At 40.5% G+C, this 144,179-nt stretch overlaps 2 protein-coding genes across 8 annotated transcripts in view; both read right to left on the bottom strand.

The window, feature by feature from the left end:
* The window catches only part of gramd1bb (GRAM domain containing 1Bb), a 115,733-nt gene extending 106,894 nt beyond the window's left edge, over positions 1-8,839 (bottom strand). For all 6 annotated transcript variants that reach the window (XM_079354871.1, XM_079354874.1, XM_079354863.1 and 3 more), the window contains exon 1: positions 8,423-8,839. The gene's annotated coding sequence lies outside the window, so the exon portion shown is untranslated. The remainder of the gene's footprint in view (positions 1-8,422) is intronic.
* Positions 8,840-32,294: 23,455 nt separating this feature from the next.
* Positions 32,295-111,564, bottom strand: clmpb (CXADR like membrane protein b). Of its 2 annotated transcripts, none has more exons than XM_079354894.1 (7): positions 111,111-111,564; positions 56,569-56,720; positions 46,906-47,110; positions 43,053-43,220; positions 41,616-41,738; positions 40,936-41,077; positions 32,295-37,921 (listed from the first exon to the last, which is right to left on the bottom strand). In XM_079354894.1, exons 1-7 carry the CDS (start codon positions 111,157-111,159, stop codon positions 37,585-37,587), a joined length of 1,176 nt encoding a protein of 391 aa, XP_079211020.1. In that variant the 5' UTR covers positions 111,160-111,564; the 3' UTR covers positions 32,295-37,584. The 2 variants fall into 2 exon arrangements, with proteins under 2 accessions (XP_079211020.1, XP_079211019.1); XM_079354893.1 differs by lacking the exon at positions 111,111-111,564 and adding an exon at positions 102,392-104,042.
* Between the last annotated feature and the right edge of the window lie 32,615 nt (positions 111,565-144,179).

Raw genomic sequence — 144,179 nt, 5'->3', positions numbered from 1 at the left:
TGCAGCTTCACTTTGATCTCAAAGGGTAACTTGTGCCATTTAACAAACTCATTTCTGAACATATATGAAACTATCCAATAGACATATGGAACCATGTCAAATCAGAACTACTGGGAAAAACTTTAGATTCCTCAACCTTTACACTGAAAACATCTTTCTTTTGAAATAGAGTTGTAAAATAAAAAAAAGGAAACCTCCTATGTAACACATTAAACCCCTTGCAGATTTACCTTTTATATTGTACATTTACGTATCAAGTATTTAGGTTTTTTGTGAATATTAACAAAAAACTCCAACTGCTTCTTCAGTCAGATGGGAAATGAAGATTACACTGCTGTACTGTGACCAAATACTGTAAAGAGCGCCTCTGTTGATAGGGCTAGTTAAAAACACAACCACAGTGAGAGGACAGAGTAACACTCCCCATCTGAACCGCACCAATGATCAAAGCAAAGTTGATGCTGTTGAGTTACAAAACAGTAGGTTTTTTTCCATTATATTTTAATGAACAGTGTCGGAACTCAAAGTTCCCAACATGCTATTCTAGGGACGTTATCATTAAATGTGAACACTTTGTGACAGCCCTGGGCCTCCTCTTCCTGTGTTTATGAGGCAGGCTGGTTGTAGTCTTTTGTTTCTTCGAGAATAACACGACTGCAAGGATGTGATTCAGGGCTCTAATAAAGCTTGTACGAGCCCCCTTTGACTGCCTGCGTCATGTACTTAAGCATCAGTTCAGCTGTTGAGCATTCTTACATTAAATGACTTTAAAGCATCACATCCTAGGACTTTCTGTGTGAGGGTTTATTTGGGTGTTCCTGCCACCACATCTGATCAGCTTTATCAAATGCCATTTTTTTAATATTAATACAGTTTTAAAAGTTAATCTTTCAAAAATAGAGGGCTCAATACAATTATTGATTAGTACTAGCATAAAGCGCCAACAAAGCTCAAGCTCCAAAATCAGCCAGCTGAAAGAAAACATGACGGCCATTTCAGGTCTGCAGGGAGATCCTGAGGAAGTGAAAGGCGAAACACGTTGTTCGCTCCTAATAAAAAACAGTGAAGTTATTTTCAGTGTGCCACGAATTATGGTATGCTCCTGCAACCATTGTTGAGGTTGTACACAGGGTACCATCTTGGCCATTTAGGTAATTCAGGTAGTGTAATAAAATAAGTCAGCTGCATTCAAGGGTAGATTGTAAAAGTAGTTAAGTAAAGTAAAGAGACTGTGCAGACTGTGAAGCTCACAAATACCAGCTTTAGGCACCTACACTTCCTGTGGTGATTGTGAATCTCACAATGTAGGAACATTTCAAATAAAATACAGTGCATTGGTTGGATTCTTTTACATCTTGTAACGTAGTCTACTATATCAACTGCTAATAAGGACATTTCCAATAGAAGTGTAGTACCAAGGATAGTCCACTGTCCTTTATCTTAATTATACTTTCATGGAACAATATTCTGTAAACCTAACAGTACAGCTTTTCTGCACCACTGAGTGGGTAAACAAGTGCCATGGGAGAAGACATCTTTTTAAAGGTTATCAATTTGTGAAATGGGTTTTCTTTTCAGCTCCTGGATACAACCGCTTCCCACAGTAAGCACAAATCATACAATTTTCATCTCACGTACAAGCATCCCTATGACAGCTGCTAATTATAGCATGCTCTGTGCGCCCACCCTCTGGTTTTTGTTGTTGTCTCATTTTCATGCTTGTGTAACACGTAGGATGTTACTTTTGCTCGCTAGCTGCTTGTTAATTTCCCGAAGGGACAGTCAGCAATTTTCTGGCATTAGCTTAACGATCATTAGAAGTTATAACTTCAGCAAAAAGATTAAAAAGCTGGAGAACAGAATTGCTATGATAATATATGGAACCCTGTTAACCCGACAAAGTCAACTCAATCCAAAAGTCAGAAACAGGCAGAGGAGATGCAATTTCCTGGGTACAGAACTTTATCATGAGAAAATTTCTGAATCACAATGTTCTTTGTTTAAACATGTTCTGGAAAATGTTAAGCTGAAAACGACAGCATCCGTGCACAGCTCTTCACACCATTTTGATATCTCCACTACACTGCTGCATTGTGTTCATGGATCATATAGATAGTCAGTATGTCATCTTATATTCTACGGAAAAAAGAGCTGGCTGTACAAAGAAAAGTTTATTTTTCAATAGACAGCATCATTCTCCTGTTAAGAACAGCTAAAATCTAATCTAGTGAATCTAAAATTCACTCTGATCCTGTATTTGATCATGTCTATAAACCCATCTATTTTAGTCCTGCCCAGAACAGGCTGTTTCTGTGTCTGTAACTTTAAATGTAAATGAGCTGTGTTTGACCACGCCCCTCTCTAGAACCGAGAGTGGCTGGGGCTTTCTCACACCATGCCCAATTGTTTATGAAGGCAAACTCAGAGAGTAGAACAAACACCTAGCTGTGGGAGTGTCACCTACATGGGGGAGGGGCTACTGCCCTTTGTGATGTCACAAAAGGGAAAATCTCTAAATGGCCTTTTGGAGCACACATTTTCTGAAACGTGGAGCAGGCAAAAGATGGAGAACCTGGCCTGTTTCTCAAATGTAAACCAACTATAGCAGGGGTGGCCAACCCTGGTCCTCAAGAGCCACAATCCTGCATGTTTTAGATGTCTCCCTCTTCAACACACCTGATTCAAATGATTATCTCGTCATCAAGCTCTGCAGAAGCCTGATAACCTGATCATTTGAATCAGGTGTGTTGGAAGAGGGAGACATCTAAAACATGCAGGATTGTGGCTCTTGAGGACCAGGGTTGGCTACCCCTGAACTATAGGAACACATATTAGTATTAGAAAACATTGTGACTTGTATGCATACTAAGTGTCCTTTAAAGATTTTTCCAGGTGTTTTTGCCTTTCTCAGATAGGACAGCTGTAGAGAGAGAGGAAATGTTGTGAAGAGAGAGTGGGGGATGACATGCAGAAAAAAGGTGGAGGCTGGACCCGAACCCATGGCTGCACCTTTTCACATGGGACTACATGACACAAACGTGTCAACCATTAAGTCAATCTGGCTCAAAGTAACACCTGTTGAAAAAAAAACAGTCAAGCATGCCAGTTATGCTAAACCTAAGAGCGTTAGATTTATATTTGGGCCAGAGGAGGTGATTAGTGACAGAATGTTAATAAAGAGTGTTTCTTAGCACTGGGATTATTCAGGGATACTGTTAAACACGGGCCTCTTGGAGTTTATTAAATGAATGTCACTTGATGTCAAGGGAAAGGCTCAAGAGATAAGCCCCTTTGGTATGTACGACCAATATCTGACCAAGCACTTACACTGCGCTTTAAACACAACCATTCACAGACCAATGTGTTACACAGAAAAGGAAAACCCTCTTTACTCTCCAGATCACAGATAGTGTCAATATTTAATCACTGAGCTGTTCAAAGCAAGGTAGTAAGGACAAAAGACAAAATAAGTCACAATTATGAAGCACCATGGTTGAAAATGTAAAAAGAGAAGAAAAAAAAAAGACTTGTGTGCGCACATCCAAGTAAATTGCTTTCAGATGCAGGACAAAAAGACGATGAGATGCAGAAAGAAGAATAAGGTCCACAACTTTATTTAGGGCAACGTTTCGATCCAAAGCCTGATTCTTTGGATCAAAATGATGCCCTTGATGGAGTTGCTCATTGGGAGCTGAACAGACTGCGGCTTTTTCTTTTTGATCTACACTCTATTGAAAGATGTAGGTTAAAACATCAAAAAATGAGTGCACGATAAGATAAAACAGAATACAAAAGAACCATGTATAGGACATTAAAGGACATGTGTGTAACAGGACAGTGCTAGGTCACACCTACACATTCAAACACTGATGGCAGTCTGCTATGTAAAGTGGCCATCAGAAGTAACTTATACATATACAGTACATCGACACCCATGAAGAGCAACTTAGGGTTAAGTGTCAGGGACGCATTGGACATGTACCTGCAGACATAATCCTATTGGTGATATGATGTAAAAACAACAGAACAATAAAACACTAAGAAGGAAATAAAACAGATGGTAGAGATGGAGTGACAATTGACACAATACAATCAATGGCAATAGGAATAGGTTATCTAGAACAAGTGGGGGGTGTATTTGGCAAGAACAGTACTACTAATCATAAAGACAATTAAAACAGAAATAATTATTATTATATTTATTTTTAGGGATAGCAGCACAGAAAGGGGAATGGAGGATATCAAGAAATCAGATTGTTGAAAATGAGGTAGAGTTCATTATGATGGTGAAGTAAAACAGAAGGAGGTAATAATGTAAATATAGAAGCATATATTGAACCTTTACGCACGCACGCACGAACACACGCACGCACGCACTAGGAGACAGAAAACTTACATTGAGTCTGTATTCCACGAAGTGAGTAAATCACTGACTAACAGGGAGCGAATGAGATAACTGCAATTATGCAGTTTGTTTGCTTTATTCTTTTGGTTATTTCTGATTTTCTAATTTCAATTCAGAAAGGGCATGTTTGAGGATTAACTCATAGGAAAGCAAAAATTAAATGTGAAAAAAGAAACACAGCTGTGAGCACCTGTCAGTGTCCATGGAAACGCAAAGGTAGAAAATCAGTCGTGAAATAATTCAAGGAGAGAGAATACCGAAATCCGATCGCTCTCTGTCTCAGTGTAAACAGTGTCTTTACTGGGTCCAACAGACCTCCAGTTTGTTTGGCAAATAATACTCCATCCAGAGCAAAAGGTCAAACTCTGAGTCTAAAGTGCAACTTTAAACCTCAGTCTCCCCTCTGACCTCTTACAGTCCATTCATTGACCTGACAGTCGCACTCTTACAGTTCTGTCATTTGTGGTAGAAAAAGGTTAACTTGAAAGGTTAAAGAGAAAAAAAAAGGGGGGGAAGCACTACAGGGACTACTAATCACCTGATTTTGCACTTCGTCTGAGACACAGGAAACCACAGCTTCTTTAATCGAAGGCTAATAGCGTGACTTTCAGTATTGACACAGGAGGGGAGGATAGGGACCCTGCGGCGGCCTTGGGATGGAAACACACATCAATCTTCATTGAGAGCTGGGTCAATGAATGCTAAAAATACACACATTTAACTGAACGCCACAGAATACCACTGCTTCAGCCATACACCTGTAAACACCTCTGTACAGCATGAAGGATTTTTCTGAATGACATTGGAGATGATGTTTGGTTCAGAGCAGTGTGATGAAGAACACAACAACCCATGACCAATACACCGATAAACACTTTTTGAGCTACTGCCTTGGTTGACTTTGGATTTGTTGATTCTCCCTGAACATTACAAACTGCTGCACGAAATGATAGAGGCAGGATGAGATACTTCCAATTCCATACAAAACACTGTCAGGAAATCATGTTCAAAATCCCAATTAAACATTAAAATACTTGCTAGACTTGATAGAACATTCTGCAAACTGTGTTTAAGTGTCTTCCTATACTGCGTTAACATCTCGGGCACTCTCGTTCTGATGTGATTGAACCGGGAATGACTTTCATGTTGCAAGGTCTACTTAATATTTAATGAGCTCAAAGTATAGTATTTCTATAACATGTGCCACCGGAGGGTCTCGACACTGTGCGACTCAGAGGGCTCTATACTGCTCAGGTTTACATCAGCAATGTGGAACTCCAGGATTATAACCAGATGGAATAGTCTTAGACCTAACAATGGTCTTTTTATAGGTCATCTATAAAATCAAAATACATATTTCTATTTTTGTAACCAATAACTAACAAAAGAAAGATAGGTGATTCAAAATTGCTCGAGAGAAAATATGTTGAATATGTCAGATATACTGTAAGTTGGAATCATACCGTATTTAATATAGGATAAATGGAAAAAAGGAACAAATTACAAAGAATAATAACCAGCATGGATTTTAAGAAGGTTGCTGGTGTTACATTTTTATTGTACAGATGGCTTTAGCATAATGGGAGGCAGGAATTATTAATATTTGACAGTCTGAGTCTGTTGCTACTGTACACCCAGGGTCGTGTCCAAAAGAGGGGCATGGGAAATGTGATTGGCCACCCCAAAAATCCTGAAACTGTGACGAGCCAGGAAACTGTGCCCAATCAGACATATATTTAAACCAACTATAAGGTTGTTGTTGTTTTATGAAGAAGGCTGCTATAAGTTGTCTTAGATATCAATGAAACATTTTTTTGTACTTAAAATTGTGAATAAAAACGTGTCACTTGTCATAAGACAGGCATTGGAAAGTCAGGCACTATGTCTCACTTGCAATGAATTAAGTGGCAATGTGTCAGGACTAAAAAAGTGCAAGTTAGACCGTGCAGGAGTTTGCTTATACATTTTGAAGTACTTTAAATTGTGAACATTTGAACAATCATCTTTTTTTATGTCTTTAAAAAAAGTAAGCTAATGTTGCCTTTATCTTGTGTCCTAACATATCTAAAGTACGACATTTATTTACTTCAGTTTATACCCACATCACATTTGACTGCATAAGTCAGTTGCCCAGCTGGGCCATCCCAGTGAAAAAAAAAAAGATGAACATGCCCCTGTGTACACCCGTCATGTCCCTGTTGGAAAGACAGTTTGCAGTTTGTCTTCCTGTTATACAGCGTTGGTAATCAGTAACATAAAAACTGACATGTTGAGTCATTTTCTCGTAATGAGTTAACATTCACATGATAGATAGTCGTCAGTTTGGAGTCTTGACTGCTGGCTTTATCCAGTAAAGGAAAATTATCACTCTCAGTAAGAGTCCTTAATTTACATGTTGTGTGTTTTCAACAGCTGGTTTCTAACATCTCAGCCATCTGATTGACCTTGGCAGTGTTTGTGACTGTTGTTGAGTTTCTTGTTTTAATTCCTCGAGTCAAACTAGATTGGATTTATGGATCCCATTTTTTTGTGCATCTCCACTTTCACTCTTCCACAAGGTCATGACCAACAGTAAAACACATTTCTTTCCTTCAGCCTGCAGGCTCCAACGTGTGTGTGGGCATATTTTAATATTTTCTGCAGAGCCTAGACTACTCATTTTACTTTTTTTCTTCCTTTTCAACTTATTGGTGTAATCAATCTTCTGGCTTAGGTATTTCTCTAAACATCAAATTCATGCTGAGAGAAGGAGTCATCGAGGACAAGCAGAAAGACGCATGCTATGTGTGTGTGTTTGGAACCGAGAGAGAGAGAGAGAGAGAGAGAGAGAGAGAGAGAGACTGAGAAGGGCAGTGATTTATAACACACAGACCGAGCTTGGTTGCTCAGCTATTGTTTCTGATGCTAACTTCCCCACATTCAAACGTCTCAAGCAGGTTACACAGACTGTCATCTATTTTGCTCAGGAAATTAAACAATACATTTCCAACAGTGTTCAGGCTCCTTGAGAGAAAGCTAGCCGTGTCGAGAGCATGGGTTTGAAATGAAAGGCTGGCACACGTCCAACAAGTCATCTGACATTAATCCTGAGTTTAAAACGAGAACTCAAGTGCAGTAAAATCTTGATATGTCTGCATCTGTGTTTACTCTGTGGCGTTGGATGTTTTATAATCATTTCTAATACAATCATATTTAAGCTGTATCACATCATCTAACTATTATGAATGACTTCTTAAACTAGGAATGTGCATGTTATTAACCCGATTTGTTTTATCAGCTCACACAAACATCACCTAATTCCTCAGAGTCTGATTGGTGACATCTTGTATATTAGAAGCACTTAAATACAGTGCATTTGCGATGACGTACAAACGCGGTCAGGCTTGCAGTCTAAAAGGAAACTTCACTTTATTTGGCTTCTACAAGGAGAGCCGTGCAAATCCCAAACTCGCCAAGCGTCTCCACAACAAATGCTACACTTACACTCCACGTCAAACTTCACTCTGGGGACACTGCCTATTATTTCCAGCACAGCACCTGCTTCAGTTGCAACTTGTGCCACCATGATTTGTTTCCTACAGCCAGTTGTTTTATTTATGGAGGTGGATGGATGGTAGGGAAAAAAAAAAAAAAAAAAAGTGCAGGTGGTTGCAGAGTCAGGATAAAAAAATGCTGCCTGCAGGACGCTGTCATTTAGCTTCACCGAGGATCTAAACCTGGAATATACAGGTCAGTCAGAGTACCACTCTCTAATGAGGAAAGAACCACCAACCATTACCACAGTTGATAAGTTTAAACAACTAGACAACTCTGACAAGGTGCTGATGCCGTGGTGATGTCACACAGTACTTCCTGTCCTAATCCCTCTTGGCATTACTTCTTATTTAAAATTTCAGGCATACTTCTTTTTTCTCACACATTTCATTCACGCTCATTCAAGACAAACAGTGCAGCAGAATTAATGCATGAGCATGCAGCCTTTAAGCAAGAAAAAAGCAAGGGGCTGACATACGTTACCTCAGTGGTTGCAAGTGAGAGAGTCAAAGATCATTCTGCCAGTGCCATCTGTCAAGCAGGTTGGCTACAAAGGAAGTAGGAGCAAGTGTCCCTCTCGCTCCTTTCCTGTGCGCCTCTCTGGCTTAACAACAAAGTCCTCTGTTACATTAGAGTAGAGAGCTGTACTCCAACAAGCGAGGGGAATCCTCTATCAGACTGAACCCAATCCGTAGTGAGTTCAAATCCCCAATGAGAAGAGGAAAGGATGCACCTCCCTGTTCCAAAAGGAATCACGCCTCGCTCCGGCTCTTTCTGCTATCGCACAAATCCCCTCTCTCTCTCTCTCTCTCTCTCTCTCTCTCTCTCCGTGTTTCTTCTGTCTCCTTCTCCCGCTCTCTTTCGCTCTCCTTCCTGATCCTGCTCCACTTGTACACTCGCTCGCTCACTCACTCTCTCTGGCATGCAGTCTTATGCACTGTGCTCAGGCAGCCACAAACACACTCGACTGTACACACAAACAAAAACCATGAACATGAGAAATGAAAAGCTCCTTCTTTACAGACTCTATTTGGTTACTTCCTGCCACTGTCACACAGTAAAACATGTGCTTCTGTTTAGTCACAAAGAGTCAGACAGAGCGTGCTCTCCACTCACTTTTTGATGATGTGGTACCTATTTTTAAGATAATGAAGCTGGATTACAGCCACCCCTTGCTCTGAGGAAAACAAGCGTTACTCACACATTCAACCAGAAGCAATGTGAGAGGAGGGTTTCAAACAGAATAGAGGATGCCTTTGCTGTGATGTAATAATGGACATAATGAATAAAATAGGTCTCCCAGCATGAGTCACCGTACAGTAAGACCTAACTTGCAAATCCCATTTCTCGAAGATCACAAAAAAAGGGCTGCATTGTATGTGTATGTGCTGGTGAGCGTGAAGCGACCGTACATGAGACTCGCTGGTCTCTGGAGATGTTCTATTTTTGGCTTTACATCGTAATGACAACAGGAGAAAGAGGACAGTAAGCAGCCCCTTTTTCATCCCTTTTAAACTACAACCCCCCCCCCCCCCCCCCCCCATTACAAACCACTGCCTCCACCTCCACATCGCTCGCTCCCCAGACTGGAAATCGCCACGCTTCAGGGGGATAACAGCAGGAGCAAAGCAAGGAACAGTGTTCTAATGGATGTAAATCATGCTGCAGGGACCTGAGTCATTAGCAATAATTTGTTTTAGATTAATCATTGTTTTATATAATAAACTGCATGGTGCACTTAATTCAAACCCATGTCAAGTAAAAACCCAAAATGAAATAACACCTAGGGTAAAGATAGAATGCAGAACAAAACCCCATATGACAAAGTAATTATACTAGTTTACTGCCAGAACTTCAGGAAAACAAGGTCTATCAAATAATAATGACAACTAAAGTATAAACTGGAGTATCAATGAAACATTTAAAAGTAAAACAAGATGGGCTTATGCTGAGGAGAGCAGGTATGACAGCTTTAGACCCTGACACACCAAGTCGACCAAGTCGAGTGGTGACGAAGACCGACCGTGGTCGCTTCATGACGCCTCACAACGCTTTTGTAAAGTTGCACTTGAAAACACCGCAAAGACTACAGCAGACCACCACGTATGTTCTGCTCATGCATGAGAGGAAATAAGTCCTCATGCCACAGCAGACGGCAACAGTCGTTGTTATAATACGAGAAGACCATTTTCACACCGCTGTCGCTCACCAATCGTAATATAGGAACATTTCATCTGGAATAATATCTGATAAAAAAAGTTTTAAATTTCAGGTGTTGTCAGCCTTTGCTTCTTTAGTGGAACAAGAGAAGAAGAAGCGGAGGCCACAAATAAACCGCACTAAACGAGTGAACGCGCCGTGGGTCCAGAAGCGGATTTCAGCTCATGCTTTGAGTGTGGACTCGTGCATGCATGGTTTAGAGAGTGAGCATTGAGACAGAAAGGCTTGATTGGTTCATAAAACTCAAACCGAGTGCAGACATTGGTCGAAGTCTTTATGTTTAAAACTGCTACAGATAATAGATTTTCTTTGTTTCTTTTTCAGAGATCATGAATTATTAATTACTGTCAGGACTTAAAGATAATTTTAACCAAAATCTTAAAAAAAGAGTAAACTACCTCCCCTGCCTTTAACTAGTTAAAACCCCTGAATAAAGTAAGAAAGCAGAGTTAGAGAGCCTGCTGATGCTGTAATTAAACAAGCGCTGACATTCTTCAAAGATTTGAAAAGGCACAAACAGTACATTGTGCTTAAAAGTGAAGCATAGTAGCTCTAATCTGTGGATTAGCTAACGGTTTAGAGGTCTGCACAGAGATGGAAGTCACCTGCCTGCAGTTGTATTGCCAACAGGCAGCAAGAGACCAAATAGGGTCCAGAACCCATAAATCAAATTCAGCTTTAATCTTTGGAGGTTCGGAGAACTTGGCTGGATAGAGCTGAAGAGTATTCATAAAAACAAAGTCACCTTTATTTGAGCCTTAAATCGTAGTGAAACTAACCCGCCACATTCATCCTAAAAAATATTCTGGAAAACATCTTATTTTGATGCTTAGACCGTTTCTCATATTCGGAGTAAGATGTGCCTGATATATCTGCAAAGCGACATAATATGATCATCAATAGTTGAGCACTAAATAGTGTTTTGTCTTCTCAGTCTGATTCAGAGGAGGAAAACCTTATTGACATTTTTCATTTCATTTCATGGTTATTTCCTCCACATACACTTTTTAAAATGTTGGTTGAAATTGTCTTTCAGTCCTGACAGAAATGACTAATTGATGTGTTCTGGAAAGCAAAAACAGAAACAAAACGAACAAAAAAAAAAAACACGAACTGTAGCAGCTGTAAACATGTAAAAAAAACTTTTGTCTGCACTCATTACGAGTTTAATAAACCAATCATTCCTCACTGTCTCCCTGCTCATTCTCAACCCTTAGCCTGAACAAGCCCACACTCAAAACATGAGCTGGGGTCCGCTTCTGGACCAATGGTGCTAGTGCATTTAAGTGAGGGGCGTGGCGTGAGGGAAACCTACTTTCAACATCATGCTATGTTTCGAAAATTGACCTACCCTGCCTTTAATGTTGATTCACAAAATACTTTGTTCTTCGTATCACTCCGGTTATTTATGACTAAATGAAGACATCCCAAAGGCAGAACATTTCATTTTCTTGTAGTTAAAAGTAGGTTTTCAAACACTATCTGAGACCATTTTTAGAACAATGGAGTTTCATGAAAAGTAATTTTGTTTAGGTGATTTTTCTTTTTAGTAATTTATTGAACAGCAGGTTTCAGGTTTTTTTTTTTTATGCACATGAAGGGAAAGGCTAACTGTTCAACTTATACTTACAAAACACCAAAGGGGGTGTGAACTCTACAGTATCTTCTGTTTTTGACCACACACAGCGCTTTCCAGGAGTTTGTTTTACCAAATTTACCACTTCAGAGTCGTGCAGGCTGGTACATTACTAACTATACAGTTCTGATTGTTGTCACGCGCAGTCACCAGATAAAACTTGCATGATAAAAGCAGACACATGAAATGGTGAAAAGTCGTCACTTTACTGCACGTTTCTACGTGAAAGTATGAAAAATCTTACGTAAAAATATCATTTATAAGAATTAATCGTCTATTTGTACAGTGATATCCGGACATCATGTGCAGCCCGAATCACGGGGGGTGAACAGATCCCAGATCAGTAGTTCACCACTAGTTGTGCTGCTGGTACATAACATAAAACAGATAAGCTTGCCAAAATACTTATAATGAAAATATAATGAAAATAATTATTATGAATTAATATCTTTACCCTTATTTTCATTACCTGGAGAATAGCCTTACACTTTAGACTGAAGATCTTTTAGTACGTTTCAGCAACATGCTGGCTGTGAGGGCAGACTGACAGGTACTTACAGATCTTCAATAATGAAGGATCACACGTTGGCTGAATGTGGTCCACTGGTGTCCATGATGTTCCTGTAATGAACTAGCACTCTTTCTCTTAAGCAGTTTCCCCATCTTTTCCAAGATGACACCCTCAAGTGGCCTTTATTGGGGCTGTCTCTTTTATCTGAGTAGGCAGGAGGACGAGCCTCATGCCCACCTGACTGTGAAACACATGTCAGTTTGACCCGTGCCTTTTTGTATGGCAGAATAAATGAACCCTTACAAGCTCTATAACCAGTCAGTAAATTATCGACCCGACCTTCTCTTTCAACAGTACACCAAAATGTTGGTTTATTATATCAATTACCACATCAAGAGCCCGCCAATAAAAACCTACTCTACCCAGGGTTAACTTGACCCAGGACAGATGGCCATCTTCCAGCCATTATTGCTGTTTCATTATTCTTCAATTATTAATTCATATCATTATATCATTTACAGAGACACAACATTAATCAGCTACGTAAACAGCACTAAGCGCCATTCACAAAAGTAGTAGTGGCAAGGTGTGGCAGAAACTTGAGCAGAAGCAGACTTGTGTTAACAAGCCATATAACCCGACGGTGTAGGACTTGAAAAGTGGGACAGAGGGAGATGCAAAGCAAAGATTGACAGCCACATGTTTTGTGATGTATATTTACCCAACCCTTGGGTCCGGACCACATGTGGTTGCACAGATTTCAAATGAGGTCGTCTGATTTAGAATTTAGATCAAGTATTTAGTCTCTGTTTGTCTGTCATCCATTGTGCCAAACACTGTCCAAGCATTTCTTCCTAAAATAAAGTAATATACACGAAAAAAGTGAATATGTTCTAAAAGGAAAGTTTAAAAGTTTAATTTTTAGAAAAAAAAGACAGTATGTGTCTTGATGTCTGGGGTCACCAGTGGTTTTTGAAGTCAAAGTGGGATCATGAGCCAACAATGGTTAGAACCACTGTGGTAATACAAATGAACAACAATTACTGGATAAGTTCCACATTTAAAGCGTGTTGTGCAGAATGTCCCCAAGGTTTGGTAAGCCAAATATTGCGTGTTGAGTTGAGGTTGCCACTTTGTGGGTCAAAATTGAACATTGACAACAGGTAAACGGAATGGTCAAGTGTGCCCAAGAATGCTTCTGTTTTATTTGCTTGCATACAATAGAATAGAAAGAGACAACCATATTTGCTAATGTTCATTATGCACGTGTTGCAGTGCTCTACAGGATTCTAAATGAAAAGTATGTTCTGGGACTTCTTTTCACAAAGTGATTGAAAGTATTTGTGGTTTTTCCATCTCACCCTGCTCGTGCTGTACCTGGACTCTAAACAATGTATGAGGCCAACGTTACACTTGGCAGTTTTTGCTTTGTGTGCTCTCTGGATCTGGTGTGAACACTGATGATGTAAAGGCAGCTCACTCTGAAATACAATTTTATGACTGCAACTGCACTGAGAGTTTTTTTTTTTTTCTTGCAATAACTGATTTTGTTACATCAAATGTGTCAGTTCTTTCTCTTACCCTTACTTTTAGAAAGCTTGTAAAATAGCATCAAGGCAAAGTGTTAAAAACTGGTAAAATATGGATCTGATACATGATATCATATAAGTATCTGATCAGACTTTGTAGGGACAGAGCCACTCTCTATTGACTTTACAGCATCGGTATTGTATTGATCTGTACATGCCTGCTATATTGTTATTCCAATTCAAAGTCATGTACACAGCAGACCCAGCACAATGAACTCCAACCTTGTAAACTTCTTCTGTAAAGACTTTTTTTTGTAACAATGTGTAAATATTGTTTACACATGGATTCAGGTTTGCCATTGTATTTGTTTAACAGCACACAGACATTTTTACCCTTTGCTGTCGGCAGACATCTGTCATCCATATGCTGACAAGATATAAACAATACATGGGCTGACTCCACAAAACAACATGTTATAGCACCAATACACTACAAAATGTCCAGACAGTGCCTTAACCAAATACTCACGAGTACCTTAATCATACAGGTCATTAGTCATGTAGAATGGATGACTTGTTTTCAGTGCTACTTGAAGAGGTGTTGGGTCAACTTTACTTTAGTAGTTTACATATGTCTAATGTCAGCACTTTTTATGATTTAGATTTAATTTAACAGTTTAAACTTGACTTCATCCAAGCAAACGTAACCCTGGTGGATTGTATGTGGATTTCAATTTGTATAGCGCTGTATCGTCTTCTGACTACTGAAAACTTTATACACTAATAGCGGAGTCTGCTATCTAAACTGGCCAATAGTATTATCTAATCTCATTCATACACATTCATAAACAGCTGACAACATAGTTAAGTCAAGTGTCCTGCCCACAGTACCATCAGATATAAGCCTCCCAGAGCTGGGGATCAAACCCCCAACCTTCCAGTTGAGAGACGATCAACTCTACCACTCATCCAAGTCCGCCCTTGTTTGATCCAACTATGCATATGAATGTTGTTTTGGGGGATATGAAACCAATATTATATACTTTTATTCTGGAAGTCTCAATTACTGCTGGTGTATCATAAGCATGCAGGAATTGGTGACTGATTGGTGAAGCCTTTTCTGTGCTATAAACCTCATAAGCACTGGATGCAAACTACAAAAAGCACTGAACAGTAATCAGCATGATTGCACTTTGAATCCAATCAGAAGCCACCTCATCTGCGCTGCTGGGGTGTCACTTGGTGGTCCACAATATAAGGCAATGGCTGATTTCATACTCCTTAGTGCAACGAGTATTACTGTTGGAGTGCAGCTGTCTTTGATAAAACAAATGTCTTAAACAGATTCATGACATTTGTGATGACATTAAAAGGAAAATTACAACATGTAACATATAAGAGGCCGCAGGTAAGAAGACAAAAATGATTACCCTCATGTCTTTAATGTCTTTTTTTAGTTTGCTTTTGGTTTAATTAGCCCTAATGTTTAGCTTGCATTGGAGGCACCAAACAGCAGACAAAGTGAGCTAATGCTATACTGTCGCAAGAATAACATTTAAGATAGGTATGTCATGATGCCATGATCGATGATTTTAACAGACTATGTGGTGGAATGATGGCTCCAAACATAACTCTCACACACACAAATTAAACTGGCCTGACTGCCTGATGGAGGACAGCCAATCAGGTTTGCCATTAAAAGGCTTCTGCTTGATCAGCTTAGGTGAAACAAGGCAAAACGGCTCATTTGAACCTCTGCAGCACTTTTTTTTGTGTGCATTTTTTAATACAGCATTTTACAACTTACAGGTTATTATGAGCTTCTGTTTGCAACATCTACATTTAAGAACTCAGCACTTGAGTAAATGTATTTTTCGATTCACATAAATAAGCCAATATTTACCCCACATGATTTAACAGACCTCAGCAACTGAAATGCTCCAGTAAAGCAGGTAGTGCTTTACAGGAACATAACCTCTCTTTCTCCAAAGACATTAAGGGGGAAGCAAGGTGAGAGGATAATAACAGACAGGAGGTAAGGGAGATTTAAGTAGCCACACAGAGAAAGATACTGTTAGTTTAACTTTATTCTCTTCTTCTCTTTGTCAATACGGGGAAATTATATACACTGATATATGAGGGCAGGATTTGATCTTGCTACATACTGGACGTACACTAAGCATGAAAAAACATGCTAGATTTTAAAAAGGCAGACGTAATGAGACACAGCACTGCATCATACGAGACATCCTGGTATTAAGTAGTACAATTAGGGACATTACAGGCTGATGCTTCTCTTGGTGAGGCCCTTTATCAAGTTTAAGTACATAAGCTAAATGATAGGTGTCCTGGGTAGCTGTTAGAGAAGAGTGTAGGGAAGGCAAGACAGGGAAAAGAAAAACGATCTGTTGAAAATGTTTTCAATTCAGATGTACGTCAGATTTTTGTCTGAGAGTAAGTACAACACAAGAAACGATCTATAAATGAGGAAACGTCAGTAATAGACAACAAGCAGGTTTCACATTGTTCAGACTCAGGTGAGGACAGGCAGCGTACATAGGCAGTGCACAAGGTGTCTCAAATGTTTGTTTCTTTTTTTCCCAATGATGATCCAAAAACAAAGGCAGCTTCTCACGAATGTTTAAATTAACATTGAGACTATCATTATCAACATCGTAATCATTGTCAACATCGTCATCATCATCAGCCCTATCGACAATATCATTAATCCCTTAGAAGTCTATTGTTGTGTTTGCACACAAACGAATTTGCATCAAACCGCTTCCGCTCCAAATGCAGCCAAAATAGCGTCCGTATTCCTCCACTGCCAGTTGATGCACTTTCAATACATATCTAGGAACCTTTTGCAAGCATTAGTTTGTCATAGCACCATCCGTTTGATGTGCTATTTATGTACTATTTTTATGTATTATCTATTTATGTGCTATTTTCAAATAAGCATTCTCAACTTCATTTATCTACTTAAAAGCAGAAACATGTTAAAAAAAAAAAAAAAAAAAAAAAGTTTCAATACTTGGAATAAAATTCAGGCGTCAAGGGGTTAAGTACGTAGGTGTTCATGAAAGAGCTGGGTCTTCAGCTTTTTCTTAAAGTATGAAAGAGACTTTCCTGAATGGAGTTTGCTCATTTATTCCATCGTCATTGACTACAGAGGAAAAGAGTCTAGCTAGACACTTCAGGCCTTGTTATGAAGGTAAGACCAGACACCTTCTCCTCATTGGCGGACATAGTGGGCATGAGGGATTGTAGACTGAATAAAGGAGTTTAGGTAACCCCCAATTTACTCGCCACATTATTAGCTCCAAGGTTTTGTTCTGTCTGACAGCGAGCGTCCATCCTCACTGAAACCGTTTCTGGAACATGAGCGCAGCGGAGCGGAGCGCAGGGAAGAAAGAGAAAAACGTGCAAACAACATATTGCTCAGTCTTCTTGAGGACGATGTGTTAGTCATTCGGTGCCTGTTTCGACATGATGTTGATAAAGTGATGAAAAATACAATCATGAGTCCGAATATTGTGTTTGATTTTAACTTAAAGCTTGTTTTAAACCTCCTGGCTGTGTGTTGTGATGTTCTGTCTTGCTTGACACAAACCTGGAGCGTGCTATGTCGAAAACAGACTTGCAGTGTATTTGTCAAAGAACAGAGCGACGTGGCGCTGGTGGCACGCTCTGGAGACGGGCCATGGTAAGCACAATGATTGACTAATGTGGCAGCAAACTATGGCGCAGTGTGTGGCGCTGACGGAACGCGGCGGACACAGAGTATATGTGAATTGGGGGTAAGGAAAAGCTGTTTTGGTTTGGACGCAAGAGGGCAGAGTTTGTTAAGAGATGAGGCTGGTGGGCAGCAGAGAATTTCTGTAGCCTCATTCATATTCAGTCTGGCAAAATGCTTAAGAGTAGGCATGGCAGCCAACACCTCATTAGAAAGCTGAGTTGATGTAAGGGACCAGATGTTTCCATGGTTAATTTGTGGTAGTGCCTTGGGGGGTTTCAGGGAGAGAGATTGAATACATGAGTGATCTAATAGATGTTGAGGGGTGACAATCAGATGGTGTATTGCCTTCTTCGTGTGCTGGAGGAGTGTGTGTGTGTGTGGGGGGGGGGGGGGGGGGGGGGGGGGTGGCAGTGTCAAGAAGGACAGGAGAGATAGGAGAGATATAATAGAGAGTCAGTTGCTTGTCTAAATTAGTGGTTTACTGTCGTCGGGGATATAACATGTTCAGTACAACAACAAAGTTCTCCAGATGACATCCTGGTGGGCAGAAAAAGACACCAATGTATGTTTTGATGGATGTAGTTACAAGGCATTCATACTGTTTAAATAAAGACTTGTTGCATAGTGGGAAGAGCTTATTAAATTTTCATTTATTGGAAATGAGTGTGCCACCTCCACATCCAACAGAGCGGGATGTGTGTGAGAACATTTTGTCACCAGAGAGTGCAGCTGGTGTTGTACGCTTTTTCTGGATGGATCCAGGTTTCAGTGTGGGCAAGTGCCTGACTCTCTGATAGTTTTGCAAGCGCTTGCATGAATTCTATTCGAGATTCAGCAAGTGTTGCAGTACCCGAATTCAGTCTAGGTCTCCAGACCTGACTCGAGACCACTTTTTGAAGATCTCGTCACGGGATCAAATACAGTTTGACTCAGTGTTATCTCTGGATTTTAAATCAAGACCGCAAATAGAGGGAAGTTTAGAAGGAAAATACCACTTTCTAAAAGAAATAATAACTTCAATTCATTTGTCGTCTGATTTTTATCCCCCGATTACAGCTGCAATCTTCCCAATAAGTGACACACCCGCCACACACAAGATGATGATTTTACACTGATATTTATGGTCCTGGTCTTTTCTGTCTCGATCCTTAAATATCTGGGTCTTGTGTTGGTCTTGGTTAGTGTGGTCTTGATTACAGCACTAGTTTCAGCAGACTGGCAGTTCCAATGGTCAAATTTAAAGGAGGTAAGCTTTGTTAAGCTTGGTAAAAACTGTTTTATTTTGGTCCATCACAGATGAAAGGTGATCACTTGTAGTAACTTCAATGGTCTTGGTTCCAAAACTGTGTTCCTATGTCGCACTGAGAGGATAGATCAAAAGGACTGATTTCCCAGTCTTGCAACCAACAATTGCCTGTGACAAATATCTGTGACAGTGTCAGATACTTATGACGATTATCTCACAATCTGAACTTCCATGATGTACTTTAACTACCGACCAATAGAAATGCAGCATGAAACTACTTACTAACCAGCATGACCACACAGGTGCTAGAGCTGTTACAATAACATAACTTATGTCAAGCTCACTTTGAAACATCTATATCCAAACGTGGCGTCTTTTCCCTCGCAGCGACCATGTCCACATTTTTCTATTCCTGCACTTTCTCCGGGGTTTTTTTCTTTGCACATGAATGCCACTGAGGCAAGAGCTCAACTTCTTTTGACTGCTATAGCAACCGCACACTGATGATGCTTATGACGCTGCGTGTTGACTTACCTCGCAGGAATCACAACTATTATTCACAAGTACGTCATTGCAGTGTATCAGCATTATGAGAACCTGGTCACATAGTGTGGCTTACAATAACCTTAAACTAATTTTGCCCTGTTTTTATGCTTCAACACTGTATTGATAAGACAATTCAAATTACCTTTAACCTATGAAATTCAAAACACACAACCTATCCATATGTAGCACAGAGGTTAAATGGTGTTCCCATGTAATCATTGCTTTTGGATTGTAACTCCTATTTTACTTGATTGTGTCGATTGTGGTTTTATGCCACAGTGACAATAATGGTGCACTCACATGAGGCAAACCGCACCGTGCCAAAGCACGCTTCACCCTCCAGTGCTCCAATCCATGCTCAAGGAATGGTACGCTTCCTTGGCCCTGGCACACTTGGAAGGACAATCACAAGCTGGGGTACTTAATGTGGACAGCCTTCATTATGGAGAAATCCCTGTTTTATGGTTGTATCTGGCTAAAATGATTCAAAATGATCCACAAAGTCAGTCAAGGGTGTGGTCACACTGGCAATCCGAACCGTGCCCAAGCATGCTTTAATCCTAAAGTCCAGTTTGTTTGGCCAGTGTGACCACTTGACTCTAATACATCTCTTTCATTTTTCAAATAAATTTACAGCTGATTAAAGTGACTCGAAATAGGCCGCAAAGTCAGTCAAGTCGCTGTCATGCTCTCCGTGTTGTTCTCCGATGTGCAGACGCGGACTCAACTGGAGTCCGTCGGTTTGTACACTAAGCACACTTTATGATAACACGAAGCGCACATGTGTTGTATGTATTATAATGTATTAACTAATCAAACAGAGCGCACCAGAGCTCGTTTCAAACAAACAAAACAGCGAATTTCATAATTATCTGTTTCTGTCAAAGCACCATTCAGTACACAGGTACATGTAACCAATGGAGAGGGCATGTGTGACCTAATGCTAGTACAGCTGCTCAATTGGCCAAGCTAATACAAGGAGTACAACGATTAACCTGGGGAAGCAGATAGCTTGGTTAAGGCTCAAAGAATGAAAGACAACATTTGAGTACCAAGCTAAATCTACTTAGAGAGTGGCTCGCGTTAGTATGCGTGCACTGTATGTTTTAGAAAACGTACATGCATATTAGATGCCAACTGCAGCATTTGTCCATGAATATTTCATGCACACTTGGGGGGGGAACTTTACTTTGATTTGGAGAAATGTTAAGAGTGCATTAAAGTTACATTCTCATTGGATTTCGTTGAAATGATGGGCTTATAGATTTACTGTTCTCTCAGTGTTAAGCTGCTGAAAAACAAAGCTGTATTTTTTTTCATTTTCTTTTTAAGCAAAATTCTCTTCTTTATATAGGCATATTGAATATTTTGTTCTCGCGCTGATTCCACATTAATAATCCAAAACATCTAAGCAGGAGACAGATATGATCCCTTCATAAACAAACATGAACATGCCTGTAACCTTAAGAGAGCTCCCAGAAAGATATTGAACCTTGTGGGCGGGACAGCGAGACATTAAGTGTGTGTGTGTGTGTGTGTGTGTGTGTGTGTGTGTGTGTGTGTGTGTGTGTGTCCAGTGTTGAAGTCCAGTGATGTAAGATTTATAAAAACACATTTAGCTGTAGTGTCTTGCCTGCTGTTGGTCAGACATCCTTGGCGAGTCCCTGAACTGACTATTAATTTCTTTCGAGAATAACTTCAAAGGTTTTCCCCCTCTGCTAGATAACTTGATGACTTGGTGAGATTGAAACGTTCAGAGACTGCCTTTCTGTTCATAAATACTCACTCAGATTCTTTAAGTAAGAAACAGTAATGCTATAACGCCACCATGTGGATGGTTACTGACACTGCAGAAATGTTTCCAAAACCAACAATGAATGCAAAAAGAGGGATATGACTTACCTCAGGAATGGCAGATTAAGGTGAGGTTTGAGACTTTACAAATGTTCATTTCAAATAAAGAAAAACACTGGTTCTTTCCTTTCTTGACTAGAAATGAAAACAGGGCTAACTTACAGCACACAGCTCACCTCTGGGTCACACATTTTGCTGCACAGGAATGATCAGAAGCATATTTAATGATCCGACATCCAAATATTTTTAGAAAGATTTACTTGATTTATTTTGCTGTTTGTTGGAGTACAGTGCCTTATCAGGAATCATAATTTACAGTGAAGTCTATTAGGCTGTAAAATGAATGGATTTAAAACAACCATTAGTAGCTCACAGGCAAATTAAGGGAGGTTAGTCTTTATAGAGGTTCTGAGTCGCTGAAGCATTTTATATGTAATGTAAGGTTGTGAAGCTGGAGTCTTTCAGGCGTTTACTGTTCTGTGTGTTCAATCAGGGGTTCATATTTTCACATATTGATCTGAGCGATAGAAAAAGCCTCCGCTGCGTTCAGACATCTTAAATTAAGATAAATTAGCACATTACCATACAAAAGCATAAAGCATAAAACTTCATGTAAATGAAGTGAATGTTTTTAAGCATGTCATGTAAGTGTGATGAATTACATAAGTGCACAGCTTTACTTTAGATCCACAGGTGCAACTTTACGGTTACGTGCTGGATGCAGGATTGCATCTACTCAATAGGCTCACTAATTAGACCTGATCCCAGTTTTTTACTGGTCTATAATTAATCTGGCTCTGCAGTCAAAGAACAGGAAATGACTGGAGGGCTTTACTGAGCCATGCCTCTGGGGACTCACCCTGCTTTATCTTTGGCCTGCACGGGATGGAGATAGGAAGGTGGAGACTAAATCAATTTCCCTGCGTTGGCTCATTAGCTGGGGCCCTTGGGTGAGCCTGGCTCCATGGTGATGCCCTTGGAGGAACACAGTCAAGTCGCTTGCTGCATGGCTTGTGGAGACAGGAAGTCAGAGGCTGTAAAATGCACACGCATGGTATTACGAAACACATTATTGACAGGCGTGTGGTTTAGCTGACACTAAACCTCCTCATCAAATCAAATCAACTCCTTTCATTTCTGGACTTTTAAAAACGTCTCCCTGCAATCAGGACAAAAAGGCCTCGTGACTCTTTAACAGTCAGAGTTTGATTTCTGTCGGCAGTAACATCCATCACATGAATGTGACACAGACAGACATCAATGTCTCCTCCTGAAAGTCAGCCAGTTCTCCTGTGTTCACACTGACATATGGCACATTAGGCAAAACATCAGTGTGGGTAAACTTGTGCCTTATGATCCAATAAACAGCTCAGTTTCATAATCCTCCTGGCTACAGTTTGTAAACCGGTCTGCCAGTTCAACACAAACAGAATGCAGTCAATTTGAGCAGGATTATGGTTTTTGTTGTTTGGATTATCTGAATCTAATTACCTAGCAGAAGAGCTTAACTGACTCTGCGGCCTATCTGTCTGATGGCTAAGATGCTGGAAGCTGGGGAAATTGATAATCTAAGGACCAAACGGAATAGGTTAATCAAAAGACTTCTACACAGAAAAACCTCTCTACCCTGACTCGAATGTTTAAATCATCAACTTCACCCACTCTTCCCTCAGCTGAACCAAAAAATGTAGAATACAGGTTTTGCAAAATGGAAGGCCAAAAGTATTAAACACACACACACACACACACACACACACACACACACACACACACACACACACACACACACACACACACACACACACACACACACACACACACACACACACACACACACACACACACACACACACACACACACACACACACACACACACACACACACACACACACACACACACACACACACACACACACACACACACACGACCAATCATGTAGCAGTACCAAAAAAAAAAGCACCAGTATTAGGTGCTGATCCCGACAAAAGAGTTACAAATGTCAAGAAAGACAAAGGCACACTGGAAGCAAGAACGTACTAAACGATTGGTGAAACGATTATAAATAGAACTTGGAGTTCTTGCTGATTGCACAGTCTTAAAAGTTAAGATCATAAAGCTCTGTTTTGTAGAAAAAAAATGCTCCTTTCCCTCGGGGAGCCTGGAGTTATGACAGGAGGAGGGGGCAAAAAATAAATTAATTAATTAAATAGTAATCATAAGCTAACTCTTTACAGCTGAAAATCTGAAACATAAACTGCTGTTCGGCTTGGGTGATTGATTTAAGATGATTGATTATCAGAATGTTCTATTGATCCCATTGATATTGATGTTTTATTCATCAATTTATGTGCTGACAGGTCTTTGTACCAAGCGGTCAAATTGATCTAAAATGTGTGACAGCGATCAAGAACACGAACATTTCATCATGACTCGAAGACTCCGATTCATCTCCATTAGCAGCTCTGAGAGCAGCTGCACGTGACGATTCAGAGGTAAAGCTCCTGATCAGGAGGGAATATCTGTGGGACGTCAAAGAGAATTTTATCAGAGTCTGAAATGTTCTCAACTGTGTGTTGAGTTTACGATCCAAAAAGTGCTTTCCCAAGCTTCCCAGCAGGTTTCAACAGAGAACATTAGAAGAAGACTTGACGCCCAGTGAAGCAGGCTGACATGCAAATGAGTTCCACAAAGATAAGAAGCAGAGACCTCTTTCAATACACACGTGACGGCCCACATGCTGTGAGAAACCTGCGCTCAAGTTTGGGGGATTTTTTTTCCCCGTTTTGGAATTGAATTTCATTCAAGACATAATTATCATGAGAATGAGAGAAGAATGAGAACCCCAGATTTATAACGCACTACGTCATGCCTTTGATGTGTGAGCGGTGTTTAGAGATTAGCAGAGGGAGCTGCTGCATAAAGTTTTCCTTGGGATAAAAGAAAAGATCAATTCTTTGTCCGAAGGCTTGGATCTGCCTCATTTACCCGCTCCATCTTTGACTCAGTCCTCATTAGTATCCTCACACACACTGAATCCAGAGTCACAACGTCCATGTGGGGCACTGTGGCACAGAGCTTTAACTGACACTATTCAATCATTTCAACCACTCAGGCGGGCAAATCACGCATAGTGTAAGAAACGTTCAATTTTAACATTCATGCATTTCACAGAAATGACGTAAGCATACGAAGAAATCCACACGAGGCAGATTGATTGACAGTAAAATATGTAACTTGCCAAGCTGCAACTTCATCTTACAACGATGGCTGCTATTCAGCACTTCCTCCAGTTTCTTCGAACCCATTTGTGACATGTTACATTTTACATCTCCTGTATGATTTACACAAGCTTTTCTCAAGGCACATATTTTGCGACCCTCTGAAAATGGCTTCCTGACACACCTTTGTGTCCCAACCTGCCCGTTAAGAGACACTGATTTAAAGTGTGTGGATACTGTTTTTTTTTTCTCATGCAAAAAAAGAATAATATTTTGTCAGCCAAGTCTTAGCGGATCCAAAACCAGCATTTTCTCACCTCACTACGAGTCGAAACACATTATAAGAAGGGAGCTGGTCAATCCCTGACTGTGGGGGTCTGCCCTGACCTTCTGTGATTAAGGAAAGGGACCACCTCGCCTCGCAGCCCACTGAATTCTCCAGTAACATAACAATCATAGTCTAAGAGGTGTGGACTTTAATCACAGCCACATAGATTTCTTGAACGCTGTGACTGCAGCTCGCAACTTCTGGTTAGAAACCTGAGGGATGAAGCATTTATGAAAATAACCTCACAGCTTGATGGGCAGCTCAGGCGATGATTCCTGTGCGTACAGTACTTCTCCATCTGCCAGCCTTTACACCATACCTTGGTGACACTCTGACAGTTTCAGCTTGACTGCTATTTTGGGTAAAATCCCTCGTTTTTTTCAAGCCCTATCACATCTATCTTGGACCCAAATCAAATCCCCAATTGTTAGTTGGTTTAGTTATCTTCTTCTTGTATTAGCATTACCTGTTTGCTAACTGAGAATTAAACATACTTTCCCATTAAAGTTTTTGAAAAGGTGACTGTGAGGTACAGTAATGAGGCTGAAAACAGGCTGAAAAAGAGTTACGGTGTTCATTTATTCCTCTGTATGAATCTATGTCAGCGGTATTACACACAGTACATCAACATTATTATACCACAAAGGGAAATGTCTCTTTACAATGTCAATGAGAGCAGTAACTACTTTGATGCCTTGTTCAGTGGCACCGTGATCAGGAAGTAAACTGACCTCGTCAGACACCAGGACAATTAGTCCACAACGAAACTTGAACTGGCAACCTTTGGTTCCTATACAGACTTAACCATTTCAGAGCAAAAGCATTGCCTGTCAATTTTAACGATTGTAAATTCGGGAAATATAGCCAATAAACTTGTCTATTTTGGGCCAATGAGAGCCATAGAAAGCCTTTCTTGAGAGCAACTTCATCAACTGACAGAAACGTTATCTCTAAACCAACATGGAACCTGTACATGGAGAGTAAATTCCACACATGCAGGAAGTTGTGCTGACATATAATCACAACTTAAAACAACTGTATTTGTCACACTGGACACTGTGGAGATGTTATCCAGTTAATTGGTCTTTTTTCAAAAAGGCCTATTTGCAGGAAGTGCAAAATAAACAAAACAAAAACAAATACTCGTTCAACATATTTCCTATCCAATCAGCACTCAAACAGGTAACAGCTCACTTAGGATGATGATCATCCTATATGAGTAAATGAAAAGACTAGATTTCATTGTTTCCAGCAACAGTCAGCATGAAATGGGCCACAGAAGAACTTTTAATGGACTTCCCTTGTGACATGATTCCTATGTGATCAGAGCTACACTGAAGCAGCTCCTAAGGACAGAAGTGATTTTCAGCCCAGAGTCAGGCTTTGTCAGAAAAAAGAGATTTGGACTGTGTCACAATTCTGGGTTTAATCAGACACCATGTAGGACAAATGTTTCTGAGGCCAGAAGCGTTCAGTCCTAGCCACATCATTAAACAGATGCCCCTTAGTGCTCTGACACTATCACTGAGCTGTGGAATCACGCTCGGACACATTTGACGTGCATCATTTGTACCCGGAGAATCACTACATAGATTTGTGGCAATGAAGGGGTTGATAAGTGTCAATCAGAGGAAGAATGGATGCCTAATCACCACGCCAGTGTGCCTGCTAACAGCCACTTTTCATATTAGACGAAGGCCCAATTAGATATTAGGTGTCCCGGGTGACAATTCATGCAGCTACAGGCTGGTTCGTGCCTGCAGTTTCACAGAAACATCCTGACAACGGTCAGCTTTCTCTGCCCTTAAGCCCTAACTGAAGATCACAATCCATGAAACTTTCTGTCAGGAAATTCTAATAACACACACGCCTCACTCTGTTAAAGATAAAGTATCCCATTAGGCTAACTACACATCTTACTTATCCTGACACTGCATGGAGAGGGCTATAGGCTAGGCCTACATTGAGCAGCACTACAGGCAGGCTTAATGTATGGAATCAAGTAAAGCCTGTACATTTGTTTTTTGGCTTTGAGGTTGTTGTTGTTTTTTTTTATCCTACCGTCAACTAATACAATAAGAAACAATTCCATAAGCTTGCTTTTTGAGTGTAAAAATACAGAAAATGCTCACATTCAAACCTGAAAAGACATCATTTCTAACAATACTAAAGGTGTCACTTTATATTTCATTAGGTCCAAAATAAACATGAGGTTCCAACAGCTTTGTGGCTAGAATAATAAAACATCCAACTATACATACTATACTATAAACACGAGAGAAAGTCACCTAGTTTGCACTAGCATGTATTTTAGCCTACAGAAAGCACGCGACATGCTTACCAGCTGTTGACGTAAACGTCACTGTATTTGTTTGGAGTCGGTGAAAGTTTTACAAGAGCTACTTTTGCATCTGCCTTCTTCCCTTTTTTCATTGTGTCATTTATTTATTTGTGACGTTGCATAACGACGGAAGACTGAATTTGCAGTTGTAAAGTGGAATATAATGTCAAATACACTTCTGGGTTACTTAACCAAAAGGAAATTGCCTTTCGACAACAATCATTCTGTGCATAAGGCTACATCATTTTCTCTCATTGAAAGCATAAACTCCGCGGAACAAAAGTCTTACTTGTGCTGTTTTCTGACCCTGCAGGGGGAACTTGACTTCCCACGGAGCTGGTGTGGTCCATGTCGAAAGGGGCGGAAGCCGGCGACGCTCCTAAACAGCCCGTCCTCAGCTGGCTCCTCCAGCCTCAGCTGAGGGATCAGGTGCCCCAGTGCCATGTCCTGTCTTAAAGTTTGGGCCACTTGAAATGATGATTTACAATCTTGCAAGCAGTTCTCTGTATTCTCTATTCGTGGGTATGATACCAGCGACCTGTTAAACAGATCATTCTTTTAAAGATGCAGAAGAGGCGACCTGCTCTGCTGGGGAGCTGCAGGTTCTGCCTCGTGATGTGGAGTCTGGATAATTCACTGTGTCCTCCAGAGGGTCACTCACTTTCACATTGTACTTTTTTAGTCATTAGCACGACTTTTGTGAGGGTGAGTATAGGCTATTTCAGAGTTTCAGAATAGGCCTATTTCAGATGAGAAGGCGGCATGAGCCTTTGCCTTAAGAAGCAAAATTATACTAGTTGCAGTATTATTAGGAAAGTACATTGATGGGCATATTAAATACCAGTCTTCTTTAAACTATAGATAGGCCTATTGGCCTAAGAAACTTACGGATTTGTGAAAGATAAGACAAGCATCTAATAATAATAGCTAAGGAGTTTGTTTTTAGTCAATGACTAGTCCTGCCAGTGAATGTTTTGGATGAAACCCCAAAATTAATGAATGCATCTGAAGGTTAAAACCTCAGCTGAGAGCTTCTCTTCAGAGTAAGAAATAATGGATCTCTTTTGTCTAATTTAGCCAACAGTTAATTTCACTTGTATGCTTCAATAAAAGACACTGTATCATTAATTGCCTCATTTTTCAATTAACTGGACTAATAGCATTCAAATTTAAGGTTCTAGTGTGATAAATTGATATTCATACGCTATGTTATATTAGGAAATCAAAGACTTTAATTATCTGATATTTATAATTTCTTGTTGGCTGATGTGCAACCTCGGAAGCAATTCATTGTGCATGCATTTTAACACCTCATCAACTTAAAGGTGATATGTCTTACTGGCTTCATAAAATTCACAGTAAGAACAACATGACATATGTTAAGCAGTGTATATTGATTCTCCTCTGAGTCTATGTGGCTGTTTTCTATGTGTTTATCGTTTTCACCTGGCTGCAAACCAAATTTCCCTATGAAGTTGAAATAAAAGTTAAGCTCCTTTTTTCTCCTAGTTTAGAGGTCAGAGAATCACAAGGTAAATTCAAATCATTTTTCAGGCATGTGTCACACTGCCTATATTCATGTATAATACAGTGTCAGGTATTTAGTTTAAAGTATAGCATCCACAAAAGAAACTTTTATACTCATACCATATCTTTGCGCAGTAAAATCACATTTAAACAGATACACGGCACAGAACGTGTCAAAAATAGCATGCTATTAACCTCTATCTAAATTCATGGCAGCACTATAATTAGTGCAGTTATCAGGGTGAAATATATTTATATGTGGGTCACAGAGCAGTGTTCATTAGCCAGAGATAATCAGTGCCAAAGACACACAAAGCAGTATAGTCCACATTATGCATAAAGATGACAATAGTGGAACTCATTTCTTGTCCTCGGCGGTTCGGTGAAATACTATGCTCATACGCCTTTCTGTTTGAAGATAATGGACATAAAGCTTTCAGTTGAATAACGCATGGATACAAGGCTTTATTCATGTAGAACTGGAAACATGTAGACAGCTACACTCTACTATTCTGTTGCACTCCTACTCTTCATTACACTATTGTGCACATGACTCAGGTTCCACCAGAGGGAGCTTTAAGCAAAGACACTTCTGTACAGCACCTGCACCCAATGAGACCTGGCATTTTTCATTTTATTGTCCTTTCAGTGAGCCATACAGAACAACCTGATGGCGACATGAAAAACACAGACAATGTCAAGGATTCATGGCATTTTAATAATCCCCCAAAGGACTGAAAAAATGGAAGTAGTGAGGTTAATTTTAGAGAAAGAGTAAAACATATTCAAGCGTTAAAACATGTAAGATTGATTAAAAGTGATATAAACAAAGTTCTGCAAAATCTGACTGCTCGAGTTCTGCTTCTATAGATTACACAAGAGATTTCTGATCAACTAATTATTATGACTGATTATGTATAATGTGTAACTCGTGATTTCTCTGATCTCATTACGAACCTATCAGCATCACAGATAACAAGAGAGCTCAACCAATCAACACCAGGGGGTGCAATTATGTAAGTGATTCCAATTATAAAAGGCTTGTGTGGCAAACTTCAAGTATTTACTTTGCAGGGAACCAAGAGCAAAATATGATTTGGATGTAATCAGGCCACAACGGTTGCTCGGAGCTAAAAGATTTCTTATCTTCGTGGGGACATATTTTATTAATTTTGTACTTGGGCTAATTAGAGTGTGAGGCTGCGTGTTAGTGCATCGTTGCAACATATTCACACATGCTATTTGATGATTTGCGACATCAATGCTGTCCTATAGGCATCAAACAGGCATATGTTGGGTCTAATTTCTTTAAAGCGTAAAATAACACACAGTTTTTCTAACGTTCCATGTCAAAGCCAAATGACGTCAACGCAACATATGCATGCATTGATAAGGGAGTGTGCATGTGCATGTGTGGGTGTGGACATGCCAGTTGAGATGGATTTATGACGGAGCCATCACACATGGCTAATCATGTGGAACAGTGGGCACAGAGCCGTGGAACGGAGAGTGGAGAAATGTGGTCTGGCCTTGAAAATTTCCTCTTGTTTAATATGGATGCTGTGTTTTGAAAATATGTAAATTAACACGCAGTCTGAGGCAAATTCTTCAACAAACAGATGTCAGAGAACACACTGGTAATTGTATCAGCCCCCGTAGTACTTTCATGTGCATTTATTCAGAGCATGCTTTCCACTTGTTCAACCCTCTTCAGTGACTTCTTGTCATATCGTTTGTGTGCACTGTATTCTTGAAGTCAAGTTTGAGTCCCCCCTCTGTCTCTTTAACCAGGGATGACACAGACATTCCATCTTGGCAGTTCAATAGATTGCCAACATAAGGTGAACTTTTCAGAGTGACGAGATGCATGTCAGTCAATAGACACCTGACAGGGCAATAGATACCACTGACCTTGTTGCCAAAGGCTTGAGTGTCACATGAAGAGGCTGGGGATCAAGAGAGACTCTTGAAGTGGAAGGATAAGGAGCCGACTTCCCTTTACTGCATCCTCAGCCAATTTGGATCTCAGAACACAGATAAGTGTAGACATTTAACAATATCTGCAATATTAAACCTCAATAATATTGTTTCTTCAATGCCCATACCACTTTTGTTGTGTGCATAATATAAGCCATCGATACAGAATATCACAGTAAAACTGCCCCATTTATTCCAATAAAAGTGATACAGTAGCGAGCATAAATGCAGAAAATGTACATCTTGTTTTGTCTTCTTGGTTTAAATGAACATAAAATACGCACAGTAGTAATGCTAATTGCATTTGACAATTTAACCACTGCCACTGTAAGCGTGACATTGCTATCAGGCTGACATTAAGCAGGTACAACATACCTACTTAGTTGATTATATTAAAATGCTTACATTTGCTAAACACAAAGTGCAGCAGAGGGTGATGATTTTCCCAGTTTTTACTTTTGTCTTGATGTATTACATATGTAAATGTTGACCTTTTGTTGGTTTTGGAGGAGAAATCTGATCATCATAGTTTTAGCAATTAATCTTGAGGGGGGCGATGAATGTCATTTTATGGCAACCGATCCAATGGTTTTTAAAACATTTCTCTCAAAGGCACACATCTCAGTCAGTAAGCGTAATGCCAAAGACAGCTGGAGTAATTACCTGGGAGTCATGTCTGAACAAATTTGATGTGCAAATGCATCTTGTCAGTGTTGCAATATTTCAGGAAAAGTTTTTAAAAAAATTGCCTTTTTGGTGGAGCTTCAGGCAAACCCAGGACATGATCAATCTCACAAAGATTTTTTTCCTCGGAGTGTAATAAAGTCTGAAGAAATCTTAATGGAAATCCAACCAGAATATTTCCATATGAAATCCTAAATGCTGGACTAAATAACATCAGCAGAGATACTGACCAACCTGGCCACTTTAAGTCAAATTATCAATTGATTTCCTCTTGGGAAAGCCAACTTGCTGAGTCTTGAAACCTGCTGGGAATAGTGAACCCATTTCATTACACTTATAGTCATGTGTAATCACTGCATTTACGTCACTCTGCAGTCCAACAGAGGAATTTTTGGATACCCCTTCTTCTATGTCTATTCCACATAAAGGTGATTTATCATCATAGCAGCACCAACCTAAACAATTTTATCATTCTCATCTAAATATTCTAATTATGCTTTGATAATATCTGTGTTTCCCCCTAAATTGGCTCCAGGGTTAAATTACTTTGACAAGTAGGTCAACAATGTGATTCTGTTTGGCAGCTGTCAAATGTCACTTCCATCAGTCAACTCATGTTGACAGATTTTTCTATTATGTCAATGTATACAGTATGTACACCTTACAGCCTGGAAGTGACAATGATGCATTCTTGAACACACTGCAAAGGAAGGTTGGTCAAAAATAAGAAGTACAAATATTTAGAGATCTCTTATACTCACCTTCACCATTAGTCAGTCTGGGACACCAATTGAGTAGCGTTGTGAGATGTGTAGCTCCAGAAACTCCATATATATGCTGGCGTCAGTAAAAATGGTCATTTTAGCTGCTGTCTCTTTAAACGCACAGCACTGTGTGTAAAATACGCCACTTTGGGGCTCTGAATCAAAACAATAACAAAAAAAAGACATCAAGGCTGGCGGTGTTCTCCCTGCCAATCAAAATGCTAAAACAACAATTAAGTTGTCATTGAATATTTTATTTGCAAATGAAAGAGTAATAACTCAGAAGTCGTAAAAATATACATTTTTTTACTTGTGATATTTACATGGATTGTTTTCATCAAACGATTAAACAAAAAAGAAAAAATCTGTACGGTATTACAAAACCAAAGAGAAGCCACGGCAGAAAAATTGATGAGAATTAACAAAACAAAAGTGTCTTACATTTCCCTTTAGTACCGCCGTGCTGAGCTCGTCTCCCCCTGACATCGAAACAATGTAGTCAAGAGAAAACGGCCAACCACACAGATCCCACACAGGCCGGTGATGAGCACAGCACACAAAAAAGTGCAAAGTACATAGATGATAAAGTCAACATAAACATAAAAAAGACCAAATTAAAGCTTCATAAAATTTCTGTGAATGTATTTACAATTGCAGATTTTATACTTTTTTTTCAAATGTATTTTTATTACTTTTTAATTTTTTTATTTTTTATTTTTATTTGACTATTTTTTAGCTGGATACAGTTATGTTACATTAAAGCAAAGCATTCCCGGTCATCTGCTCAATCTCCTTTGACATGCAGGTCCCTTTGCTTTCCTTATTGAGGTTGACAGCAGCTTCGTCCATCTCCTCTCTTAAAAGTAACAATACATCACATTCTCCTATACTGACACACAAGGCCTAACCACAAAATCTGAGCCCTGCTCCACAGCTTTATTTAGAAATAAAACCGCTAAAAAGAAAGAAAAAACATTGTGGCTACATGAGATTCATATTCCTATATAATGCAGGATAACCATGACTGATTTCATGTTAACTGCACCTTTGAGTGTTGATAATAAGACAATATATAGTGCTGATGGATACTGTTTCAAAGAATGGCATGTGCTGCTAACACTATGAGGTGTCTTAAGCCTCCTCCACTTGCAACAGAACTGACAAAGGCTCCATGAAATCCACTAGTTGGAAAGAGCGAAAGTTTGTCAGGCCATGGAGCGTCACACATGAGAGCAGAGATTCAACACGAGGGCTCATAAACTGGGGAATCTGCCACCTGAGACTTGAAGTTGCTTGGAAAGAAAATCAAAAAAGCTTGGAGGAATTTAACAGCTGGAAGACTTGCATCCCATCCTCCACCTCCACTGCTACATGGTGGAGAGAATTTCAATGGCAAGGGCCTACAGCCCTGGCTCAATATCAATCCTGTTATAGCGCTCCTGATTCCCAGTAGGACACTCAGAGATTCCCATGAAAAAAATGTTTGAAGCATATGCTATACAGATTGTTAAAATGCATAGCAATGTCTGTCTTCTGAGTGCACGTGTAATTGCATGCATGTGTTTGTGTGTGCCTTTCTTGCTACAAAAGCTTTTATCTGTATTCGACTGTGTGTGTATGTGCACATATACCCTGGGTGATGTACACTGTCCCTTTTGGTGCTGCATTTAGAATCCGGGTTCCATCAGTCAGTGGAAATACCTCCAGACATTCGATCCATCAAACTGATTCTCAAGAAGCAGAAATAACTAAGGATTGCCGTTTGGGCTTTTGTTTGTGCAAACTGCATGTATGTGTAACTGTGACTGTGCATGAAGCACAAACCTGTGTTTCCGTGTGTACCTGAATGTGCCATGTGTACCTGTTTTTGTGTATATACAACTTTTACCTGTTTTAATTGTGTGTGAGTGTGTGTGTGTGTGTGTGTGTGTGTGTGTGTGTGTGTGTGTCTGTCTGTGTGTGCCTTGAGATGCCATCAGTACTCCTGGGGCCAAGCGCATTCCATGTTAAGAGACAGCAAGTGCAGGGAGGGAGCTTACAAGTGGCCTCCAGAGCTGACAATTGTTATGAATTATGGACGTGCTTTGTCTCTCGACACCACCCCCACAAGTAAAAACATGACTGCTGTCTGTAAAGCCAAGTGCAATAAGCACATACGTCAGAAAAAAGTAAAATAAACACTGCCAATCTGCAGTCATATCAATTTGGATTGCGGTTATTTGCCTGACTGGATCCTTCTCACTCATTGAACGGCTAACATGAGAATGTGTGGGTGTGGCCCAAGGGCTTATACTGAATTTACATGCACACACCCACACATACACACTCACACACATTCACAAACATGCATGCATGCACGCAAGCACGCACGCCCACCCAGACTCACACTCACAGTAGCTTCCCTGCTCGAATGTGAACTCCTGTCTCTAGTTGAATATAAAAGGCATTTTTCTTCTTACCTTCCCTGACAGATAAGTCACAAGTGTAATCCTGCCTGTGGAGTCAAACCACGTGCTTTTCAGACAAGATGTTGGTTTTGCAAATATTTTGATTTGTATGTGAAACATTGTAAGGCGCCACTACTAGTACAGAGAGAAGCAAGATTCATTCCAAGACTCACTATTTTATGGGTTTGACCTATAATTGCGTGCTCTTCTTAGAGCCAGTTAAGGGTTAAATTCATCTGAGAGTTAAGATGAAGATAAAGTCATGAAAATTAAAACAACTTTGTTTCTTTTGGTGTAAACATGCTGATAAAACATGAATGGAACTTAACTTTAACTAGTGCTGGAGTGGAAATTTGAGCTAAACTGACTAAATGAGAGCACTCTCCAGATTATTCCTAATGTGTTGACTATAGCCCTCTTAAAACTGCCGGTTCAAGGACGCGTTATACGTATATGTCCCTGTGACATCTCGCCTTCACTGTGAATGTCACAGAGGCGTAATTGGGGGACAAAGTGATCCCAACTCTGGACCTCTCTACCTGGAGGAAGCAACAGAGGTGTTACATGGGAGAAACAGGATCTGAAGAGACAGTAGGAACAGCATTGTGTGTGTGTGTGTGTGTGTGTGTATGTGGAGACCCCCTGTTTCTTTACACACTGTCCTTCCGCAACACCCTAAGGCCCTGTGAATTCACAGACTGGGACACAATCTTACGCCATTGTGGAATCATTATAAATGTACAAGGAAGTAATAATGGTGGAGCTTCGTAACACCGCAATTGCCGAATTGGACTCTGTAAAGGGCTTACAAATACTTATCAAATCAAATGGAAATTTGGTAGTTAATCTGTCAATGCTGTCTTTCTGGGGAAATGTTTGAAATTAGGTGCTCCGTAAAGGTTACAGGGTCTATAAAATCCAAAGATGTTTTTCTCTCAACGAGTCAATAAAATCAATACAACATCTCATGAGAATCTTGCCAGGACTTTGGAAGGTATCTTGCTTCTCGAAACAGCGGGAGTTTAATATCAGAGGAAGGGACTTCACTTGTACACACATGTTCATGAAAAGCACACGGTTTAAATTCCCTTTTGGATCCCTAGTAACTCTTCTGTGAGGGATATATCTCCTCTCACATAACCTTATTTATTAAATTAAATGACATCATGTGCGTATATCTATCTGTATGTACAATATAAAACAAGACTGATTACAGAATGTACAGTACATTGTCCAGTGGCAAAGGATTGCTTTCTCACCATGGATTATTCACTCTGCTTGATGCTTCCTCGGCTACATGTTGTTTCTAGGGCAAGTTTGTGACGTTGTATCTCTCAGTAGTTGCTACTGTTGACCCTCAAAGCTGGATGTGAACAGAGACTTAACCACTGGTGTGCTAAAGATAAGGACAAAGAAAAAACCAACAAAGGGAAGAGGGATTGCAAAGGCACACTTTATAGGCTACTTGCCCCTTTTTTTCATACTTTCAATCAAACTGCACTGGTCCTGTCTCAGGCAACGACAATGGGGGTTTAGCTAGTAGCACAGGTTGACCAATAACCAAGCAGGACTCGATAATTCAGCGAGACAGCAATAGAGTGCCACTGCGTTTTCATGGATCCAGAGTACTGACAATGGTACCATACACACCCTATAGAGTTGACACTTCTAGAATCATACTTCTCGCTCCTTTCTTTCGTGTAATAGTACTTGTGAAATTGAACTTTAAGGTCAATCCTTTGTGCCTCAGCTGGAATATTGATTGAGTATCTTGCAGGTTGCTGGAAACAATGGAATCCACCATCTTTGTACATCACACATTCATGGTGACAGATTTTGGTTTAAGTTCAGAAGTGTAGCAGGTAAACAAAAAGAGTTAAAAAACTGAAAAAAACAAACAAAAAAAAGCAACAATATTAACCCATCCTAGGGATCGGTGGCACTTCTAAATACGGATGCATTGACATATAGCTGTCTGTCACCCTTTACAACCTTTTCAGAGAGAAGAGACACAGGAGAAGAAAAACAGAATAAAAGTCAATTTAAATCCAGCTGGTCTAATAGATGCTTATTACCTATATTTAAAGTATTGACTTGCTATAGGCCTAATACATACTATTCAATTATTCAGGGAAGATATTCAGTACCAGAAAAAGGATGTCCATAGATGTAGACAGGGTGTGAGAGAGGGGGTAGACAACTCCACTGTCACTGCTACATCCTTGTGTTTCCCCTGCTGATTGGTAAAACAGATGAGCTGTTTGTGAGCCACCTGAGGCAGATGATGCATGCGCCGAGCACTCTGTTTGTGCACATGGATGGGCATGATCGGCCCAGCCCATGGAAGGCAAAGGGAGTTTGTGGTTCCAGAGCATGTGCAGAAAGCAGCAACTCCAAGGTGAAGGGTGACATGTATTGGATAATCACTCGCTCCCCCCCCCCCCCCCCGCTCATCTTAGAAAATAAAAATCAGCATATGTCTTACACCCTGGCACTTTACTCCTCTTTGTTCACGCAGTTCTTGTATCCATGTTTTATTTGTCGACAACCAACTCTCAACAGCCGCGAGAAACTCCGTTGGTACTTGGCTCAGAGTTTTGGATCCTTTTTTCATCATCCAGCCTTTCCTGTTTACCTTTTTCACCTCTTTCCCTCCACAGCGTGTCTATCCGTTTGATTTGATAAATAAATAAAAGCTCTACTGGGGGGGCTCCTTCAACCTCACTGCACACAGTGTTTCCCTGTGTCTTCCAAAGCCGAAAGCAGAAACTCCGAAAATAAGTTCTGCCTTTAGCTATGAGACAAAAACATTGTTGCATCTCAGGTCTTGCTTTCTTCTTTTGTTTTGTTGATTTATGTAATTCAGTAGGGGGCAAGCATGTCTTTAGATTCCCTTTAAGTATGCATTCATTTAAAGTACTTTTGGACTTATAGTATTGATTCTTTTAATTACATCCTTTAACTAGTTGCATTTCTTTGTTTATGGAAGAGTCTCAGTCTTTGGGATAGGGGTTGGGGTCTTGGGCCAGGAGTGGGAGTGTCACATGGCTGAAGGAAGAGGCTATAACTTTCAGTCCTACACAGTCTGAAAGGCCTTGGTCTGGGCGGGGACCATGAGGGTTGGAGGTGTGGGCCCAGACATGTTCCTGGAGTTGTATTTGGGAGTGGTAGGGGGCTCGGGGGTCTTGGAGGGCACAACTGTGGTGTAGGCTGGTGGGGACTGAGGGAAGCCCGGAGGCTGTCCATTTTCCTTGAGAGCTGCCACGGCAGGTGGGCGGGGGCGATGACCGCGCTGGGCGCTGTTGTGCACCATGGACTGGGTGGAGGAGGCACCGGATCGTGAGCTGCCAGAGCGAGATGAAGACAGTGAGTTGGGCTTCACTAGCTTAGCCTTGGGGGCCTCTGCATCTTCCCTGTTGGTAGGAACAAACACACACAAAGAAAACAATAATTGTTTTATATCCAAGAGGAACCCACACATACACCAATTTATACAGAAAAAAAAAAAAAAAAGCAGAGCCCTGTTCCGAGACCCTGTTGACAACATGGGACTAGTATTATGTGGGTACCTTGTATAGCTCATTAAATACCACCCAGCCCATGAGTTTTGTGAAACACATTTGCATGGAGTAATGATATCTGCTGAAACCACTATTTTCTCCAATACAATTGTTGGAAGTTTTTTGCTGAGAACACAATGAAAACTTTCCTGTATAATGTTGTTCAATAAGTAGGATGAAACACTTTTCGAAATAGCACAGAGGAATAGAAACTGCAAGGGGAAAATGTGTGAAAATTGACAGTAGCGTTAATCACTGATCACTGATCCTTTATGCTGTTATCGTAACTTGGATGGCATTGAAACTGCAGAGGATATTTGAAGTTATTATAAATCATTGTCACATGGTCATCATGGGGTGTGTGGGCTTTTGATTCTGTACATTAGGTCAGATAGAGAAACCTCTCATATTTACTCTGCAGCAGTCTACACAGTTACTTCTCAGAACGATCAGAGAAAGTCCCAAAACTTCTGGTAAAATAAATAAACTGAAACGGCAGTAAGTTTGGTTCTAAACCTAGACCCAGGAGACGTGCGTCACTAAAGCTGCTTGGGTCTGCTTGAGCACATTAGCGGAAAAGACTCAGACTCTGAACACGATATAAAAAAAAGAAAACATTTCACCACATCTACATTATTTAGCTGAAGCTGTCCCTCAACCACATTGCATTATTTAATGTTACAACAGCAAATGTGCACCTACACCCACTCTGTCACAAAAAAATGTTGCAACCTTTACAAGTGTCATTGGCTGTCCACAGGGTCCACCAAATGCATATGTGATTGAGAGGAAGGAATAAACACTGGTGTGATCCCTCATCTCAGACAGGCAGGCAGGCAGGCAGACAGACAGACAGACAGACAGACAGACAGACAGACAGACAGACAGACAGACAGACAGACAGACAGACAGACAGACAGACAGACAGACAGACAGACAGACAGACAGACAGACAGACAGACAGACAGACAGACAGACGCATAATGACAAAGGCAGTGTGAAAAGAGGGTTCTGAGGACAATCAATGACCTTGTTACTGTTTTTTGGTAACACATATGGCAGGTGGATTGCTAAGACATCAAAAGACACAGACTGACTGTGACTGTGTCAGTAAGCACTTGACTTTCCAACTTTAACTGTATTATAAGACTTTTGGTGGAATTGGTGCTTACACACACAGCTAATGCAAAGCTGTGTGCGCTAAAATCGAGCACTACTGCTTCCAAGCCCATGTTGGAGAAAACGTCTGAGTCCAGCCATTTCTCGAATGGTGTTTTCATGCATGCACAACATTTCTTGGGTTGGCTACATGTATGAATGCAAACCAAGAAGTTTTTCACCCCAACTTTAAAATGTCAGCGTGAAGTCAAGGTGGTCTGAAGTGTGAACGTGGCAGGTATTATTCAATTAAATTCACCTCAAGAGAGTGGGTGCACAGAATGAAGCTGCTTTACACTATTTTCTGTATGTTCCTTCACACTCTTCACTCATTCAATGATACTGTGAATAATTCCAATTACACTTAAAACTATTATAAAGGCAAAACTCTAACAATATGTCAAATCTATTGCTTTAACGGCCTTTTCCGTCTTGTCCTTTTTATGAAATTTCTTGCCTCCCAAGGTCCCTTCATCTTCCATCTGACTCGGAAAATCTCCGCTGTGAGGTGCATCATGGGAAACAGACAACTCAGGAATATTTCAGGAACTGCCTATCCTAAAATTTATTACAAATTTTCTGAAATCTTTTGTGAAAATAGTAAAGTTTTGTGCTTCTAATTACATATTTAAAATTGGAACCAACATTAATTTTGTATTAATTACAAATATTGTTATTACTGAGACCTTGGGCAAAACTGTTTGATGGTTTTTATGCATGCAATACCAACATAGACCACTGTGCGGAGCTTTGGATTGGTTTGCATAAAGCCAGCTTTACTGGTAATTGTTTTAGGTTTGTGAATGAACACAAACAATTTTTGACCGTGTTTGTCCACCAGAGTGTTGGGCATATCAGTTTAACTTAATTCATGTTGTTTTGTATCATTGTATTGGATCAAAGGTTCATTTTTTTTTTTTTTTATTGGAATCTCGGACCAACAAGAAATGGATCGAGGACATCCTTATTAAGAAATGCATTAGACATTTGACATTGTCTTTGCTCCTTTAAGAACATACGTACGGAACACTGTCCAATTCAACCCTTGGACGCTAATTAGATTAATTTTGGGTTTGATTTACAATAGAGGCTACAAAATACAAAGCATTACCTTGAATATTAAATATCTAAAATGTTAACACCAGACAACATTGTGTTCTGTATAAGTATCATATTGCATATCAAGCCTTAGATCAGGGAAAAAGTACAAGTGCTGCAGCACCTACATGTCTATTTAAGTACGGTAGGCTCAATCTGTATTGTTGCAAGGTATTCTTTCTATCTCCCACTCACTCCCCTTAATCCTATCATGCGTATGTATATTTTTTTGTTTTTGCACAAGATATTGCTTAATCATTTAGAAACGGTTGCTATACATGTTTCACTTCTGATTTTTTAAACAAAGAAGTCTGACTGGCTTTATACACAGTTAAAGCAGATGTCACACATATGAAACAAATGTAATCATAAAATACAACATACATTTTGCACTTGTAGTTCAAAAACAATTTAAGGTTTGAACTCTTCAAAGGTGTAGTAGAAGCATAACAAAGATGAGGATGAGCAGTGAAGATATAGAAATTAAAATATACAAAGAAAAACACACATGGCTACCTTAATTCACAATCTCACACACATTTGGAATTAATTTTGCCTGGTTTAATAAAAAAAAAGTAAAACAGTCCAAAGAGAAAAGAGGATGAGCAAACCTGATCTCATTCGGAGTCTCCTCCTCCTCATACTTCTTTTTCTCTTTCTTTCGGAAGACGAGCCAGATGATTAATATGACAATGAGGACGCCGAGGGATATTCCCACTACCGCACCTGCTACCATACCTACATCCCTCGCATCTGTGAAAGGAAAGAGGAAGGATGAGTGATGAGAGATAAAGTCAATTACTGTCACATATAATTCTTAGTTTTATTCCTAATGTTTAATTCACAAACAGTGATGGTCCCTTCTCAGTTAGTGGAAATATTTCAACACTCTTGTGTTTGCTGCCACAGTGCCTAAATTCAATTTCACACCAGGGCTGTCAACCTGGTTCTGCTGAGCTACCACATGTGTCATTTTCTCTACACATGATATGACCCCAACCGTCCTGGGCCTCTCAGGAAATGTATTAGTGTGACAGTGAAACATAACTGTTGAAGCATAGGTGGTGGCCAGTAGCTACCATTTAAGGTTAGTGCAGTCTCCACAGTGTTGGAGCACTGGGGGAGAATTGGAGAGGTGAGGATGTGTGTGCGTATTAGGGTAGGGGAGGCAGGTGAAGGGAATGAAACTATTTCCAGCTGCAGTTTGAAACAATAACCATCAATCAGTCTGGCAGTCTGGTGCGAGGTGACTGCCCGGAGGTCGACTCAACCGTCCCTCTCCAAAACTCACGCTTCATCGTGACCTCAATGGTGCAGTTTTCCTCTCCCACGTCATTGCTCGCTGTGCACCTGTAGACACCCGTGCTGTCCATGGTGAGATTCCTCAGGGTCACAATCTCTGGGTTCTTGAGATCTGAAGAATTAAAACAATGATGAAAAGAGACTGAAAGGGATGGTTTGGTAATACACGTAATTTTCACATTTTCATTTTTAATGTACGAAAATATGCACCTGCATCTGTCCTCAATTTCAATTACATTTGCAGGACAGCAGAAATGTATACTTCAGCTGAATAGCACAAGAAAAATAGAAGGAGGGAGTATGAGAGGGCAAGAGACATTGATGGAGTGTTTATTTAAGAATGAAGGCCCTGCACACTTAGGCAGACTTAAACAAAGTAAAAAGAGCGATGGAGCCTTACGACCCCATGAGATACCAAGTCATCCCCACTACTGACAACCACGTGATATTACCTTTCACTAGACCCATAAATAATGGCAACTGTGTGTTATCTTCCAATGAAAACTAATTAGGCTGAACAGGTGTTGTTTGGTGGAGGTCATTAATTTGAAGGGTTTTTGTCCAGGCGCATGCCATCTTGGATGCCGGTAGAACACTGGAGGGAAAACTGAGACAGAGAGGTTGGCGCGCTGGGGGTCTTTATGCCTGTTTAGAGAGTAAACAGTTGGGACAATGCCCTTCCATTAACTTCCTGAATGAAAACTGTGATAGTGTCTAACATATTTTAGAGGCAGAAATGCCTGGTTATGGTCCAAGAGGAAAGCCAAAATCTAAATCAGGTAAATAAATAGTTCGACTACCAAGCCAGTGCTTCTCTCTCTTTTTTGGTTACAGACTATGGGATCTGCCAGTCAAGTTCTGGGTTTTACATTTGATTTGCTGTACTCCAGCAGCTAACAAAGAAAACAGAGTTCCTGCTGACTTCATGCATGGAGGTACAAATCAGCGAGGCTGACATTTCATCGTCACAGACTTCTTCATCAGATCACAACATCAGCCTGGGTACTCCTGTTTATACAACATATCCCAACAGAATACAACTAGAAATCACACGGCTGGGTTCTGTTTGATTTCTGGGAGGAGGAAAAAAACAGTGTGCATGATTTGGTCTTTGGTTTGTAAAGATATGAAAAGCATGTAGAATGAATGGTCCAATTAGAAAAATCTGATCTTTAGTTAGGTATTTAATTATTCTGCTGAATCAGCTCATAGAGGAGAATGTACTTATGTGGGCTATTGTTTGCAAGTGCATGAATTTGGAATTGGTAAGAGGTGACGGTAAGGCAGTTTACTCAGCAAAACTCATCCTTGGATAAATGCAGCCAATAAAAAGAACTGATATTGGAATGAATCTTTATAGAATCTCTCTGCAGAGAGCTCAACTGGTGAATCAGCATGTGAGTGAAGTGCCAGTTATTTTTCTTACCTATGAGTGCCAAGTTTGGCAATTTGCCCAGGCTCTTGCCTTTGTCCAGCACACGCTCCCACTTGTAGCTGATGGGATCAGATCCATCGCTGGACTTACAGCTCAGCTTGACATCACTGCCCTCAAGGAGTTTGCCATCCATCCAGCATCTTGGCTTGGACGGTTTGACTGTAAGAACACATAAGAATCAAAAAGTTTAAATACAAGTGAGCAACACATGGGCAAACTTTGGGTATGTGGACACAAATGCATGGACTTCTGCATGGGATCAAACACCATTAAGGTGATGCCATTTACCAATCATGCTGGAATAACAAAGTAAGATAATAAAACAAGTAAACAAAGCTTAAAGAGCCATATGTAATTCTGACTTATAGTATTTTGAATTTGGACTGTAATACCCATTTTAAACATTGGAGAGCATTGGAGAGTCTCCCTTCACCACGTTTCCGACATGGAAGCTTCAGTGTTTAGCCAGCTCTGCATCAGTCTTGAAACCTTTATGCGCTCTAATCTCTCTCTCTTTTTCTTTGAAACGTCTCAAATATTTATCCTATTTTTACCACATTTATGGGCTGGAGCTGATTAAACAAAAGGCCATGTTTTTTTTAGGTCGGGCCAGTTACATCTGAACCAGTTCTTTTCCCCACTTCCATCGCTGCTACACCATTTGTTATTCCTTTTGCCTTGTAGACTAAGAAACAATCAAAACAATCCATGAGGCTTCATGTCGTTGTTAATTAATGTTATGAATATAAGACGTATGTGTTCTGTTGCGTAAACTGTGGCCTGTGCAAATATTACATATCAGGACAAAGACAGGGTTTGTAATATTGACCTGTTATAGCCTTTATAAAATACACTTCAGTATCCTATGAATCATAAAATCAATATACTGTTCATTTATAATACAGAAAGCTTGATATAATATTACTTTAAACTTTTCTGAAAGGAGATGAATAATCGTTCAGAATCCTCTGCTTCCTTATACAGAAAATTGACTGAAGCATGAGTTATTTCATACATAAAGTCAAATTTAACTGTCCAGCACTAGATTCAGAATAATACTGCATAAAAGGAAGGTAGTTCAAAGGAGCAGGAGTTAGATAATAATAAGAACGCATATGACTTGTTAGATAAGGTTGACATGTTTTACATACACTATATATTTCATTTGAAGTTGTCAATTCACTCTATTGCATGTGTTGTTTGTAATGTTTCAATTGATTATCATGAATTGATGCACACAAGATTTAAAAAAAAAACAACAGTCTCTCTCTATTCTCTCTGCCCCCTCTCTCTTTAGAATAGATGATGTTACTTTTACTGTTAATCAATAAGTCAAATGTGAGATATAGAGATATAAAGAACCCAGAAAAACTCATTTGACTTAATTGTGTTTACAAAGACATTGTTGTTCTTTTTTTCTGCTGTAAATCAGTGTATACATTTATTGAGAAAGACTACATAACTGAGCCCAATTTCTTGAAAGTGTGCACAAGCTTGGTCAATAAAGCTGAGTCAGATAGGAAGTGTAGCCCTGAGGGTAGACAGAGCTTCAGATGTTAATGTTGCTGCAAAGCAGCTGCAGAATCTTGAATGCTTCACGCACACATTCAGCCAGGAAGCAAAGACGATCTGCACAATCATCAACACAGTTGCAAGGTCGGCACCAAAGATTACTGCCAGCAATTAAATATCTGATAAAATTTAAATTATGATCACTCTCTACCCTTCTGTTCCTGAGAAATAGATTTACTGTGCAGGGCCAGAAAATTGTTTTGCAGCACATTATGATGTCAGCCAGAGATATGGAGTTCAAAAGGACTAGAGGTTTGTTGGATGGTTGAAAAGAGAGTTAGATGATCAGACTGACGGACGGAAGGATTGACTGACAATGCACAAAATAAAATGCCTTTAGCCATGGCTTTTGCAGGCGTAAACACATGAAAACAGTCCCATAGGGAGTGGATTAATGTGACCCCAAAGCTGGCAGTGAACGCTTGTGGTAATATGTTCTCCACAGGTCAAAGGTTTTAGTTACAGTCCAGTAGCTGGAGGCACCGTACAGTATAGCTGGTGCCTGCTGAGCCCTGTTAGAGCTGCTCTGTTTGGATTCATACTGAGAGGCACTGCAGAGCTATCAAAGCAGGGACGTGGCAGACTGTTTTCTCCCTCCCATGTGACTTATTTTTAGATCAGAAGAGAGCTATATTTAAACATCTATTCTGTATTTTTGTATCACTGTCATTCCCGCAGCGTTGACTTTTCTGAATTTGACTGCTATTGCTTGTCAGCAAAGTGGCAATATTAGAAAGTAGCCAGCACATATACAGCCAGAAAGGTTATGTACATGACTCCCTTTTGTGTATTTAACTGTATTTCCACTGTCCTTGTTTCCATCCGTTTGCGTATCTCACAGCTCTGTCAGGGTCATTTTGGCCAAACTACAGCTGGGATTGAATGGCCAAACTCAGACAAACACACACACACACACACACACACACCTACACCTACACACACACACACACACACACACACACACACACACACACACACACAAAACAATAACACACTTTTTATCTTTACTCATACACAATCACAAACATAAAAATGCATACTCACAAATGCACATAGTCAATGGCAGACACATTGAAGTCATCTGCACATTAACATGCAAGCTTGCACATAAACACAAACACAACCACAACCACTGGAGGCATAAACCCTGGTGTCCTAACAAATTCGTACACTCACTCACACACTGTCTCATGCCAAGCCAGCAACCAGCTCGAGTGCCAAGCTATTATCTTAGCGTGTGGAGCGAGAGGAAAAAAATGCAAATGTCCGTCTCTCTCAAAATCGAAAGTGTCACCGCAAAGCTGAGGGCAATTTGTAAAAATCCAGGCACTAACTCACTGAAATGTCTTTATGGAAGAGAGAGGAGAGAGGGAGCACGAGAGGATTAACAGACTGTTCCATTAGAAAACCAATAACCGCCGGTTGAACTAATCTCCCATGATGTTTTAATAAATCGCCTGCTTTTCTGACATTGAGAACGATCTTGCTCCTCCTGCTGGACTTTGTTGACAGCTTTTGTGGTGCAGCATGCAGCTCCCCTTTTTCTGTCTGTCCTTCAATTTTGTTCAGCTATATGCAGGCTGAGACACATTTAATTGCTGAGCTGGTTGCTAAGCTCTTTATATCTATCTGTATATCGGACACATTTTGGAAAACAAAAAATAATTCAAAAGGAGATCAAATGTAGGATGATGACTCTGCTGCATATGAGGTCAAAACAAGAAGAAAGAGCTTAGACATGAGCTGTACAAACCTTTTTTTTCCTAAGTTGTGACAGTTAGATTGATAGCAGTTGGCTTTTTTGATGTTGTTGAACGACTAAATTTCATTACAGATTTCCCTTAAATTCAGAGCGGAGTCTGTTTTTTCTCCTAAATGTATTAGCCTGCGCTATGCAATGGGAATTTAGAGTATTCAACTTGATGGTTTGCCTATAACTCAGACCCCAAGGGAATGAATCATTGTATGCATTCACAGACTGGGTCCTATATTTCTGGTTTCACTTCATAAACAAACCAATCTGAACGAACCCAAACAGCACGAGCAAAATCAAATCACACTGTCTGAATCAAATTGAATCATTAGATCAGTCAGCATGACCGAGGAAATGTGCCAGGCTAATGACGCAGTGATTAGGGCGCTATGTGCATGCATGTAACAGGCTGAGTGTATATGCAGTTACAAATGGTTTCGTTTCTCTACGTGTGCATATCTCTCTGCAGACCTCAGTTCACAGTATGTGTTTTTATTCAGTGTGACTGACGACACTCACCCAGCACAATGAGGTTCACCTGGCTCCAATGGTACTTTCCCCCGGTCTTGACTTTACAGTAGTATTCTCCAGAGTCGGTCAACAACAGATCACTGATCAGCAGGGAGGCATCTCCTCCCAGATACTCCCCAGCAAAGGACAGGCGGCTGGCCTCACTCCCTGTTGCCTCATTGGTGTACACCTGGCCTCCAAAAAAGGTAATGATCTACAAACATATGGAAAACAGGAAAATACGTTGGAACGTTGTTTATAATGTATTCAAGGCAGACCTAAAGAGGGAGAGATAAAACGTTGAACAGCAGGAATTTGTCGCCTGCTTTGTTAGTGGGACTAAGTCCTACTGTCTTCTTCGCATTAAGCGCTATCAAATCACAGTCGTGCCATTGCCACGTAATTGCCTTCCTCCTTTTAGAGAGATTTTCCAATTTTCTTTTGCGACCGATAATTTTAACTAACATCTTAATTGTAGCCAATGCCAGTATTCATCTAATTAATGCAGCCCATCCCCAAAAATAACTCTTTCATATCAATTAACAACATGTCCCAACAGTGTTACGCTTGATATATTTGATTGGTAGTCTGCCATTAACATTTAGAATGACATAACTCTAATGATGGTGTAGGCACAGCTCCAACAGATCCACATAGTCTCCCACTGGGTGAACGCCGTTCAGTAAAACAGAAAAGCAGCACTCATGAGTAACATTGTTAACACTTTTTAATTAACACTTGGGAAATAATATTTTACAAATGAATGCATTCGCCGGAATGCCAGTATCCGACCAGTGCTCATTTAGCTGATTATCAGTCAGCGCTGTTATTTCCTTGCTGTCTCTACAAGGGGGAGCTGTCCAATTGACAAAATAACAAACTATTCTTGTGCTAAGATAAAAGATGAAAATACCCACGGTGGCACTGGTTTTAGCACTGTGGCTAAAATAAAAGGCTGGATAATTAAACAAATGTCTCCCGCCAAACATTTTATTTTGTAATCACATTCAGACAACTTTTGCTTTGTTTCTTATTTGTAATGTGTTTACACACTCCTCCCTCAGACTACAGATTACTGAATGAATCAAAGTATTATGCATCACAGGTAATATGCTGTGTGTAAGAGTGACCGAGGAGTACAAATATCTTCATTTTAAACAGACGTAGAACATGTTAGACCATTTTTTGTACCAAAAGTCATTCTTCTGTTTGTTTGTTTTTTCTGCCTTATATTTGCATTTGTGTAAATCACTTTGAACTTTAATGGAGGGATTCTCAGTCTTTTTTAGTCATGCCCTAATGCACCCATTTGGAGGAGGAAAAATACTTACTTTAAGATTTTTGCATGGCATCTGGGGTGGCCAATCAGATTTCAAGGCGGGCCCAGGCCACCTATTGTGCCAAGCACCTCCCTGGAGCCCATGTGCCCTCCCCACATACATTTTGCCCCTTCGAGGTGGACACAGTTTGAGATGCACTGCTTTACAGCGAGGAAGTTATTGTAGCACAATGTTTGTGATGCTTTGTAAAGCTGATCTGATAGCTAGCTGATACATTTTGTAACTTCAAATGTCTGACTTTTACTTTCACGACAATGATTCTTCACCTGTTCTCTCCCTGCTTCTGCTTTTGCTTATCTCCGTCTTCTCCTCGTCTCTTTCTCTCTCTTTCCATCCACACACACAAACACAAACAAACACAGCTGTCACACTGGCCTATAACTCAGGGCAAGGGAGAGCCTGCAGATGGGGACTGCTAAATGCTGGTGCCACAGTGCATCAGTGGCGAAGTCAAAGGGGCACCTGCTGTATCACAGGTGACGACTGGCCATTTACACACCAACACTACAGTAGCTTCTAAGCAAACATACAGAGCAAATACACAGATGCAAACAAAGTTCATTGCTGTGCCACAGGCAGAGAGCGACATGGCCCTGACACCTAAATAAATAGGAAATATTTCAAAAGCATTTGCCTGTGGGCACACTTATAGTGCTCTCATGATCTCTGGGCATGTATTACTCACATACTTTTGAGTATAAACCAAAAGTGTATGTGTGGTTAGGCTTCTAATTATGCCTTTGCATGTTTTGCACACATACTTATGACACGGGCACAGAGATAGAAAATTGGCCAGTGAGTGAGGGGAATTTAAGAAGAATTAAGAGGAATATCTGCAGGCTGCTTGCATAGTTTGCAATTAAAATGAGACGGTTTGTTTATTCCGTACAAATTTAAATAGTGTATGCAGATGTGGAGTGTCCCATCCATCTGTAGCTCCAGTGAATGTATGAGAAGTCATCTGAAGAAACATTTGTTCTATTTAAAACAAAACCTACAACCATGGGCCCGTTATGTTTAGATGTTTCATAAACTTTTAATAACAAGTGTCACAAAAAAGGATGTCTGCTCGATGTGTGGGCTTAAGGAGAATCTAAATTGCATATCGTTCTATTAAATGTGATACTTTCTGAAGACAGATCACACATGCGTTATGGAAGAATAGATTACTGATCAGTAGTCAGACAAGATAACGCACAGTTTTGCAACTGTGACTGTAACATGCATGATGTTCAAACAAAAATTGCATTTTAACACCAGGACACTTTACACGTCTACATTTCACACTGTATTTACACTTTAATATCTTTACATTTTTCTACATTTTGTATATTTACATACTTTTCTTTCTTTAACCTATAATTCAACATTTTACTGTATATACAGTAAAACGCAGCAAGATATTCTCCACAGAATTCAGATCGACCCACTAGGACGGGGAATGATGTTTCTATACTGTGACTGCTGCACGGTGCATAGAGTGTCTGCACTCGACCACTACAATCTCTGTGCACGTAATTAAACAGCTGCATTATGTCTTCTGTTTGCCAGTATGCTGTTCTCTGTTCTTTTGTGGATGTTTCCATTCCGTGGAACTACCCGTAGCATCATTATAGCACTGTTGCTACATCCACGTTGTTTTTTATAACATATTTAGGAGACCCTCCGCCCCCCTCCCGTCTGGGCAAATAAAAGGAATACAGAAAAGAAAGGAACCGTCATGTCTGACTGCCAGTTTTAAAGATTATAATCAGCTCAGTTGACCACAATCGTCATGGTGATAGATATTTTATGCATAATTTGTGCTCCAAGTCCAGCGATTTTTGCATTTGCTTGCATGCATCAACAGCACACAGTAAAACCTTCACACATATTACACTGCTGCTGGTGTAATTTCCAAGAAAGGATGATAATTTGTGGGAAGAATTTCAGCTTTAAGCTGCTTATTGTCATTGTTTACACTATTTGGGGAAATTACATCCTTCCCTGTCTGGTGCAGCCACTATCACAAAGCAAGCTCAATACACTGATTTGAATATGTATACTTCTAGTTACAGAGGCTAAATATGAATTATTTTGCAGGATTGGTTTAAACCTTTCTGAGATGCATACAGTGCCTCTGTCTCGCCCCTCTGTGTCCTTTACACATGTTGCCTGTGCATTAGCTTGCTGAGGCTAAATGTTGACATGATGCTCTTTCTCTCTCAACATGGCCTTTAAGCACACAAAAGAATGATTTATTCATTCAGCTACAGGCACAGTCTCTATCCTAATCAAATTTTCAGACGTTTGATTTTAATTAATCGCGCCTTCAATGTTATCCTCCTGTTAAATATTCATTACAATGTGGCAGCACCCTTCTTGTTCATCAAAGCGTGAGACACTTGTTTTCCCCTTTTTTTCTCTCAATCCTGGCCCCTCTGTTTCCCCTTCACACACTTATTTTCTTGTCTTTCTCAGGGTGTAACGTTTCACTGTGCTAACCAACACATTAGTGAATGAACAAATGACTTCCAAAGAGAAAGGAAATCTCTTTCTTCCGACAGAAAGCTTGTGAGCTTTAACGCTCTGTCTGTTATCAGATACTATGTTCAATTTGGGTGTAGAATGGCACTGAATTAAAACCAGTGAAACGATACCAAAATGTCTTCAGAGACTGTGAGAAGGGGGAAAAAAGCCAAAGTAAAGGCTACATTAAGGCTTTTAGGACAGGAAGATGTGCTAGAATACATTATGAAATCTAAAGTAAACTACCCATCGTTTATTTTGGCTAACTCAGTTTCATGTTCATGTAGAGCGTTTGCCCTGCTCAGCAAAATCTAAACCACATAATAACGGTTTTAAATATGGTATTGGTGGTTTTGGTTAGCTATAAAAAAACATGAAATTGTTCCAAATTTTTCCCCATACATGGGTGTTGATTGGCATAGAAGTAATTTAAAAGACTACACAACGTAGATACACAGTTCAATGTTATGCTTTGAACCAAAAGTAAACTAACTTGCAATGAAAGCTAAAACACTCTGGAGTGACAGTTGTGCAGCGTTGACAATTTTCGTCCCTTGAGTTAACGTTTTGGAAACTGTGTATTGTTCTCTCTCTCTCAGAGGAGTGTATGTATAGCCTCACATCGGATGACAGTTGGTGAAGGAATTTACAGTTATATCTCAGGAGTACGGCATACATTTTAGGACATCCTCAGGTCTCAGACGAAGGTGTCAGACCTCAGACGAAAAAGCATCAGTTCTCAGGAAAACCTCCGTCGGGTGTCAGACCTCAGACTAAACGGCCTCAGATGAAACTGTCTCAGACTAAACGGCGTCAGACCTCAGACGAAACGGCCTCAGACGAAAAAGCCTCAGACGAAAAAGCCTCAGACGAAACGGCCTCAGACGAAAAAGCCTCAGACGAAACGGCCTCAGACGAAAAAGCCTCAGACGAAAAAGCCTCAGACGAAAAAGCCTCAGACGAAAAAGCCTCAGACGAAAAAGCCTCAGACGAAACGGCCTCAGACGAAAAAGCCTCAGACGAAAAAGCCTCAGACGAAAAAGCCTCAGACGAAACGGCCTCAGACTGAACGGCCTCAGACGAAAAAGCCTCAGACGAAAAAGCCTCAGACTGAACGGCCTCAGACGAAAAAGCCTCAGACGAAACTGCCTCAGACATATTTATTTTATTTATTTTTAAATTCGAGGAGGGGGGGTGACTAAACGGCCTCAGATATAATTATTTTATTTATTTATATATTTTTAAATTGGGGGGGGAAGCGGAGCGTTGCCGGGGAACATGAAACGTCATCAAGATGCGACCACAACAACCCTGGCGCGTCTATGGGCCATAGACTGTAAAAATGATGGACGGGACAAGGTCCCCTTTGAAGTGAAGCTTTTTTTTTTAGATCGCCCCCTACTGACTGGCTGCAGTATAGGTCATAAGCCCCGCCTCCTCAATGATAACAGACGGGACTTGGGTCAAACTGTTAAGTTAAAATACTCGTCACATAATTTTTTTCCAGACCCAAACTCTGCTGTGATCATTAGATATTATCACCCTACATGGTGTTCAAGTGCTCATTTTTCTGTGAAGTTTGTTTTAAATAAGTTATTTGAGGTTAAAAAACGGGATTTTACGTCACACATGGCGATGATTGACAGCCGCGGATCTTGCGTATCGCTCTTGGTAAATAAGCAGTTACGTCGTGAAGTGAAGCCGAGACTCCACGGAGCTTTTCTGTTCAGTTTTTTCGTCTTTTTTGAGCTGGTGAAAGCTGTTTTTTCTGCAGTAAACTAATGTCACGGACCTGTGGACTCTAAGGGAGCGCTGCAGTTTTTACAGTAAGTAATAAAGTTTGATTTATGTGTCATTGCTTAAAGCGCTATCGAGCGAGCTAACATATTAGCAGGCTAAGCTAGGTTAGTTATCAGGTATGATTTATCTATTTATTTTACTTTTTAATATGAGCAAACCTAAGAACTGACATATGTTTCTTGATATTGTTATATCGTTTTTGTGAGTGGAATTGTATTTAAAATAAAAAACATGGTAATTAAAATCAGCTCATAGATGCCGTTCATTGACTGTATAGTTATGTTTCAGTAAATAAGAAATAGGTCTGGTAAGGTTTTAAAAAAAGTAAGTGTACATGTTTACAGTCTGTGTAAAGAGTGTGTTATACAGAGATTAACATGTCACCATGCAGGCTGATATTTATAATACTGTATAATGAGGTAGAATATTTCTCTAGATATCAGGATAAAACTAAAGTAAGCTCTGATTTAACTTCTGTCTGATTTAAGAGACTGACAGAAACGTGAACACAAACAATCAGCAGTGGTGTAATATAATATTAACCAAGCATCACGCTGCTTAAAAATGCCAAATATTCAGCATGAGTTTACACACACACTACCAATCCAATAATCACAAGTTGATCATGTTGTACATTTAATGACGCTTATTAATAAATGGTGTTATAACTTGACAAAACCTGACACAGACTACAAAACAGGCTGCTTGTTATGGTGGTTAGGAGGAGACAGACAGGCTCAATAAAAGAAGGCATAAAGATCACGTTTCTCACAAAATTATATATTAATGTTTCTTATTTTGCATATATAATCATTAATGAAGATTTTATGTCTTTTAATAGGTATTTCCCTGTTTTCACCAACATATTATACATTAAACTGAGGATTTCCTTTTTCTCATGTTGTCTCTCTCTTCCAGCTCGTCCTCGGAGGATTGCAGGACCTGACCACTGCTTCTCTTACCAGGGCGTTTGGTCTGATCTTACACTGGACAGCGGTCTGATGTGAAACAGTGGGCCGAGTGTCGCGCCTGAGCCACAGAGGACGCAGCTCGCACGTCCTGAGCAATGTTTGACTATTCATTCAAAAGATGAGCGGAAGAAAAGAGAGGCTGTTTAATACCGAGGTTTTTCTTATAAGCCACATTTTGTTTTTGTTATTTTTAGATTAATCTGCTTTAACTTTAACATACTGTTCACTCATTTGCCTCTTTCAAACCTGTATAACCCACAAAAACCTTAAATACTGCCTCCATCTAACTGAACAATCAAGTGAAAGAAAGTAGCTTAAAATACCACACTATGTTTTTAAGCACAATCTGTATTTGTTCAAGTTACAAGACTAGTGTTACATTTCATGTGATTGAATAAAATATAATAATGTAATTGCCTTCTCAGTCGTGTCTGTATCATACCACTCTACTGTCTTTATGTGCATGCTGTCTTTAACACTAACCTGCATTAAATGTTCAGCACTCGAGTGTTGATGTACTTTTAAAGCTATTTGTTTCCCAGCTGTGACTTCTGTCATTACAAGAACATGAGACAGTCCATGTTTTTACAGCTTAAAACAGGAGAGAAAAGGTTCAAATCAATGAATACTTTATTTGATTTATAACACATAGTGTGAATGATGGTTCAGTTATAAAAGTGAGGAGGTTACTGGTTTGAATCCCTGTCTGACAGGAGTCTCTCTGTGAGTAGTTTGCATGCTCTCTTCCCTCCACAGTCCAAAGGTGTTCACCGAGAGGAGAACAAAGTAAGGGAGACCATCAGGTGAGCTGGCAGGGGTATCTGTATCAGCCATCTTTCTTCTTCCTTGTGTCTAAAATGAGGATAATAAAAAACAATGAGATAAACATCTTAGACAAGGAAAAGAACCAGAGAAAAGGTCCATACAAACAGAAACCTTAATGAAACAGATTCATTTACCAACTCCACAGTTATGCACAGAAACACATACTCTGTAAATGTACATAGAACTGAAGTAACTACTGACAGCAGATATAACTTTAGTACTATGTGCATCACTACTTTCAATCATATAACATATTTTCACCAGCATATGTTCGATCTGTACACAGTTTATGTTGCTAACTTAGCTTAAAATAGTTTTAGTTCGTTTTTTGCCAAAAATAAAAGGTTTAATAACCCACACAGTTAAAGAAGATAGATAGATAGATAGATACTGAGGGAAATTCAAGGCATCCAGTAACAATAAACAAGACATACAGGACACGAAAAAACGTTTAAATTCAATAATTAATATAAAAAGTGTGATTTTCTTAATTTCTGAATGAACTACGTTTAGATATTTGACTTGAAATATATGGTGGTTTTGTACTCACGTTTATGGTCGGTAGATGAATTTCTCTCCGTAAAGATTCTTAAGTTCTTGGCGTAGCTGGGCTGCGTAAGCTATCAGAGCGGTACGCAAAGTGGGCGGGGCGTGTTGCCAGGGCTCCTCCCGCCGGACCCTACTGCGCAGACTCTGGTTGCAAAATTCCAAGATGACAGCGCCCATGAGGGCTGTAAAAAAGCTTCACGAACGTAGAACGGAAACAGCTACAGTCCACACCCACTGCTATGGGCGCGGAATGAAAACTTACTTACTGTATTTTCATTCCGCGCCCATAGACGCGCCAGGGTTGTTGTGGTCGCATCTTGATGACGTTTCATGTTCCCCGGCAACGCTCCGCTTCCCCCCCAATTTAAAAATATATAAATAAATAAAATAATTATATCTGAGGCCGTTTAGTCACCCCCCCCCCCCCCCCCTCGAATTTAAAAATAAATAAAATAAATATGTCTGAGGCAGTTTCGTCTGAGGCTTTTTCGTCTGAGGCCGTTCAGTCTGAGGCCGTTTCGTCTGAGGCTTTTTCGTCTGAGGCCGTTTCGTCTGAGGCTTTTTCGTCTGAGGCCGTTTCGTCTGAGGCTTTTTCGTCTGAGGCTTTTTCGTCTGAGGCCGTTCAGTCTGAGGCCGTTTCGTCTGAGGCTTTTTCGTCTGAGGCTTTTTCGTCTGAGGCTTTTTCGTCTGAGGCCGTTTCGTCTGAGGCTTTTTCGTCTGAGGCTTTTTCGTCTGAGGCTTTTTCGTCTGAGGCTTTTTCGTCTGAGGCCGTTTCGTCTGAGGCTTTTTCGTCTGAGGCTTTTTCGTCTGAGGCCGTTTCGTCTGAGGTCTGACGCCGTTTAGTCTGAGACAGTTTCATCTGAGGCCGTTTAGTCTGAGGTCTGACACCCGACGGAGGTTTTCCTGAGAACTGATGCTTTTTCGTCTGAGGTCTGACACCTTCGTCTGAGACCTGAGGATGTCCTAAAATGTATGCCGTACAGGAGGAATCTTAAGTCTCATTCGCTGCTTTAAGAAAAACTATACTACTATGTATGTTAGCTAACATTATTTTGATTAAGCATTAGCTTGATAGCTTTAAACCCTCAATTTATTTTGGTTGGTGTTGATTTGAGTATGCAAACAAACATACAGCTTTGAATTTCAACAACATAACTCAGACCTTTTCTGTGTGAGAGGGGTTTGAACCATTACAGCAACATTTAAGAAATTGATATTGAACTTCATATTGGAGTCGCTCTGATATTTAAATCTGCTCAGCTCTGTGTTCGTCCAAGTTTACAACAAAAAGAGTTGTGGAACAATCATCTGCATAATTGTTCCTCTGTGTGAGGCACTAAAACTTGAAGTGCCACAGTAACTATGGGAATTGAGTTAATGTGCAACTATTATGGCCCCTGTTGGAAATCAATCAGCATGACTTAATGGAAAAAGATGGGAGAAAGATAATACACAGGCAGAGAGTGGGAGAGACTGGATAAAAATACAACATCCATTTAAAGAGACTCCTGGCAAAGGTAACAGAATTCATAAATGTAACACTCAAAGCCAGATGGTTTCTACGAACAGCTCCATTGGTAAATTATCTGGCAAATGATCTCCAATGGACTGATTCAAAAAATAGGTTGACAAACCAAAGGTGGTGTTTACTAAGAAAAAAAATGGGACTCTTATCTCACCACTTTCTGTTTGGAGTTCGGTTTCTGCAGTAGCCACTCGATGTCAAGAGAGTTTGAAGATGGGAACTGATGGTGGCATGGTAAGGTGGCATTGTCCCCAACGACCTTCTTCATCTCCGTCTGGGCACCCACTGACAGCAGGCTGAATAGAACTGAGGAAGTGGAAGAGAGGGGGAGAGGAAGAGAGATGTCAAATGAGGACAGTGTCTTGATCCAAACTTGAGACAAGAGGCAGATGCTGCAGATAGGAAGCAAAAGCATGCCGGTGGAGGAAATTGAGACGGAATACACAGTCGGAGATATGACCCAGAATTCCATCACTATCTGACAGATGCTGAGATACGTCACGCTCTGACACTGAAGAGAGGTAGAATGGGGGATTCATTTAACAGGAAATAGATTTTGGCAGGGGAAGTCGGAAGAAAAATATTATGATTACTCGTTTTGTGAGCCCCTTTTGACAAGGTCATTTGTGGAAAGCATTCTTACTCAAAGCAACGGCTAAAGGGAATTGTGGTCAGGCAATACAAAGGTAAATCGCTTTTTCTCCTTCGAGGGACAACACCGCCTTAACCTCGACACTCCGATTATGACTTAAGTGATACAGTGACGCTAACTCCAAGCAAAAGTTAACTCAGGATGCTTAACCAAAGAGCAGGGCTGCAAAAGTTAAATCAGGATGCTTCACCAAAGAGCAGGGCTGCAAAAGTTAACTCAGGATGCTTCACCAAAGAGCAGGGCTGCAAAAGTTAACTCAGGATGCTTAACCAAAGAGCAGGGCTAGACAGTTTGTTATGTGATTAAGAGACCCAGCTTCCATTAACCATGAGCTAGCGCATGGTAATATTTAGCAACACTGACAATTAAGTTCCTTAAACAGAACTAGACTCTTGGTGAACAACCACTCTGCAACTGTCTCAGCCGAGAGAGTAGGATAATAACATTGCTACATTAAAAATAATACCATAATAGAAATATTTTCGAAATAACAAGCCAAGTCACTTGCATCTCTGAAACAGTTTCTAATAAGTCTGGAATTCCGTTCCATTATTAAAGTGCAAAAGTGGAAACCAGTGTGACATTTTATACTGTCCACAACTTTTGCAAACAACTTTGACAGGCTACTTAGTGAAGACCTTGGTTTGCACTAAAAAGTAGCAATAATAATGAGTGTGTGTGCCATCCTGTGACTATGGGTTCTGGCCAGACTGTCAGGGCCTATGTCTCAGTGAGGGAGCAGCAAGGCTAATTTATTGGAGGACGCTGGACAGCCCGACGGGCTTGAGTGGAATTAGCCAGAGGCGTCAGGGGGGTTTGCTGGAAGCTGCAGCTATGGATGGTGGTGCTGTGTGTGTCGAGAGAGGCATTGTGATCTACAGAGATATTCGACCCACTCCACCTGGTGGAAAGGCTGTACAATACTGCAAAGCTCCACTAAGCTTAAATGTTTGAATGTGACAGATATTTTTGGCTCTACAACATTTAACTTAACTACCTGCCTTTAATTTAATCGCTGTATGAGCCAATAGCTCCCAGGGATTCTGAGTGCTTAAAATAAAGTTATCCACCCAGCATATGCTCATTTGGGATCTTGCAGAGGATGTTCAGGTTATGCAAATATTGGTACCTTTTTTTTTTTTTTTTTTTAAATGACGCTGCTAAATAGATTTGAATTCCAATATTTCATTCAATTTTAATTTAATAACTAAACATCATTGTGTTGGACATGCATTTGAACAAAAGCTATTTCAAATCACATGTTGTGTCTGCAGTATTGTGATTAAAGCCACGGCTACTCAATGGAAGAATGCCTTTGTGCTTAACAGACACAAGTGCATGCTGTCAAATGTTCCACAGGAGGCCAAATGTGGTCTGTGAATGTATCAGCACTCACTGGGCGCCTTTCCACTTGTTCACCCGTCCACCCTCACAGGGGCCAACACCCTGTCCCATAAGTGATCTTTTGGCCAATCAAAATGTCAGCTCTGCGCAGTGAAACCAATGAGTCAGTGCTGACGCAGGACACAGGGGCGAAGAGAGGCCCCACACAAACCACTTGTTTCTGATGTGTTACTACACCCATACAGATGATTTCATCTGCTGGATTTCAGCAGTTCTTAAAGTTTAAGGATTGCCTCTACTTCTTACATCTTCAGTTATAAAGCCAAGCTCCAGGCTTTTCACTGTCAATCAAATAAAAGTTTCAAAGTTTAAATTAACCAGTTGGCCAGAGAGCGCACTTTCCCGCTGGCAGAGGGTTGAGTGTCAGTTTTGGCAGCTTAGGTCTGACAGAACAAAGGTCCTTCTGCTCTGTTGGACCACCTATTATGTTCAAATCATTAGTCAGCAGAAAAATACGGACCACTCCTTTGAACAGAGGAACTCCTAAACCCTGAAGGTATACTCATTTATGAGTTTTTAATGCAGTATGTGCAGGCTCATCCATCTTGTGGGCTTCATAAACTTGGATGTCAGGAAGGAGAGGGAGCTTTGCAGTGTAGAGAATATTCAGGAGGTGGAGATTGTGTGTGTTAAATCGGACCTAGCAGTGGGCGTTAATGCTAGAATGTATATGGGACTTCTGGTAGACCTGTGCTCAACAGTTCTCCTTCAGTTCCTCAGGCAGGACACAGTAATCAGTGCACGCACAATCATCAACAGCCTAGGGCTCAACCAAGCTCTGTGTAGCAGGCTTGATAAAAGCTCCCTGCTTCTTTCCTCACCTTCTGCCTCCTACTTAATTGTTTTCCCGCCTCAGCAGTAAGAGTAAGAGTCAGAGTTCAACTAAAACCAGTTCCACCATGATAGGATAGGACGACCCCTGAAAGCACAGCAATCTTTTCCACACGATACTCAACCTTTTATTTACTTTCTTTGAATTGACCAACACTGACCTGGGTCGTCTCACCATCAATAGCCTAGGTGGATATAAAACATTGCTTTATTTCCCAACTCTGTGCATTTACTTGTTGTCTGTTGTAGATATTTCATATTAAAAACACAGATAATGTGCAGCATTTGTAACAGAAAGAAAATCATCTTCATTGTTTGAAAGAAAGCTTTGGGGAACAAATCAAAAGAGGCTGACTGGTATACATAAGCTGCTCCATACTTCCCTAGTTATTTATGGTCTGGCAGAAGGGCTTTTGTTTCTGTGAAATGGATGACACAGTGCTCCAAAATTAGCTCTCCTTCATCTGAGTTTGTGCTTGCGTTTGGATTGGCCTCATTCATCGCACAGTGTGCACAGCTGGGACTTTTGGACCCCATCGTTCGTGTCAACATCAACTATGATACACATCCGAATTCATCTCTGTGGCAGATCTGCACACAGTATGAAACTGAGTAATAAGATGACAATCAAAGGGCGAGAATATGAATATCTCAATTGGGTGTAAAGTTCACCGATTGCGTATGGCGCATAAATTTAAGTTTTACAGTCCGAACAGTATATCTTGCTTCTTAAACACACCGAACTCTTGAACCACAAAACAACCTTTGAGATGAGTTACCAACAATATATTTTCAGTCAAATTTGTTAGCAAGGAAGAGTTGCACATCAACAACAGCACAGTGCTATACCAAAACCAAAGCCACTTTAAACTAGCCAGAGTAAGTCAGTCGAAATACTACTAAGTATCTTGACCTATGCCAAACAGCAACAGCATCTAATAGTCCTATAATTAAGATTAATAAACATTCATTTATCGTTTATGTTTTTTGCCCTCATTGTTCACGACATTACTGTAACGCTCAACTTAAAAAGCTGGGATAATTTTTCTAATGAAAGAGATCATATATGGTGAACTATTCTGTGGTTATTTGTTGAAAATTTGAAACTGAAATCAAAGCATCGCTTGAAATGAAAATGAGACATTTTAGTTTTAAAGTAGGAATTGAACATGAAAATAAACCAATAACTTGAATTTCTTGCCATTAGCTTTTTCCACAGTGTTTACATTTCACTTCTTTTTGTCCGGTGGCCTCTATCCTTTAAAGACAAAATGTGTCCAAAGGACAGGCGTTGCTTCCATGTCGTTGATTGGACATGTTATTAAGTGACTCTGCCATGAAATAATTAAAATGATGGAAATGGGCAAGATTACGTCAGTTAGAGTTTCTGAATGTTGGTTTTAAATATTTTTCGAGTAATTTTCCAGCCCTCGTGAGGACCTTTGCAATTACAACAGGTAAAAACAATTCTTTATATTTCTGTTGTTCCTGCTATTGAACAATTGTATGTAAGGTACTATAACCCTGCTGGTAAAAACAGGTTAAAAAAATCCATTAAGGTAACCTAAACTGACACAATTATAAACTATATTAGCTTGAACTTTTCCTAGTCATGGTGTCGTGTATGCATTCACAAGTCTTTCGGAAATTCCATTAGGAGATGGAAAAAGTCTTTCTAAATAAACAAGGCCATGTTGAGGGAGAGATAACATGTGGAGAGGACTTGTGATATGGTAGCTGCTCCCCTGTCTGAAGCAAAATCTCTCACCACTCCCTCTCCTCCTTTGTGTCTTCCTTCTCAGGCTTAACTTCATGCTTCTGTTTGTTCTGAGGTCCAATCTTACCCCACAGAAACAAAGCATGTCATAATGAACGAAAGGACGTGGGAGCTAACACCAGAGGTTTAGAGAGAGTGGGTGAGTTTTAAAGTGAGAAAGAAAGATACATTTGACAAAGGGAGTGAGTGAGAGACTAGGGTGAAAAATGGAGGAACCCATTTCTATGACAAGGCCCTAGGGGGAGTTGTGCTCCAGTAAATCCGCCTTATAGAGCCCTGCAATCTTATTATAGTGTGGCCAGTGAGACGGACAGACAGACAAACAAGACAGGCCTGGATCTTTTACACTGCCCAAAGTCAAGCCCGATATCCGCTCAGTCAGCACATTGAGCCCGGCTGGGGCCTTTACAGTGTCCAAAGCTTATGACCTCTGGTTCTAAAACACAGCAGATCAAAGAAGGGAGAGCGACAGAGAGAGATAGAGGGGGTGAGAGGAATGAAAGGACAGAGAAAAATAGGTTGAGGGAGGATGTTCGGATGGTGCAATGCCTTATTTTGAGCAGTTTGTGTAAATCACTGGTGTGGAGGATGGATTAAACCTCCACAAAGGTGGTTTTAGACACAGGTTAGCAGATGCACAATGAGGAGGAAAAGATTTGAGGTTTCACTGCTTCATTAAGGCGGACAGTATCCTATTGTGTGTGTTCATGCTGCATGTCAGATAAATTTTCGACCATCTACTTCTTATTCAAGCATGACTGCTGGGGTGCATGATGGATGCTTTATGTGAACTTGTTTACTATTACAAAGGCACATTTAGCGATGCCGTCCTGCATAACTGTGTTATGAGAGACTTTGTTTTGCCATTACTGTAAATAATAGCTCAGCAAACAAACTTTGGATTTGGATATGACTGGCATCAGACCGACAGTCTTAAATCCATTTGAGTAATGTGTACTGCCTTATAGCAGGCAAGGTAACAATCATCTGCATGTATTCTGTCAATTAAAGGCTTATCATGAGACATCATTTCATGGAGAGGATATTCTGTTTTCATTCGTCGTCTATAACAATGTTATAATTATACACGATAACATGTAACTACTAATTCTGACAAGGCATATAAATACTATTCTTTGATTCATATTGCTGGCACAAAGCCAGTTTTTAGCTGAGTGGCTAAGAAGACAGTATAGTGATGAGACAACAGTGAAATACTCATAGCTCCGCATGCTGTTAAAGTGGTTGTGTCTGCCCCACCAATATCAATTGACTGTTTAAAGCCAAACAGGAAGTTAAACTTTACTCTTTACTGTAATCTTTTCAGGATTTTCATACATCCATGCCTTCAAAGCCAGGACATCTTCTGAGGTTTCAGCAGCCTGAAGTTGTTCCCCAACCAAGTTTCGACAAAAAAACAACTAAAGAGTCCTTTAGTCATAAAGCCACAGCTCTCTTTTTAATTACAGCTTCTTAAGGGGTAAGTCTCTTCAAATGTTCCAAGTTATCAAGTGCTATCAAAACACATGTTTTCCATATGGCACACACTGTCTCCTTGTAGATTCAAGGTCCAACTCATGAATATATTGCTTCTGTGAAAATCAAAGGGGCTGTCTTTTTTCCCTTACTGGAGGCTGACTCTTTGAAGGGATAAAATCCCATAATCCCCCTTGCCTCAAACCCAGCGACCAAAACTCCCTTCTGCTGACACAGGTTTTGTTGGCATATGAAACAAAGTACATAGTATGAGTACTAAGAAATGAGAAAGGAATAAATACAAGCTAAATGATAACTAGCAATAGCCTGGGTCCTGGCTTTCTTTCATTTATACTTGAATATTATAGTAAAGTCTCCCTGCACTTCATCATCATATTTAACAAGCTTACCATCATCAGTCGTTTTAGATGTAGAGAAGCCAATTCATGATATGCATTTTTGTGAAGTTGCTGAAACTATTTTCAACAACTTAACCTTCCTTATTGTTTCAGACAGGAGACTTGTTTCTACTTTACCTGTTTGAGCTTCATGTAGCAATTGAAGCAATTTCGCTCTCACTATCAGTTACATTGACTGCAACACTTAACTGGCATCTTTTGTCTCATAGCGTTGGTCAAAAAGTTCCACAAGGCTCTGGACTCTGACTTTTTATCTTTTCTATCAGTTTTATTTCACTAAAAAACACTGCATAATTTTCAATCAGTAAGTAGATAATCTACATGGGTACCTATGAATGAAGCCAGATGAAAACCAATCTCTAAGTTTAACTTTAAGGACATAATTAGGAGCTTGATAACCGCCAAAAGTTGGTTCCTAAATTCAGGCAAAAGTCAAGTCGATGATCTTGGTCCTTACCACCATTATATTTAATGTTAAACTACCCTAGATGGCATAACCTTGGTTTCTACCCATCTACCCATTTGATCAGTACATGTCATTACCCACACTGCATTTGGCACTTTGTGGTTGGTGATGCAACTTCTTATAATAAGGCTGACTAAATACAATTCTCAGACTTTTCAGCTGTTCTAAAAGGCCTCTGTATGTGTACTCATGAGAATATAAATGGAGCTCACATATATTTCATTTTAGCATCTTCAGTGACTAACTAGAAAACAATGTATGATGAATTTGACTTTACTTGAGCAGATGCATAAACAATAAACATTTCGGCAATATAAGAGATAAAGTATTACTCTTATGTCATTTCAAAGACTATGCAGAATTTGTGATGACCTAGTCATCTGAAGACTGAGATGAAAGGTTCCACAAGTGAGGGACACCCTGTGCTTGTTCATGTTTGATGAGAGGTTTCGAAGAACTCTGGCTGCTACATTAATAGGTGGGATTGAGGAGGAAAAAAGGAGGAATGGAATCATTTTAACGATACTTCCTTGAACCTGGAGGGGGAAGGCAAACGGGGAAAGGGGGGAGGACCAATGGGAATGGGAGAGGAAAGATGAAATACCTCTAAGGTCTGAATAATGTAAGGCCCTATGGTGAATGTTAACCTTGTGTTGCTCTTACTGCCTTCATTAGCATCCCTTTCATGTCCTCGTCATTGCTGTCAAGTCGAGCGAAAGGTATCCCATCCCACTGACACATCCCCAAAATAGGTCCAAAATTAGTTTCACCTCAAGCAAATTTAATTCCCCGAAAGTATCCAGCATTTTTCCATTACAAAATAAGGATGAAGGGAGGAGATGGAGAAAATGGCTAATTACACCAATCCCCAAGGGAAGGGGAGTCAGCCAAACCTGCTTAAAATGAACCATACTCATGGGTGTAGCTTTCCGAGATGACATGACTACTCCATAAATCTTCCGATTTATGATGGCTATGCTCTGGAGTGCATAGACTTTCACATAGAGTGAATCGTTGGCTAACATTTTTCACCTGCACAACACGTGCTGCATGTCTCTGTGCCTTTTTAAACCTTCTTTGCAGTAAACAATTCTGGATTTCATCCTGGATATTGGTTTGTCTTTTAGGAAAACTCCAACATTTATAGAATACTTACAAAACATCTCAAAACCGAATACGGTACCACTACACATTATTTTAAACTAATTATTTCCACCTAAAACGGCATTAATAAAAACCACAACTAGACACATGACTAAGTGGAAAAAGTGGCAACCACAGACTTAGACTCCTGAGACTTAGACCATTGACTATTCTTGACAGGGAAAGGCAGGAGTAGTGAATGGTTGACAGTTTTTTTCTTAAAAATTAAAACCAATTCATCCTTATTTTAAACGAGTGATCTCCTTAAAAAATGTTAATTACAGTCATGCGTCTTAAAGACTTCAGCCTGATGTGCTGTATAATCTCCTGAAGCCTGTGTTTGTTAAATCGTTAACAGGGTTAAATTCATGTTGAAAAAATAAGAAGAACAAGACATTTTCCCTCTTTTTTAATGTCTTTGGACTGAAATGAGGCCAAATGTCAAATGGTCTGTTTTGCACCAGATAACATGCTTCAGTTAAATACTGACCTCTCTATTTTACTACAGCGACAGATCCACCCAACATCTGGCAAAACCTATCCAGCATGTGTGCACATTCACTTTTTTCTGCATGACCATCTCTAAATCAGAGACTGCAGAAGTGATTGCAGCAGAGAGAGGTGAGTGACATCATCATAGAGAAACTTCTCACTAATGTTACTCTATTTGTGTTTGTATATGTGCATGTCTGTAAAGGCCACATCCTCCCTCCAGCACTTGGTCCAAGACTGAAATACACAGGTTGTTCCTCAGAGAGGGGGAAACACATTTTCACAAGAATACTTTAAAGTTAATCCTTTGAAATAGTAATACATGCACAATAAAAAAGCCCTTTTCCAAATCCAGCCACTTTTGCGTTTACTGAAACTCAATTTTAGTGACATGTATCTGAGTAAAAAAGAGAATACAATAGCTTGCTTTCGAAGTGGAAAGTCAGCAACCGGGCAATTTAAACAAACAAAGTCCAAAGCCATTTAAAGGAATTAAATTTGCTTTGACAGGAGTCAAATTTGGTGTCCCTCACGCAGAAAAGTTCCCCTCCATTTTTACAAAGAAACCATTTTTTAGATTTGTACTTTTTCAACAAACTTTTGTCCCAGGGCTGAGCTTATTTCTTGGCCTGTTTGACATGATGGTGTTTTCGTTGGCAAGGCCTTGTGAAGAAGGAGGGAAAATAATCATAACAGAGATCTCCAGTTAATGTACACACAGCATAGTTCAGGCGGCTCAGTGAAAGACTGTTCTCTGCTCTCTTTTATTATGCTCAGTTTTACCCTGCATGCCTGACAGATGGTGTAGTGAGAAACAAGACAGGATATATTCATTAAAACAGAGTAAAAGACAGGTTCACCTGCTGTTGATTAACTTAAAGCTTTCCTGTTGGGCACTGGTATGCTATGATATCCTATCAGCTACAGTAAACACTGCCGGATTCTCCAATTGCGATGATAAAGAGCCATTACAATCACAGTGCACATATAGACACATTTTTCACATGACATTCCCTGGCACATTATGCCACCATGGCCTCTCCTCTCAGTTCCCCAGGACACAAACTGTTCCTCAATTTCCCCCGTTATTTATGTGATCTAATCTCAATTTGTGGCTGGCAAGCATGCGAACGAACTCCTCTCACATTGTTGAAGTGGCTGGACATGGGCACTGACCTCAGCGGATCAATACTTAATAAGCTTTTGTGCTGCCAAGTCCATTTTGCTGCAATCTGCAATTTTTTATGTCCATTAGGTTGAAAATAGAGCTGACTAGGTGTATGACCACAGGAAGTGGAATGTATCGCCACCTCGGCTCTCCCTGATGATGGATGCTTCAGGAATTGTGAGACCGATGAAAACTTCAAATAGTATCTTCCTCATGCGCAATAAAGTACTAGACCCTTGACTTTTATTAAATGCAATTCAATACTCCAGTGGTGTTTCAAAGAAGCAGTTAACAACTTGTGGTGAGACAATAAAAGCCACAGAGGGCTATACGGTTAAGTTGGGCTGCATGTGACTAACAAAGGAAATGTGATCAAAACAAGCCCAAAGCTTGTGCTATATTTGGAGCAGCACTAAAGCTCAGCTTTAGAAGCATTGTAAGATAACCCAAATCTGGCTAAGTAAACACTACATTTTGGAGCTCATCGTCAGGGGAGTGTTTGGATTCTGGATCGCAAGTATCCGTCTCCCTCTTTTCCTTGCCTCTGTGCACACATTCATTTAATTCCATTATTTAAGTCACTGTGAATATTTGACAAAGTTCACATGGGGTTAAACTCAGTCACTTTCGCTACTCAGACACTTATTTACTTTGCTGGATCCACGTGTGGATGGAAACTGAATACAACAGAGCAGCTCCCATGTTGTACATTTCATCAGCTAATTGAAAACAGACGGGAGGTTAACTCCCTCTCTCCATCCGCCCAGCACTAGAGTGCTGTGTCAATGACATATTAGAGCTGTCGCCAGTCCTATGGTATGCATCTGACATATCATTTTACCTGATCAGTTAAGCAGAAAATAACAAAGCAGGGGGACGCCTTGTACACAAATGAGAGGATGATATTGTTACAGCTGCTCAAGTAGCTGCAGATGCAGAGGACAAAGAGGCAACCTATCTATCCAAGCCGGTGACTGGGAAGGACATGTCGATGGTTGCCTTTTCCCCAGAGGTGAGCAGATGCCACGTCTGTTTTGGCAGCTGTATGCTGAAAGGTGTTGACTGCTGAGGCAGCTGACAGAGGCAGAGTGGTGGCTGCAGAATGGCCAGGGAGGTCAACAGGGACTGCAAGGCTTCCAGGAAAAGGCCTCACTGAGGCTCATTTAGGCGAGCTAATGGGCTAACCTACCATCTGTCCTTTTGATTAGCTAAGCCAATTAATGCAGGACACTAACCTTATTCACCTGCTGCAGATACACACACATACACATACAACACAAGTACAGTACTTACACATGTAGAGGAGTAAGCACAGAGCAAGGATGTTATGTACTATCCAGCTGTATCTAATTAGACGAGTATAGTACACACAGCACAGGCTTATGATGCACTTATTTTAAACCTGACAAAACAAAGTAAATGTTTAGGGTCAACCACTTGGTTGAAAAAAAAAATGGCCCTTGATAATGGTCTATCCTCTAAAGAGTAATAAGGAAGTTATATAAGCCGTGGCCATTTGTTGCTAATTTTTTAATAAGAAAACTTAGAAAAACAAATTGTTGTAGGCTGACAACAGCAATACAAAAGCATGTATGCAGACACCCTCCACCAAACTAATATGTCTGCCCTTTGAGCTGCTCAGCACCACTCCCCTCCCCTGAATGTCTAGAAAAGGAATGCCCACGCGGCCACATCCGAGGGCGTAGAGAAGATTGAAACCAGATGAATGGAGCTTGGGTACAGCCTGCTCCACAGGCCCATATTTCACTCCCCAAAGCCTGATTAAAACAAGGTGCGGCACAGGCTGGGCTGAGGCAGCTTATTCCAGCTCGGAGAAGGACACTCGCTTGCAGTAACGCTCTGTGGAAGAACCAGGGCGAAGGTCGTAACTAAACGCTCTGCCATTGGCTGATGCTGACGCAGTAAAGAGTTCCAGTTTAAAGCATAGCCAGTAGCAAAATTCCAACTGATGAAATAAATTCACAATCCCCTTATTTTAAAACAAAATTTAATAAATTGGATTCCGCCTCACAAGAAGGAATCTGTCACTTTGCATTGTGCTGTTTTCGTGTGGGGTACAGCGACTGAGGAGGTAGAAAGTAGGCCATTGGGATGGAAAACTGTTAACTGATGTGCCAAAGGAAATGAGGGCAAACTGCAAGAATTGTGCGGCAGAAATGATTAGCATCATGCATTTCTTGGATACAGATGCACATTACTGTAAAAACAAAGCCTGACACTACGGACACTAGGGTACATCTTTGAGTTACAGATGAATTATGCATGATTTTTAAAAAACATTTTTACAATATCGAAACGGTTTTATGTGCCTATAAATCTCTTAATGCTTTATTGAATAATGTGCCCTTGGGAACAGAATGGTTTCATAGATTATTGGGGGTCTTATTATGTATCAAGGAGCCTCTACAAGGGCTTAACATTTAGATGTGTATAATATTAAGGGTGCAGTGTACATATGAGGAATACATCTTGGATACTTAGAGGATATGACTCTGTTTTTAAGATCTCTCAGGCATAATGCTCATGCTTGTGTCCACAGACATTACAGTCAGTGTTGAGCAATGCTACATTTTTGGACAAGAATTCACTGGAACAGAGAGAAGAAGAAAAAAAATACAGCTTTTCATGCCACGTGTTGTTTTGTCCTGCCTTGATCAGTTAGCGTGCTCACTCAGCGAGGGTTGCTGGAGGTCATGTCATTGTATGCATGTGTGCGGATAGAGGAAGAGGGTGTCGTTTGCGTTCATTTTGAGTGAATATGTTTGGTGTGACAGTGAGAGGGGTGGAGAGAGAAAGAGAGAGAGAGAGAGAGTCCTGGTTGCTGGGTTGTTGTAGGTGTGTGTGTGTGTGTGTGTGTGTGTGTGTGTGTGTGTGTTCTCAGCTAAACACGTGTGAGTGTGACCGACTGATTAGTGGCCTGTTTTCATCGACTGTCTGCAGTCGCCTCTCCTGAGATAGCGAGGCAGAGTGGGAGAATTTCGTACAATTTTCCAAGCGCTGGCTGCTGGTTCTCTCTCCTCCCCATGCAGCTGGTCGGCCACACTCACCACTCAACGCCAAACACACTCCCTTCTATCCCCCCTGACATTTCAGCTATGTTGCCGCTGAGAGAGTTGTGGCTCGCCTGCCTGCCGCCTGCTTGTGCACATGAGTAAACAAAGCCCAGCTCATTTCATTGGGCCATAATGTTTAATCTACATTTGCTTGGTCAATGAGAGGTTGATCTCATTACCTTTTGGTAAAAGGCATGCTCGGGCATCCTCTGACAAGACCGCTGCTAGACACAAGTTAATTAAAAGAGCAATTAAAAGAAGACAGTAAGTCCCACTGAACAGTCCTATGTTCCCTTGACACCAGGGCTGTGATTTTGAATGACTCTGTTCTAGGCTAGTTTGTCACTAATACAAAATGATTAATTATGAAAAACAAGCGAGACTAGTTGATAGAGCAAGAGAAGAAAAAAACTCTGGCAAAGGAATAGCTTGTTTTGTGGTTGAACATGTGCTTCAAACTAACCTTTAACACCCATTGTGTTTTACCTACTGCGAGACACCTTCATAAAAAGCATGCCTCACCACAATACACATGCACACCATTGAAGTTAATCAACTCCAACAGGTAATAAAAAAAAAATCCGAGGTGCAATAAACTGAGACTAGAACACTGAGAACACTGAACCTGTTTTTTGGAAATGGGATGTACCTAGCATGCTGTAGAAAACATCATTTGAGGCCTCGCCCACACTGAAAAGATTTTACTTAGCCCGTGTGTAAAATGTGAGGGTTGGGGTCTAAACAGTTTTGTTTCAAAACTGTGAGAAAAGATATGACCAAAGCAGACCACAACTTTACTTAAGTCTGCATTCAGGAACATTTAATCTCAGAGGCCTGACTCCTAAAACCGGAAATCTCTCACAGTCAAACACAACTTAATAGAGTAAATAAACATGGTAGGAAGCGCTTGCAGTGGTATTTTTTAAGATTCCCTTTCACTGAAAATTACACAAGAAAAACGGAAAAAAACAAAGTAATAAATTGTAGAGACTGAATGAACTTTGGCTGTCACTGTGCATGTAGCACGAACTGGAGGTGAGAAAAAAAGTAGATCAGCTGCATTGGTTGAGCTTTTTCTTCAGTAAACTTGCTTCCCAATTGGCTATTGTTTCATCTATCGAGGCAATCCATAAAAAGTTTGTGCTCATCAGTCCTCTGGTTGCACCCACACAACAGGGTATCCGGTTCGGATTTAAATGGAGGCTGCCCTGACTATTCCTCCAAGAAGATTGGATCACTTTTAACACATCTCACCTCACATCACAGGAATACCTGTTGAGAAAATCTGTAGAGAAAAGAAGAAATGCCTGCACACTTGCTCAAATAACACAAAAATGAACAACTGCAGAAGACCTACTGGTCGACACATTGTGATTACATAAAAACTTTTTGTTGCATTTGTTGTGTGGGCATATCTTCTTGTCTTCTGTTGTTTTTGTATGCGTGCATTTATGTGATGTGTATAACTAGCCCTTTTTCTAAAATCCTCTGCAGAACATACATTTAATAAAAAACGTTTGGTCTGAAGTGGAGATTTGGGCCCACTGATCTTGTAGTGTGCCACACTTCAGGCATGAACCTTTGAAAATGTAAAAGGAGGGGCGCAGATGGACTCGTGGTTCGGTCACACCAAATGTAAAGAGGGCAAAGTCATCCAAGTGGGCAATCCAAGTTCAAGTCCGACCTGTTGCTCCTTCCCAACATGTTTTCACCCCCCACTACTTTATTACAGTTTTTCAAAAGCAGGAAAGCTAAATTCTTCAACCGCTGATGTGTGCTTCATCTGCTTTCTGAAATAGCGTCCTCATACAATTTTAATAATACACACCACTGTGCAGGATATACGTCATCTAGAAACGTGTAATCCGACTTTACAAGAATTTCCCCTCCATGTTGTCGCTGTGACTTCCATTAGACACTTTAGGTGTTCAGTTTCCTGTTAGCATACAGGAGAGCAAGCGAGCTGGGGAAGAAGCCTGCGAGCCGCCTGCCCTGTGGGTACCACAACCGGCAGCAGCCTCCCTCCAGATGAATCATAAACAAGTACCGTCGGCCTCGGTGACTTAATCCCCTGTGACGTCGCCAAGGGGAGATGGAGAAAAAGGAAGCGGAGAGAAAGAAAAACATACCCTGTGTTCAACTTTCAAGGGAATTAAACATGAGGATGAACATGTAGGAGGTGTATCTCTGGATGTGTCATTGAGTTGAAGCAATAATTTAACAGATGATAGCATCTTGGTGTGGGGTTGGGGATTTTTATTTTTATTTTTTTTAAAAAGGGGGAGTACTTTAATTTTTGCTTCATAGAAGAAGCAGTCATTTCATCTTAGGCTCTACCTTAGGGCTCCCTCTTTTTCTCCATGTGGATATTATGCAAATGCGTGTCCCACAGTCCTTTCATTTAAATTTGGCCACACAGCTTAAGCTTGGGTAGTCTACAGAGTGTGGCAGCTAAAGCTATAATCAACATCGTGCTCCTTTTAGGCATGAGAAAGCATACCCAGGAGGGAGCAATAAATGGATTTATTTTAGGAACCAGAATGTAGAATCTTGGTTTGGGCCAGACATGCTAAGTGCTTTGTCCCTTATGCATCAGCCCTTGAGCAGAATTTCCCTCCTAATTAAAAAAAAAAAAAAAAAGAACTAGGTGCAAGAGAAAAACAGTGTAGGCAGTGTGATGTAACAAAGGTGGGAGCAGCCCAACCCGGCAGAGAATTTTTTTTTTGTTCTGAAAGTTTGGGATATTATTCTCACTTTGCTAGCACTCTGCGGGTTGTGCTGATGCAAGGAGCTTTTGTCGTGAGATTAATGAAAGACGTTCGGCTTTTTGACATTTTGGATCCCACGCAGAGGTTTAAAACAGCCTCTGACCAGTGAACGATTTATGCGGCGCGCCACTGAGAACCTTCTGCTCGCTCCGTGATGCAATTCTCTCACTATGCACTTTCTCGACCATTTAACAAACACAGCAAATGATTAAATTGTGAGGTTTAGCTATGTTTAAATCATATGTTGCTAAATCCATCCTCCCCCTTTGTTTCTTTTGCTGACAAATTCAATTTTTGCCAACATGTACACTTATATTACTAAGCCTGTGGGGAGAACGTCTCAGGTAGTCTCCCTCCAGGTCTGCCACATGAATGATGGCAGACCTGAAATTATTTATTATCTTAAAGTACTAAAGAGTGATTAAGGAGTTCAGGTGGAAATGACAGGCATCAGGTGGCTTACTGTCCACCTGATGGCTTACTGTCTGATGTTTGTATGTATGTATATATGTATGTTTGTATGTATGTATGTAGACACGTATAGTTAGTTCAAATGATCATGCACTATGTGTGTGTGTGTGTGTGTGTGTGTGTGTGTGTGTGTGTATATATCTATATACACTCAACAAAAATATAAACGCAACACTTTTGTTTTTGCTCCCATTTGTCATGAGATGGACTCAAAGATCTAAAATTCATTCCAGATACACAATATTACCATTTCTCTCAAACATTGTTCATAAATCTGTCTAAATGTGTGATAGTGAGCACTTTTGCTTTGCTGAGACAATCCATCCCACCTCACAGGTGTGCCACATCAAGATGCTCATCAGACACCATGATTAGTGCACAGGTGTACCTTATACTGCCCACAATAAAAGGCCACTCTGAAATGTGCAGTTTTGTCTCACAGCAAAATGCCACAGATGGCGCAAGCATTGAGGGAGCGTGCAATTGGCATGCTGACAGCAGGAATGTCAACCAGATCTGTTGCTCGGGCATTGAATGTTCATTTCTCCACCATAAGCCGTCTCCAAAGGCGTTTCAGAGAATATGGCAGTACATCCAACCGGCCTCACAACCGCAGACCACGTGTAACCACACCAGCCCAGGACCTCCACATCCAGCAGGTTCACCTCCAAGATCGTCTGAGACCAGCTACTCAGACAGCTGCTGAAACAATTGGTTTGCATAACCAAAGAATTTCTGCACAAACTGTCAGAAACCGTCTCAGGGAAGCTCAACTGCATGCTCGTCGTCCTCATCGGGGTCTTAACCTGACTCCAGATCGTCGCCGTAACAGACTTGAGTGGGCAAATGCTCACATTCGATGGCGTCTGGCACGTTGGAGAGGTGTTTTCTTCACGGATGAATCTCGGTTTACATTGTTCAGGGCAGATGGCAGACAGCGTGTGTGGCGTCGTGTGGGTGAGCGCTTTGCTGATGTCAATGTTGTGGATCGAGTGGCCCATGGTGGTGGTGGGGTTATGGTATGGGCAGGCATCTGTTATGGACGAAGAACACAGGTGCATTTTATTGATGGCATTTTGAATGCACAGAGATACCGTGATGAGATCCTGAGGCCCATTGTTGTGCCATACATCCATGAACATCACCTCATGTTTCAGCAAGATAATGCACGGCCCCATGTTGCAAGGATCTGTACACAATTCTTGGAAGCTGAAAATGTCCCAGTTCTTGCATGGCCAGCATACTCACCGGACACGTCACCCATTGAGCATGTTTGGGATGTGCTTGACCGGCGTATACGACAGCGCGTACCAGTTCCCACTAATATCCAGCAACTTCGCACAGCCATTGAAGAGGAGTGGACCAACATTCCACAGGCCACAATTGACAATCTGATAAACTCTATGCGAAGAAGATGTGTTGCACTGCATGAGGCAAATGGTGGTCACACCAGATACTGACTGGTTCTGAGTCCCCAGACCCTCAATAAAGCAAAAACTGCACATTTCAGGGTGGCCTTTTATTGTGGACAGTCTAAGGTACACCTATGCACTAATCATGGTGTCTGATGAGCATCTTGATGTGGCACACCTGTGAGGTGGGATGGATTGTCTCAGCAAAGCAAAAGTGCTCACTATCACACATTTAGACAGATTTATGAACAATGTTTGAGAGAAATGGTAATATTGTGTATCTGGAATGAATTTTAGATCTTTGAGTCCATCTCATGACAAATGGGAGCAAAAACAAAAGTGTTGCGTTTATATTTTTGTTGAGTATATATATATATATATACATACACATCATATACACACACATATACATACATGCATATATACACATCTACATACATACACACACACGCACACACACACACACACACACACACATACACACATCCCAATTGCACACTGATGGCAGGGGCTGCTGGACTGAAGGAGCCAGGAATCACACCGACCTCCCAGTTGAGAGATGACCGACTCTACCACTGAGTCAAAGAGGCAGACTAAAAGGAGCAGTTTCTTCTTCTTCTGGTTGGGTATAGGGGAGCCTGGGAGATTGCATTTTTTTTAAAGCTTCCCACATAAGGACAGATATGAGATAAGCATTTTGCCATCTACTGACGGAATTTATTGGAATGATTTAAAAGTGACACCACGTTATCCCTGCGCTACAAAAAAGGAAAAAAAAAATCTGTCTTCTGTTGGGGCTAAAAGAAGCAGGTGTGGACATCAAATCTTACTTGACAATATCCTAGATTAGCAAAGAAGCTTTCACGCATGATTAAATAAAATGAAAAAGTGCTAATCCCGCTGGCTTACCTGCGAGCCTTCGAGGGAGAGGTTTAAAAAAAGACAACTCTCCTTGCTGTATGTGATTCCTTGCTCCAGGGGAAATGTTCCGTTAGCCACACAACATTTCCTGAAACAGATCTCGGGTGAATTGCACTGTGTATGGGTCTCCAAAACCTATTTACCATATTGTCTGATTGGAGCACAAAGGGAGAGGTTACCATGAGCACCACCTCCGCTGCCCCATCATAATCATCATCATCATCATCATCACCTCTCTTATCTTACAGGCTTGCTGTATATTACACCTCATAAAGGACTTGCAGAAAAACAGTCATTGCTATAAAAGCGCACTTTCCGTCCCTGCATGGCGCCTGCTCATCCAAGAGTACATAATGTCTGTGCCATGCATGGCTGGACCAATGCCAGGACGATAAAAATGTTCTCTCCTGAGTCCTAAAGAAGAAACTGTTCAGACAAGTAGGCTTTGCTCCTACGTGCCACATGCTGGCCCACTACATCTCTGCCTACAAATTCCAACTGAAGGTATCAGGGTTTGAGAAAAAACCCTCCAGTTTCGATCAAAGTGGTGATGCAGTTTTGTTAATTCCAGGGCCACCAAAAAGTATCAAGAGGAAAATCAAAGAAGAAAACCAGTCTGAACTATAATGCTGAGTTGAAAAACTAAACAGAAACTGCATAACACATTTTCTTCCAGTAGATGGTTTGGCTTCTACTGTAGACTCATTCATTTTACTTTACTTTGGTCTCCAAATGCATAGAGGAAATTTCTTAGCTAAGATGGACTGCATTGGAAAACAAGTGGCGCTATCTCACTGGCAGAATTCAATCATCTCGAAGAAAGTACCATTTTTTGAACTAAAGATGAGAGAAAATGGCTTGATGAAAATTGCCGTCTGCAGAGTGGATCCATTTGCGACAGACATGAGTTTATTTATCCCAATGTAGCCAATCGGGAACAATTTATCTCCCCCATCCCGGACGGATTAGGTACTAATCTGTTTGCTGAGGGAAAAATGAGAGAAAGGGAGCGAAAAAAGCTTTTCTCTCTCATCCTCCCCATATGAATATTTCTATTAGTTGTGCCTCCAAATGATGTGATGTGACACTTGTGGCTCTGCATGAGAAGCCAGGCTAATAGGGGGATGGAAGAGGTCAGTCTGGGAGATGATGGCTTTTGTTCCACCTGAAATCTGGAACCACTGCTTGTCTGCATGTGTGTACATATTTGCACCACCATATAGGATTTGTCTGCATATCCTATGTGAATACAACCATGTTTGATTCAACTACTGGACTTTATAAATGCAGATGTTCATTTGGTGTGTGAGCCATGCTATTAGGGCTGCCTCGTATGCTGATTAAATCTCTCCATGCAGGAGTCATCGGGAAGAAGACTACTCCTGTATGCTTTAATGAGCAGAAGAGTTTAGCCTGAAGCGAGGTCTTTGGGAGCAAGCACACATCCAGTGAATAGACAGAATGTCCTCTTCTCTTCATATAAACTCACTCGATACAACAGCAATACCTAATTAATTTGTGCAAGCACACACAAAAAGACAACTTCCATGCACTCACACACAAGCACTACTGAGATGATGCATACCTAGCAGATTCATGAACACACACGTACATGCACACTTGAGTGGGAGAGTAATGCTGCCCTAAGCAATGTGCTAGCGACTCCATGCTACGACCTTCAATCCCCAATGTCCTTCATCCCTGAGATGTCCTTCATTACAGCCTCGCTTCTGTCTCGCACTAATGCAAAAAGGAGGAGGGGTGAGAATAACATCTGCATGGGCACTAGAGCGAGGATTGAACAGGAGAATTAGCAAGGGAACTCCCTTTTTCTCTTAGCAGATCCAATCTAAATAGTCAATGCATTCTCGTTACAATGTACAGTTCCTTTAACTTAAGCGCAGCATGCATGTGAGTAGGTAATAAGGTTAAAAGTAACATAACCAGGTGTCGGTATAAATCGTGTATGCAGAAAGCATTAGTGTCACAAATGCATATTACATGTTAATGTCCATTGTAATAAAGGTGATTTAGATTCCGATCACGACAAGAAGGAGGCAGCATCCCTCCTCTTCAATCCCCCAGCTACCCTGTACAGTATACGTAGATCTTAACCGCTAAAAGCTCAGAGAAGAATGTCTAATGACATTTGAAGGGCTGCATAGAGTTGCCACAGGCAATTTTCCTACACAGTACTGTATTCCACTCTAAAGAACGCACTAGATTAAAAATGGTCAGTGAATGCTTGAACTCGAATTGGGGCTCGGTTGCTGTAATGTCACTGGGTTTTAGCAGGAATTAGTTTTAATGTCACTCTGTCTCACATACCTGAATGTCACTGGCTTTTAATTGGCCTGCTTGTGAAATGGCAGTGTTACTTATGGCTGGGAGCTACGGATGGATTGGAGAGGGTTTACATATTATACACATCATTGTATTCTAACTAGTCCCAGTTTAGGGACTGAGCTCTGGCACAGTGCAAAAAGACCCAGCGCCAAATAGTTAAAGTGTTTGAAAATCTGCCATTTCAAATGGGCCGATCCGCATCGTTAATGGACTGCTCTGTGGCTGCATTGTTTTATTACTGCCAGAAATCTACACAATGAAGTGTGAAAGAAAGGCTACAGAAGGTAAAAGTTTATTTTTCAGTGCCAAAACTGTTTTCATTATTCACCACACATAAAAGCCTTCTCTGGTGCCACTGATGGATTGCAAAGTTTTATACTTAGAGTCCCTTAGCATTTCAGTGGGGCAACTCATATATAACTGTAGAAAAAAATAGCTAATATATACAATGCACTTTATCTGTAATGTAGGCAAGACAACATCAGTCAGTCGGTAAAAGCAAACACTGTACCCTGGGATGTACCCTGGGAGTAAAATATTCAGAGGTCAGGGGTCAAACCAGTCACAGCTGCTCTAAAGTCCATGGCCGAAGGGCTCTGGGGACACATGCAGACTAATCAGACACACACATTCAGTCTCTCTCTCTCTCTCTCTCTCTCACAAACATACTGTGTATAGCCCAACAAAGCCAAAAAGGGCGTCAGTGTCATTATGGGCAACAAAAACAAAGAGACCTTCAATGTCCATCATAAGTGAAATGATGGACATATTGATCCGATTCTCAATATTTTCAACAAACACTTAATTAATCCCTTCAGCAAATTACAAAACAGCAAACACACAATAAAGAGCTTTTATGTCTCTATTGTTATGTTGCCATCCTGTCCTTGCAATCCTTTGGCTCCCAACCCTCATCATGTGCATACACACAAGTGCGCGCACACTGTATCACTTCACATGCCAAACTCTTAGCCAACCTCTTTCTCTCATTTGACCACGGTGACACTAATGTGTGTGATGGGTGTCTCCACTTGTGCCAGATTACTGGCTAAACAATAGCCTCTTGACCACAACGGTGCTGCAGGCACACTGCAGCAAAGTGAGCTCCCTTTTGTTTGTTCACAAACAGTACATGACAGTTCTTCAGAGGCAAATGACTATGAGAGGGTTCTTCCTGCATTTTTAAAGATTCGGTTTTTCCACATTCTAGACTTTTCCAGCAGTAAGAGCTCTTGGTTTTCTTTCCTTTTCTTATCCAAGTGAATGCTTCATTCGAATGGTACATTAAAATGTTTCTTGTGAAAGAGTGATTAAAGACATAGGTGCAGTGTGCCGTGACACTTTCTGTCTCCTTCATCAAAGTAAGTTTCCCTGCAAATGCAAACCTCATGTATGTTCATCATGCCCCGTTCGCTCTCTGGAAAACCCTCGACTTCCAAATGCCTCGATGATGACAAGCAGCTAATGATCCATTTGGCTCAGGAAACAGTCAATTTTCCAAACCTCAAAGAGAGGGAAGATCCAGTGTCAGTGGTTAAAGTTTGAGGAGATCACCAGATGCGAATGTGTTGAGCAAATGCAACTCAATTTGACAAAAAAAAACAAAAAAAAAACTGTATTAGCTTTTGGCTTTCAGGAAATAAAGTGAGTTGTTTTTGTAAACAGAACTTTGTGTCATGGAGGAAGCACTTAGACTCAGATAAACACAAGGAAGACAGTCTCATAAGGCTAGTTATTTAGAGCAATACAAGCATTGAAATAGTGTTTTCCTTTCCTTTCTGTTCAGGGAGAGTTTTTCTTTTTTCCAACTCCCTTGTGTATGATTCTGGTGGAGACAGAATATGTTCCAGCTAGGGTGAATTTATCATGTCTCTGTGACTATACATGGCAATCAGGTAAGTCTGGGGATAAGAATAGCCCGCCCAACACGAGGCTCCTGCTCAGTTAACACGAGGCTTTGACTCCAGTCCTTGGTGAGAATTCTGGGCTGCATGAAGGCATACACGTTTGTTCACATACGTAAATGCATGCAAACAGTCAAAGGAAAATGCAAGGACAAAACATGACATTTGTCTGTGTGTTTTGTACAAATGCACACGCACGCACACACTCACAGACAAACAAACACTTCTCTCCCCAATCCCCCTCTCCACACTCATCCTGCTTGACCCTTTGCATCTATGACCAACAGCGCAGACATTCCTCATTTTGGCTCAGCCTGAGCTTTGTTTGGATTAGCTGAGGGAGAGCAGAACCCTTTTGGTCCCTGTGGCAGGACGGCACACGTCAGCCTGCTGCTAAGCTGCAGTCGCACAAAAATACACACACCCACGGACATGACACACTCAAGCGGAAGCACACACACCTACACACAATCAATCCAAAAGAGAACACACAGCGGTAAGTACATTTACTCAAAAGTCTGTAGATAAACATAAAACCCCCCACACACACACTCACACTGACACAAACACACGACACTGACCAGTCTTCTGGCCTTATACAGGCATGGTGGCGACCCATTGCCTTTCATGGGAGCTGACTTCCTGACATTCTGTCCTCGGGCTCTCTGTTCTCTGCTGCCCAACTAGTTCACAGCAGGACAGGAGGGGAGGGAGAGATGGAGAGAGAAAGATGAAGAAACACAGATAAAAATCATGGATGGGATGGAGGAAGAGAAATGTTTCACAGTGTGAGAGGGGACAAGGAAAGGAGGGAAAACAAGAACGTGACAGGGGTTTGGTAGAGATAAAAGAATGAAGGAACACACGGCAGGAGACAGAGGGGATGAAGTGTGCTCTAAGGTGTTTAGATTTGAGTCGTTTGGCACCAGCTTCTTCCCCCCACAAAGCCTCTGTTCCCAGACACAAAAACACCTGGGACTCCCACAAGATCCAAGCCGAGCCGAGATGGCTGGACTGTGACAGCAGTGTAGAATAGTGTGCCTTGAACGTCTCAACAGCAAAAGTCACTTCACACTAAGCGCTGTCTTCATTATAAATAGAGACATCCCTTTACAGTTGAGTTGCGTTAACTGACATGTAAATAAAAATGGCTTGGCACTCTGCATACAGTGCTAATTGGATAAAGCACAGGATAATACGATTAAATAAATAAGTACGTTACAAAGGTTGGTTTCGGTGTGGATATAAGTAATGGTAAATCTTGACACTGAAAATTTGTGAGAGCAAATGCTACATCTGAACAAGCCACTGTGTTTCACTTTTTTTTTGTTTTATGGGTCAAACTAATCTCGTTTACTCCATGGTTGTATGGGAAGATTTGTAAGAGAGCGAAAAGCCAAACTCACCCTTCGCATGCTCTGCCTGCCAATGCTGGCTGACCATCAGTAACAGATATATTGGAAAACATGTCCTGCTAAGTCAAAGATGATCCATATAGCACATTTCAAACAAGCTTAGTTGACCAAAGTGATGTATATATGTTTTAAATGTAGTGAGAGTGTGTAAAAAAGTGTACAATTCTGTTATGATGCTTATTGAGAAATGTGCTTCTTAAAGAAATGTATTGTAACTAAACACACATGGACTGCCGTACACTGCTATGCAGGGAGCGCGACAGGGCTCAATAGGGTTCTGTGCCTCGCTCAAGGGCATCTTGGCAGCACTCGGGAAATGACCTGAGACATCTCAAGCAACCAGACCAACTTCGATAACTTGTCCGCACTGGGACCTGAACCTGCGACCCTTCGGTTTTCAGCCCAAGTCCCTACAGGCTGAGCTACTGCCACCCCAAATAGGTACAGTATATACACAATATAGAAGCACAAATATGACGAAAAAACTGCAATAAAAAGTCTATAAATAACACCATAGAAAACAGGAGCTTAAAATGTCAAAGTGTCATGCTCAACTTGTATTAACAGCAAACACAAAGAGGTATGTTTTAGTCAGAGCAGTTCTGACATTAACAGGTAGAATGTTCTACTGATTTGGAGCAGCCGATACAAAGGCTCTGTCACCTCAAGTTTTTTTGTCTGCATCTTGGAACATCCAAGAGCATCTGGTGAGTTGAGTGCAGTGCTCTTGACTGGAGCATGTTGGTTCAACAGCTCAGATAAATAGGAAGGTGCCAACCCATGCAAGGTTTTACAAACAAGTAACACAATCTTAGTCTGGATCCTGAAGCTGACAGGAAGCCAGTGGGGAAAAGCCAGTGAAGAGGTTGTAATCATGTCACCTCTTCCCAGTCAGAAGATGTGAAGCTGCTGTTGGAGGCTTTTATCTTTGAGGCATCGGGCTCAAATAATGTGTCAACTCCAAAAACAGTCATGGACCTTCATTAAATCTGAAGGATTGTAACTCAGAAAAGTGGTAATGAATTTAAAGATACAAACGTCTTATGAGGAAAACTGCAAAGAAATGCACCAGCTAAAGCAAACTGAGTAAAGTAAAAGATCTTATCTTGCAAATCGGTTTGTTCTGCATGGCAAAGTTTAATATGAAGGTATAGATTAATAGATAGGGATGGGATATTACCTAAATAGACAAAAGACCTTGAAACCATTATAACTTTCATTATAATTGCTTACAGAAACAATACACTGTAAGTGCCATCCATATTCCTGGACAACTTATTTTCTCTAAAGCTTGGTATATAACTGCCTTTGCGTATTACTACAGTACCTCTTAGACTGCATCTACTTCAACACTGGCTGAAGCCTGAAATTCCAGGTCTTGGGTTATTAAAACAATATTTAACTGCAGCTACAGCCAAAGATATGTTCCTGCATGGACCGTGCAGAGGACTGTGTATTAAACACCCACAGATTGTATCTAGGCTATTAGCACTGTTATTATTATGACTGCAACTGTGACTGTTATTATGGCCATTTGCTGCATGAATGATGAAGTCCCTCTTGGTGGGGTTTTTGGATTACCACAGTTTGGGAATCTTACAACTCCAAATTCTCGAGATATTTACATTTGACATACTTGGGGAACCTTTCTTTTTCTCCTTATGAAGTATTTATAATTTCCTGAACATGCTTAAAGCCCAAAAAGCTTTTGCCTTTTCGTCTTTTAGTTGCCTTACAGTTAATTCTGTCCTCCCTGGAAAGGCTTGCATGACGGGATTTAGATTTCTTGCTTCAAATTGTGTTTCATTACACATCATTTTCAATGCATTTAGAAAAGAGCAATAAGCATAGGGCTGGATTAAATCATGCTCCAGGGCATAAATACTCATTCATATCTAACTACTTTCAATTTATGTAACAGGATTCAAGCAGATGAAATTTGACAGTCAAATCACTGGCATGTTCTACATGAAAAAAAATCTGGAAGAAATTCTTCTCATCGCCAGTGGGAAAGCAGGACATGAGATGCGTGAGCTTCCTTAAGTGCTTAATATTCATATTGACTTATACACTTTAATGACTCACACGCAAAGCTAGAAGGTGTTTTTATAAGCACATAAATAAGGAGAAATATGGCATGTTTAGGGATGTTTTGAAAAAAAGCAAAACTTCTTTAAACTTCAGTTCAAACATACAGTTAAGAAACAGCAGAACCGGGATTCTACTTTTCTGCATTAAAACGAAACAATCCTAATTGCAACAAATAGTGGGTCCAAATTGAATTAATTCCTACTCTCTCACGCACAAGGTTCTACACCTGCATTTCTTTGATCCTTATGTAAAGAACGAAGTATGGTGTCACATTCCCGCCTTTATGTTCTAGCAGGAGGTTCTGGTTGACTGAACAGTAAGATTGTAGTCTCCATCATTACTCAGGGGAGTCTTAACTGACTCATTACAAATGAATGAGAGGGACCGAGGCAACAGTGCACATGCACAGTGCGACAGGCACGGTGTAATGGACGGGACATTTACAGACGTTTTTCCCCAACTCCCATGAAACTCACCGTCTGGAATATTGATTTGAAGTTAAAACATTATGACCTGACTCTAAAGCATTGCAGGAGCAGCTGGGTGGATGTTTATGGCCTTTTTTGAAAATGACTCCCCCTCATAGGCTCCCCCCTGAGAAGGAAAAACAAAACAGGGAGAGTCTAGAATGGGTTGATACAAGAGTGTTGCATATGTATGTTGTATGACAATGAGGCAAGTGGGTGTGGGATGGCGTCCCATGGTGGCGGTGAGTCACTGTATAGTGCTTCAGCCAAACTGCCTTTTACAGACACGCTAACTGCTCTGAGGCCTGTGGAGGAGAATAAGGCGTGTTCCACAAACAATCAAAAACGCAACGTTGCAGTGCATCTTGATCACATGGCAATATTCTCTGTCACTGCCATGAGCTATTACGTATGAATAGCAGGTCATGATTAAGGGCTAGCCAATGACCATTAAGAGAGTGCTTGTCCTGTGTGCCGTAGGCCTTTTCAGCAAGCTATACAGCGATATGCTACATTCTGGCCCTTGCTGGCTGATCCCTCCAGGAAAATAATGCATGTTCCCATCAGTCATGCTACACTGCAGTGCTCCGCAACCCCCTCCGCTTCCATGCACCCTCGACCCAATCCATCATCCCTGAGTATGGTGGCCTCAAGGCACTGTCTGCGAGCTCTTTGTAAAGGGATGGGGTAGGGGAAACAAAAGAGGAAGTCAAAAAGGGAGCATAACAGAGAGACAGTAAGTACAAACATAAAGATGCCCAGCATAAGGGGATGCAAAGGAGATCGGGCAGCAAGAAGGTGTGGTGCATGGCAGACTGCAGGGAGCCACTCCCATACTGTTTTCTGCAACATCTCTCTGCATCTCCTTGGAGCTACATTTCATTGCTTGCCTGAAAGTGGAGCTGAGGCAGAGTTTTGTTTCTAATTTTCTTCAAGCCTTTCATTCCTTTATCCCCCTCCTTGTCCCCGTTGTCTCTTGTTTTCCCATGAGCTCGACTCTGCCTCTCTCTCTGACGTCCCCTTTTCTGCTGTTCTGCTTCATTTTCTTGCTTTCGTGTTTTGCCTTTCTGTGTTCATTCTCGTTTCTCGCACATTTTGTTTTGGCCTCCTTCTGACTCCATATTTTTGCACCTCTGTAGTTCGCTTCCATCTTTTGCTTTCTGTTCTCCTTTACCTATCACTTTTTTCTGCTTTCCGCTCTCTCATTAACCCACCACCTCTTTCTCTCTCTCTTTCACCCTCTCTGCTCTTTTATCTACCCTGTTTCTCTTGCTCCCTTCCACTGTCTCATTAGCTGACAGTTACAGTGCTACTCCTATGAGAGGGCCAGATGAAACCCGGAGAGTACCGTGACCTTCATTTCACGCTGGGGCCACTATCAGTGACAAGCTATCAGCTGCAATGTCGTCTGAGGTGCACACACAAACACGAACATCAATGCATGTACAAACACATACGGTGTGCTCTATTAGGGCCACACAAAACCTTCACGAGCACGCAGACACACAAACACAGCCTTTTCTGGCATATCATGATCTGAGTGTATGTCAGCAGTCTTCAACCTTCAACCAGCTCTTCACCAAGGCTAAAGAGGTGACACATCTTGCAGAAAGACATGACAGCCATCTTGGGCCTCCTTCCTTTGCTTCATTCCCTCATATGATCCATTGCACGGCCAGGGATGGATGGATGGGTGGACGGATGAGGGTTATGAGGCCAGAAACCTGCTGAGGCCATAGTCCTTGAGTTGCATGCACACATAAACAGAAAAAACACACACACACGCACACACATACAAGCACACAAGGTCCATGCAGTAAATAACACCCATCACCCTGTGTTTTAATCAGCTTGAGGGACGCATGGGTGCTCCCTGTGATGCTAACAGGCAATCTTTCATCAACAAGGTGTGTGGCTGGGGGGTTGACACATGGCTATAATGACCTGGAAGGTCAGTGATCAAGCCCTCTGGTTGACCCCTAAGGCATGATAGTGACAAGTTGGTAAAGTCCTGCACCATAAACCCAGGATGAAATATCCATGGGGCCAAAAGAAACCAAGAGATTTGCAAGATGAGAACAGCTAGACCAACATTCCTTCTATCTTCTACACTGGATCAATTTCAAGCGGTCACATTGCTCTTACTTACATTCTGCACATTAAGATGGAAGAAACGATCAGGATTATGGGAACCCTCTGCTGAGATGATTGCAAAGATCCACCACATGCCAATACCGCAATAAGCCAGAGGAGCTTCAGTCAAGACAGTGATTACTAATTTCCTTGATTAAAGTTGCTTCCCTCTATCCATTCCCATAATGTAGAAAGAGGTTCTTGTCAAAAGGGGCCTACAAAAATGTCATGACTGCAACATAAAATATAAAACTGGGCAGAGACGAGAAGATGCTTTTGATTCTGTGAAGAAGAAAGAACGAACATCAGGAGAAAATGGACAATCTTGGACTGGGTCTGCAGCTGGAGAAACAGAGAGCTGGGAGTAAGACTGGTTTGCACACTACTGCTCTGTGCCAAGAAGAGAGCTGCTTTGACGTTGCCAAGCTTTTTCACATACTGCAGCATGCTGCAAGGGGCCAGCCTTGCTGTACTCCTTGCATGTCCGCAAACATCTGGCATCCAACCCATCCCAGCCCATCAGTGCCGAAGAAACTGGATTTCACCAGCCCCCCCCAGCCTCTCGTTTAGATTACGCAAACAGGCTTTCATAAGAGTCTCCGGGGAGTGACATCCTGAACTTCTTTAACCAAAGGTATTCAACATAAATAACATTCCTATTTAAACGACTGCATAAATAATAATTATACATGCCAATAAGGAAGTTCATATCTTATCTAATTCAACACATAACTTAACTGACAACCATGCAAATCATAATGAAGCACTGCAAGTGATTCACACAATACTGCCTGTAAAAAAAATAGAAATGAAACCTGCTGATTGCATTCCATTTGCTGACCATCAGCATCTTTACTGTGACTATAGCAAATTAGCACAGATGCAGGGGAAGTGAAGTTTATGTGTCAGAATCAGTAGCTTCAGGATGACCTAAGGGACAATAAAGCCCTGTTTCCACATAGTGGTTCAGTGCGGTTGAACTTGGTACGGCATGCATTTTGTGTCGTTTCCATAGACTCTCAAATTAGATTATCAAATTACAGACCCGTACCCGTTTTGGTACCCTGCTGTTGGGGTGCCAAGTATATTGATCCGACCCGGCTTAACACTGCAGTGTGTTGATTGGTCCTGTACGACAGCAGTATTTAAAGACATACACCAACCCGCTGTGTTTAAATACCCAAGCAATTGTTTTTCTCCAGCTGTATTTCTCCTCACGGCACACAGCCTTTTCTGTAACCAAACTTGATTGCATTTTCGTAAATACAATTGACATGCCATTGAGAAAGTAGATGAATTGCTGGATGACTTTCATCGTTGGTTTTGTTTTCTGTGTCCTGTGTTGCATTTTTCTCCTTTGTTGAATTTATTAGTGGGTTAGCTGTTAGCTGCTATGATTTGACGCTATCATGTAACATGCAACTGCTATCGGCATCCGGCTTACACGCCGCCTATCAAATATGACATGGTGAGCTGTGGAAATGCAAACAGGATCAGGTATTACCAAACCAAACTGTACCAAATTGTACTGATCCATACCAGACCGCTTGGTGGAAACAGGGTTTAACTGTCAAATATGAAAAGCAAGGCCTGATGCACCCCTCGGGCCTCTTGTGACAACCTTATCATTGCTGCAGAAACTCTTCAATTGCAGAAAAATGTATTTTCACAGGTTGCTGTTTAGGACTGAGGGAGTAAACAAAGGAAGTAGTTACTGTCGGAAATGGAGTTTTATTGATTATAGTTTCTCAGATCTCTGTCTGTCCTTTCAATAAGTTACGGTACACATTTTGAGCAGAACAGACTTCCTGTCTCCATCTTTTCTTTAGAGATAGGCAAGGATGAAACAGCATAAACCACACTCTGTTACTGTCTGAGGCAGGTCTTCATGGCTCTCTCTGGGAGTCAAAACCGCTATTCACTCACTAAATCATCTTATAATCAGTCATGCCAGGGTCTTAGGCTTTGCTGTCGTATATTTGTATGCCTTTACTAATTTCCCTCAACATACCACTGATGCAAGGGCTTTTGTAAACCGAGCTTTTGTAAATGGTGTCTTGACTGATTAGGATGCAGGTGTAGAAGCTCAAATGTACCACCTTTATCCATTTAGGGCACCTTAATGTGCTTAAACACTGCTTCCTTCACACAGATGAGTTCCACCTTCTCCTGACTGTGACCAGCCAGGCCATGTGAGGGGCGCCAAGCTCAGTCCGAGAGTAATGGGGGAGGTGTCTCTCTTAGTCAAATGGATCATTGCACTCCAGCTCCCAGGGTGAGGAAGGAAATAATTTGTGGGGACAATCTGAGTCTCACAGTAGACACTGATGTAGCTGGATATAGGCAGGCTCCTCGACAGATGCACTTTTATGTGCATGGAATGAAAGGGTTAACACCTGCCATAATAACCACAACATAAGTAAAAGTGTTTAATATGAAATAGACTGCTCCCATGCATCCCTGGTTAAAGCACCTGTGACGGTTTGTCGTCAGCAGGATTCAAGAAAGAACATATTATACATTATAGAGACCAAAAGAGGTCGGCTGAGCTGTTAAACAATCTAATTAACATAAACTCTAATAGCCCATAAGAATGAGTGGGGAGACACGGTTTAACACTTTAAACCATTAAAGCCCTCTTTCATCAGTGTGTCGTGCTTCCTGCTTTACTGTGCTGGGAGCTTAGAAATTGCCACCAAGAGCTCCAACTGGCAAAAGGCATGAGAAAGGGAGCGATAAGGATCGTCTCCCACACTGGCCACTACCAGCTTTGCTTTATCATAACAAACAGTCATCCAGAAAACAATAAAGTGAGAAAATTGGCTGCAATTAAGTTTCCCCTTGCGTATCCTTTTTTTTCCTCTAATAAAATGCTCTGTAATAATTAATTTCCGTCTCAATCATAATGGAAGCAGCAGTGGGGATTTTTGTGAGGAGAAAGTGTAGTTCTGCTCCTCTTTCCTGCTTCAGATTCAGCCATCTACCAGCATCTGAGGTGATAAAATATTTAGATTGGTGCATCTAAGGATTGATTATTCCCTCTGCTCTCTTGTCTAAATGAGCCTAAGTCAGCCCGAGTTGAAAGGGTTTGTTTAGCAGACTTGTCTCTGCCAAATGAAGTAGACACACAGAGACCCTGGGTGGCAAGCTGCAGAAGAGAAACAAAACATCCAGATACTGGTTAAAGGGGAATTCTTCTGCAGATTTCAGTTTGCTCTATACCCTCAGAGTCTAGCTACAAAAATGAACTAGAAACTGAACAGCATCACACATGGGGTTCTGGATAAGAGCAGGAGAATAACAAAGAAGATAAAAGAGCATACAAGCTGCAAAAGCTCAAAAAACAAAGGGCTACGTTTCTTACCCTTTAAACAATGAGTCCAAAATAAACACAGCATATGCATAGTTGATGCAGTTGAAGAACTAAATGGTTAAACCTTACTTGTTCCTATATAATTTACTATCCCCCCTCAGGGATTTAAATAAATGAGCTCGGCAGTCATAGGTTGTTTCCCTTTGTTCAACAAAAATTAAGAGTCACTTACGGGCTGCTATCCAAACTAGCTAAGAAGTTAATTTCCAACATTTTTTTCAGATCTCTCTCTCTCTCTCTCTCTCTCTCTCCCTCTCAAGAATAACCTTCTATTCTTTTATGGCTTTAAATAGACTATTACTAATGTAAGTGCATTATAAAAACCTCTGCCTGATGCAGATTTTCAGCACTTCTCCCACATTAAAGGCTGAAAAAATAGTCAAGAACTGAAAGGCACCTTATCTTTTTCTTTAAATATATGCTATTATGCAATTCTTTTACTTTGAAACAACCTGGGTTTGTGATATGTGACCAATATCCTTTATTTAAACAGTTGGGAGACAATAAAGTGAAGTGAGGGGGGTGAAATGATCAAATCTTCTGGTAGCAAATGTGGGTGTTTCTGAGCAAACAGAGCTGATAAAAGACACCAACATCACACGACAAAGCAGCACACCAGTCGGAGAAAAATAATAGAGTCTGTGCTTAAAGTGCCTATTACAGTGTTTGTTTTGGCTATGGAGGGACCTCATTCTGGCTCGGTCACACCTTCATTTGCAAAGCTGTGGGGGTTGAGACACACAAACCCACAAACACACATAGTCTACGCACACACATAGCTAATAGGTGTGCAGCGTAGATGCCCCTCGATGATCACAAGCTCTACTTGAGAAGTGATGAAGGGGCTCTATGGATTTAGGATTGTTCATAAGGCCTGTTTGATACGACTGATTGAGAATTTCACAACAGGATCTGCTAACACTGTTAATTTAACCTTCTTTTTTTTTTTTACTTGTCTGCCCCACATTCCACTGCTCTCCCTTTTCACCCTCTCTTTTTGTGCCTGATCATTGTCTTACATCTTTTTCTAGCCTCTCTTGTCTTATGCTAGTGAAACACTGTTTTGTAGCAGGCTGCAAAAAAACCAAAGCAGCCTTTAGATTTAGGCAGAGTGTTGTTACATGGTGTAGATGTAAAGGTTACAAATACTGAGAAACACTGTCCATAATTCATTGGTTAATTATGTCCTCCAACTACTCCATCACACATGCAGTAACGGATTCCAATGTATCTTTCAGCGTTTATTGATGAAAGCTTATTGAAAACTTCTGCTTATTGAAAGCTATTTTTGGACTCAATGTTGATGTACCATAATCACCCGTATCAACCCAATGGTTTTATCTGGTGAGTTTGATCCTGTTGTATGTGAACCATTATTAATCACTTAAATAGTTATTCTGAAAAAATTGATAGCTGGCTACCTTGTAGTAGTGAAGTTATGAGCTGAAATGATCAACAGACATTATTTGAAATTAATTTCAAAATCCAATGATTGAATTAACTTTCTTGTTCATGTAAATGCCAAAAAAAAGTAGGCACACCATATTTCTCCCCTTTATCACAGGCATGACTTTTTCAATTTGGCCTGCTTGGTGGACAAATAAAGCAATAAATAATAAATGGAAACAACTTGATTGTAACGATTCCCTGTGGTATTACATTTGTACCAAATGTTGTTTCGGATGCTAGGTGTTTTTTCAAAACATATGCAGTTGGTTCATTAATTACTTAATGATTGACAGGCTGATAACTTGTAACAATAAACTACATTTATCAAGGGGTTGCCAGTGTTTGTGTGTACAATCTGTATGTACAGTATGTGGTAGGTTGAAAGGTGGTGAAGACCGAGTTCAGCAGGAGTCCAATGAGGAAGACAAGAAACTGATGAGTTGCTAAGCCAACAGTTTATTCATGCAGCATGGAGAGAAGTTATCATGTGTGCAACTCAGCAAGTTCTCCGTCTTATATACTATTTCAATAAACAAAATGGAAAAATACAAAAAGGGAACAACAAAGAGGGGAGGGGGTATCGTGGGTGAACATCTGTTGGTTTCTTAAGACGTGGGGTTGTTATCCCCTACAACTTCTGCAGATCACTACCTCTTTTCTTTGTATGGAGGTGTTTACCGAAATTGAAGGCTTCTTGAAACTAGTCATGAGACATGCAGAATGGAGAACAACAAAGATCACTTTTAGTAGTAGTCTATGGGTTCAATTTGTCAAATGTTTAATAGTGAAGCACAATACCACAAGTACAAGTCAAACAGAGAGTATAACAAAGAGAAATAAACTGTCTTGGTGCTAGCAGAGGAAAAGGTTTGAAATATCTGGCCGATTGGATGACTTGGGAACCTTTTGTTTGTAAGGCTTTAAAATGACAAACGTTTAACAACATGTTTTACTGATTTTCTGTCCTCCCTAATTACTCTGTAAAACATATTTTAACTAAAGAGTGCAATCACAGTATGTCTCATTATGCTCTTCATCCCACCCTCCTGTTTATTTCTCACACTACAGGAACTGCAAAAGGAAGACAACATAACTTTTTCTGTCATTGGCTGATAACACCACAGGACAATGTCTGCATGAGGAAAAAAGTAAGATGTAAGATGTTCCTCACATATACATGCTGGATGTCATAGAAATGCAGAGGAGGTTGTGAAAAAAAGAATGCTTGAGTGCCAAATTGTCTCTGTACACTATGTGTTTATATCACTCACATGCCACAAGAGATTGATCAGACTGGACAGCGAGAAGTTAATGGTTATATAATGTACTGAAAGGCACTCACATTAATAAATCCATACACAAATAATCATAAATGCAGACTGGCATGACCTACAAACGCAATACTTTGGCATGGATATGAAAATGTGAATGCATGGTCCATTTTCTGTCCAGTTCGTGAGCTCATGCAGTGCAATGCAATAACATTTCAAAACGACACATATGCACATATATGATCACTCGTTTGCACACTGATGCAATTTAAAACGTTATTTGCATGAATTAAAATAAATAGAAATCAGGATTTATTGTAGCTTCATTCTGTCTTGCTGTATAGAAATAAGAAGGTTTTAGTCTGACACAAAGACACACACAGATGTGCCCCCCCCCCCCACACACACACACACACACATACACACACACTGTACTATAAAGATTTGTGCATCTGTCCGTGCTAGGTGCAGTAGTAAATAATCCATCCCCAAGAAGGGAGGGACCTGCTAATGAAGTCAACTGTTTGCTACTGCACTGCGTAACTCAGTGAGACCGACCGGCCGCAGCACAGGGCTCCTGCTCACCAGGGCACTGTGTGTTCCGCTGCTTGTGGCTTATACTGCAGCTGCATAGATCAATTCATGAATCAGAGGGATCATGCTTCTTTTAACTCATGTGCACCATACTCCCTTTCACTCACACACTCATTTATCAGAGATAGCTTTGAATGCAGTCATTAGAAATCTGCTGATAGGACTGGGAAGCAGAATAGGATGCAGATGATGTAGACAGATAATAGAAGCCTCTCCAGTATAGGGGCCCTCCTCCTTAATGCGTATCATCTTGATGTCTTTGTGCCGGAACATTGTTCCCTAGTTTAGAAAATGAGGTAAATCGGATTCAGAAAACAAGTGGATTAACTTAATCACCCCTCGGCTTTGACAATGACCTTCGCTTCTGAGGCATAATAAGGATTAGTTAGAAGTGGAAGGACATATGCCATGCAGAAGAAAAGATTATAGTTCTCCCGTGACAGAATGATTGAAACTTTCTATACTGTATGCCTTCATGGTGAGAGGCTGCAATAACAGTTCAACAAGCAAAGTGATGCTTCACAATGCTTGACTAAGATATTAAAAGAAACCTGAGTGGTATTTGTAACCAGACTGGGTTTAATCAGTGAGGCTTCATCAGATAGAAATCCACATCAAGCATTTATAAATTTACATACAAACCACAATATAATCCCTGAAACAGGAAGGGAAGGGTTTTCATTTACATTAGAGATATTGATTCAAGGCTAGCTAGTATATATTCTACACAATTCATGCCATAATAGCAAAATGGGAAATGGCGTAATATTTCTTATTTCCCATGCTACATTATTGATCTGCTGTACAGGAAGAAAGTTATTCTCAGGGCTGTATGAAAGACAATACATGTGGAAGACTGTGCAGCAGCTCAATAGGACATTAGACTCAACAAGGTCATGCAAATTAATAACAAGGATTGGCCCTCGGCCTGAAATATGGTAAAGGTTAGGTTGGGTGGGAATGTGAGGTTCCAAGGTGGGCTGCTACAGGCAAATGGAGGAAACACGATCTCCAATAGAGACAGATGACAATTGATCTCCAGTGACAGAACAGTCAGATCAATTGGCCACCTATCTGGTGGGTTTTAACTGGTTCTTGTAAATCAGGAAGCTGATCCTTTTAGAATAATAAAAAAAAAACTTTGCTAAAGAGACAGCAAAGGGAGAATATGCTGACATGGGTCTGTGAAGGATTGGGCTGCCCAATGCTGTTGTTGTTGTTGGGATCAGGATTTATGTTATTGTTGCTATTGTCAGCAGGAGAGGTTATCTATGATAGGAGGCTTACTGAGGCAAAGCTGTGCGTGCCTGTCTGTGTCGGTAGATTTGTGCACATACATTCTCTTTGTGTTGTTGTTTGTGTGCGCGTATTAAGTAGCATGACTGATCAACAACTGCTTCTTGCTGCAGACACAGGATGATGGCAACGGGGGCAAACGTGATGCAATCCCTCAACTCCTCTTTTCCTCCTCATTGTGCTCTTATTGTCTCTCCCAGGCTTCCTCTGTTCTTTCACTTTATGCCCCGCTCCCCCAGTTTTTATCTCCATTCTGCTTCTGTTTGTGTCTCATCCCCCTTTCTCCCTTAACAACAAGGTGCCGTTTTGGGAGGAATGACACTAAAATGTGGTGACTGCAGTTACATAACAGGAGCTGGTGCTTGAGTTATGTCTGCATGTATTTATGTGCATATCAGTGTCTACACTAGCAGTCTGTCTTTTTGTGTGTTTTCTGCTGAACAGCAGACATCTTTGTGTGTATAAGTGTGTATGAACTAACGTAATTGTTTAGGATGGCTGTTTATCCTAGCCATGTGTTAGTTGTCCCTAGAGGATTGTGTGCTTAGAGAAGGGCCTACCTACAAAACAAACTCTGCAGTATTAGCCACACACATAAAATACAGACACATGCATGTTTCTACGTGTGTGCACCAATTGTTCTTCTTTCCAGCTTAACGTGCAAGACAAAGTGGCATTGTGACTTGCACCAGCTCTCCTCTATTGCAACAGCCACACACTGATGTGGAACTAAAAAAATTCATCCGGCGTCCAATTTTTTCCACTATCAGTCTTCCTCTTTTTTCATTCTATTGGATCTTGCTAGATTGTACAAAATGCACCTTCGACCATGACACCTTTCCCTCTCAGCAGCGGCAGAAAGCTTGTGTGCATGTGTTGTCCTGCACAAACAAATTTGCGAAGAGAGTTGGAGGACACGAGCACACGTACTCTCCGTTGAGTCACGAAGCAGCAGCTGCAGCGGTTTGGAGGCACGGCGCTGGCTCTGTCTATTCAGAGGCGAGCCTAAACACATCGACTGGGCTATACTGCAGTTGCTCATGCTGACTCACCCTGTACATTACCAGAGATGCAAGATGGGGCAGAGACACCGTGGGGGGATTAGAAAGTGGTCTCACCTCTCCCCTTCTATCTCTCATCTGTCTCCCTTCCTCCTCCACCCTATCCTATCCAAGGTTATGTAGCATGGGGGGGGGGGGGGGGGGGGGGGGGGGGGGGGTGTAGGAAGGGTCAGAGAAGGTGGCAATCCACCTGAAGAGCTTCGCTTAACGTCAGTAGACACAAGAGGGCCCTTCAGAAGATGATTAGCAATCCATCCCTGTGGATACAGTGTGTAAAGCTGTCGGCTGGGGGAGGAAGTCTGAGACTATTAGAGGGATTGTTACTGTGGCGTCTAAGCTGGCTGGTTGGCTGGAGGGAGCTAGGCGGGGCGGTGGTAGCGGTGGTGGCGGTGGTGACGCTGTGGGTGGATGCACCATTTTTCTAGACCAAAATGAGCCCAATGTCACTATGACAGCACAGCGCTCCTCTGAGGGCACCGCGGGCCAGGGGGGAAAATGATGGATGAGTCGCCAAGCAGCCTCTCCTGCTTCATCACTTTGTAGGTACACACACTCGCACACACTCGCACACAAACATGCACTCAGAGTCAGGGAAATACATCTGCCTAGTACACTCACAGGATGACAATGCATACCTTGCAATATGTACACCTGAAGGTATCTGGGGATATACACTTCTGGTGTGCACACTCACACAAACACACACTACAAATATACTCACCCAAGGCCATCTGGGGATACACACATTCACTAACACTTGCATGTGCACAAACGCTTTTAGTGATTTATTTGTGTCCACATGACTTATAATTAATCACAGAGATATAAACACTCCAGATGCAGATATTTACAGGAGTTTTCAGTGACATGCACATCCACACACACGTACACACACAGACAGTCCTACTCACACATAGAGCACACAGCATTGGCTTCATTATGACTGCAGCCCAGGCTAATACCACAGGATCAATGACAGATCCTCCCTCTCTCTCTCTCTCCCCCCTCATTTCTCTGACCCAAAAGCAGCATCGTGCTGCCATGCAGAGAACCCTGCAGTGTTTATTCCTTCTATGACCGAGCAGTAGCCTCCGATAAGGCCCTTGGGTCATCCTCTTGCTAATACTCCACCTCAACATATCATCCAGCCGGCCTACCATTCACTGTAACAGCAGTTGTAAGGGTAAGGAGGATTATACTCAAATGCAATTACTAAAGTGCTGATTACCTGCAGAATATTGTAACCAGTAATGCTGCTAGAATACTTAATTTACGCCACACTTCAAGAAAAGCTTTTAGTTAAATAGGATTCATTTTACTGTAAAAGTCTGCAACATCAGAAGGAATTCAACATATTTAGATTCCACTGTTGTACAGGGCAATGCATTATCTCTGAAGCATCACGAGCTAACTGATCTGATTACTGCATATTTACAGTAAATACAACAGATTACAGATGTCATCTTTTTGGAATCCGATTACTATAATTCTATTACACCTAATCAGATACTCTTATTCAGCCCTGCACAAAGCATCATCCCTGACTGTCCTCATGCAGATGCAGGTCTACGTGGCCGGCACTGAAGGAGAAATATGACTGTCCTCTGGTGAGCACGGCATGTATAGCTGAGTGGCCATCCATCAAGACCCTTCAGCAGAAAGCTCTACAGACAAACTGTCAATCTGCCCAGACCCCTCGTCTTATAACAGGGGATAGGGGATTGGGAAGAGCCAGGACAGTAAGAGGAAGGGCTCATAAACATATTCCCTGTGAGTGGGGGAAGGGTGCCATGTAAGAAATCCTCCAACATTGGGTTGGAGAAAACATGTCGGGCCTCTGAAATTGATGGACTCAGCTTCTTCGCGTGTAGTGTTTTTCCTGCAAACCAATACGCAGGGGTGTATGGCTATGATTACTTGTAGTCGAGCCGCAGCTGGGAGTGCATGGCGGCTACAGTCTAAATATTAGGATTAATGACCTTGCTGGTCAGTGTAATGAAGCATCATTCATGCTTTTATTGATGCCATGTAGGCAAACAATGGCAATACCTGCAAACAACTAAAATGTATTTATTCCTCCTCCCCCCCTTGTATAACATATATACTGCACACTGTGACAAGTGGAAACACTTTGTGTTAAAGTACGGGGAAAAAATCCTTTTGGAAAATGAAGAGAGCCTGTGTTCTGCTGGCTATTGTAATGATAATGTGTGCAATAATATCATAATATCAACCCACAGGACGAGACATGCTGAATGTCTTTTCTTCCTTCCCCCCTGTAGCTGTTCATGACATCATCTGCAGAAGGTGATTATATATGTAGATTGTATTGCTGAGTAGAGGATAATGGAGAAGTGAAAGGGGTAAGTGAAGGAGATGTCAGAATGGGCGTTGCTCTAACTCATAACGTCCATTGATAAACAAAAATGTGCAGCTGCGTCTGTAGAATTTAATGCCTGCAGGGAAATCTGGATGCAAAAATATCATACAACAAAACACTGCAAACTTGCATGTCAATGAATGTTCTCCAGATAAACACGGTAACATTATTATTATTTAAAAAAAAAGGTGCATTCAGATCTATCTATCTTTCAAAGAAGGCTTTTTGCTTGAACTTAAGAGCAGAATTGGTGTAAATATAAAGCCAAAGGTTTGTCATATCATCCTTTTCGGGCTTGGAGCAACTAAATGTATAAAAGAGTTCCTAGCATTGCAACAGTAGCCTATGACATTTCTGAGCAATGATATTCCACTGTTCAAAAAAATATTGTTTTTTATTGGTTACAATGGCTCCTAAGAAATAAAGAAATGTATAAATAGGTATACTGCACAATTTCTTTCCACAACCAATCATACTGCGGCACAAATAGTCCATCTTCTCAAATATTGCATCTCTGGTAAAATATTCTCTCTTTCTTTTTCTGAGCGCTCCTTTGACAAAATGAACGTAGCCAAGAGCAACTTGCATCACATCGCTGGCATTTATTAACATAGCACACATTAGCTGAATTAAACTATTGTTTGTACATGTGTGAAATTGCAATAAGCCAATGCTTATCAATAGTCTTAAATTGAATTGAAACGTCATGATTTTCTGAGCTTTTATTTTGACAGAGCTTTTGTGAGGGCAATCTCATGTTTGTGTAAAGCCAAAGGACAAAGTCCGATATGAGATGAAGAGGACTAAAACTATGTCATGTTTGTGCTTTCTGTGTAATTCAGTATTTTTTTGTCTGTATGACATGTATCCTGTCCTGTCCAGTGTCAGTGATTTTAGCCGTCAGCAAACACACATGGTCAGAAGCCCTTTTGCTAACCGTGCACTTTGGCTGGCGCCCTTGCCAAGATGCATCTTTAGTTTCCTGTAACTGAAAACCATCAGCTCTGTCATTCTCCAATCCTGCCACTTCAGAGCTATCCGTGTCTCCCAGCGAGCAGAGGTAATCTCTTAATATTGATCTTGTCACGTGGTAAAGGCAAGTATGTATAAGTGAACAGTGAAAGCTGCTCAAGAGACCAGAATGTTGATGCCTTATGGAACTATACTGAATTCCTTTGCTTCAAGACTGTCTACCTTAAATAAGTGTCTCAAAGACTTATGCAGCCCTTTTCATTCACTATGAGCTGCAAAGAATCTGATAACTTGCTGCAACCACATCTACCGCTAGGAAGCTACGGAAGACAGGCATTGATTTCAAGCAAATCTGTCCGGACATCTCCTCTTTCTGGCTCGGTACACCTTTCCACAGCTAATGAGCAGCCGTCTTCATTCCCCACCGAGTGAGACGTTCCTTTTCATATGTCAAGAAACGCTGGCGATTCATTACCAGCGAGGAGCGATGGAGGAGTGAAAAAAAAAAAAGAGAGAGTATGATGGTTAAGCCTGAGCTTTAAGACAGACTACTATGTCCCCTAATCCCTTCTGAGCAGCCGTAAGCCTTCCTTTATCGCTCGTTAGAATTGTGCATCCCTTAAACACATTAACTTGGGCCCTAATGCTGGCCTTTTTTGTAGGACACAGCAGCTGCTCATAGCATCCTGTCACCATGCTGACAGGAAAAATCATCATAGCTGTTGTCATACTCATTTAATTGGGTAAAAAAGGAATTTTTGCATGGGTGCATCAGCATATTTTAAAACAATAACATCATCTTGAAAGCGCTTGAGCAAAACTACAATTCCATACCACCCCTCAGACATCGTATCAGAGAGGAAACTGTGATGATAAAATCAGCCATGAAATCACACATCTGCAGCCACTCAAACATCTAGCATGTTCATGCAAGTACATACCTATTTCTTCCTATCTTTTTGCCACACACGCTGTGTTAGTCTTACACTTATCGGTAAAAAGGTAAAAAAAAAAAAAAAAGGAGAGAGAACCTTGCTACTCTTACAGGTCTTCTGAGATTGCAGGATCAGAGCTACATCTTTACTCCACTCTACTGTACTTTACAGTAAATCCTCAGCCCTAGTGTACGCCATTTTTTATTTATTTTTTTTTTTTTTTTTACTGACCTTCAGTAAAACCAACATCCTCTCAGTCTGCCAGCCAGCAGGAGCTCTTTTAGCTGCATGAATAACTCATAAGACGAGGAAACACTGTAAATTCTCAAGTCAACAGTACACTCTGAGGCTGATAAAAGACGCAGGCTGTTGGAAATGAAGGGAATATACAATCTGATGTCATGTCAATCTGAATGCAATCTTTGTAATGTGAGCTTTCTGAAAGATTAGAAAAATAAATGTTTGTGGAATGGACCATGCAATGCAATGAGTGATAGCAGTATACTCTTCGTCATGTCTAAAAAATGCTGCACTCCTGCTATTTCTTTTTTTTTTTTTTTGGGACCATGTTCCACCTTGGCTTGATAAAAGCGTACAAGTAGAGCACAAACATTACTTTATTTCATTGTTTTTTTTTTTCCATTGCTATTTGCTGTGATTCAGTGCACATGGGTAGATGAGGACTGTGATCTCCAGCTGTGCAAAGGGTCGCACTGACAAGGCAGGACCACAACGAATGGGCGGCAACTACAACAAAGCTGAGCTTGTTATGCATTCTGACTGCAGCAGCGCGGCTAAGATGCTTGGTGTTTGCTGAGACAGCAGATGACTTGCCTTGCTCTTCCTGCCCCTTGCTCAACCAAGGCAGCATAGACTTAATTGCCTCATTAGCAAAAGGGCCAGCGCGGAGTCCGCTTCTTCCACATTGTTCAATGTCATGAGTGCAACAGAGAGGAAAGGTTAATAGAGTAAACAGCATCTCTCTCTCCTAAATGGAAAAAATGTTTGTTTTTTTGGTTTGATGGGTCAGTTGCCAAAAGCTTCATTTCACTCCTCAGTGACACAATTATGCATGTGATTTAATCTTGTCTGCCTATTACTAACGTTATCATTCCTTATTTCACAGTTTATCTCAGCTTGCTGTTGCTGTGTGGTAACTCCTAAAGCTGTCCTTTTTTGAGCTTAGACCAGTTGAGTCATCATGCCAACTTTAATTATTTTAAAAGCTTGAATTTGCAAACTCTGCTATTTCCTCCTCCGCAGCGTCTTTGGACCCCAGACAGCAAATCAAGCCAAATGCTAACACTGTTGATTTCCCTCTTGAAGAAAGACACACAAAATAAAATGATGTCTGCTGCTGAAAGAAAACATGATGTGTAATAAAACCCCACTCATGTTTAATCATTTTGGGAGGGAGAAACAAAAAAAAAACAAAATCACAGTAAGGCCTGGTTTACATTCACTGCTGCACTGTTCACACACTGAAGAGCCTCCGTGTCCTAACTCAGGAACCACAATAAGACAATGTCAGTCAAAGTTTGACAGTGTAGACAACAGTGCCAAACCATGACAGGCATTTTGAATGAACTCCTAAGCCTCTGTCTGTCTCCGCATTACAGATGTGGTGATCTAAAAGTCAGAGAAATTGTACAATGGGCCAGGCTAAACAAGATGGCTAAAACAAATGGAGGACAGATGCCTGCCTGGGAGATATGATTGGAAAGTTGTTGGCATCAATTTGCTGAGTCTCTGAGGTGCACTCCATTACTGCAGAGAGCATACACGACCACATGAGCACCACTAACCTACAGCTGCAGAAAGTACTTGAGAATTAATACGAGTGTTTATCCGGCAGTAACAAGAAAAACTATGCTCCATGTTCACTATAAGTGCATGCAAAGCCAGTGCTGCTCTCTTGCTCATGGAGAAATCTTTCTCAACGCAGTGCCCTGCATGATACATACATAATCCTTATTATAGATATTTGACGTTGTGTTTTTAAAACAGCCTTGCTGACGGGCACTTTAAGACAGAGGCTACTTTTAAAACATATACTGCTACGCATCTGCATGAGCAGTATAGCGTGAAGGCTCCATTTCATCAACAAGTCAAGTCTAACGAGTCGGAAAAAACAAAGGTGGTGGTGCCATCTGTTCTGCACCACTTTGCCTGGAAAGGGGGAAAGAAGTGGGAGGAAGAGCGAAAAAAAAAGAAGCATTTTCCACACTGCTTAGTTTGACCAAAGCCTGGGCGACATTATCTCCTGTGGAAACAAACTTCTCAACCTTTCTGTCTGATAAAGACCCCTGTCTCAGTCATTTGAAATATGGAGGTTACAGCTGTAGTGCAATCAGGCCATTACATACTTAATTTGTGGACAATCTAGCAGTTGATCAATGGTATTCAGTTTACTTTTTTTTTTTTTTTATCTCTCTGCTATGAAAGACCAAATGGATGTACATTGTGGTTGGATAATTAAACTATCCATCAAACAACCTCCAGTGCAAAGGAACAGAACTGGCAAACCAAGACTAGACGTTTGTAAAAGTATTCTACAGTTTAATGAATGTGGTTTTATCTCCATAAAAGATTCATCTGCAGAAATGGATGTCTAAGAGTTTTAAAGGTTTTTCCTTACACCCAATAAAACATATTAAGCCCACTATTTAAAGTTTCTGCATGATCAACTTTTTTCTCTCTCTCACACACAGCAAAGATCTTAATTGGACAGATGGCTGAGTCCTGACTTCAGCTTTCATGCACTAAGAGTGAAGGGGATCCTCCAGATGGTGTTCAGGTCTTGTGCAGGTAACCGCTTTGTCTTCCACTACTCTAATCAATGGCCACCAAATCCCCTCCTTTCCAAGCACCATCCATCTTTTGGTCTTTCCAGGGCTGTTCGCTGATGACCAAAAAGCGGCTGAAGATAAATGTTTAAAGGGCAGAAGGGCCTCTGCTGATTAAAGCCACTAACGCTTTAGGGAAGGCTGGCAAGCAAAAGAGGAAATGGAGTGAGGCAATGGAGCACGCGCTTTCAAAACACCTAATGGAGTGTCCTGCTTGCTGGGCTAATAAACTGCTTCAAATTGAAAGGAACAGCGGGCATCTAAATAGAGCGACTTGCAACATTTCCTCCTGTTCATTCAGTCAGCTCCCAATTGGAAAAGTGGGAGAAAAGAGGAAAAAAATGGCCCTGACTTGCCTTTGTCGGATGCAGTACAAGTTGCTTTTCTTCTTCTGCAATCAATTCTGTGACTTGAATTACAACTGAATATGATGTAGAGTGAAAGAAAAGGTCATTTTTTTGTGTGCATTGCCACCACCCCGGGATACATGAAATAAATGTTCGCTTCAGAATCTTTCCTGTCTGCATGAAATATCCTTTGCTTTAAGATTTATGGGGAAGACACCCAATGGTCAAAGTCTAGCTGTGAGCTGTATTCTCTTGCTAGTTCTTTTCTCAGCAGTATGATACTGCTTGAACGTCCACATTGATATTGGGACGTGATAATCAATAAAAACACCATGAAATGAGGCACCCCACATGTTCGGCTCTGAAAAGTGCACCTCATGGCCACTGTAAGTGCTAGCAAAGAATGATCAGGTGTTTGCAGACAGTTTAAGATTTTTTTGTACAATATACCACTCACTAAAAATGACAGATCTGCAAAGTTTAGCCTTCCCCATCGGTGAAACCATCAAACTGTTCGACCAAGGTCCTGTCTGCTTTAGTAAGAGAATAATATAAGCTGCACTATGTGAAGCATTCGCTGTATATGAGCTATTGCAACATAAAGGGAAGAAATAAAGGCTTACATTGTGATGAGTCCAGGGGAAGCAAGGAATAACAATATAGAGGCAAAATAACAACGTCCACAAGGAAATATCCACATGTAAAGCGAGGGTTAAAAACAGACTGACAGAGAAACGTGGGAAGGGACAGAGAATTTGGTGTCATCTCATCACACACAGCTGAGACTATTCAGACACAGGTGAGACTAATCAGGGCCAGGTGGGGAAATGGGCGGGGCACAACATCTCAAAGGCTGGAAAATAAAAGAAACAAATTAGGGACAAAAAAGACAAAAATAATTACACAACTTAATGGCGATATTACATGTCACGAGCTTTCTCTGTTTACCCTCTGGCGTACTAACAAGCTTTAAGGTACAGAAAATCCTTAAAGCAACATACATGTTTGACCGCTAAATAACACCACCAATGTCACTCCTGTGAATCTCATTGGGGATAAATGTTTTATCAATAGTTTGCTTTCTACCTCCTTTGTGTGTCATTTATGTAAGTACTGTGGTAAGCGGCTTGCAAGTGAAAGAGACCCCAGCAACAGGGATTTTAGTTTTTGAGCTGTTTATTTTTCTGCACAGTTGGAACGCACAGCTGCACAGAAAACACAGATATACCTGGTTTCAGGGACAGGCAACACAGATCAAAAGCATGTTCTGCTAGGAGAAGACAAGCCAGACAGTTTTATTTTGCACAGCCAGTTTTCAATATGGCAGAAAGCACTTGAAAGCACCACAACAGAGCAGGAAGCGCTGAGATAGCATCTCAGCCCCCCCCCATCACCGATAAACACATCATTCTAAATGTTTTTTTTTTTTAAGATGCATGAATTTTGATCACCTCTGCCTTTGAAGCCCAAGAACACTCTGGTGATGATGGATGGAATTCCATTTTCTGCAATGTCAATAGCTGCATAGAATTAATATCTGACAGACCTTTAGTGGGATGAATCAATGGGAGACAATTCCATGCTCCACCTCGCCGACAACATCAGCATTTATCTCACCGCTTTGTTCATTCTTTGATCTATTCACTGCTTCCATAAAACAATCCTAGACCTTGATAGAAATATGTATGCACACAAGCTACAAATCGAGTCACATTTTCTAAGAAAATAGAAAGCTATAATTGCACTTGCTCCATTGACTTTCATGGTTATTCGCAACTGCAAGTTAGGCAGACATCCTCCCTTTGGAGGAAGCTGCTTTGGCTCCAGAGATAACAGTAAGCTTGGGGGGCATTGCAACATTCCAGTGTCAAAGCTAACCAAGGTTTTAGAGGGCTACTTTTAGTCTATGGAAAGCTGATCTTAAATAACCCATTGGTTTGAAAATGGGTTTGTGCTTAAGTTAAGGTATGCAAGACTGGGAGTTTTATAGCCATGATGCTATAATGCTAATGCTAAACCCATTTAGCCACTAAAATTCTGTTAAATATTTCAATCACATGGTTAAGCAATATCTGCTTAGGTCAGTTATTGAGAGCCTTGCGCTCACCTCATAAAAAAAGTAACATATATAGGCCTTACATATATTTTTGTGTTGCCCTAATTACATTTGTTTTTGAATTGTTTCATAATGAATTCACTTAAACGTATAGGTCACAATTTCCCCAGGGCCAAAGTTTGGGTTCATAATTAGCTTTATTAATCTGACCAACAGTAAAAACAAGGTGACAGTTTAGAATTTAAAAACTGGAAATAGCAAAAAAAAAAAAGCAATCAAGTCAACAAAATTATATCACCTTGAAGCTGTGTACATGTTACATACTGTACTTTATACTTATACATATTATAGCTAAGAGTGAAAGCCTTTTGTGAAAGATTTTAGTACCAATTAAACAGAGAGCGGTATCAATCTTTGTTTATGTTAAACTAAATAAGCATTTTTTCCAAAGACATGACCCTGTACCTAGTGTTGTCGTACTCAAAATTTGTCTTGGTCTGAATCAGTCACGAGACCACTTTTCAGATGGTCACGTTCTCGTCTTGTCTCATTCTCAGACTGGAGGGACTTTTAAATCAAGACCAGTCAAGACTACCACTGAAAGGCTGTTCTTCCATGTTCTTCCAAGGCTGTTCCAGTTCATGATTACTTTGATTTATTGATTGTCTAAAACAGTGGTGTCCAAACTTTTTTTCTTGCGGGCCAAAATTGTCGCGTTAGAATCGCTCACGGGCCCCAGGATTTTTTTTTGGGGGGGGGGGGGGGGGGTTTAAATATTGGAAGGAACTTTTTGTATTTTGACCTCTTCAAAAAATAATGTAAATACACAATAACTAATTGCAGTGGGAAACTGTTGTGTTCTAATTTTTTGGAAAGAATAGTCAGGCTTTTATAGGTCTCCCTCGCTAACATGAAAAAGAAAAAAAGAACGAAATATGCCATCTGATGAGGCCTGGGGCCAAAATCTTCTGATTCTTCGATTTGAAGTCAAGGGCCACAAAAAATCCACTCAAGGGCCACAAATGGCCCCCGGGCCGCACTTTGGACACCCCTGGTCTAAAACAACAAAGAATTTAAATTCTTTTTACATTTGTAGTTTTATCCTTACAAAGATAAAGCCGCAACCATCCCAGTGTTAGAGACTAAGGTAGTGACACGCCCACTGCACACGCAATGAGGAATTTTCAGTCTAATGTATGGTCTTGGTTAGGGACGCTCGATATTGGCTTTTCTACCGATATCCGATATTGTCCAACTCTTAATTTCCGATACCGATATCACCGATACCGATATATGCAGGCTTTTCACATCAAAACTGTTAGGTAACAACAACATAAAATATCTCCTTAACACATTATGCCTAATTTTATTGTGATGCCCCACTGGATGTATATGTGAATGAAACATGGCTTTCCAAATGTACACACTGAGAAAAATAAGAAAACAACTTAAATTATGGAAAAAAGTACCATATTTATTTAGTGTTAGAGAGAAACCTTAACAACAAACAGCCTCAAACAACACCACAGACAATATAAAAAAAAGAAAGAGGCATATCTTCAGTCCATTAGTTGTAAACAAACATAGTCAATGAATGACTGGCCATAACTTGTCAAATAATATACTCAAACTGGGCTCAATCTCTTTTGAGAGTAACAAAATCCTCTCTCTTGATGCCTCCAGTACTCCAAAGGCAATCCTTTCGAGGGGATGGCTTCTCCTAGGTATGCATGCACCTAAAGAAAGAATAAAAAAGAGAGACAGGGAATAAATATATAACAGAATTCCTCCATTTCTTTAATAGAATTTCTATTATTTATTTTTCTTTGAAGCACTGACTGCCAAATGGTTATTGTATTCATTGTATGCAATGTATATTTTCAATGTGACGCACTCAGCACAGCAGATTAAATTTAGTTTGATGATTAAGTTAATCAATTACTCACCTGCGCTGTCTCGCTTGTAGGTGCTTGAGCTGTTGTTTTTTCTCAGTTGACTCTTTAAGCGACAACTGTGTGGTTTTCTTCGGTTTCGGCTGTTGCTTCTTTTCATCACTTTGCTGCGCAAATGTAGCAACTCCGCATGATTCTTCTTGACATGGGTTATTAAAATTGATGTATTAAAGGAAGACACCTTGTTTCCTCCTCGCATAACCGACGCTTTGCAGTCATTGCAAATTTATTATCCGTAGTTGACACTTGGAAATAGTTCCAAACCACGGACACCTCATTCACCGGGTGAGCTAACTTGTTAGCCACGAGTCCAGCGTGTTGTATTTGTTGTTGTTTAACGTCATCAAGCGCGCGCCCATAAACGTCCCATGCTGCGTTCATGCAGACTCGGAAATTCCAATATCGGTTCCAATATCGGTTGTAAAAATCCGATACCGATATTTCCAAATATTGCATTTTTAAGTCAATATCGGCCGATAATATCGGCCCTCCGATATTAACAGACATCCCTAGTCTTGGTTTTTGTCTTTGTCTCTATTTGCCTTCTTCTCTTGGTCTTGCCTCTGTCTCTATCCCTAAATGTCTCATTTAGCATGGTCTTGACTACAACATTACATGTAACCCTTTGTTTCAATCTATTTGTCCAGTCTTGTCCTATTATTTTTTTAAGATTTATTTAGGGGCTTTTGTGCTTTTATCAGGAAGACAGGACATTGGATAGAGTTGGAAGTCAGAGAGAGAGAGCGAGAGAGAGAGAGTGGACAATGGTATTTGGGAAAGAAGCCACAGGTCAGATTTGAACTCTCCAGCCTTGAGGACCGTGACCTCCTTACATGGGGCTTGAACCCTAACCACTATGCTACAGACGCCCCAACCCAGACTTAGATTGATTTTTTTTTCATTCACTCATTTTACTTGAACAGGATGTATACCTTTCTTTTTTTTTCTGTAGAAACTAAGTACAGGACTCCGGTGCAGGGTTATGTTGTGAGTAGTTTGAGCATGTGGCTCCAGTCAGTGTGGATGTGAGCCTCTTGAAAACATCTGTCAAAGATTAGCAGTAAAGTGAAATAGGCAGTTCCTGCTCATACGTTCCAAAATAATCTGGCACTCATTATTCCCAGTGACGGATGAAAAGGGGGAGGGTTTATAGGTCAGAAACACGACACAAACCCTGTCGAGGCCTGTCGATAGGCATGTGTCTGGTATTTACAAGAAGAAGTGACAGAAAGCCCATACTGAAAATGTTTTAGATTTCTTGGAAATCATAGAGAAACATGAGAAAGAGGATACAGATCTCAAACAAAGAAAAAATTTACAAAACAGCAAAGGAATTCAGGGCAGACTACCAGTGCGACCTTTAATTTTATCTCAGATGTCTTTGGCTGCTATAAAAATACAACCTGCCTTGACCTTCCACAAGTAGGAGTAAAGGCACTTACAGTTCAAAGCAGGTAGACTTTCAGCTACAAACACTGAACATTCGAATAAGTCATTCAGCCTGCTGCGACAGAAAAGAAAGACCTTCTGACTAAAAGCAAAACAATCAATGAAACATGAAGAATCCCTGAGGTATAAAAAAAAAAGAAAAGAATGGCTGGTTATTCAGGGAAGCACGGTGTCATTCAAAGGCCGATCACACCAGCTTGGAAAACGCTTGTGAGGCAAATCAGTGTTTGTTAATGATATGGGTCAATTGTTCTGAGGACGGCTGGACCTCTGTTCTCATCTGTAGGCATCTTCAGTCACCCTCAGTCGAGGTTTTGTATTCCAGACTGTTCTGCCCTTGCTGAGAAATTCCGATTTGCCATTTCTGCTTTGAGTAATACAATCCTCTGTTGATGGAAGTCTGTTTACACTTTGTTCTGCATGTCAAATCGCTGACATTGTGGTAGAAGGGAAGTCATTCAGCTATATTGAGCAATGCGCTGCGAGCTATTTGGTATTTTTCAGCTGCATTGTTATTGTACTCTATATCCTACAGCTTGGAGCAATATCTATAGGATGCTGCATCATGTATTATGCAGGTTTACACTATCTGTCTGCTCAGTTTGTGTATGAAAATACTTGTAAGGGTTGTATGCATCACGTCTATCAGATGAGTTCCTCTCATTTACTTGTACAAGCCAGTTTAAAGTGAGATGTTATTGTCATTCAAAGGATTCTGTTTTTCCAATGTGAGATGAAGGTTCCCTCACTTTGCGTGACTCCACACCGATCTGACAAAATGTGAAATATCTTGCAAGTTCCCGTTCCACAAACCAGACCTGCTAAATTCTTCCCATGCTTGCAAAAAACAAATACTGTCAACGATGAGAACACAGAGAGGACGCTGCATGTATGGTACGCTTAAGAATAATGCGAGCCAAAAGGATGCCTTAATGTATGGTAACTAAACGTCAAATATCCAAATGTCTCTGGGTTTGCAGGAATGTCAGAAGTCTGACTGGGTGTGTGTGGGAGTGTGATTCAGGCGCAAACACATCAAGATGTCACTTCATAACCTCTGGCTCAGGAGGCTCCTGTCATCTTCACATTTCAGAGATCCTCTGCCTACCCCGGCAGACATGCTAAATATAGAATGGGGACAGAATTTCTGTTTGGAGCCACTGCTCTCTTTATCTACATCTAATACTAGCATGCGTGCATGAGCACAATCTCTTCCCTGATATACAAATTTATGCATGTGCGTAAGAACACAGACATCAGTTCACACACTGATGTTTAGAGTAAATGAACTCCCACGATCACTCATGAAGCATTGTCTCATAGCTTGATGCTCACACTCACATGAAATGAGGCTGCCGAGGCTTTAATCTCAAACAAAAGCCGCTCATTCTTTTCAATTATAATACTGTCTAGTGACTTACACTCTGTTATTACGACTTGGACAGTCATTTTCAAATTCCTTCATTCAGAGTCATTTAATCCTGGAACAAGGACAGATAGGCAATCCATCACAAAGTCTCCTTTACCTCGCTGAATCTCCCACACTGCTCCTGAGTTAGCTTTGACCTTGTTCTGTTTCTTACTTAGTATCGACAGAGGTACAGAGGGGAGCTAGGAACTCTCCTTAGCAATTAATTGCGCTACTTATCTGTAATGTGAACAGTGGATATTACATCTCACACTGATATTAAATTAAGGATGTCTCAGGACTTGTGAGACCAAAGCCAAATAAAAAGGAAATGAGCTCCTATTAATGACTATTGATTCTTTTATAATAAAACAGCCACTTCCTCTCTTTACTTGGCCATGGTGCTGATCTTGGATTAAAGCAGGCTATAACTTTAGGAGAAAAAATGTCCTTCAGGCTTCCACAGCAGAGCAGCCTGAGGAGCTGCAAAACTTCCTGGTCAGGGAAAAAATGCTTTTTTGGCTGACACGCAGAATTTTATTTTTGTTTTTTGCATGAGAGACGCTTAATCCAGGTTTCAACTGTACTGGACATTTATCCTTTTTGATATCCTTTCAGTTGCACAAATTGTTTCTATAGTAATATTTTTTGACATGACAGGGGAAGGGGAAACGTGGAAACAACAACTCGTTTTACACAAGACTTAGGCTGACGGTTATGTTCAGAATAAGGAGCCATTATTATTTTATTTGTGATATGAATATTCACTATTCTGTCTTAGGTGTGTCAACTAAGTTTTTGTTTTTGAAATCATAATCATAATCCTCACCATGATCATTTTCAGTAGGGACAGGGATCACACTTTTGTCAATACCAAGGCAGATACCAACAAAAGTGTTGGTGTGCAGCGTCCTCTGCAGAGTCAGCTCTTTTAGTTAAAGCATGAGGGTCAGTGACCACATACTGTGAGTTCAGTGGCTGACCAATGTAAGCCTTAACAAGTCAGCATGTATGCAGGTCCACATCTCCCTCCATCAATTTTTCATACTGCTTGTCTTCTTCAGGGTCAGGGGAGACCGGAGCCTTTCCCAGAGTGCACTGAGCAAGGTGCAAGGTCCCCACCTGAGGAGCCGCATCAGTATTAATGTAACTGAATAATGGGAGGAGACAAAAACAACTCTTAACACATTTTCTGGCTCATACCACAACCCATATCACGTAGAAGCAAAAAAAAAAACCTGCTGTATTTCCAAAGTCAGGGAATGAAAAATTCAACATGAATGATCGAGCCCTTTGATTCTTTCCAGACTGCTCGCCCATGAACAGCAAGCTTCATGCATAGACCAGAGCACGACTATTGGACTCCAACCAAAGCAGGCGAGCCGCCAGCTCTCTGGTGCATTATTCCTCATATGGCCACTCTTAAACACTCTTACTTTAAACTCAGGGGTTTCCAAACTTTTTCATACCGAGAACTCCTTTTCTGAGTCATGTCTGACTATAACTACTATTAGGAAAATGTGTCTTTATCGCCAGCTACAGCCAGCAAGGGAAATTCCACTGCAGGTGATGAGACAGCAGAGGGGAGTGTGAAGCTCTAACTAGAAGTTGTTTTTACAAACTGTCTCGCAGCAGAAAGTTCCTGCTGGTGAAGTCGCAGTGGAATTTTACAATCCCTCATTAGCTCTCAACCTAAAGTCTCCTACAGGAACTTAGTACCTTACTAGAGAAAAGTAGTTACACAATCAGTATTGATTTTAGTGGTATCAAAGCTTCCATTTATGAGCACTGGAAACAAACATTTTCAATTACTTTTCAAGTCGGAATAAAACATGATTAAGTGAAAAGAAACCTAAACATCTTCAAAAACTATAAATACCATTTTCAAAAGTGGGACACCTAAGAAAAAGCTTAAAGAAAATATTTAATTTTTATGGCAGCTGAATTAAAACAAGGTGTTGTTTTTTTTCCCTCTACCCAAAAAAAAAATGCCTACACGTGTTTACATGCAGTAGGCCTGTTTTGGGAAGATTATGCTAAGTGTAAATAAAAGCAGATACAGCGTCAATAAATCTAGACAGCTGATTTAAAGGGAGGGGTCGGGGGAACTTTTATCCCCTTTAATTTCGCCCCTCTTAACGTTAAAGCTCTCCCAAGGAGCAGTCTATGGTTTGCAAATTTAAGGCGGACCTGCACTCATAATAACGTATTTAAATAGCAATCCTTTTGCGTACACTTCGGTAAAAGGGTGTGTATAGTGGCTTGAATTACATGAAATAAATTAATCCATTCTGACATCATTGTTGGCTGATAATATTTGCCAGATGTGTTAAGGCTCGGTTGAAACAATAAAGAAAGCCTAAAACACAATATATGCGAAAAACGACAGACATCAACATACCAATCGCCAGACAAACATGCTCCGCTGCTTTTTAAATCAATAAATTATCTCATAAAGGACAAGGGAAGTGACTTACCCAGAAACAAAGAGCGAAATATTGCAGACATCACGGCTGGAAATCCCATAAGCAACGGAGCTGGAAACAATGCGCTCAGACTGCCTTCAGATTCATTCAGGCTGACCTAAGTGCAGGCACAACGAAGCGGCACCATCAGCGGGTTGAGGAGCGAAATCACAGAAAAAACAAATCTTCATTGAACACATGAGTCCAAGGACATCATATGTTGCACGCGCCCGACATATCTAAGCCTCCCAAGAAGAAGAAACGTGGCTCTTTCTCTTCATCGTCACGTTCATCACAGGCTACTTGGCGTCAAATCAAAGTTCCCTGACTGTCTGGCTCTGGCGTGGGACGTGTTGTCTCAGGGTCCCCTCTGTCTCCTCCTCAGCAGTCTCTCCTCCTTTCCTCCTCCGCTGCACAAAATGCCAGAGAGGAGGAGGGGGAGAAGGAGGAGGGGAGAGGAGGAGGGCGAATATAGGTGGATGTTGAGGGGATGCTGAAGGATGGAGACCTCTAGAGTCTGAAGTTCACTTTCACAGCTCGAACGATCTGCAACAAATACTAAAAAGACTCGATGAGAAGATGTGAGTCCCCTTGAAAGGTGTCACGATTCCGGTGTATGGAGTTTCACAGTGGGCTTTAATAATGCTGATTAAAGAAAATACAGAACAGCACATATGATGTGTATTTTGACATCAAATAAAAACAATTTATTTGCAATACAGGTATTGTTCATTATGCCAATGAGTGGACGTGGTCTTCTGGAATTTTAGGACTGAAAATAGTTCAATATAATGAATGACTGAATGAATTTAAATGACAAATTTAATAAGCAAACATGTCAGCAGTTCACTTCAAGACGTTGTTGTCTTTTTTTTCTCAAAGAATTTGAGAAAAAATAGAAGATTTTTAGAAATTTAGAGATCATATATTTTCTTTTGGCTTTAGTTTAACTAACCAAGTGGCCCAAATCTAAAGACAGGCAATTTCCATTTAACTTTCATATAGAATGAATAACAAGTCTGTGTATTAAGAACCCCCCCCCCCCCCAAAAAAAAAAAAAAAAAAACTCACCATGATTGATAATTAGACATTGCATTTATTTTTAATTGATGAACAACATGTAACTATACACAATCAAGAGAAGGCAACCCTATTTATAAAGCACTGCATGCAGAGAGTAATTCAATGTGGTCTATTTTACAGAGTTATGAAATACCTCGTTCGGAGCATTACAAGAGATATGACATTAATACAAATTGACATGTTAAAATTAAAGTATATTATGTTACATGGACTTCAGCTTGTATAGTGCTTTTCTAGTCTTCTGACTACTCAAAGCGCTTTTACACCACATGTCACACATTTACATCCATATGTTAATCAGAATTCACTGAATTCATTGTTCCTCTTTCAGAGCACAACGAAATTTAAAAAATAGCAGCTCTCGTATAAAAAAGAAAAAGGAAAAACTCTGCAAGACAGTACAGGGGGGTCGTCAGATAATGTGCAAATATATGTAACTGAGAGAGATATGTGTGAAAATAACATAATAGTTCATAATAGTTAAGAGACCATCAGTATTAGCTAATCTTATTCATACACATTCATACGCCACCAATGAAGCAGCGAGAGAATTTGGGGTAAAGTACAGAGTAAAGTTGTAAAAATAAGCTCATTTGAAAATAAAAAAGGTTACATATGATGACTTATTTAAATTAAAAGATTGGAGTATACTTAGATGGAATGTGATTGATCCTTTGGGAAGGCATCAGTCAATGAAAATGTTTTAACTCCTGTGCGGTAGTTTGTTCCACAGGGGAGGAGCATAGAAACTTAAAAGCTTCCTGACCCTGCTTTCTTCTGGTTTTGGGCCCACTGAGTAAACCTCACCAACACCTGTCCAAACCAGAGGATCTGAGGGGTCTGATAGTCTGATTTTTTTTGGTCCAAGAACATTTGGGGATTTATAAACAAGATGTAGGTGAGGGATCTGGCAGCAGCCTTCTGGATGAGCTGCAGCTGGCTGTTGAATTTTCTTTTTAGTCAGACCTGTGACAATACACCTATACAATAATCTAACCTGCTAAAAATAAAAGCATGTACAAGTTTCTGTGTATGCAAGCAAATAATGTTTGCATTTTCAAAGTAATTACATTTTCACGCTAAACTAATATGATTATCATGAAGTTAGGAGGAATGCTGCATGTTTCAATTCAAAGGCTTTAAATCTTTTCTAGGGCTTTTTATACTTTGCAGGCTATGATGACGCATGCTTGTGATCAAAGGCGTTTTTCAACATCCGTTTTGAGCCAAGAGGCATATTTGTGTTTTTGTTTACCATTTTTTTTACATGTCCACCAGCTTCTCAATTATAGGACTATTCATTCTTTTAAAACTGCCACACAACATTCCTCTCATCTCCAGCTTTCAGTTCAGATATGTAACTAGAGCATCATGGTCTAAGTCAGGTAAACAAACAGCACAGGGCCAAGTGCTGCTCTCTGTGCTGATGGCTGCTCTCAGACCTTGGGACAAATTAATCCCCCCCACTTCAGTGTCTCAACAATCTACAGAAACAACAAAAGGATTTTCACTCGCCAGTGGCCCCTCTGCTCTCTTTCTTGCTCTCTCTCTTTTTTTCCCCCTGGAGTGGCCTGCTCTTCAGCACCAGCCCTCCTCCGTTCTTTTCCGTTCCAATAACTAGATAGCTTGAAACAATGTCTCACATGCACAAGTAGACACGCACACTCATGCACTCTGTCTCTGTTTTTTCTCTCTCCCCTTTCCACAATGCAAACATAGCGATACCAAGAAACACATGTTTACAGACAGCAGTTCCTGAGCCACAGTTCAAGCAACAAAACACACACCTTATTTCCAGATGTTGCAAGAGGCTAAGGTGATGTCCTTAGTTGTTTGTTGGCTTGGGGTTTTTTTTAGATTATAATAACAACGCTTTCTTGCTTTTTCTTCCCTTATATTGCTGTTTATCTTGGTATTTCCAGCTGAATATAAAAGGTCACAGTCTCAATGCACCCAGTTTCTGCAGAAGCCGGCATTCATAGAAGTCAGCTGCAGCAGTCTGTAGTAAAGTGCGAAAGGAAAAAAAAAAAAATCTACAAACTGTTGCAGAATCAGCTGTCACACAGTGATGGATGGCTGGCAGTAGCAGACGTGTTTACCTCTGGAATCACACAGTTCTTCTGTAATCAAAGCTCAGATAAAAACACTTGATTGAAAAGGCCCCTGATTTGAAACATATATCACATCTTTCTGTTATCACTATTCCTATGGGGGGGGGGGGTGAGATGAGATCCAGAGCCTGCAGCTGTTCAATGCATGTTCCAGTACTGATGTTATCAAGATTTCTCCTCTAAATGATGACCTCACTCTTGTATGAACATAAGATATGAGGGACACCATTGTTAATAGCAGTCATTCTGTGATTATGCTCGTTTTGCCTGGGTGTGGGTACTGCCATGGGAGGCGACTTGTCTGTGTTTGGTGGCTTGGCCTTGGTGCATGATATAGCACCCCAATGCAGATGGCCTCACAGATGGTTGATATTTATACCACGGGGCCTTGAAAAGTCACTAGTGTGGAAACCGCTCTTTCTCCCTGATTAGTTTCACATCACCAAGAACACAGCAATCCCAACACACCCATTTGTCACTGCTCTGAAAACATATGACCAGTCCTGAAATGTATTATGGGACATGACATTCTGGAGAAATGTTTGATATTGTTATAGGATAAATATCATTTTCTGTGTGGGCCGCCTCATTTTGGAGGTGACAGAGATGATGGGTAGTACTCTTTCTTCTTTTTCCAAGGAATGAAAACGTAATCCCCCTAAGTGCAACCTCCATGATTTTTTAAAAATCTTCCAGACTCAACATGGCTTGCATTTTAGCTCAGAGCACTTTTGACTTATGTACTTAAAGTGGATTTGCAATTTAAATTGGAGCAACAAGATGCACCTCGAACCTCCTGGCAGAGACGGAGTGCTTCGGTGAGAGTGGTGAACAGCTGTATCTCTCTCATCATGACATCACATGGACGTGTTAGTGTTTTGTTGATGCACGGAAGACACCCTGCAAAGACACGCGAGTGGGGCGTGCTGCCTTGCTTTGGCCACCTCTTTCTCTTGACCTCAGGGAGCGAAAGAAGTGGATAGTTAAAAGGATTCTTGAGTAACAATGTGAATCTGGAGGGAAAAAAAATCTATTGTTTAGGCCTATCTATTTTTAGAAACCAGTGTGATGCTTCGCTGTAAGTGTTTCACGGCTCGCAGATCCTTTATAATTTAATGAGGAAGAGGGCGGCCCTCACGGATTTATGGTGAGCATCTGAAGGCGGCATTGGCCACTCAGCCTATTGATCCAAATCGGATGTTTGTTTATGGGTCAGTTAAGCTCTTCCCATCTGTGCTCTACAACTCTACTGCGGGAACATTCAAATTGTCAGCTGCTTCTTTGGCTAATAAAATACATGGCCCCAAGTCATTATTCATTATTTGAGTTTCTCTTTTATGTCAGAGCAGATTGTGACAGCCAGTCGGAAATGTGTTAAACTGAAGTGTTATATAGTGCAGAAACAACAGCCATGATTTACAGAGCATACCCAACTACACTACTTTTAATGTTTGGTTTCCTTCCTACATGACATAATACCAAAATCCATAATCTTTTGACAAGGGGGGCTCACTTTTTGCAGACGACCTTCTTTGTTGCAAGGAAATGTATTGAACACATTGTACAACAATGAGTACTGAGGTCTGCACAGTCCAGAACTAAGTAATACACACACAAAATCTTAAATACATTTGCACATCATTTGGATGTTCCTCCCTCTGGTGGATCTATTGTAACACTTTTCTCCAACCAAATACCAACTTCCTATATTTTAAGAGCATGATATATGTCCCTCACATTGATAATCCAATGGTTAAGTTTTTCTCCACTGAACAAAAAAGATTTATATCCAAAAGATGGAGCCCTTTATATAATAAATGTATAAAAGTATGTTTGAAATTGAGCCCAGCTCTGATGGATAGTTTGTCGGGTGGCCAAACGTTGGGGCCTACATTGCCACCTGGAATCGCCCTGTTTACATGCACAAATACAATAGCAAATAGGCACATCTATTATTTGCACTAAATCCAGCACTTATTTTATTGCATTTTACAAATAGCTGCTTTTTTTATCATGCAATATTAAGATGCTTTTTATTCTTTTTTTTGTTCTTTGTCTACAAAAAGACTGTGACAAAAGGAGAGGGAGCAAATGCCTATTTTAGACCACATCTTGTCATCTCCTGTTCCACATCCCTGTGAGCACAGCGCTTGTCTCCTTGTAGTGTAAAGCCCAGCGAGTTCAAAAGTGAATGTTCCTCCTCAATTTATTCATGAGCCTTTCACAGGGAACATGAGGCAGAGCAGGATGGAGTTAAAAACATGTTATCATGCTCTAATTAAACGCGAGGCAAGGACCAACTCGCTCCCAGAAAGCCAACAACAAACCCAGTTTTACTCTACATAGGTCTGTGATGATGAGTTAAATACATGAGTTGAATGTGAATGATTGAAAGTATGAATGAATGAATTCATCACCCAAAGCAAGAGTAAATGTTTTGAATTAACCAAAACACACATGATGGTGCCATTTGGAGGAGGGAAATAAGACTGATTGCTGTTTATTTAAATTTGCATGACTCCATCTTTGGGAAAGGTAATAATGTTAAATTGTTGCCTGCCGCAGTTCAGGATAAACAGATCAATCACGTCTGAATATAATTTCCACCACATTGCATGCTGCATTCAAATTTGTTTATCCTCAGCCCTGGCATTTTCCACCCCAGCAGAAACAGGAAAATGCTGCATCAGGCCTGTTTCTCGCACACACAAAAAAAAGTCAAATACATTTTTAATTGCAGGAACTTGTTTAGGATGTTTACACACGGTTTTTCCTTCGTGCAAGGGCATGATTACACACCTCACTTCCCCTATCAAGGTGTCAGAAAGCTACAAACCTGCAATATCTCTAATATTACTTAATTTTAACCTAAAAAAAATAGCTAAATCAGTGATGTAATTTTTGTTATTCTGGACACTCAAACTTTCAATATGTAGAATTTTCCCACTAAAATATCTCAATTAATTACAAATGAACTAAACCTATATTACTTATTTTTTGTTGGGTACTTACAGTACATGACCTCAAATATTTCCAACAGTTATGTAAGTCAGAGAAATCTGTAATTTCTATAGTTGTATTTGTTTTCACTGCCAAATGACAGACATGACATGTTTTTGTTACCATGGACACCGGATGTGACCTTAAAAACCACTGTATAATGAAGGGGGAGCTGCATCTTAAAGTTGCCATACTGTTTCTGTATGTGCTGCTGTGATGAAAACGTAATGTTAATTAATACTTGGATACATTAGCTTATCGGTAAACATTCTTCTCCTTAGGCTGGTGACGGCAGGTCGTCTTCACAACAGTCAACTTTGAGTTCTTTATCTGGGGTTTTGTTGGAGCAACAGAGAGGAATCACTCCCAGTATTCCCCGCCAGCATCAACATCCTCTTTTGTTATTGTTTTGATTGAGAGACCCCTAGTGGTGAAATTTACATACTATGTGTTTAAACCAACTTTTATGAAAAAAAAAAAAACTTTGAAAATGCATACAGTTTTGGAAGGACCTTTTAGATGACAAAAATACAAACAGAACACACACACACACACACACACACACACACACACATATATTCTCTGTTCCAAAGGTCACCATCTCTAATAAGGTAAAAATGTTCAGACAAATGTTGTTTGTTTGATTTAAAAACTGCAGCTGCAACCCTGTTTTGACCACAGTTAAGTCATTTAAAGTATGTTAAATGAGAAAAACATGCTCATTACAGGGACATTTGAGGATCCTTTGTGGGGAAGGACACTGCATTGAACCAAGTAAATTAGCTGATTAGCCTCAGATTTAAAGGTAAATTGAATGCCTTTCTTTGTCATTGATTGCATTGCCTCTTCAGGTTTATTGACACAGAACACACAGAAAGCTCATAAGTGTGCTTAACAAACGGGGGCTGGCTTGATTGAAGGATGAGCAGAAGGGAGTGTGTGTGTGTGTGTGTGTGTGTGTGCGTGTGTGTGTGTGTGTGTGTGTGTGTGTGGGGGGGGGGGGGTGTAGTTACTTAAGTGCTTTGAGTGTTTGTTTAATTTGGCTGATTAAAAAAAATTCCTCTGCTTCCCCTCCCCCAGTCCAAATTCAACCCACAACCATTAGTGCTGCTGCTGGCCTCTCCTTGATGAAGTGGTTTTCATGCTCGTCATTGGGGGGGAGGGAGTGATGTGAGCCATATGGGCCGGAAGAGCCGCCATAAATCAGCAGACGCTTTGCATCATACTGTATGTCAGGTGTGGGTGACGCTGAGAGGGCATCCATCTTCCACACATCTCAATTCATCACTTGAGAAAATAACCAAGCAGTTGATAGACACGTAGAGAATAATGCACAGCAGTTTAAACAGTTTAAACTACAATAGTATACAAATACAGTATGTATGTACAGAACAATCTATTATTTGTGCTTTGGTAACCTGCACTCAAAGGCACAATCTGCACAAAAAGACTTGACTGCTTCTTAGATATATTCAAGGACATCTGGGCAAATTGATACCATGTGTTAAAAAGGTGAAGGCTTCTTCCCTGATGTCAAGGGGCTTTGGAACAAACCTGGTCCATTTGTCTGGTAAGTGACTGGAGGATGCTTCTATATCCGCTTACACTCCCTCTTGGCCCAGAGCCTGCAAGGTCAGTTGTGTGGTTTGTCTGAAAGAATTTCTTTGTACCTTAAGATTCTTCACCTAGGGAAGGCCTAAAAGATTTTAATGAATTAATCTGATAGGCTAAATAGAGCAGCTTAATGTCAACTAAAAGTTTGATTGCAGATTTGGCTTTTTAAATAATTTATGGCTATAGAAATGCAGATGAAAAGTCAAATTGATCACTGTAAAACACTGCTTAAATGCAAAGTATGTAAAATAATCCGCCTGGTGCTCTGAATCAAAACAATAACAAAAGATGTTGTGTCTTGCGGGGAATCTGCCATATCAGTCATGACATTGCATGTTATAATAGCCCCAGATAATTTGCTTTGTAGTTTTTTCCCCCCCCTTTCACTTTTGGTCATCTTGCTCTGGTTGATGGCTTTGCAGTAACAGTTACATCTTATAATCTTTATTTTTGTAATCAACAATACTCAGATATTGAAAATAAACATTTGAATTGTTAAAACTCTGGTTTTTAATGATATGAAATCTCATAATATTTGAACATCATGAGAACAAGTCCACAGTATGAGAGGCATTGAAATAAATAAAAATAAGAAAATAAAATAAAAAACATAGAAAATTGAAGACTTGGGTAAAAAAGGCATTCCTTAAAAAATGATAGGGCATTGAAGTGGGGTATGAGATGGGTCAAATGACCTGAAGGTCCATTTTATAAATCAAAGCAACTGGAACAACTGGACCTTGTAAACAAGTCATACTCACTAGTATAGCATCTAATATATATTTTTTCTAATAGTTTTCTCCCTAACCAGCCATGTGGTATGGTTCTCTGGAAAGTCAGTGAGTGAGTTATAATGGTTTTCACAATGGCTACTGTATGTAATCAACATACAATAGATAGCAATGAACGACTGAATGACGAACTTGTCCTTTTCTATTGCAGCAACTACATCTAGTGTCATTTATGTTTCTGGAAATCCATTTAAGGAAAAGGAAAACAGGAGAAGTTGTTCCTAATAAAACATGACTAACTCTTCTTTAAAGCTTGTGACATAAAACAAGGGCACACAGAGCTGAAGGTTAAACAAACATTGTGAATTTTCCTTTAGTTTTCAAACTAGACAGACACCATGATGGAGGATAACTTTGTGTATGCTTTGGGGGCTCCAAGAATAACCCTGCAATTGAAAAAAGAAGAAAAAATGAAAGAAAACATTTTCAAAAGGAGAAAATGGTATTGGTCACAGACAATTCAATGCCCTGAGTTGAGGACTAGTCTTAAGCCCAGGCAATTTTCCAGAGCAACCATGGGCTGAGGCGTTACTGATGCAGTGACCAGTGAAGCAAGATTATTTCTTTGACAAGCCCCACCAAGAAAGAATGACGAGAACTGAAAGTCCAGCGCAAGGCAATGATAACCTTATAGGGCAATATGGACCACATGGCATATACATCTAACTAGGCGAAGATTTCGTGTCACACAGGTGATCATGAGGCTCTGCTGTGCCTCACTGAGCCTGAGTTACTCTGAAAAAAGATCAGTGCCGCTTCATGAATGTCTTCTCATGGTTAAAAGGAGAAACACATCCCTGCCTGCAGCAGAAATGTCTCAGTGCAGTGATCAAACAATTAAAAATGGCTTTTAGAGAAATATCAAAGGTTGCCAGTAGTCTTAAGACTAAGACACATTTACAAAATGTCGCTCGGCACCCTCTCTCCCAGTGTAGATAGGAGGGCTATTTGGGCTACTTAGCGCTCTCGGTAGGAAGCTGCTTATCATGTGGAAGGGATTTTAGGACCCTCCACAGGCGTCCAGATTTACACACATAAACGAATCAATCAATTGATACGTCCACTCAAAAACTGTCCATACTGGTGTTCCGTTTTGCACGATTTCTTGACTGCAACAGCAATGGCATAAACACACACATGCATGCACAATTTAAACTGTTTTAAAGGAAGAATTCAATGAGTGAAGACGGGGAGAAATGCAGTAGAAATGCAAAGGAAATTAAAAACGCAAAGTGGAAGAAAAGGAGAGGTTTTTTTTTTCTGTTCTTGTTTTCAAGAGGCTGTCAGCAAACACTTTGAATGATTAGCATTGCCTACCAACTCGCATCAAATCTGTTTTCCTTGATGGATGGGGCTGTTATAGCAAGAGATGATCAAAAACAGAGCAGCGCCCGCATGGATAAAAAGTTCATTTCTGCTTATCACTGTTTCGATTTGTCACCTTTCCGGCTGCGAACACAAGTCTCCATCTCTGTCCTCACCTTTCAGGCTGGGTACAGCTTTCATTTATCACCAAAGTTAGAAAAAAAAAAAGCTTTTTTCCACAGATCACTTCTTCTACTTCGTGATGAAAGCACACATGTTAGTACTGGCCCTCTGGTGTTATCCCAGCCTAGCCATTTGATGTGAATCAAACAACTTCAGTCTGAGGCCTTGAGGTGCTACTCTCACATCTATCTTGATTCCTCACTCTTTCCTCACGGGCAAGTTTATTCATGGCCTTCCTAATTTGTCCTGATGGCATCTTGCCGTGTGCACACCCAGTCACAGCTTGGATGGGACAAGTCATGATGAGAGAGGCTCCATGTAAGACTAACATTAGCTGGAAAAAAGAAGCAGCAGTAACCTCTCGTCTCCAGGGACTGCTCAGTTGCATATGAGGATGAAAGCTCAGCGCTGCATGTGGAATTTCCAATAACACAGGTAATGAATATGATAATGGAGGTTCGGTTGGCCCCGTATGTCAATCAAGTATGAATCAGGTAAAGTGGCACGTACTATGGAAGCCATCATGGTTGAGCTGATGCAAATGCTCCAGAGATGTGGACAGAAGAAACACAATCAATTGTAGCTATAAGTCCAAGAAGTCCTCTGGGATGACTTGCAGATAACTCTAAATGGAAAATGCTTCAACCTTTTGCAACAAAAACAGTTTGTTATATAAAAAGGCTCATATAAGAAGTGGTGGGAAATCACAAATATATATTTTTTAAACACAATGTCTTGAAAATGTTACGCTAACTATGCAGATATTTTGATTAAAACAACAATTACAAAACCATTAATTTAGAGATCAGACGAGTTGGAAAGCAGGGCCAATCAAAGAGTGAATTAGCTTCATTAACTACAGCCAAGCATCACAATATGACAACTTGTTTTGCATAAATCAATCTTGTATATGATATTGATCATTTATTTCTAATTAATTTTTGCTTTTCAGTATTCAGTACTTAATTTATTGTACATAAATTAAACTCAATAGTTGATGAATAAGCAATGACCATCAGTTTTAGGTCGTGAACAACTGATTGCTAGGTTAGGCATAGTATTCATTCAAGTATGACTGCTAAAATTCTCATGGCACTGCCCGACAATGTAGGCTACTGCTCTGTGCATTGGGGCTTGCAAAATCAAAGAATGTAGTTAGTTTAACTTCTTACAGTAGGTCAAGCATACACCGAACAAATTGAGTCATTTCCTGACTCAGTTTTTGAGTTGACTGACGTTGGTCTTTTGCCATGTGATGTACAGGGGGCACAAAAGCTGATCATGGCCAATCAGCTATTTCCAAACAGCCAAATGAAACAATCAAATTAATTGCTGGCATGTTTGAAATGTTTGACCGCTTACTCTTGCACAGTGAAGGCAGTGCCACAAGCTGACCCCTCAACTTCTTTTTTCCCCTGATTGCGCCTGTGTTAAATGGTACAGCATCTCAAAGGACTGTTAGAGCATCTGAAAGCACCGTTGCAACAGCTAGCATGCTGGGAAATGGCCGAAAATAGCTGTGGACCTCCAACTGCTAGGTATTATTTGTTATGATTCTGCTGCTAGTTGTCTTGTGTTTGTTTGGTTGCTGAGTGGGTTTGTGAATGTCAGAGAGAACAGGTATTGGACCGTGCAAAAGAACTGTTGCGCATGTACAGGCCAGCCTTAAGACCCTCCAAGCATTGGATGTAGCCGACAATGAGTTGAGGACAGTGTGCGTTGTGCTTGACCTTAGGCTTGTTTTATTTTTGGGGGGAGAGATCTTGGTTGGTGTGTGGGGTCTCCATAGGGAGGATGGGTGGTGGGGGATTAAGAGGGTTTGAACCTGCAAGCATGTGTGAGCAATATGGGGGTCCGGGAAAGAAAAGAGAAAAATAAAATTGTGTACAAAATTGTGTCATGTACAATGTTGTTTCTTTACATTTCTCTAAATAAAATAACAAAATAAATAATAAATACATTTTAAAAAAAGTTAGCTAAAGTGGTAAAAGGGAATTGCTTGTGTTATGTATAGCGACTTTCATCCTGTTTTTTAGATGCACATGCAGAATGTGTGATTCACCCAGTGCTCCACACTGGAATGAGTGTGTGTGTGTGTGTGTGTGTGTGTGTGTATGTGTGTGTGTGTGTGGAGCAGGTTCCAGTGAGTTTTCTCAATTCATCAATGAGTTTTCACAACCCTGATTTCAAGCTTCATGCAATTCTGTTGCAATTTCATACCGACTGAACAAACCATGTTCTTCAGAGATATGACAAAATATCTTTTCTATCTTACTCATTCACACAAGTCGGCATTTTTTTCTTCCATACACCACATTGCATTAAAAAATTCAGATGTCTTGTGTATTCATTATACTGTAGTACAGTGTAGTTTATCAGAGATATGATTGCATGTCGCATCAGCTCATGAGATTGGTGGTGTAGTGTGCTCCAAACTGCTGTTTACCTACCAGTGATATATAGCTTGTGACACATTCTCTCATGTAATGAGCTTGGACACCGAACTGGGGTTTTATAAGAAACAAATTACAACCTAGCATGCAGCTGTCACTTTGCTTTAGCATGGAGGGCCACCCACTAAATATCACCTGGCTCATTATAATGCTGAGTGTTATGGCTGCTGCACATGAAAAAAAAATCAATTCTAGAGGTTTTTCTAATAAGGACACACAGTGAAGTACCAGATATGAATACTGGTATGTACTCTATTCTGCTTTAATGTCAAGACATGTATATTTTTATTCTGTTAACTGGTGAGTCGTAGAAATATAGTAAATAATATTCACTAGAAGTATTTAGAGGAATTGTCACTTCTAATGCTACTCTCTTAATGGAGAGTCAGTTTTACTGAATGTACACTCTAAACATAAGGTTAAAAACATGTATTTTTTTTGTATGGACATACCCTATGGCTATAGTTGCCATTTATGCATGACTGAACTGGTCAAAACCATGCAGGGTCAGCTGCTGCACTGTAGGTGAATAACAGGACTGCATTAGTTAATTCGAACGCAAGCGTTCACTAAAGACGCTCAACAAGGAAGTGAATCAAAAGCAAGAAAAGCTCTCCAGGTCTGCTTGAGAGGGGGGGCTCACTTATGTGTCACAATCCACTTTGATCAGGCTCCAACACTGTGGACTTGCAGCTGTTTCATGGCAAACACAACATGTGGATTGTGACCCACACAACACTGACTGATTTGTGGCCCCACAAAATGGATTTGCTGGGCTGTGGCCAACTATGCAGGCTTTCTGTCTTCTCATTCTGTCACCTCCTCTCTACTTTTCCATCTACAGTCTTCCAAAGCTCTAACTCTCCTGTTTCTCTGCTTCTTACTCTGTGGGCAATGATTTCTGCTGTTATAGTGTGCGTAATAGCCGATGTTGGCTCTACAGGCCTTCAATTTAAAAAAAAAATCTCGTTAGAGCCAAAGAATTTCCAGAACAAAATGTTTGACTATTCTTCTTCTCACCCTATCACTTAAAAGCTTCTTCTCAAAGCCAATGTGGGGATTTCTATGAATGTAAACCTTGTAAGAAATTGAATATTTGCAGCTTTGTATGAAGCAAGGCTGAGGTAATGCCTGTGAAATTGGCAGGAGAAAATTATATGTTTTGCACCATGCTCACATCTTGCATGTGGTTGCCTTGACAACACTGTAAACTTCAGTGTTCAAAGCGGGTGGCGGAATGACCTCCGCGCTGCCATCAAAATACAGATAAGAAAAACGCCATATGGCTGCCATAATTATACCTGTCACATTCAGAACCAAAAATAACTCTCTGGAAGCAGAACAATTGAAAGATTGCTCATACAGATGAATGGATAGAACAGAGGAGCTGTTCCACTGTTCGTGCTATACTCTCTGGGTCTAGAATGACAGCTCGCAAATTGGATATTATTAGAGGATGATATAATCACAGAGTCATATCACTCTCATGTCTTTGTCTGCCTTCAAAGGTGCCCCAGAAACAATGTGATCAAGGCAATCAAGGGATTATCTTATCTGATGATTTTTTTTTAAGTACTTGATAACATTGTGCTGTGTGTGTGTGTGTGTGTGTGTGTGTGTGTGTGTGTGTGTGTGTGTGTGTGGCAAGCAAGCGAAATGAGGTAAAGGAGAGATTTGCCTTTCTTTTTCACAGACTCTGCTTCTTCTCTCTCCGAAGTATGTAAAGGGATTTTTACGGGTCAAAGAAAAAAAAATGAATGGAAAGAGAGAAGTGTTTTGCAGTTAAGCAGGAAAAAGGAAGTGACAGTCAAACAAAACTGAGAAGACTAATGTTTGCGTGGAGAGTGAGAGAGCACACACGTGCGAGAGGATCGCCAAGATGAAAAAAAAGAAAGAGAGAGGGAGAGCTGCCCCTGTTTCAGCTCTCAGCTTGTGGCGCTTGCATTGTGGAAGAGGAGGAGCTCTCCTGCCTGCATTAGCACTGCAATGTCAGTGAGGACTCCTGTAGATCACTGACTATATGAATGGCTTTTGCATAGCTCCAGCAAGAAACTATTTTAATAGCCTGACCATACAGCCCATTATTTTGCCACAGGTTTTATATATATATATATAAAAAATATGACATACATTTTCAAATAGCGCCTGTATAAATCTTAGTTACTCTAATGTATTTTCCATTGCTGTATTTTTCTCTGGCCATCGTCTGGGTTGACTTGTATGTTTCTATGTTAAAGATTAACAATAGGGGAAGAGCACAACACCTTGTAAAGTATCAGCACTTGCGCAAAGAGGTGAACGGGGCATGAGTTGGACGTATTGGGCCATGCAGCGATGTCCCGCCAGCTCGTGCCAGGATTCACAATGGTGCAAGTGAGTACACGGCATGCTCAAATATGAAAAAAATGAGAAGAGGGAGAGAGAGAATGGGGATCAAGGCCAACACCAGCTGGAAAACAAAAAAGAAAAAAAAAAGCTGCCCTCCCTGGCATTTTTTCTATACCTTGCAGCAGTTCTCCTCCTAATAATAGCAAATATACACAGCCCAGGGCCACTGCAAACAAAACGGGGCGAGGCAGCAGACCAGCATGCCTGGCGGATAGATGCGAGGGGTTATGGTAATGCTTTTGGAAGACAAGCATCCTCCCCGGGACATTCTGCTCACTTCAGCCAGTCCCTTTGCCCCATTTAATGAGCTCCAACAGGCAGAAATTAAGTACATGGAGAGGTTGTGCACGACAACTATAGCACAGTGATATATTGGTGGTAGCAGACGAGTCGTTTCTGGACATGCCATAAAACACACAAAGAGTAAGAATTCAAATTGAGACTGGGATGAGTATCAAAGCTGCGGCCGAGTAAAGAGCACACTTAAAAGAAAACCTTTAAAAGGAAAGCTTAAGCTGCACAGGCCTCTTCATTTTGTGAATGTCTATACAATGGCTCTAATATCATCCATTTCAAGGTAGCACTATATGCAGCAACATCACGGTCGTGTTGACAAGGCCGTAAGGGAATAGTCCAACACGTGATGGATGCTTCTCTCCACAATGGTGTAATACTAAATAGGCATTTTAAATTCATTAAATACCTCCCTCACTTTGGATAAGCCCATGCAGGCAAGAAGCATTATACTTGCAGATCACTCTGGCACTGCTCAGACTGAAACTCATTCCCGCACATTTTACATATCTGGCTACTGTGGCGGAATATCCTCTGTCACTTGCTGTTTGTGATTGGTGATTACACAATGCATGTTCTCCCTTGGCATGCCAAACAACTGGGGAGAAATACAATCCGAAACATTACTTAGGACATGAGAGTCGTGCTTGAAAGAACACCTTTTTCCCTGCCTTGACCTGGGGGATGCTTGTTGAACTGAGAGTGGCTTTTGTGTGATTCAAGTTACTAAAAAGAAAAAAAAAGTGACAAAGATGCACAGAAAGGAGCACAGTTATTATTGAGGTCCCCTGCAGCATCTGAGGCCGGCATCATTAGGCTAGAGCTCAATGAACTAAGCCAGATATATGCTTTCCAATCTGTTATTCTTCTTTGAAATGTAAAAGCATGTTTTCTTTTTTAACAAAACCTACAAGGTGTAAATTGGATTAGCAGTTGGGGACACATGGAGCTCTGTTTGTTAACAATACTTGTGTCACTCTTCCCTGACTGTGCCTACACAAAAACGTAAAGGGGAATTACTTGAAACTATGTTTACAGAGCAGACTACCATCAAAGTGTGTACTGTATGTTAGCATGAACAGCTGTGGACTAACCTGCATAATTAAGTAGTGGTACACTAAGTGATTAATTTTCCTCAGCTCTTGTGTGGCACCCTGTAATGCTCCAAAGGGGAGAAAAAGCAAACTTGTACCAGAATATTGTTTACTTACACTTGATTGTTGCTGCAAGTAAAAATAAGTGTTTAGGGTTTAACACCTAGCTTAAACCAGATCACTGGTTTTTCATTCTAAATACAATTGATTATTCCTCATTTGTGAATTATACACATTATGAAAACAGATCCAGACTGGATTGCGCCCTCTAATAGCTCCATGAATTGCACAGAAGTAACACTTGCACTCTGCCCCGTTTTAGTATGCTATTCACAAAAAGAATTAGCACTGATGATATGCAGGCGCAAACAAGCCCACAAAGTTGTCCTGCTTGTGGAGTTTGCTCTTGTTTGCGTCTAAAGCTTGGTGCACATTTGCTTTGAATGGAGCTGCACTCTATGCTGATGGAGCAGTTTTGCACATAAAGTTGATGAGCCAGGGGAGTAGTGGAAAGTTTTTTAGGGTTTTTTTGATGACATATTTGGAAAATGAAAAACAAACATTACAAAGAACAAAGCTTTCTCCCTGAATAGAGCAAGTAGGGGAACGTTCATTCTTGTGCACAAGAGCTCCGGACCATCTCCACAGATGGCAGCCCTGGAACGATTTAAGCCCTGATCAATAACAGTAATATCAAAGAACTACCAACAGACTTTAACATATCATTATTTTTTAAGTCATACTGAAATGGAATTGCTTTCCTTATCACTGGAAGGTGTGCAAGTGACATCTCTTAAAATACTGCACCACAGCTGAGTGCAATGTGCCATGCTTTGCAGTTTTTAAGTCGTGAGCTGAGCAACAGAAAGAAAAGGAAGATGGTGAATTTGCACTGATTTAATTCACGAGTCTCAATGGCACTTGCCACACTGCTGTGTGGCAATTAGTGATGGTCTTTGTGGATGAGATGGTATTTGCACCGAGGCTTATTTCCATATCAAGGGTGCAACCCTGCACTGAATTTGTGAAAATTCCCTAATTTCCATCAATGCATTTGAGACAGGCAGTGCAGTTTGTATGCAGATTGCGCACATTTTACCATTTTGTGTATGCTTTGCGTCTTTTTCTCTGATTTGCAATGTTTTACCACTTGCAAAAGCAAGGCAATACGTTAATGGACCTAGCCCATTCTGTCAACATTTGTGATCAGAAGAGCACAAAATTGATCATTTACTTGACTTTTATATGTTCAAACACAAATAGAGCACAGATTAAATTCTCTAGACCTTAAAATATCAATGGTAATTCCTCCACAAAGACTGAAACCGAGGCTTTTTAAATTTGAAATGGTCTTGTTATAATCCAGTAAATTCAGGAGCCTAATTGGATTTTGAAAGGCCCTGAATAGTAGCAGAATATTAAATACGAGCTCTGTCAAACTCTGTAATGGAAAAGGGGTCAAGTGGAAAAGCCATCAACGACACGCACGCCTACCATGGTCTTGAGAAGTAATTTTTAGCATATCATTTACCCTGATACCAAAATGTGGTCAGTCACCAGACCGAACACTAATGGTGAAGTTAAACTCCGGAACAAATATAGGAGTAAGCCTTTCACCGTCCAAATATAGACACTGAGGATTGTAACACAGAACCTAGAGACTAATTGAAGCCCTTCTGTGAGACTCAGAGTGCCGTGCAAGCATTCAAGTCAACCACTTTCATTTCTGTATGCTGAGAGTGAGAGTCTTCAAGCTCGGTCTGTCTCATTGCACACCACAATGGGTCCAACCAAATTCAGAGGAAATATTTCACTTCAGTCTATGTTCTGGAAATAACTTGTGTCTGAGTAGGGAGAGAAGACAGGAATAGGACCCACAAAATGCAAGAAAATCATCAAGCTGTCCCTTTTAAAAATGCTAATCAAGTCTGGTTAAATTCAGTGTGGCTTAGCCACTGGCTGAAGGGGCTGATGTGTACAAATAACACCTTGCAAGCCGTGACCCAAATCTGGCTCAAAAATAACTCTCTGGAAGAGCAGAAATGAAGAGGAATATGGGAGTGAGAAATCAAATCTCATTTACATTTCAGTCACACTCACGGAGGCCGCCAGCATTATTTATTGATAACATTTTGAGACCATAAAATAACACAATTAGCACTTTGTGCTCTCTGAATTATAAGGCTATTATCAAGTTAATCTTCATTAGGCATGGAATGCTTTCTAACAATATTTAAAAGACTTTAAACACAGACACATTTTACTTGACTTTGGAAGCCTTAAAAATAATGTGCTGCAGACTTTAGCAGTACACTTCCACAGGATATTGATCTGTTTAGTTTATATCCTGACATCATCACCACCGTATGGGTTTTTACCATGCAGCTGCTTGTGTGACATCTGCGCAACTGGGGGCATTCTCTCTTAATTAGGGGGTGAACCTGGTCCAGAGCCACCACCTCCTTCCCCTAATGCATATTTGAGGCACATCAGTGGAGGTGATAGCTCAGGGCGCCCTTGATTGCCTCCGTGCCATTTCTTTTAATTGCACCTGATGCCATTTAACTGTTAACGGCTGTCATACTCGGAGAAAGCTGGAATCAAAGGTGTTTATGAGGGGAAACATTCATTTCCCCCCGATAAATGCTTCCCTGTGAGAAAACCCTGACACGTAAGGAATTGGAGGTCTGTGTGCCGTAATCATGCCTCTGTGTGCACACTAATGAATGCAGAGCCTGATCCATTTCCCAATCTGCCCTCAGTAATGAAAAGAAGAGAAGGCTTTTCCCCTGCAGCCCTGCCTTGTAAGCCAAGTTAACACACATGCCACCCCTGTGACTTGCAGATTTGATTTGCCATTAAATTATTCACTAATCTTTAACTACAAAAATGATCCTTAACAGGCTTTATAGTTTGGCTAGATATGTTGTTTGCATTTTAAGTGCTGGCAGGACTTCGTGGGTAGATGGCTCTGGCTGAGGATTGTGCAGGGTACCGATGGTTCAAAGAGAGCACAGCAAGTTGAAATGGAGGTGAAGATTACACTTGTCCTCTGTGAATATTTAGGACTAAGAGCATGCAGAGTGCAGTGTCTGTTTGACATTTCTCATTTGGGGCTTCTTAATGTCAACCTTTCCATCGTCATGCTGACAGACCCCAAACAATTCAAAAGGTGGAATGCAATCCATTCCTTGTTGTGCACAATAGATATTTTGGAAAATATATGTAAAGCTGTGTAAACAGTTTCCTGGAACCACATGGGCCTACTGTGTTTTAAAAGCAGGTGAAAACTTTCCTTTCATACACTCATACAGCACTGCTCAAAACAACAATACTGACAACAAAGCTACAAAAGACTTCCTCCCCAAACCCTGCGGGCGCAGTAGCTGCCACCTGTCATGAGACGAGCATTTGAATTCACTTGTTTCCTGTACCTGAATGAATCTCTGTAAAGCAGCACACACTGAGCCGAGCAGTATCTCCAACGTGTAGCACCACCAATGAAATTGAGACAACTTCTAGATTTAAGTATACGGGTCATTTGCCCATAGTGGGAGCCATCAGCATAGTACACCAAAGAGTGTAAAAAAACTGTGAACAAAAAATGTAGAAAGAGTGGTACAAGTGAAGTGACAGACTTCGTGCATTGATACAATTTACCAACTTCTGTCAGGGTATGTATTTCTGATTATTTAGGGGGGCCAGCTCGCCTGGTGGTTATGTCGCACGCCCTATGTACCGAGACTATAGTACTTGTTACAGCAAACGTGGTTTGGAATCCGAAGTATTAGACAATTATAAATGGTCGACTTGATGTTTTATACTTGCACATTGATATATACTGGGCATTTTCCAACAATCGTATGTCATTGTCAACAAGTCAATTGTAATTGCGTTCATGAAATGCTAATAGCTGCTAGCTCAAGTTTTCATACAAAATTGGGCCGTCTGGAAAAAGCCATGTTCTACATACATGGTTGTTTGAGTTATTAAAAGTAAAACCAAAATTACCTTGTGTTTACTTATTGTACATAAATTGTTTGGACATTATTTTAACATATTTGTTTTCCTGTATGATATTATGTGCAGCTGAAGAACCAGTAAAAGGTCACAGTCACATCATAAAGTCAAAAACAAACTGAAACAAGCTTGTGTTTTTAAGTTTTCTATTTAAATGTCCTTCTGTTTACTCCTGCTTTTTTTCCGCTTTAGTCACATTTGTCTTAGCTCTTGTCCAAACTTTTTTAAACAGAGGATTGTGTTTGATATTTAAAGATATACCAGATACAGCTTCTGCAAGGTCTTGACATGGGGTGTATGAGTCATTGTATTGAATATTTATGAATGAACTGGAACTGCATTTACTGAACATTTTTCTTCAGTCCATGCCTGTAACTGATCATCAGAGGATTGTTTGACCTGAGGCCTGTGTTCGAGGACCTCTGTCACTGCTCAACTGTCTATTTTCCCACTTTACCTCACATTTTATCCCCTCTTCTCCCCCAGCAGCGTTCAACCTATCAAACTGCACCAACCTCGCCGTGCTTAGTTCACACTCCACTGAGCCGGTGTCATCATTCCTACATATCTTGCCAGGTAGAATTGGCCTCCTTTTTTCCTTCCTGTTGTTTCGATGGCTAAAAATAAAGCTCCCTTTTGCGGAGCTGCCACGAGGCTCCAGTCTGGCCCACCGCGGGGCACAAAACTTCACTTCCTGACTAACAGAGCCCACTTTAAACAGTCTGTGACCAACATAGTTATCTGATTGTTCAAGTGCAGAATAATAAATGTGGTTTTTAGGTGTAAATGTGAACAGACTTCTGCTTTTGCATCTGTCAAATAACACTGAAGTAAAGACTGATTGATTGAATTAAGCACTCCAGTTGATGTTACTGTCTGCTATGGACAATGCTTAAGGATTTTGGGGAAACTAATTAGTACCTAGGTCAAAGTAGATGCCAGCAAAGTAGCCATTAATTAATGGCAGAGCATAACATACAACTATTTTGTACTTCTGGATGGCAGGCAGTGTATGTGCAAAACAAATCAATAACCAGATTGCAGATGTATCGGTTGAAACAAGAATTTAGTCAAACTGAAAAAAAAGAGCAGCTCTCCTCACAGCCTTCTCAAAACAGAGGCATCAACTAGTCTGTTGAGCGCACAGACATTAAATCCCCTATTACCTGTCCTCTTGAGCCAATCAGAGAGGAGCTCTGTAATCAGTGCCAGATTGACTCCAGGTGTGATCAATCCCACTGCCCCTGAAGTGAAGGGAACTCAAGCAGCATAAAGAAAATACATAAACTTCCCTTCTTAAGTCCAAACAAAGCACACATCTAAAGGAAATACATAACATAAACATTCAGTTTTGTTCAACTTTATTTTATTTTTATTTTACAGTGACAAATGATGTTTCAAAAATGATGCTTATAAAAAAAACAAAAAAAGAACAAACGTTTTCTGTAAATATACCAGAGTTAACTTGTTGGGTAAGAAAACCAGCGCTGTAGCATTAAAGACCTACATGTGACACTCACTTAGTGTTGGGCATGAGGTAAAAGCAGTTAAGTGTGTTCTTTCAATCAGGACAGACTTAATTAAGAGTGAACATTTTTTTATTTAACAAGTTAGGAAGATAAATGTGCAATGTCTTTGGGGATTAGTCTCCATCATGATGTCTCCATGTAGATTAGGGGCAGTGAGGCTGACAGCAGGATAGGATCCTGATGCAGTCGAGACACTGGTGTTAGATAAGGTGTTGGAAGTATGCAGGATGTGACGAGGGGTGGACTTAGAAAGGAGCTGGTCATGGACACTGTTGAGATGGAGTGGCTGTGGCTGGGGGGAAGGAAGGTCGCAGCGATTAAACTGGAATGACAAACTGACAGCAAATTAGAGGAGAATGAATTTTGAAAATATGACAGCAGCAAGGTGATTGGTCGATAGAGGTCGTGGCAGCATTTGGTTGGTTAAGGAAAAGAGTAAGCGCCCCCAATCAGTTGATTATCAGAGCAGAAAGGCAGAAGGATAGTGAATAAATGTTGACTAATGAATGAATGTATAAACGAGTATGAAATGCCCTTCCTTCTTGTACTGACTCTGAGTTCATTTGAAAAGATGTTCAATTAAGGTATTGTTACACTGAGTCTTGCTACATTTCTGAGCTAACTCTGTTTCACTATATCTGTTACTTACTGTAATTCAATTTTTTAATTAATTAATTAACATGTTCCTGCAACACTATCACTAAAGTTTGGGAGACCATCCCGAATGCCGGGTGATATTTACCTCATACAATAAATAAAAAGTATTTTTCATCAAAATATGACAATAATTATGGTGGTGTTCTTTTTTTATTTCTATTTGTGCCATGTCTAAAAAAAATTAAAGTATAAAGGGGGAAGCTATAAAAATGCTCAAAAATTACTGAAAAATTAGGAATTTGAGAACAAAATATAAAAATTGGTCTTTGGTCCACTCTTTCCTGGGACATTTGAGGCTTCCCTTGTGAAGGCCAAAACACCTGCCTGGAGGAAAAGCATGTTTTGGAGAATGGAAGATCCCACACCTTTAAATATGTGAAAGACAATGCTGATGCTACCATGTACCCCTGACACTCAGACAAAATGCTACATAATGAAAATCGTGTTAATACGTGTGCTGATCGTGTTCGAGGCTTCTGGGTTTACAACCGTTTGCTGGAAAACACATTGTTTTCATTTAAAACATGGCAAGTTTTAAATTATTTAGCCTTTCTGTAATTGTGGAAGCAGTACATCAGATATCTAAGACAATTGCAGTAAAATAAAAAAATAAAAAACACTCCTAAAAAAGAAAAGAAAAAGAATTTGCCAGTCATGTTTTACTCTTCTCTTTAATTCAAAGCATACAACATTTTTACTATAGCAGCAACTTTGTTGAACTTCTTAAGACGTACTCTGTCTTACAGGCACAATTATGGCTCAGAGTTTGCTGACAACAGAGGAGCAGAGATCTGTCAACACATGAAAGCTTAAAAGTTACAAACAGCAAACCAGGAGATTGTTATGCTCTGAATTGATATAGTAATTAACATGGACAAAGATGCCTTTTTTTCCTTCAATCTCGGCATCCAAAGCACTTTGGTGAACAAAATGTAGACAAGCAGAGATAGTTTGATTTCTTCCAAAAGTTAAGATCAGGAGGACCTCTCAGTTTGGATGTAGGACTATATCCATTGATTAGATTGTCATCAGAAATGCCATTTTTCTACAATTCTGAATTGATAAAACAAACCTTCCTTGGTTCCTCACTGACTTTGAAGTCCTTTTAGTCACGTATATGTATACAGCCGTGACTTCAAGCAGGAACACTGGTTATATTCTCTTCACTTAGCCACTCCCTCTACTTCCACTGATCAGCTGATTTGCAGCGTTTACACGCTAACTAATCTGCAACCTCCCTCAACCAATAATTCTGCTGCTGTCAAATGTGAAAATCTGTGCTTTCTCTTTCACAGTCAGTTTGTCATTTCAGTGAGATTGCTGGGACCCTCCACCACATTGGTCACCTCCATTTCAGCTCAGCAGGGTACAGATGCGATGTGATGCCCTCATTGCATCCTGCATACTTCCACCACCACCACTACCACCACCAGTGTCTGGACTCCATGGAGGGAATCCTATCCTGCTGTCAGCCTCACTGCCTCTCTGAGTGCATCATGTCATCATGAGTCTAATCACCCAGGACATTTAGTATTTATCTTTTCTTAAAACAAGAAAAAAGAATAGAAAATTGTAAACTATCTCCTGATTGAAATAATAATTTAAAAAAGTGCACAGAAGACTGGAGTAAATGCTGACATAAGCTCATCTCTGTAACAAATATGAAATTAGGGATCAGTTTGAATAAAATTGGATTTTGTCATGAATCATGACCCCAAGAATCATAATCAAATCTAATTGGGAGATAATTAAAGATTCACACCTATGCTTCAGGTGTGATTGTAAATTCAATTAGGACAGGAAGACATTGAGTGAGACAAGGTTGTCTCTAAGCATTTTCAATAATGTAATGACTCATTAAGATGAAGGGCATAGTATAGTTTATTCTTGCACAGTCTTGTCATGTTTCAGCTGTGCCCACTGAATGGTAAAAAAATGCTGAAAGATACAGCAGCACGCTGGATTAGTCAGTTGAATTAAAAAAGGTCATAATGCTTAGTCAGTGAAACTATGACTTTAGGAGGAATATTTGATGAACTGTCCCCATGTTGGCACGGTGCTGACATTGGAAAAAAAAAGGCCCTATAGCAATTTGTCTTTTCAGCACATTCCAGTGATGACCCTTGTAATGCTCCACTTTATTCCACTTCACACACATACAACGAAAAAGTACCTTGAAAATATTCAATGGTTTGTGAATGACCAGAACAGTGTCTTCTCTTCATCCATGTACATTTATGGTTTACCTTAGGTATCTTTTCAATTAAAAGTAGAACCCTTCTATACAGGATAAGCAGCCATTGTTGACATTCATCATACTAGGTTTGAAACATTATTTTAGGAGTTATGTAATTTTATTCAAAGTTTTTGTTTCCTTACTTCTGGTTAAAAATCAGTTCAGCTCAATTGTCATACATACCAGAGCATGTGCTTGCTCACCTTGATCACCTGTCAAGTGCACCTGTGAACAAACAGAGAGCAAATCTTTGTTTCTCCACAGATGGGATGGGACAGATGGAGATTTGAACAGGGCAGCTGATGTCCTTGGGCACTGGAGGATAAAAAGTCTTGTGGAAGGAAAAGCAGGTAACATTGTAGTGTGAGGCGAGTGACTAATCAAGCTGTGGATACAGCCTTCAGGTATGAAGAATTAGACCCGTGTTTACAAACCAGCTTTAAAAATGAAAGCTATACAGCATGCACAGCTAAGATAATAAATAAATAGATACACAAACAGCTATGAACTGACATCTTTGGCCATTTAGTGAACAACAGACCCCAAGACGTAACCCCTTGAATGGATTTTTGTGTTGCCAATTACTCAACATTTCAATTCGCCAAACTTGGCATGGCACCACTTCAAGCATACTAAGTATAGCTCTCTAAATAAGCTTATCTTGGAAGTACAATGTTAAAGCCCAAAGCAGCATGCCTGAGAGGAAATCTCACAAATTCAATCTGAGTCTTAAACTGCAAAACATTTTTCTGACTTAGGTGAGAACAAGCCCTTCTATCTTGCGGCTCCCTCGAGGAATTGATTTCTTTGCGGCTCTAAAAATGTTTTGTCCATTTAAGGATATACGTACAATTTACACTTCAATATCTAAACTTCTTAAAAATGGACTAAATCTATGTTGTAAATAATTTGAGTACTATACATTACCTCTTATATATTCATTTGTTATAGGCAAAGCCCCTTGGGCATGCCACTGTAGGCTATCCATGCTTTCACCCATTAGTGCGGTTTCTTCTTATTTGTCAACTCCACCTCTTTTTTTCTTTTTCCACTAAAAGACCAAAGGCTGACTACATATAATGTAAGTGGTGTGCGACAGCAGTGTGAAAAGGCTCTTCTCGTATCATAACAACAGACTACTGCCGCCTCATGCGTGTACAGAACTTATACGTGCTGGTTGGCCGCCTTTGTGGTAAGTTTTAATGCAACTTTTTGGCCAAGACAGAAGGCGATGTGAGTTGCTGTCTTCGTAGCCACTAGTTCTTCGCAGTCTGTTTTGTGTCTCAGGGCCGGAATGGGTATCTGCTACTGAAAGCTACTGTTCTGGTGCTGCTGTGATCAAAACATCCTGTGAATTATACTTGGAAACGTCGTTGGTAAAAATATTCTCTTCCTTGGATTTGTTTCACCCATTTGCCTTGACTAAGTTTAACTCAGAGTCTGTAGTCACCAGGATTGTGGGTGGAGTAGCACGGAGAATCACTCACACGATTAATCTTTTGTTGTTTTAATTCAGAGCTCCCTGGCAGTGGAGTTGACATAATATGCGTTTCAAATCATAAACATCTAAATTCTGTTTACAGTGTTCTTTAAGTATACACATTCCATAAACTACTGTGGCTAAAGCTAGGTTTGTATGGTTTCCTTTTTCCTGGCAGGGATTTGGGTTCAGAAGAGTTTGCAGTTAGGCAACCAATAAAAACTAGGTTTCTTGGTTCAGGACTGACATCATATATTTATGCTGAATGAGTCACACTAAGGCAAAAATAGGTTCCGAGAAATGATCTCAACATTGTTCAGGACACTCTGCTGCTTAAGATGAAAAAAAAAAAAAAAAAAAAAAGGGCTATACAGATATCAGACAGAATTTCTTGGTAATTTGCATTTGGTTGTTCATTTACATTCAATGTTCCCCCTGACAGTGTAAAGATAAGTTTGATTTGACCTCCTCATCATGCTTTGACTTTGGCTGCCTGGTCTTAAAGGGCCATTTGGTCAAGTGTGCTTAACCCTAAAAGCGTACCTCTTCATTTCTCCACCTCTTATCTTTCCTTACTCAAGAGGTGATTACTTTCATTATTTTCATTTTTCAAGGGAGGAACCTTTTCTTTGCCCCACTAACTAAGAGGATTCTTAACCTCTATATGGCTAAAGGACAACCAAATCAAATCTGCTTGCTCTTACTGGAGCTGTAAAATAAGCCAATTGTGACTCTTGTCACAATTGGCTGTCTCACATGGATGTCTCACATTTTTAAACATTACAGCCAAAGGGAATGATGTAATCTTAACATGTTACATACATTGTTTATAGTGAGAAAGCTATACTGCTTCCTTTGTATTGATTATCTCCTCTATAGCCCTTCTCCATTCATACAACCCCTCCACAAGGCAGTCACCATCCCACTATTGTATGTGTTTGTGAGCCACAATAAGGCAGAATTGATTTTTTTTCTCTCTACCGCCTTGATTTTAAAGGACAAAGGAAGGGGAGTCCATTGAATTAAAGAATTGCCTTAATGGAAATACAGAGCAATGCCTTGTCTGCTGGCAGGTGTCGCTCACAGCGGCCTATTGTGTTTTTATCTCCAGGGACACGCTTCAACAGTTTTGTGGGGAAGTCAAACTTCTTTGTAATTAGTTTGCAAAAGGAGGTGGGCTAACAAGCTTCGGGACACATTTTGTTTATGCATTCCTCTGGCTAATTTCTCAGATGGATTTTTGTTTACTTGCATAAAATTACAGGACACATTAGTGTCCTGACAATGCCCATTGATGACATCAAATTTCATCATCAACGAAACACAACATTTCTATTCTTTCTGTTGCAGCCAATTATTACATCAAAGCATGTCACAGAAATGCTGATCCACAGGAGGGGACACTACAGGTTTTGCTTGCCTTCTGTAAAGTGCAAACCTTTTTAAGATGCTTATAATGAGGTAGTGATGTAAGAAAGGGTTGCAGTAAGAAGGCTGATAAAGTACGTTAAGAGAGGTGGTTGGGGTGTAAAGGGGGGGTCAAACAGAGAAGCTTGATGAAAGAGACTGTGATGTTCTTTAAAAGAACAAGTGAGGGTTTGTTTTCTTCCATGTCTCACACCTTATAAACATACTATCATATGTTTGGTTGGATTGAGGCATTAAACACTATTGTAAAACTCTATGAAAGATGCACTTGTGATACCAATTATTATTTATTTTTTTTAAGTTTGCTGGGTCCTATTATAGTGGTAGAGTAAATCTGTCTTTTCACTGTCACATATACAGTACAACAGTCTGATTTTTTTCTCTGCAATGTCCCCCCAATAAAGGCACTACCAGCCTGCGTGTCTGAGATTGCTTGGCACTGAGTTATTTCACTCATTGGTTACTGAAAGGCATGGCCATATTAAAAAATGGTGTAACTTTTGGTCTAACTAAAAACAAACAGAGGTGGAGCCATAATTCTTTTTGGCCAACAGCTTTGGTCTGATCAGTCTCACAACTAATCATGCAATATTATTTTCCTTTATGAAACTTCCTTTACAGTGGATATAGACAGATATAGACATGATACAGTACAGACACACACAATGAAGGATAATGTGTGCGTTTACTCGAGATGCCTATCGGCTGTGACAGTGTACGGCCTTTTGAAAAATAGCAGTTTTGCTTTTCTCATGGTATCAAGTAGTCCAAGTTGACTGGTTTAAGGAAGAATTTGAACCAATATGAACCAATTATTTGTAAAGCACTTTACATTTGTGAATCTCAAAGTGCTACAGAGGTTAAAAAGAGCTTTAAAACATATAGAACATCTAAAAGCGAAATTAGCAGAAGGCTTTTCAAAAAAAAAAAAAAAAAAAAGAGCAAATAGTTTTGGTAAAAAATCACAAGCAAACAATTTCATAAAAAAGTATTTCAGCTACAAGTCAACCTGACATTCAATTTCCACTATTATCAAATTTATTTTCATTGTGCTGAAGCATGTATAATATGCCTGATGCGTCCTGTTTTGCCTTAATTCTATGAGTTACTTGTTCACTGTGGACCAGCAGGTCTAATGCATGCCTTTGTGTGATATCATTTTTTTAATGTTAGGAATGTGAACAAAAAATTGTTTATACCATACTTGAATGAAAAACTGTAGATGAAACAACTCAATATGCCTGTGTGCCTACCTCGTCTCACAGGGTGAAAAGAGCAAACTCATCGTGTCACAGGGCTGCAGAGAAGTGAACAATGAATCACAGCAGCTAATTGCAGCTCTCTAATACCAAATGTGCCAAACTAAAAAAATGGATCCCACAGGTGTAGTTATTGTAATTAGTCTGATAATAGCAACCAGAGGAAAAAGCCAGAGATTGTCCGGTGGGGGGTAAAAGAGATGGGGAGAAAAAGAGTGTCTTCAAAGTGTAGCATAAATGAAAGCTGCTACAAAAAAAAAAAAGTGCTAGTTGTTACTTTACAACAATCTAAGGACAACTGTCAGTTAAATGACCCAGAGGTAGTAAGATTCATTGAATATATTCACATCTGTTATTCAAAGCGCCTCAACCAATACCTGAAAGATTTTTTATTTTTTTTTGGCCGTGACTTCACACAGCTTGGTGCACATGGAGGTGGAGCAATATGTGACCTTTTGAGTCTCATTTAGCTGCATCTCAGAGAGAGCACACTTCATTCCCAGAGGATAACCACTTTAATTACATCGAAGCAAGGTAAATATATGTCTTTATGACTGTGTTTAAGAGCCTGGCTAAGAAGCCTTGGCTGCACTTCAATATCAGACCACTTTTAATCCTTTCAAGAGTCAGACACAGTTCACTGCTCTTGATTTTTCTCAACATGATTTAAAGGTATTTGCTACGTTTTCCGTAATTGTCAGTCACAGTAAATTCAAGGTTTCACAAAATTAAGAAAGGTGCAGGACAAAAAAAAAAAAGTTGCAAAATATTGTTTTTAATTTTGTTTAACTTTTTGTGAATACCTACTCTTTTTTTTTTTTTCAGAAACAATGACGAGCACTGTCTACAGAAGGCGCATGTGTAAATATTCAACGTACCAGTACCAAAAGATTCCTGGTGAGGTGAAAGACGAAAAGAAATTCCAACACACATCATCTGCAATACTTGCGTTGATAAATACAGGATTGATTATGCGAAATTTGAAGAACTAAACTGCTTTGCTTTGCTTTTTTCCTAAGAGTTAAGTTAACACCAACGTTACATCTGCTCTAGGCTAGCGGAAGTACCTGCTTAAGATAAAGGCAGAATGTCAGAAAATTAGCTAACATTCATTGCTCATTGTAGGGGAAAAAAATACTCAGACGGCCACTCCTGAATATCATTCTCAGGCTATCAAATAGTTAATAATATGCAAATAGTTTTGTTTTTTTCCCCCGCATGCACTGTGCACAGCCTGAGCAATCTTGCATGGTATGTTTTTCATGTGGCCCTGCTGTCTCTGTTCTTTTTCTTTTTTTTACATTTATTTATAAATATAAATATACAATATTTATATTGTCTGCTTTTTAAACTTAGTGTTCTATGTCTTTGTCCAGTTGTAGTTACTGTTTTACCTCTTGCACATGCTTTCCAATGTGGTTTTACACTGTAAATGGCAATAAACTAAACTGAACTGATCATTTAGTTTTCTTTGCCAACAGGAAAAAAGGATACCAGGTTTACAGAGGTTTAATCATAGCACCTGATGGGAGCAGCTGAGCTAAGCAAACTGACTGCAGGCTTCTGTTGTATACATTTGTTTAACTCACAAGAATGCTATTGAAAATATTTCCAAGAACTGATCACCATCCCCACAAAACCTCTTTGATGTCATAGGATGAAAAAATAATGAATGTAAGTCAAATATATTGCACATGACAGAAAAAAAAAGAAAAAATATATATATGTATATATATATATATATAGAGAGAGAGAGAGAGAGAGAGAGAGAGAGTTTACATTGTTAAATGTATGTTAGACACATGAAAGCATAATAATCAGTCAACCTGCAACAGCATTTTTGGCCTTGAAGCACTGACACATGATCAATATACAGAATGTTTCATAATAGCAGCTTGTGCATGTCTTCATGCCATGTTGAAAACCACATTTAGCATGCTGCTACCTCTGGAGCCCATAGCATTTCCCAGCCGTGCACACACACTTAGTGCAGCTGATAGATTTAAGAGGGTCACCTTGGCTTGGATGCTGTCCCCTCTCTGCCGGCCAGCCTGTCTCTCTTTCTACTGGAGCAGCAGTCCATAGAGAGTGATTACGTGAGCATGTGTGTGTGTGTGTGTGTGTGTGTCTTTATTTTCACACATGATCATATAACCTTTTCCAAAGCCTCGCACAAGCTTCCATTTCAAACTGCGACATCTTCATCGATAGATAATTACTCCGGTCCTGTGGAGAATTTATGTCTGTGTTTGCCTTTATGAGAGATCATTTGCAAATTCAATTGACTGAAACAAAAGGTTAATAGGTGTACAGAGGCAGAGAATATAAACAGTTTGCAAAGGAACTTGGTGAAAAAGGATTCTCATACGAGAGAGGGTTAACTGAATTTTCTCCCAGGACTTAATGTGTCCTCAGCAGTAATCTGTATCAATACATCAGAGGGCCAGATGGCAGAGAGTCATTGTGGGAATAGAATAACTGACAGGCACAAGAGCTTTTAAGACATAGAGGAGTAAGAGGGAGAGACAGAGATGGAAAAAGTAACATAAAAAATTCTAGTCTATAAATAATTAAACAGACACATAACCACACACATGTATTTCTGTGTAAAAAAAAAAAAAAAAAAAAAGTTATGATGGATCACAGCAGCGCTTTGATGTCTAAAGAGCAACCCGTGTGAAGTCGAACCCAATTTTTCTGGACTCATTCGCTAAATATGATACCTTTACATTCATACAATAGCAGATAAAAGAAGCCACATTGCAGAAGTGGTCTTGTGGGACAGAGTATCACCGTCAGAGAGGACCGCTTCCAATCTGTGCGATCCACCCATTCAGCATTTCAGCACAGTCTTGTCTAAAAATACATGACATTTCTGAGGGAGTAAACAAATTCACAAACAAAAACAGAGCCTGTGTCTTTCCGCGGGGATGGGGTAATCCCTGGGCATCTGTTAGTGTGGCGTCCCGAACGTTGGGCCTGTGGAGAAAAACGTGTGGCCTTTTATTTTTGTCGCTGGCTCGCTTGAGACGATGACGAGTAACTTCCGGCTCAGAAGAGTAAGAGCCTGCTTGGCCAATGGCAGTGAGAGCAATTACTGAGAACAAAAAGACCCTGTAGGCATGGCAACTCTCATGATACTGATTCATAAAGCTGAATTCTCGTCTTGCGGATATGTCAAGGCATGAATCCAGGAAAGAGACTGTTTCAGAGAGGGCAAGTAAGAAAACTTTGTCATTATCACACGCTCAAGCTCAGGCACACAATGACAAAAACAGACACAGAGGAAGTGGATGAGAAAAGACAGAGAGGTTAGAGGACTTTGTTTTTGTACATGTCAGAGTTCTCTGTCACATGGTTGTGTTGCTGGGTTTGAAGGTTGTGTGACAGAGACTGAAACCTAAAGTCCAGAGCCAGGGCAGGAAGTCGTTTACTAGTGTATACTAAAAGTCCTGGCTTTGCTTCATGTAAACTCTGTCTACTCCTGATTTTGTGTTTTATTGTATAGACAGTTTAGTCTGAGTAACCCTGCTGGGTTTCAGTGCTTATTCAATCAGACAAATAAACAAGCCAAAGCACTGATTGATGTGGTTTAGAAATGTATAGGATACAATTTAGTAAGAGGACACAGTGATGGTCGTTCCACTTCAATTTATATGTGAAGATATAGCTAACTAAAGAGGGCTAACATTTGCCCGCTAACTCAACATTGAAGGCCATACGCAATTGTAGCTCGAGCCAAGGACAAGTTTGTCCACCGCTTGTGCTTGGCTCCTTGGTGTGATCATGAGAGGATGGGCGGCTGGAGGTGTGTCGCTGGAAAGAGATGTGAGGCTGAAGTATTGCAGATGTGTCGCCTAACAGAATTTGCTTTGGTTTCATGCTGGTGCCCAAGGGCGACATCTACTGGATTAAGTTACAAATTCCTCCTTTAAATGAACAAGAATGTGCTGATGTGTCTAACTTATTGATATAACTTGGTTTATTTTACAATAACTTTTTTTTTTGCATTCCATATGAAAACAATTCGTACAGTATCACAATAGAGGACAATAGTTCAATTTATTTATTGAGTAGAATTTGACATGAATAGAAATTTGAGATTAACTTTTAATCAGGTAATTGGTAAATAAGAGTGAATATATTAATCTTTGCA

This window comes from Symphodus melops (assembly GCF_947650265.1).
Source record: "Symphodus melops genome assembly, chromosome: 10".
NCBI classification, from domain to species: domain Eukaryota; kingdom Metazoa; phylum Chordata; class Actinopteri; order Labriformes; family Labridae; genus Symphodus; species Symphodus melops.
The sequence above is the reverse complement of the archived record's forward strand: the minus strand, read 5'-3'. Positions and strand labels throughout refer to the sequence as shown.

Coding starts and splice junctions, on each gene's coding strand:
- clmpb (XM_079354893.1), bottom strand. CDS start 102,533: ATGACACCAAATTCTCTGTCCCTTCCCACGTTTCTCTGTCAGTCTGTT. Junction 47,111..56,568: donor CGAACTCCAAACAGAAAGTG/GTGAGATAAGAG, acceptor ATATGTTTGTAG/ATCATTACCTTTTTTGGAGG. Junction 37,922..40,935: donor GAGACTCCGAATGAGATCAG/GTTTGCTCATCC, acceptor TCCTACCAACAG/GGAAGATGCAGAGGCCCCCA.